General features: G+C 31.1%; 5 protein-coding genes across 9 annotated transcripts; all 5 read left to right on the top strand.

Annotated features, from left to right (window-relative positions):
• Positions 1 to 39,018: 39,018 nt before the first annotated feature.
• Positions 39,019 to 49,179, top strand: LOC140665906 (fatty acid synthase-like). Its single transcript, XM_072892503.1, has 7 exons — positions 39,019 to 39,707; positions 40,416 to 40,760; positions 42,251 to 45,417; positions 45,610 to 46,072; positions 46,317 to 46,659; positions 46,766 to 48,267; positions 48,705 to 49,179. The coding sequence occupies exons 1-7, from the start codon at positions 39,665 to 39,667 to the stop codon at positions 49,097 to 49,099; spliced, it is 6,258 nt and encodes a 2,085-aa protein (XP_072748604.1). The 5' UTR covers positions 39,019 to 39,664; the 3' UTR covers positions 49,100 to 49,179.
• Positions 49,180 to 59,156: 9,977 nt separating this feature from the next.
• Positions 59,157 to 76,462, top strand: LOC140664163 (fatty acid synthase-like). 3 transcript variants are annotated; one of them, XM_072888999.1, is made up of 8 exons: positions 59,157 to 59,321; positions 62,669 to 62,765; positions 63,245 to 63,589; positions 64,858 to 68,024; positions 68,216 to 68,678; positions 68,922 to 69,264; positions 69,373 to 70,865; positions 71,293 to 76,462. In XM_072888999.1, exons 2-8 carry the CDS (start codon positions 62,723 to 62,725, stop codon positions 71,685 to 71,687), a joined length of 6,249 nt encoding a protein of 2,082 aa, XP_072745100.1. In that variant the 5' UTR covers positions 59,157 to 59,321; positions 62,669 to 62,722; the 3' UTR covers positions 71,688 to 76,462. The 3 variants fall into 3 exon arrangements, with proteins under 3 accessions (XP_072745100.1, XP_072745116.1, XP_072745110.1); XM_072889015.1 differs by having other exon boundaries at positions 59,176 to 59,298; XM_072889009.1 differs by lacking the exon at positions 59,157 to 59,321 and adding an exon at positions 61,202 to 61,329.
• Positions 76,463 to 77,469: 1,007 nt separating this feature from the next.
• Positions 77,470 to 83,777, top strand: LOC140665599 (fatty acid synthase-like). Its single transcript, XM_072891892.1, has 4 exons — positions 77,470 to 77,521; positions 77,766 to 78,108; positions 78,217 to 79,712; positions 80,170 to 83,777. Exons 2-4 carry the CDS (start codon positions 77,780 to 77,782, stop codon positions 80,550 to 80,552), a joined length of 2,208 nt encoding a protein of 735 aa, XP_072747993.1. The 5' UTR covers positions 77,470 to 77,521; positions 77,766 to 77,779; the 3' UTR covers positions 80,553 to 83,777.
• A 3,366-nt stretch (positions 83,778 to 87,143) lies between these two features.
• On the top strand, positions 87,144 to 89,477 carry LOC140663445 (uncharacterized). The gene is made up of 7 exons (XM_072887659.1): positions 87,144 to 87,342; positions 87,473 to 87,676; positions 88,015 to 88,053; positions 88,757 to 88,897; positions 88,956 to 88,993; positions 89,065 to 89,224; positions 89,365 to 89,477. The coding sequence occupies exons 1-7, from the start codon at positions 87,144 to 87,146 to the stop codon at positions 89,475 to 89,477; spliced, it is 894 nt and encodes a 297-aa protein (XP_072743760.1).
• Positions 89,478 to 99,334: 9,857 nt separating this feature from the next.
• On the top strand, positions 99,335 to 111,090 carry LOC140664101 (fatty acid synthase-like). 3 transcript variants are annotated; one of them, XM_072888871.1, is made up of 9 exons: positions 99,335 to 99,626; positions 99,999 to 100,243; positions 100,601 to 100,686; positions 101,159 to 101,503; positions 102,979 to 106,142; positions 106,335 to 106,800; positions 107,044 to 107,386; positions 107,495 to 108,987; positions 109,424 to 111,090. In XM_072888871.1, the coding sequence occupies exons 3-9, from the start codon at positions 100,644 to 100,646 to the stop codon at positions 109,816 to 109,818; spliced, it is 6,249 nt and encodes a 2,082-aa protein (XP_072744972.1). In that variant the 5' UTR covers positions 99,335 to 99,626; positions 99,999 to 100,243; positions 100,601 to 100,643; the 3' UTR covers positions 109,819 to 111,090. The 3 variants fall into 3 exon arrangements, with proteins under 3 accessions (XP_072744972.1, XP_072744977.1, XP_072744963.1); XM_072888876.1 differs by lacking the exon at positions 99,999 to 100,243 and having other exon boundaries at positions 100,617 to 100,686; XM_072888862.1 differs by lacking the exon at positions 99,999 to 100,243.
• The last annotated feature ends 457 nt before the right edge of the window (positions 111,091 to 111,547 follow it).

The following is a 111,547-nucleotide window of genomic DNA, read 5'->3' as shown; positions in this document are numbered from 1 at the left end:
GATTAATGTCTGCGAAACTTTCTCGGATCTGGTGCAACTAAAGTCATTTGTAGTTAATGTAGGAATAAATTTTCTTTCTCTTTGTTTTTTCTTCCTTTCTGTATCATAGATAAGATTACAATCTAAAGAGAGGGAAGAACAAAAAATTACGATAGCTGATCCAGACTTAATTTAGACTGATTAATTCTTTCGAACATAAAGAACACTGGATACAAAGGAAATGAAAGATTCCCCCCAATCCCGTTATCCTTTTCTAGCGAAATAGAGTCATTTTATTGCGTGTGCTTGCCTTCATTCTCCATTTCGTGTAAATCACGGAATTTACACGGTGGCCACGCTATTTGCACCCTATCGCTACTAAACCGGCCAAAGTGTCCCGCGAAATTATACGTTCGCCGGACGATCCCGAGTCGGCTTTGATCTCCCGAATGTCATCGTGTCGTCCTTGGTGGCCTTAAAGACGACTACCGGGCTATCTGCGTATTCCGCGAGGATCCGGGGGAGTTTACGGCGACCGTAAAAGCGAGATTTACGCGAGCTGTAAACGCCGAACGGGAGTCGATTCTGCCTAAGGGACGCGCTTATACTTTGTATACCGGCGAATGTTCTCCTTGATAGAACAGATACTTTCCGAGCCCAAACTAGCGTGATAGAGCGAGTACATACTGTCCCGAAATTCTTTCATGTATTATTAAGTCGTCCATAATTGCATTTGACAATCGTGGTTGCGAGTCAGAGACTTGGAATCTTTTCTTAGGCTTCCATTTTCGGAAGACGCGAGTTCAATCTTTTAAATATATCCTCACTGTGTCTTTGCAAAAAGAATAGAAGTCTAATTTATTCCAACAAAAAATAATATTAGACGATAATAATCAAATTTATAGCTTTTTTAATATATTTCTTCTAATTAATAAATTTTTTAGAATCGATTAATTGGAATTATAGGACTAAAAAAGACACAATATTGTATTTATAATATAATTATAATTACATTATTTTTAGTTATTTGTAATATTCGCTCGTAAAAAAATTTCTGTATCATTGTTTAGATCTACAATACAATCTCATTGCGAAGTTACAAGTGAAAAATCGATAAGATGTTATTTTATAACATTATATTATTGTGCTAAAATTTTTATTTTGCAATTTGATGGCTAATTGTCACGTAAGATATTAAAAATGTAACAAGCTATAAACAAAATTACTTTTTCGCAAGGAAACAATTTTGTACTTATGTATGTATTTGACTGATTTAGAGCAGAGGTTCCCAAACTTATTTGGCTTATCATCCCTTTTTCAGAAAAAAAATTATTCAGCGCCCCGCTGAAAAATCTACTTTCTCTAAGCGAACAAATAGAAGAATGCAGTAATAAATTTGTGTTTTTTATGTATCTATATTTCTAGCTATTTTATAGCATACAACATAGACACATAGAGTAAAAAAGATGTTGTGAATAAAATACCTTGGAGCTTGAAATAATAAACTTATTTATTAAAATCAATCATAGTAACATTCGCATTAGTCTTTCGCATGTAACTTACATTATATTAAAAAAGAAAACTATATGTATGGATTTTATATATTTTTCTTAAAATAAAAAAAAAGAAAATAACTAAAATAATGAAGGATAATATTAAAATTAAAATTAAAATAAAATAAGAATAACTTGCGATGTTTTCTTTATTGTTCGAGTTTTGTTAGCGATATAGCGATATTATATATACTTGGAAAATAAAATAATTACTACAACTTTTAATTTTATGTTATATAATACACACAAACATATAAAACATATACAAAGAGTTTTCTCAAAATTTTCTTATCTTCTCTTTTTGCTTCATGCTTCCACTGCCCCTTATTTTTGTTTAACGCCCCCCAATTGCAACCGAGGCTACTACCGCCTCCCTAAATCATTTTAACGCTCCTTAAGGGGCGATATCGCCCACTTTGGGAACCTCTGATTTAGAGCTTCTAATTTATTATTTTCTATTTAATTTCGGAATCTTTCCCATAATTGTTTATTGGCAAATGTATTTTGTCACAAGTTTTACTTGCTATTTTAATTCGATTATGTTGATGCATTTCTTGGAGAATTATATGTATGCGGCGCGCTTCAGAGAATTATAGCAATGGTTCGAAAGGACGGGAGGCTTTGTTCTCTCTTGCGTAACAGGTACTTTGGCTTTGGCAACAAGTAACGTCAGGCAATTCCATTCTCTCTCATTAACGACTGTGTGCAAATACGCAGATCTCGGTCGGAATTTCGTTTGAAGTTTATCTGTGCTTAAGAAGATGATAAAAATCTTGATACTCTCGGGGTCAAATGTACGATATAAACGGGTTTTTGAATTTCTCTGATTTATGTTATCTTTCACATTACGTTATCTCTCCACTCGCGCATTTTACAAGATTCATAGTCAAATTTGCACAGCCTCGTAACTGCATAATATTATATATGGATCTAGATTGGTTGCTCGGTTTATAAAAAAATGTAGCAAGCTCAAACCGAAAAATTGTACGAAATGTTTTTCATATTTTATTTCTTTTCCGTATATGTGTCACTTTTGCGACTAAGATTAAAGTCAACAAATTAGGCAGTATTCACGGAGAAAATATTGCGATCTATGCGGCAAGTATTATTATGCGCAGCGGATTCAGCCCAAGTGCTGCAGGCAAATAATTACGTACGAACGGCTAATTAATAACGAGCAATGTGCGCTTGTTACAATCGCATAGTGTGATACAATTTTGTTTGATTAATACGGGTCTTGCACACAGAGGTGCGCATTGAGAACGCAAGATTATATTCCCACGAGGGGAAGGGAGCGACGGAGAAATAAAATAATCCTGGTGATGATGCACGGTAATTTCATACAATTTCGTCGACCACCATTAACGATATTGCGAACGAATGCGACAGATCGATGCGAACTCGATAGAATCTCGTTAAAATTGTATTGAGTAACTGAACAGTCCGGTCTGCAAATACGTACTGTGTAATTATTTCGCTCTAAATAATAATTTACGACGCAATTAGTTTTGCGTTGTCATTTCATTATATCCCTTTTTTGTTATAATAAGGATCCTTAAGAGCAACTAAATATAACGAGATAATATTTAAATGGGAATATATGGGAAATTTTAAGCATTATTGGTACTTTTCACATATTTTTCCTTTATAGAAATTATTAAATATAATATATATATATATATATATATATATATATATTAAATATAATATATATATATATATATATATTAAATATAATACATATATATATATATATATATAGTATAATATATAATATTTATATGTAATTTTTATATAGTAATTATAGGAAGTCCAGTATATTTGGAATACCAGTTTTATAGTCTTGAAAATTTGTGCTTTTTGATGAAATTAAAAATATTCTTTTAATAGACAAACAAATCATTTGTCATAAAAAAAAAAAAGAACAGAAACTTGACAGATTTCTTACTCTTTAAGAAATCAGAATCAAAAATTTAAACTAACATCTAAATCATTAAAATTCAAAAGATGTTGGTAATTTGAAATAGTGTATTCAAAAGTTATAATATTTCAAATTTATAATATCTTTTTATCTGCAATAATCACACATATAAGTGTTTCTGTGGAAGTCAGCACATTTATTGTGCATCCAATAACTACACATGAGGTACATTACTCATTGTTCACTCTACATCATCACTAAAGTGTCTTTCGCAAAAAAAAAATACATAGCACCTTGATAATTTGGTTGAGAGGTTACAATATGGCTGAATAATCAGAGCATATGTTACATACATTACATACGTTACATATGTACATTATATGCATTATATACGTTACTTACGTACATACATTACATTAACATCACTTTAGATATTCTAAATTAGAAATTAGAATATATCATTTTACAACAAAGCCAAATGGAAAAAATACATCAATAAATTATAATAATTAAAAGCAATTGTCAAACTGATCTATATACAAACTAAGTATATAATGTATAAACATTATACAAATTATTTAGTATTACTTATTGTTAGTATTAAAACAATAGGATTTTAACAATAGATTTAAACAAGGATTTAAAATTTATTAAAAAAGTATTGATTTTCAAACTTGCACAAATTTGTTGTCCACATAATAAAATATCAGTACTATTGGCAGTATTTGTAGATATTTTGTTATATGAATTTCTGTTCCATAAAATTATATGTATATATATATATATAAAATATATAAAATACATATCAATAATTACAATACATTTTTTATGAAGTTAAATGTTTTGTTTCTTAATATAAAAATAAAAGTAAACACAATATTTAAAAGACACAGAGAATTAAGACAATATATTATATTTCACATAAAAATAAAAAAACGAGAAATTTTCTAATATCTTATATATGTACATCCCAAGTTCGTAAGTCGATGAATCGTCGCGTAGCGGAGCGAGGATGGATCAAAGAGTTAATATCGGCCTTAATTTTGGCTGTGCCAACACATGATATCGCTCTCTGTAAACGTAACCGCCACGTTAAGATCATTCTGCGTACAGTTTCGATAGTGGCTCGCGCCGCGCGCGTCGCCGCTGCTGGATGAGGAGAAGGGTGATTCGGGGGTTGGTATTGCCGCATAAAGGGTCGCGGATATTCGACGTCACGGCAGTAAGCGCCGCGACGTCCGTCGAGGATGTAGTATACGGCGTCCGCGTGTGAAAACTCGTGTCACGTGGCTACCGAAACGCAATTCTATATCTCTCGAAATAATGAAAATCGAGAGATGTAAGAATTAAAAGCAAGAACATGTCGAAATGTTAATTGATCCATATAATACGTAAAACGTAATTTTGTAATCGGACAGAAATGGATAAGAAGGACTTTGCCAAATTAAAAAGTATTTTTTTTGTCCTTGAAGATACACTTCTTTTAGCTCATCTCTCGATTAATTGGCTGTTTGGTATTTAATTAACGATTAATTTTAATTAATTTTAATTAACGATTCGCGATTCAAGTAAATTTGTTTTATCGGCGTACAAAATAATGGCCAATAAATTAGTTATATGTTTGAACATTATGTGTTGATTAACGTTGTCATTGACGTCTGACTGTATCCATGACAAGTGCAATTGTCCATGATCAGTAACAATCGCTGACAACAGATTGTTATATATGTAAAAGAGAGAGAGAGAGAGAGAGAGAGAGAGAGAGAGAGAAAGAGAGAGAGAGAGAGGTACGCTATGTGTTACAAGTTTATTAATTTTTTACTAAAATGAGATTTTTTATAACAAGCAATCAGTCAAAAAGCATACATGAAACTATATGAAATAATACAAAGTACATGATTGTTATTTATAAAAAAAGTATATAATTTTTATATGTATATTAAAAAACACTCTTAATGAGTTAACTTATACTATAAAGATCGCAAAATAAGTTTAACATAAGAAATTTTTTTAACACTTTTTTTTAATTAAAAACTTTTCTATACTTGATGATTTTGTTTAATAAATTCAATCACAATTTTATTTACTACCTTCAAATAGAAGATTGATATTTTAGTTATGAATAAAATATAATTAAGAATGTATAATTTCTATAAAAACTTTTTGCGAGCTGTTTATTATTTTTCTGCATGTATAAAATGTCAATTTAGTTTCTCGCGAAAGGTGAGAAAAGAATTAATTTAGCTATCTCTAGCTATCGAAATGTTCTCGCAACAGTTTTATTTAGCAATATTCTTTGTCCTCTTCTCGGGAATCTTATTAAATATTCAGCATAATGCAACCGCAACGAGATTAGCCAGCTCAGTTAAGAATCGAGTTGAATGAACCTTCTGATGCATCCTATTGACACGTAAGAGAAGAGTTTCGTTCAGTCTGACAGTAGAATAAAAATTGAAAGAATAACTAATGGCTTATTTCTAAAAAAAACATGGGTAATTATATGCATTTCTAAAAGGAAGGAACAATATAAATATTTAAGCAGTACGATAACGTAATGTGCATGTTAAAATTACTATAAATAATAATATGGAAAAGTATTTTACAATATCTATAAATTTCTTTATAAAAAGTGGTATTAAAAATAATTAAATAATGCGCGCTTTAAATTAATTCTGACACTTTTCGAATTTTTAATACTCTTGATATGACATAAAATAATGAAAATAAAACCGAAGGAAATTCGGAATATACATTAATATAAAATATAAATCCGCGCACACTTTTCAATTATATATAGTAAATTTTCACCATATAATCCTATAAATAAATAATTCCAAAATGCATTACGACTTTATTGGATTTCACTTTTGAAAAGTTTAACCGTTGTGTTCTACGCGTGTCACAAAGAACAACTCGGCTATGCATATAAAGTGACAATGAGTTTAAAATTGAGATGTATAGTTTAATGCAAGTAACTTGATATGTGGACCAAAAAACGGAAGCTGAAAGTTTATTAATAGTCCGAGTGTCGAGAGCGAAACCGCACGATAAGCCCTCACGGAACGTTAAATGGTATTATTTACGGACCATATAAAGTGAGTTTAAACAGAACGACATGTAAATAGAGTGTACGCGAAACTCAATTGATACGTCACTCATTTATTAGCACAGATTTATGCTTAGCTTTTCCGAAGCATAATGATCTGAATAGCAATTTAGCGTGAGAGCTGGTGAAACCTATAACGAAAAACGATTATTGTTAAATTTTTTAAACAAATAAGAGCCAAGTGCGATTAATGACGCACAAATTATTTTATTTAAAATAAACAATCTTAAGAATTTAACGTATTATCGTTTATAATAATAGAATTAGATTTTTCTTTATTCCTTTAGCTATCATCGTATATCCTACGCGAGATAATCGACACGTCTCTTGAGAGAAAGCGCGGAAAAATCGCTCTTCAAAAATATTACAGAAAAATAAGTTGAAAATTGAAATTGCGAAAATTAAAAATTTTTTTTACACAAATTAAAATTACGAAAATTAAAAATTTCTTTTACACAAGTGTTATAAAAATATTAAAAAAAAATAACCCATTCTAAATGAAAAGTTAATAAGAAATACATTGGTTATTATTTTATCATTCGCATTTCAAAGAATTCTTGTTATAGTTTTGTTTGCAATGAAATTGAGAGAATTTTATAGTTACAAATGTTAAATTTCAATTCATTTTTATTGCAAACAAAACTATAATAAGAATTCTTTGAAATGTAAATGATAAAATAACAGTTAATGTATTTCTTATTACAATCTTATACATTCAAATGTAAAGGAGAAATAATTTACATCTATTTAATAAATTATTTCTTAGATCTTATTTGCCAGAAAGATCATTAACTAATAAGAAAAAAATGGTCAATAAATTATAACACCTTGTGTGTTGTTTCTTCAATTAATATTACATAATAAAATACTTAACGTGTGATTATCTTATTTCCGCTTACAGTGTTTTTACGTGACGTAAGTACGTTTTAGATTTCAAGGAGTTCAAGTCAAGCGAAGCAATGTTAAACGAGGCAAAGTTATCGAGCATACGAGAACTTTTCTCGCACGTCAGCAAGAGCGAAACACGTTCGCAAGAGGCAAATCCGCTTCTCTTGTTGTAAATGTTCGATCATCGTGGCGGTGTGTTTTTTTATGCAAAATGGACGTAAATGCAATTTAAAATTGCAAAATACGTAATGCGCGATTTAATGCACGTATAACTAACAATAAAGAACGACGACGTGTATCCTGTGACCGACTTTAAAAGCGAAACTTAATTCATTTCTGCGGGCCTCCGCAGATCGGAAACTTTTCACCCGGGCTCGCTTTTCTCTTGCGAAAGGCGAGAGAAGCCCGATTCGCTTCTCTTTCGAATTCGTGCTGCATTATTCATAGAGTCGGGCAATTACAATTTCCTCGGTCGTGAGAAAGAGAATTAAAAGCGATCCGAACTGTTTCATCGACATGCTGATCGGCTTGAATCGACGTGCAAATTAATGGCTGTGTTATTCAATTGCGCGATGCAAAGCAAAAAGACGCGAAAGAATTTGTCTCTTCACATGCAGTAGTGCAAATAGCATTATTAAAATGCTGTTTTTTAATGTAGAAATTTATGTATAATTATAAATAATAATTTATTTTATATTATCTTATTTCATATAGGGTAAACTAGGGTATGGATGGCCATAGGCTGTAATATTTTCAATAATCGCTAAATAATGCGCTTTTTTAGCCATTATCAAAGATAATCGATATTTACCGTAGTTTATGTGCATACATTATTTGAAATAACGATATTGTGAATTTTATATCATATTTTTACTTTTGACTAGCTGCAAAATTTTTCATTTGTCCACTAAAAACTGTTATAACGTCGAATAAATTACGGTTAAGCTATCGTAATCGACGTTAGACATATTATAAAGATATGTAATTGTCATATGACCTAAATTTTTATTTTCGTTTTCACTATTTTTTTATAAATATTATGACCATCTTGCCGTCACTATGGTTATCTTTTTCTTAAAAGTTGGTTAAGATGGCCAATGTTTATGTCGTACTATTTTGATAATATAAAATTCTTATTAAATATTTTCCTTTTAATTTCGATAATATTACGTAATTTAAGCTTTAGTTTAGAAGATAATATGCCAAACACTATTAAAAAATAACAAAAATAAAATTCTTTTTTGCATTTTAAAAAACTATGGCCATCTTACCCGAGTTTACCCTATTATAACGTTTCTGATAATTTAATCATTTGATATTAATATTTTATATATGATTTTGTTTATATTTATTTAAAAATGTTATAAAGAAGGAAACATCGTATGCTTTTACTCGGAATTTGTATAACATTGCTTGTTACATTAAAATCTCATCACTTATATATAGTGAATCAACATTTAACATTTTATTTCTTCCTTTAGATACTGCAATTATTAATCTGCGTAATTTTTACGTATAATTTTTAGATGATTATTTGGGCTGCGTTATTCCTTGCAACGAAGAATCCAAGCTAAGATCATTCGTCATTAGACAACGAAGACGTTACGTCAAATGCTAAATATGTATATCTTATTATCTTGAAAATGTTTCCTATTTGCGTATTCAAAACCAATGTTCTAATTTAAAAATGACGAATGCAACTGCCAAGAAAAATTGCATTGTCAAAATATGTCTTTGAGGATAATGCTACAAAACTTTCCACAATGATTGTCAAGTTCGATCGGAAAGAAGATCAACAATCATCATCTTAGAAATGCGAAAATGCTGATTCGCCAGAGAAAGCTCGAAGCGGGCGTACATCGAGAGAACTGTTTAAACTTCGTAAAGTATCTGCCTCAACTTAAAAACCACGTGACAGATCATGATCTAGCATTCGGCGAGAGATAGAACTTGCTGGCATCGCGATCTCAAACTTTTCGGCGCAACTCGATGTCTCGATGCCCGGAACTCGTCGCAATGAATTGACATAAGAATGAGACACGTGGCGATATTATGGGACACTTCGAGGCACACTGTTTAGAGAACGGTTTATCCAGGCGGACGTCTAAGAAGTCCTGCGAGAAGGCGTCGCGTCGCCTGAGATCCCTGATCGCCAAGGCCAGGAGGTGGGATCTGACGACCGAGGAGGTCGCCGAATTGCCGGCGATAAAGAGACTGGTACCTAATCGCATCATCCCGAGCTCGGCCGCATGGACGATTTTGGCCATGATCGTTCTGCTGCTCGCCGGCGGCGTCGTCCTCGCGTACATCTGCGCACCTTGCATCACGAGGAACAGAACGTGAGGTCGTCCCGCGATGCGCGGATTCGCCGCAAATACATCTAAATAAGTATTAGAAATAAAACAGGTATAATTAATGCATACTCTGATCACTATAATAAAGTACGTCTTTGGAATAAAAATAACGACATAACTTAAAGATATTATGACATTAGAATATTTAAAAAAAAAGTACAAAATAATTATATTTTTTTGGAAGGATTAATTAATAATAAAATCTTTCAAAAAAATTGCGAGTATTTTAATTTTACTATAAAATATTTTTAAGTATAATTCAAGTTTTTAAAAAATATACATGTTGCATTTCTCATTAAATATGAAGATTTAATTGAATATCTCTGTTTTTGGAAAATCTTTTTAAATCGATAAAATTACGAACTAAAAGATATATACACGAATATAATTTAAGGATATTCATCTTTCCATGTACATATATTAAAATCATACATATGTTTATTTAATTCATATATTATTTTTTCCAATCGAATAAAAATTATATAAAAAAAAAATGTTTTTTATACACACACGCACACACTTGGCATGAAAAACTGAGGGAGTAAAGAGTATTTAGTCAGTCACTACATTGCGGTAGTATAATCTATGTTTACATGCATTATGAACGAATAATGGCATCTCTAACGGAGCTAATTCATAGAAATCGCGCATTTTATATACGTTAAATTAATGAAAGCCTTTGTAGTTGTAGATTTACGCTTTGTAGTAAATTTCCATTGTGTCGCGCTTAATACACAACCGTTGAAAGCCATTATGATCAACTACAATGACCAATTTTACACAAAGCACAGTTTTGTAATGCTTGCGGCTTAAAATCAAAGCCATGTAGAAATATGACGTATAATCACACATGCCCATTCGATAGCATTTTAATCATGTGTGCGATTGCGCCGCGCAGTTGGATCGAAAAATTTCGAGCAAAAATTGAAATTAAATTATAATTTTGATTAAAAAATGTTGATATCACTACAGTCACCAAAAATGTACCTTGCCTCAATTACTACAATTAGTACATAAATGAACGTACAGATTATTTTCGGATATCTACAAAATTCGAGTTTATTGAAAAACTACTACTTTGATTTCGAATTTTAATTTAAAGGATTCAATTCCATATATTTCACGAAAAAAATTGAGAGAAAATTTACTAGCGCGACTTTGAAATGATCAGATGTGTAAGAACAATGTCAAATATTGCGCAATTTATTCTGCTTGTGCGTGCATGCGTGCGTGCGAACGTCGCATATCTTTCACGATTCTCATAATTTCAACCTTCATTATCGCGATTGCATTTGTGTCGCAGTAAAACTGTTCGTTAATTAGTCGATTGCAAAAAAAAAAAAAAAAAAAAACAGAGCGTTGTTTATATTGCCGTAGGATAAAAAAATATCTCTCTCTCTCTCTCTCTCTCTCTCTCTCTCTCTCTCTCTCTCTCCTTTTTTCTGTATTTTCTCTCTGTCTTATTAAGCGATAGCGAGATGTCTTTAGTAATGCGCAAATTAATTAAAATGCCTGTAATATGTACCGTTTGTTATACGTACGTTCTAATTATCCACGCCATTGCCTTCGTAAATTTCTAATTTAGATCCAGGCGGATTTATACGGGTACTCGCGCGCGACCGATCGCACGCATAGTTACAATACCTCTGATACGGTTTGGCGCGTTTCAATTATTTTACACAGCCGGACGAATTTACATAACGAAATAGCGGTTCGCGATACCTTGTGGTAGCCCGCAGGCTTCATTATTTATCCACGTCAATCAGTTAAAAAACGCTCATTAGCTCGATAGGAAAGAGGAGCGGCATGTGTGTTTTTTTTTCGTTTATTTTGAAGTTCAACTTGTTTTTTTTTCGAGTCAAGTTAAGAAAAAAAATTCCGCATATTGCAGTAATTACGCACTGGAGCGTTAATTTGCATCAAATATAGCAAACTCACGTTACGTCTGTACAAGGTTTTTTTTTGCCAGAAATCGCGTTTCAAGAAAGAAACTCGGAAAATCGAATCGATCCTTATCCGCTGATTTGAATAAGAACAAGAGCCATTAAATTTGCTTTTCATTCTAATTTTGTCGTTAACAAAACGCATTTATTATAGTTGAAGACTCGTGTCATTTACGACACATTATGTTAATTCCTTATTATGTAGACATAAACTGAGAAAGCTTATTGAAGTATATATTCATACGCCAAAACTTCCTAATTCTATTTAATGCCGAAATATTATCACGAAATTTACATAAAGTCTAAGAGGCAGTTCCAAGATCTCTAATTCTTCGAGTTAGAAGCCATAACATAAATTTCAACACAGTGTATACTGCGCAAACTACACAGCTTTAAAAAGTACACGCATAAATTATACGTTCGTTGAAAAGAGCTCTGTGTGTGTGTGCGTGGGCGTGTGTGTGTGTGTGTGCGCGTGTGTGTGTGTATGTGTGTAAATATAACAGGTATATTTTGTAATTTAAATATGCTATATTTTTATGACCGAGAAATAATAAAAAAAATTGATTATTTCTTAAAATTATATCAATTCATTTTACATAAATTTGCGTACAATAAAATATAAACATATACATGTAAAAACAAGCGATGAAATAACTTTTCATATTTGAAACAATACATCGAAATTGCAGCCCCTAATTTAATCTGTTAATTATGTTACAGATTATCGATATGCAGCAAGTAAAATACATAAAGGCAGTGCCGAATGTATGAAGAATATATATGTACACAAAAATAATTGTAAGATTAACAATATAAATCTAATTTAATAATTTCTACAATAAGCAATTTGCGCGTATGTCATTGCGAAAATTTACCGTAAAGTTATTTATTATGAATTGCATGCAAAAATAAGAAGAAACAAGAACGTATTGAAACATATTTTTTTTATACGACATACATAGATAAGAACAGTAATAACATAATGTCTCGAATTTATAAATCGATTGAAAAATACTATTACTAAGGGATTATGTTTTTATTGATATAATCAGATCCGTTTAAGTAAATCTATATTATCATCAAAAAAATACGAATTTATTTTAGCAATTTTAATTTTAAGATAACATTGTATGTTTATCTTTAGACTTGAAATGCGTTAAAATACATAAAGATGATTTGTATACATTATAAAGAGCGATTTTTTAAAAAAATGTATCTAAAAACATTATTGTTTAAAAGATTATTATATAAAATTATAATTTAAAAATATATGCGATCTATTATGCCAGCTAAAATATTGCTCAAGAATGTAAGAATAATTTTTGAATGTTACATCGAAGAACCGTGTAAGATCTCACTTTTTGATACGAGCAAATAAATGTTCAGTAATGTACATGGCGATAATTCATAACGTATTGTATTAATGTACTGAACAAAACTTGAAATTGTTATATTTTTGCAATATTTCCATTCTAATTTCTCTAGCGTAATTATATAAGTAGTTACAGAGGAATTCAGAACTTTATCATGATCTAAAGGTCGATATAAATGATACTTGTACTTTATATATATGTATATATTTAAGTACACACATAATTAGAATAATTTTAGCGATATGAATATTTTATTATTATTGCTTGTTTATAACTCATTTTCTCTTTTTACACATGTGTTAGCAATTCTGATGTCATTTTCCTAGAGCGGAGTAGCGTAGGATACAAAACTTTACTGAAATAAACATTTGTGTATATATAAAGAGTAACTTTGCAGTTATATTATGTATATAGTGTAAATTTTAATACAGATCTCTCTCTACATTTTTACATCGTTTTTACATCGTTTAATTGAATATATTTTATCTTCTCATGAAAATGTTCTCTCGTATGTAATGTTTTGAAAAGCTCATATAAAATTGCATAAATTTAATTTTTAATAATATTTTATATGACTAACTAACTTATATTAACCTAAACACCATAATATATGAAATGTATAACAGTTTTGAATAAACATTTATTACATTTGACACATGTAATCGAAACGAAACTGCACGTATCTGAAGAAAAATAGGATGTATAAAGTTTTTCTTCCATCTCTTTAAAATGCGCATACAAGATTGAAAGAGTGAAATAAATCTATAATTTGTAAGAGTCATTCATCTAATTTGTGAACTCAGTTTTTTTTTAATAAGAACTTTCTAAATTAAAATTCTTATAAATTCTTGATCTCGTTTTTATTCATTCTGAAGTTTTAATACTAGTAAAAAATTAAAATGATTTTTTTCAACGTTCTTGTTTTCCTATAATTTTGTTCAATTAAATGAGATAACATTAATATAAATATAAATGTAATACGAGCATATAGTGGTTTAGTTTTCTCGTACAAGCTGCTAAATAATGAATACCATTAGTATTCAACATAGGATTAGTTTGATTGAAGAAGTAATTTTAATAATCTCCATTTAATTTTAACGCAAACAATATCTACTATTCTGACATTTTGGAATATGCTGTGTAACGATAATGTAGTTTACATGCATGACATTTTGATCTCATTTCGAACATAGTATTTCGAATCTATCAGCCTTTGAAGAGCTCAATAAAGGTTTGATTATTTGACATCGAGATCAATAAATATTTTATTAAATATTTACGGAAAGTAACGTCGTGTCAATTAGTTAATTAAATAATACTCCTGTTTTACTATGATAAAAAAAGTGTCACAACAAGAAAATTAATAAGTTACTTTTTAATAAAAACTAAAGAGTTAAGAATTAACACGGCGTATCTTGTTATAAGGCTGCGTTGATCAAGGAACGAGCATTTCTGAAACTTTTTTCTTCACCTTTTACACGTATATTTTATGTAGATTTTGATTAAATTCTAAGTTAATCAAAATCTATGTAAAATATGCGGGGAACACAGTAAAGTCTATTACGAGACGAACGGCAGAATGAAAACCAATACTTTAATATTTCTGATCGAAAGTAATTTTAAGAAGTAAAAACGGCGAGAAAAAACTGTTAAATTTGAAGATAATTACGAGCTGAATAGCGTGATATCGATTTCTTTTGCTTTCTGCTAAGCATAATTGAACGAATTTACTTGGAGCGGTTAAAGAGTTAAGACATTTATTTCCGGCGCTGTCGGGTGCATGATAAGGGTTGATTAATAAAATTTCGATTTAGAACTTTGTTAGCGCCATTCGAGAGCCAGACAATATATCTGATTGATGGAAATATTAAGTTGACCGAGGTCATTGGGGTCTTCTTCTCGTTCTATTCCTATCGTATAACTATTTCTATTCGTGAAACTGAAATTACCTCTTTTTCAACTGTTCCTTTCCGTTAAACAGTTTTCAAATCCATTTTTTATTAGGTTAAATATATATATCACGTGTCAGAAATCATCCGAGGAGAATTCTTTATCAATTTAAAGTTAATTTCATTTTCAATGATAATTTGATTAGAGATCTCTGAACATGAGTCTTCTCTCTTTTTCTCTTTCTCTCTCTCTCATTTTTGTGTCTCGATAATTTCACTTGGATATTTAATTTCTTTAAACTAAAATAATCGTTTTATTTATTTATATCAAAGTTTGATATAAATCTCATTCTCGCTACTTTAGCGTTTCATTGTGTTCTGATAATGAAGTATAATGGACTTGAAAGAAGTTAAAAACACAGAAAGGGAATTTCGAACAAAATTGCAACATTTTCTTCTTTTTAATATAAATATTCTGACGTAAATTAGGCGTATATTGTTTTGTCTCTTCAGTGTCGGTCTGTCCAATGATAGATATATGGATAATGCGAATCAAGTTTCAGTTGATAAATTTCGGGACGACAACTCCCGCGCCGCAAAGTTGCCGCGTTATCCTGGGGGCAACTTTCATCCCTTCGCTCCTTGTCTAACGAGCGTTCGGCGCAAACTTTGACCGGACCGTCATACATCATGGAATCCCTCGGCAGGTACACGCGTATTACACAGAGGGGGGGGGGGAGGGGTCGAGCCGAGAGAGAGGAAGGGAGGGAGGGAGGGAGAGAGAGAGAGAGAGAGAGAGAGTGGTGCGTATGTAATGCGCGGACAATCGACCGCACACACGGCCGGACAATCGTAAATTCCCGCGACCGCTACTTAGGTAATGAACAAAACATCAGCTGCGCGAGGAAGGGTAAAGGTCGCCGGGTAAAGAACCGGGTAGGATCCCTCGCACTTACGCAAATTGAGGGCGGAAATGGAGGCGGAGGAAAACACTTGAGTGGGGAACGGAATCGTGTCGCGTGACAGCGCGAAAATAAGAAAAGTCGGGCGCGTTGCGTGCTGAGGAAGTGCCTTACACTCTAATCATATATATTATTATCAATAATATATCATATTTAATCATGTAATACATAGGGTGTTCCGAAACAAATTTTCTTCCAAGGGAGGATGCTCTAACCAATTCGAAGGGCGATTTTCCCTCAGTGGAAATGTTGTTGCATCAATAATTTTTGAATTATAAACGATTGAAGAGGAAGATTTGTTTTTATAAATTTACCTTTGTAGAATTAAAAGATTAACAAAACTATATTTTTTTAGTTAAAAAAAATTTTAGAGTTATAGGATGTTCTGAAACGAATTTTCTTCCAAGGGAGAATGCTCTAACCAATTTAAAGGGCGATTTTTCCTCAGTGGACATGTTGTTGCAATAATTTTCGAGTTATAAACAATTGAAAAAGATTTTTTTTTATAAATTAACCTTTATAGAAATGAAAGATTAATAAAACTATATTTTTTAGTTAAAAAAAAATTTAGAATTTACTTTAATAAAACATTAATATAAGGCTTAATTATAAAAATATATAGTGACACAAATTGGAATTTTGCAAAAAATGATAATGTTCCATTAATATTTTTGCTAAGGAAAAGTCGTTTTTAAATTGGTCAGAGAATCTTGTATATTTATTTAAGAAAAATATATCATATAAAAATTATATATTATATATTATATGAATATATATTATATAAAAATATAATACGTATATTATGTGTATAAATGTTACACATTTATTATTAATCATATTATTTATTATTATGATAATAGAACTGGATTCGATCAGGCTTTTATTTTATTCTCATTTTTTTTACGACCAAGTAAAAATTTTTCTTCTACCTTTAATGTCGATTTTCAATTTAATATTTATTTTGATACTTTAAGCAAAATAACTCTTTTTTGAGAATCGATCATTTTATCGACGTAAACTCCTCCTTTTAAATTTTCGAATGGAAAACTATTTTTTTTATTGTCTATTTGAGATATAGTAAAGAAGAAACTCAATTTCTATCTAAATTAAACTTCTCGAAATTCTTTAGAATCTCTAAACTCAGTGAGAAAAATAAGAACAAAAGTTCAATTGGAAGACGTAAGTAAATGACGGGAATTGGATTCTAAAATCGTGCACTTTATTTCTACAGAGTTCCAATAAAGAAAGGGCTTTTTATAACGTATTTTCTTCTTCTTTTGCAGGTTTTAAATATAGAAATAAAATTTTACGCATCACATGTACGATTGTAAACGAGCTTTCATTTCGAGGTGAATATCTCTGTGTGTAAGTAAATGCACCTGTAATTACACGCCGTTAGAAATAATTACATTACGCCGGAAAGCGAGAGAGTGTTTTTAGATGCTTTTAATTTCAAGCAAGTTCGTTTTCTCTCGCACTGTGTGCACTACTCGGACGAGACGGGCTTTCGGACGTCGGTGGTTAATGCGGTGCCATTATCACGCCTCGCATTTAGCCGATTCCTCCTCTTCTCCCTCCCCCTCCCCTCCCCTTCTCTCTTTTCGCGCCGTATAATTATTATAATACATGTCCTCTTAATCCACATCCCTAAAGTGACCGCGCGAATTTACTCAACGACACCGGAGACTGCGAGGCCCTTTGTCCGAAACGAGAAGTAATCGAGCGTCCATCCCCCTATCGCGGTCGCGACTCGCCCGGCAAAGGAATGCAATTTTCCCCCCGGTCACATTGCAATTTTCGCGTCGCTTATTTATTTTAACCATAGTCGCGTCGCGCCCGTTTCTTTCGCACGCGAGATTCCAAGTTACTCCCCCGGCGCGTCTCGGCCTCCGTCGTAATAATTACACCATCATGTTTGCACTCGCAATTCATTATTAGGGTAAAGTAGGGTATGATGATCATACGGAAAAGATGGCCATAGGCTGTAATTTTTTCAATAATCGCTATACAGTACGCTTTTTTTTATCAAAGATAATCGATATTTACCGTAGTTTATGTGCGTACATCATTCGAAATATTGTGAATCTTATATCATATTTTTACTTTTGACTACTTGCAAAGTTCTTCATTTGTCCACTAAAAACTGTTGCAACGTCGAATAAATTACAATTAAGCTATCATAATTGACGTTAGACATATTATAAAGATATGTAATTGTCATATGACCTAAATTTTTATTTTCGTTTTCACTATTTTTTTATATATATTATTCTTGCCGTCACTATGGTCATCTTTTCCTTAAAAGTTGGGTAAGATGGCCAATGTTTATGTCGTACTATTTTGATAATATAAAATTCCTATTAAATATTTTCCTTTTAATTTCGATAATATTACGTAATTTAAGCTTCAGTGAAGATATATAATATGTCAAACATTATTAAAAAATAACAAAAATAAAATTATGTTTTTTGCATTTTAAAAAAGTATGGCGATTTTACCCGAGTTTACCCTATCTTGAAATCGAGGCTACGAAACTTTCGATTCGTCAACGAATCGGATTAGCATTCTAATTCTACGGGCTAATTAAAAACGAAGGGATACCGCCGGCTTATCTCGAGGCGCTATCGCGATGCAAGTTGTGTTTGCCAATTTTGAAGCACACGCGGGCGCGCTAAATAGAAATTATATTATACAGTACGTTAATTAAACGATTTTGGCAACTTTATACAAAAATTGTAGATTTTATTATATGTACTACGCTGCCGCAGTGCACAAGGTACTCTGTTAGAATATTTCGCGAAGTAACAGCAAATCTCCGACAATTTTGTCGTTCGTCTAATTGTAAGCTGTACTTTAATTTGCGACGAAGATTATATACATCGTGTATAAAAGATATCTTTGATAAAGAAATCTAGACTAATGAGATCCTTTTCGATCTACAAGACCATCTCTTGCGCGTGAAAATTATTTTACGCAGAGAAAGAATAGAACTCTTTGAGTGTCATAGAAACCTAAGCAATAATTTATAATGTTTCCGAGAGTCTGTCATAATTAAATTTGCATTTTCGTTTAAATAACAGACATTTAATTAATTTAATTAAACATTAGAAAAGTCAATGTGCAACATTAATCATGCGATTGGTAGGATCTGTGGAAATACTCTCATTGCAATCAAATCTTTTTATTTCAATTATAACATGTCCAGGGATGGGAAAGTTACTTTTAAAAAGTAACTAGTTATCGTTATCGTTACTTAAAAAGTAACTATTCGTTACTTTTTTAATGTTAAAACAAGATGAAAAATATACTTTTGTAATATATTTTATTAAAAAAATTAATAATTAAAATATTAAAATTTCAATAAAAAAAAATTTTTTTAAATTTTTTATCTTAAATTTGTAAAACCATAAATAATAAGGAAAAAATTTTAAAACACTCAAAGTATAAATAAAAAAATTCTAGTTTGCATAAAATTTTTAACTATAGTTAATACACGATATATTTTTTATACTTTCATAATTATGGTCCGTATTCAAAGATGTTAGCGCGTTCTAAATACGGATCTATATCAATATTTGATAATTGAAGATTAAATATATGAAAATAGAAAATATAATATGTCATAAATAAGTCCATATATAAAAAGTAACGCGTTATTTCCCAACCCTGAACATGTCGATTCTTCATTTATTATAATACGGAGATACGAGAAGTGTGAACCCTTAAACGCATTTCGCATATGTGGAATGTCCTGTCTAAAAAGCTCCAAACGTAGGTGCTGCTAATGAGATCCTTTCGAGCGGCATGTTTCCGCGCGAAGCATTTGATTTATCAGACTCTGTACCTTCATCAAGGACGAAATAAATTTCCTCGACCCTCGTCGATCACTCCGACGAACGGGAAAGAATGGAGGACGTACTCCTCCGTCCAGAGATACAGACTGAAGCCGGAAGGCTATATTCGGATCACGTGCCAGAGAAGGACTCGTTTTAACTACGATAATTGAAAGGAAGACTCCCGCATCTTTGTGGTCCTCGTTCCTTTTTCGGTCGCATTCTTATAACTATCAAGATGCCATTTCGAGAATTCGTTAGATCTGCTATATCGATGGTAACACTCTGTGATTCTAAATTGATTCGTTACATGTGAGAACTATGCGACAAAATGATTCATATATATTTGTCAAGTGATATTAGCATAGCTAGAATCAAAATGACAATATTGTATATAGCATACAGTTTTTTATTTGATACAAAATTACATCCAATTAATTATAGATAATTGACTTTTAATGCCGCTGACATTTGTAGAGGATAATAAGAGAGGGAGAGAGAGAGAGAAAGAGAGATGGAAAATTAATTTTAATCACAAATATAATTAAATGAGAATTGCGTTATCAGCGTCGTCATTCCGCGTTCATTAAACAGGTAATCACTGTGTTTTTCACGTTATACCGTTAGTTAAGATGTAGAGACATATCGGGTTATTCTGGTCACGTGGATCACGGAACTTCTTTCTAGTGTAAAGACAGTAATTGAAAGGAAGACCATCGGACTTTCCACGTGCCTCCTCGACCGATGAAAGAGAACGAGCTAGGTCCGCTCGCTTTCTTACTTATTCAGAAGAAGCCATTGATTTTGATTGCTCCGCAATCAATCGTGATGCCCAACAACTACTCGCGTCTGTATCGTTGATTGAAGAAACGAAACACTCGAGTGGCAATACGTTTGAAAATATTAAAGTGATTTTAAAGCAAATATAGCGCTTATTATTACGGGATATAAAGTACCTAATATTATTTCTTTAATTAAACACGAATTGCAAAAACGTTGTCCAATTAAGTATAAACAATGTATGAATTTTTCGTCGCAACTAGCAAGCTTCAGTTTTTATCTGTCCTTAATAATTTCCAAAAAAATTTCACGAAACGTTCTGGCAAATTTTTCAATTTTATTCTCGAAAAATATCTTTAACGCATTTTTCTCTTTCTCTCAGTTTTTCCGATGAAAAATTCATATAAATATTTTCTGCGGTGAAAAATTTAATAACGCAGCGCGCGCTACTTCAACCAATCTATGGTCTCCTATTTTGAGATGTAGAGCGCAAGCTCTTTTGCACAATAACAGAGTAGAACAATTATTTCGCTATACGGACGAGTAATTAGAAAAGAAAAAAAAAATTGTCGAAAAAAAAATATATTTATTTTTTGAAGAGTGAATTCTCTAACGTATGTTTTTTTTTGTTTCATTGGGAAACTACTATACATATTTTGCAGTATCGGATACGTTATTTTCCAGTCTATTCACTTTTTTGTAATTAAAAAGTATCGGAAATCGTCATGATTCTGTCATATTTTTGCGGCTTAAAAATATATAAATATATATTTTATTTTATATATGTATATAAAATATGAACTTTATGTCTAACCCTTCCTCCTCCCCTCTCCCTCTTTTTCGTCTTTTATTGGTCTTGAGCAAAATACATCGAAGTTGTAGTAACGAGGAAAACGCCTAAGTCGTTCGCATAAGTCTCGCGGCTGGATTTCTTCGCTTGACAGAAAGGTTGCAGATGGTATCGTAAAGTTTCCGTGAACTTTAATTATCGCGAAATAAAAGAATAAAACTTGAATCGCGCTAACTCGTTAGAACTTGGCGACCTAGCAGATTCCCCAGAGATGGGAAATTATGCCCGCGCGCGTCTCTCATTCGCAGCAAATTTAATACCGTGTAATAACGTCTCGAACTCTCTCCCCATGACCGCGCGAATCGGCTTTCTGCTACTTTGCAAAACGAGAAATATCGTGCCGGATCGAAAAGGGGACTTCGTTTCGCGATTAACTTAAAATATGATTTTGCAAACTTCGATCCCTTCGATCTCAATAAAAAACAGAAGAAGTTTCTTGATTAAAGAAAACTTTTCAAATCTCACGTGTCAATGCGTATTAAAATTATTAATGAAAAATATTGCAGTAACTTTTGAATATCTCTATGATTAAAATGAACAAACAAGATATAAATTTTATTTAATGTTACTTAAAAAAAAAATAGAGATAAAGACAATTAATTTAAAATTAAATTAGCTTAATTTTGAACTATTCGGAATTAATTATCAATGTCGAGAAGAGAGTTTTCAGTTTGATATGCACGAAAATGTTTCCTGATAATTTTGTACCGTGATTGTAAATTGACATGAACATGGATATTTTACAATCAGACTGTCCAAGAAAGAAGATAGGGACTTGTATAACCATTTTCGACCAGTGGAAAAACATAAAAACTTTTCTAATATAAAGTTCGTCCATCACTGCCGTGGATGGATTTTATTCTTTATGTGATACCGAGCACGTAAAACCATTTGTTATCTCTTATGTGTGTTAGTATACATTACACTATTCCAAAAATAATTAGGATAAGATTATGACGACGATAGGATTATAAGCTTATCTCCCACGATCGTCCCAGATTAGACGTTCTTTATGATAAGCTTTTGAGAGAAGCATAAATTGTACAAATTTTAAATCTTAAAAATGATAAAAATAAAAAAATTTTAAATATGAGTTACATTTAATGCTATCTCTACACATTTTGAGGAGAATGTGTGGATTTTAGAGCCACTCGATTTAATTCCTGTTTCTCACACTTCGACATTTGGCCACCTGGAGCTAATTAAGTTCAACGTAACAGTCGATTGAAAAGTTGGACGGCCCCGCGATAAATTTAATCAAAGGGACGAGTATGTGCGCGTGCACGGTGGTCGCGACTCGTAACTGGATGAAGGACCTGGTAAACTTTTCTACCAAGGTTTTCCCACCAGCGTGCGGTTATGAGCGATGGAATGGTGGGCGGTGAGTGCACTTTTTCACTCGCTGAAGGGACGAAAAGTTTCACAGATATCGAATAAGTGCTCGCGGGGTGAAAATCGAAAAAAAAAATGCAAAGAAAACGACAGCTCCTCCGAATCCTATTCGCAGGGCGCTAAACGTTCTGTCAGAACGAAAGCGCGAATGACGAATTTTGCACATTTAATTTTTCGCATCGCGGCTCTTGCGTTTACTTTGTTTCTTTTTTTTTTCTTTTTTTTAATGTTGGCTATATATATTGCTCAACATTTTTTTTTTTTTAAATCGTTATAAAGCGCGATTCCCACCAGTGTTCCCGGATTTTTTTATCGTTTTACAACCCGCATAAATCATCCGGAAAATGGGAGTTTTGCGGGAATTTTAAGTAACATTACCAGACCAGTCGTCGCGGTTTTATATGAAAAATATTTTAAGTGAGGGATTTCCATATGAAAACTTTGAAAGTGACGAAATCGATTACGAAATATTCTCGTACATTAAAAAATCTTGTTTATAAATTGACTTATTTCGATTCTTCACACATTATTTTTCGTCGTGCAAACAATAATCATCATTAATTTATGCGGCCCTCAGTTTCAAACATATGTGTCATTAATTTATTTAATTTATAATTCTGCTCGTGCACGGATTTTCTATTATATATAAATTAAGGCACTCAACAAACAGATAATAGATAATAAATGTAATATAAAATGTTTTATCGCAGAGCTCCAGCGTTAATTTCTATGTTAATGAATGCAGATAAGTAAAGTAATATCATTCTTGGAATACACACGGCGTCGTGTTGTATTAATTTCAAGATAGCTTCCGGCGATGCCGTGCGTATATTTGACGATGTTAATAGCCTCGGGAGTTTGTTTGCCGTAATAGTACTATGATAATATCCATTCACACTTTTCGCGATACAAGCTCGTCTCGTATTATCTCGGATCGGAGGCTGGATTAATCATCATTAATGTCATTCGCCATTTGATTACGCTCGCACGGAATCCTTTACCGGTCAAGGTAATATTGCAATCACATATGACCATTTGAGAAACGCGCGTCTATTAATCTCGTATCGATCTGCATATTCTGCGCAATATTGGGTTACGTGACGTTCCTGAATGGAATCAATGATATCCTATTAAATAATGTTAATAATCTATAGCTTAATCATGCATACATTAAGATAAAATGCAAATATTTGTATTTTTGCACAACGCAACAATTTGCATTTACATACATATATGACACGTTATGCAATCGACAATTCTATCTTCGTAAACAACGATAACTCATTACAAAGTTTATACCTATTTAACAAAAAAATTTTCTATAGAAAATTTTTTAACTAAATACGAAACCGTTGCACATAAAAATTTCACTAAAAATCACGGCACTTTGTTTCGAACAGAAAATTGTTATCGGTTCACTTAATAGAGAATCAAATTGATTCACACAGCCAGTTATCAATTTTGAAAATTTGTATATAAATTTTTGTCGATAATTTATATAAATTGTATACGGTTCATTCAATGTCGCTTAAAAAAAAAGAAATTCAATAAGTGTGGCAAAAAAAATTTTCGTTAAAGGAAATCTAATATTGCTAATTGATTTCTTCGTTGTTGCATAATAATTGTCGATTAAAGTTGCGTCGTTTAAGAAAGAATAATAGAGGAAATTTCACACTTTATATATTATCTTCGTCTCTACAAACAAAAGTATTGATCAGTGGCGGTGCATACGTCTTTACTATACTTCTGTATACTTCAACGCTTTTGTATTTCATGAGATTGCGATATTATATTTTCAAAAGGGTTTCCGCGAGCGAGATAAACTACCGCGATGAGCTCTCTTTCGATCGTTCGTAGAGGATCCTCGACGACATCAGTAAGGGCGACACGCACAGCAATATATCGCCGTAAAAATCCAAGCACTTGAGGTATTTTCTCATGAGAAGCACGAGCATAGTCGTCGCAGTCGTGACAACGCAAAATATAAAAGACTCGTCATTTACCGCACGTGTGATAAAACTTATTTTCTTCGTATGTATAAGGTGAGGTATAAAATTTTAAATTTAAATATTTAACTTTAATAATATTCAGTCACTTGTGAAAAACAGTTTATCTTTTACATTCTGAAGCGTTACTTTAATTTAGTACGATGATAATTCCGTTTTAAGTAAATGTAGGTAATAAATCTCGCGATTTAAAATCTCTTTCCTTCTCTCTCTCTCTCTCTCTCTCTCCTCCTTTTTTTTTATTTTAGTACTTATATAGCAATTATTTTTTTCTACAGTTTTTCGGTATTTACAGATTTTTCTATATGTGTATATAACATGAATAATGCGTGACTTATTTATTCCTTTTTTGCTTTTTATGAATAATTATTAGAGTGTAATAAAAAATGGATAATTAATTTTTTTATGCTGATAAAGCTTTTAATTTATCATATCTTATCGATTCTCCATCGAGTTAAAAATCTCACGATAGAAATCACGATCGATACGTCAGAATAGGAAACGTATGACGACGCGTACACGTTAATTTGTGATCGGACGGCTCTCGTCCGACTGTCTTCCTAGTAATTGACAATTTCGCGTTCTAGCGTAGGCAGTAATTAAGCTGCCACATGTGTAGCCGGAATGTCGATTTTTTTCGTTCACAGCCAGGGATCTCCGTCGACCAGTTTCAGCTAGGACGAGTTAACCCGTCCGTCCGATAGCGTGAGCTTCTTTTTCTCTCATCCTGGAGAAGCGACAATTAGTTTTTGAATTGGTTCTGGCTATAGTCCAGAGTTTAAAGAGACAAAGGCTGAAGGTAGAGAGAGGCATTTTCACGGAAAAAAAAAATACACACGACGCAAAAAAAAATACCCTCTCATAAGTGAGAATAATATATAATAACAAAATATTTAATTAATTATTCTTTAATGAAATTTTGCCGTATATAATTTCTGGTGTAGCCAAATATAAAATTACTCTACTTTCATATCCACAATTAAATGTGTAAATTTAACATTTACGACATGCAAGCGAAATTATCGTCCACACGTATGCGAGAAAATCTTATATATCTCCGAGTCTATTCTAGAAAAAAACTAGGTTGTATGTGTGATCTCTGTACGCGCGATTTCTCATCTCACATATCTGCGATCTGTGCATTAGATATAAGAGGGACACGGGACACTAGGATGAGTTTCTTCTAAGAGCATCTATCTAGGAAACACGCTGATGCACGATGAAGCGATAGGACGACGGATCGATCACGGAACGAAGATTATATGGCCGCCCCGAATTATCTCGCCCAGCTGGTTGATACGAGCGGCTAGGTGTGATTATTCGCAGTATCTATCTGCACACCCGTTGATTCTATAACGCCGACTAGTCGGCGATGACACACGCCCAAGTGGTGCGAGCCGGAACGAACCGGAGGGCAAATCGACAGAAACACTCGTTATCTATACGGATGACATACGTGTAGGATCTACGAAGTGGATCGAGGGGAATTAAATATGTAGAGAGCTGTGTAGGCATATATTCGCGTATAAATATATATATATATATATATGTATATCGACGAGAAGAGTATCGATTTTGAGCGACGAGAATTTTTACATCACGCAAGCGTGACATTTTTTTTTTCATTATTTTAGCAATTTTTTTAGAAGATTCGATATCCGGCGAACTCTACGAATCCGATTACGCACTTTTTTTTGCAATTCTCTCATGTTCCGCACGAATTATCAAAGGCAAAATTCACGTGAACAATCTATATAATTTTCGTTTTCTCTTTGTGTCATTACATTGCTATTACATTACTTTTCTTATTATAATTAATATGATATTAATATTAAATATTAAAATTAAATAATCTAAATAACCTTCTGTCTGCAACGTGTAACTTAAGTCTCCGTCTACAATCTAAGTCTTTTTAGTTTATAGCAGGTTATTATATTGTTCTGCAATGTGTAAAAATTTTATATATTTGTAAAAGCTTAAACAATAATCTTATAAAAATATAATTATTAAATATAAAATATAATTTTAGCATCACAGAAGTTGGATTGTATTTTACTTATTTATTTATTTGTTTAAATTTAAATTGGAGTAAAAAATTTAAAGAAGAACAATTTTAATTAAAAATTCATAATGTTTATAGTTTTTAAATAAAAAATCTTTTTAGACTATAATACTTCAGGATATGTATCTCGAAAAAGAATAGTAAAATAATTTTGATTTAAAAAAATTTAAAGAATTATATTTGAACCTGAAAATGAAAATTTTTCTAAAAAAGAAACTCAAATCTTATGCAAGAAAAAAATAATAAAATTATTTTTATAACAGATTTAATCACTATTTTAATTTATTTTATTGAAACACAAAATATTTAATACTAACTTGATCGAACATACGAAAAAAGACGTACAGCCATCTTTGAGTGATGGGAGCTGTCGAATATCTGTTACATAGCTTGTTAAAGGTGTCTGTGTCTCCTTTTGAAATTAGCGTAAAAAGAATGTAAAACATAAAGAAAATTTAAATTTTTAATTTGCAGGAATATTTTTGTGGACTGCAACCTGAAAGAGAGAGAGAGATTAAAGACATGATTTTGAATTATTTTTAGTACGGAACAAATAATTGTACGCTTACATTCTTATGCGTACATAATTTCAGTACTCAATTTCTAACAAGTTTGTTTTAATAGGAGATATCAAAGCGCGCTGTGTATTGTTCTAAAATTTACAATAAAAATACCAATTTGGTCTTAAAAAAATCCATCATGCTGAAAAAGGATTAATATTAAGTATTATTAATAGTAGGTTATTTTATTTTTAGAAACAAATCCTACCGTAATAAATGTACTAATTGCATAATTAGTTATGACACAAATAAAAAAATAAAATGGAGTATATTTTTAATATTTTTTTATACATTATATATTATAGGTAAATATATATTGGACACAAAAGATTCAATTATTTATCTTTTAATTAAATTATAATAAATGTAGTTAATGGGTAATGTTATATAGAGCATAAAAAATAAATAATTATGTAAAATAATTATGTAAGATAATAAATATGATAAAAATGAAGAAAATATAATAATCAAAAGTAAAATGGTAATTATATTATATTATATAATGTATAAGGCGCTAAAAGAGATGGCACTCAAATGTTTTAGAATATACTATAACACATATAGACAACATAGATTGGTTAAATAAACTTAAATTAAGAAAGATAGGAAATCATTAATTAAGATATAATGTATTTTTAATATATATTATATTAAACTCATATATTTTAATAGAAACTTAAAATATATGAGTAGCGAATTATCTTTCACAGGTTAGATCATAGCAGAATAAATAAACAAAATATTTAAAAACTAAATTTTATAATAATTAAATACGAATAAACTTAAAAATAAATGTAAAAGAAAAAACAGATGATGGAAGATTTTGCCTTTTGTAATCAAGGAAATGTTTGACTTACAACTTCAGCCCGAAATAGGAAAGAATCAGAAGCTATACGTTCGGATAGACAGTAAGTATGTTCATGACAAATAAATCATGACAATTAATTTTTTTTATAATATTTTTTATAGTAAATTATTTTTTATAGTCTCTCAGTCTTACATATAGGAATGATAATTTTAAAGTTAAAATTATGAGTTTGTTTCGATAAAAAAAGAATAGAGGCATGACAGACGTAAATATATAAAAAATAAATATACTTTTATAAAATGAATCAGTAAAAATATCGTTAGATTTCACTAACAATTCGTGAATATTTTACTAATCTTCAGTGAAAATTTTTTGTACTTTGCTTCTCTATTTCATGTTCTACTGATTATGACAGTAGACAGACATTAAAATATCAATAATAATCTTACATATTTGCAAATTGTAGCTTTCAACGCTTTTTTTATTAATTTTTGGTTGCTATATTTAGTAAAATCTTTTACACATATCTGAAATAAAACACATAACTAGTATATTACATTTATTTTTAAGATGTGATAAATCTACAAAAAGTGAATAAAATTCTTGTTAAACCCAGATAATTTTTTAACAATATTTTTATTTTATTATATATATAATATTATAATATATAAGACAACATTTTAAAATATTACTAAATAAAATCGCCATTATCACTAACAATAATCTGATTATTTATGCTTTTCAATGATATTACTCTGATTTCATATAACAGAGTATATGCGGTACATTTGCTGTAAAAGATGCTTTTGAATGAATAAAAGCTAGTCCTTCCAAAAACAAGTCGGAAAAGAGAGAAAAGAAAGGAGAGAGAGAGAGAGAGAGAGAAAAGATATAAATAAAGATAAGATAAGGAAATTTAAGACATCAAATTATTTAAATTATATTTTTATTATTAATTACAATTTAAAATTTTTTTAAATAGAAGAGAGAAATATACCATACTTTTAGGCTAATTCTCTTTTGCGTTTATATTAGTGGATACATGTCACACACATGCATGCTCTGTGTAAACACTATCTTACAAATTCCAGATAAAGTTATCAATGAGGCAAAAATTATAAAAGCTCAGATTAAAAGGTATCGTGAAACAAGGCAATATTTCACAGAAAAGTATTCTGAATCGTTTTTTATTAGTGAAAAAAAGCAGCTTCCAAAAACTGTCTCATATATTTTTTCGACGATTTGAAAGCGACACGAGAGTAAACTTGAATGAATAACGAATGATTTTCAGTCATAAAATTTTAACAGGGAAGATTCATTTATAGCGAAAAAATTTTGGGATTTACTTTTTTCCCATCGTTAATGAAGTAAAAAAAATCTTCTTATTGACAACGAGAAAAGAAAATATTTATATTCCGGAGTAAAATCACTTTTACAGTAACTTTTACATCAATAGGCGAGGGAAAAAAATGAAAAAAAAAATCGGATCGTTGTATGTTATTTATTCGCGCGGATTATCGCATACATAGGCAGGGATAACGAAATGATTGCCGGATACGCTTATGTACATACATACACTTGTACTGACACGTGCACTCGCGAGATGAGCAAAGAGGATGTGCAAACAAGTAAATATGTACTTATCGACGTGCGCTCACGCGAGCTCTCTCGCATTGTCTCGACTAGCAGCCTATAACACGGTGAAACACACATGCCGGAACGATTGGCCGGCGATTGTATTCTGCATCGCGGATCCTGGCGTCCGGAAGTGCATGCCCCAATTACATTGTTCGTGAGATTTATGCGTGACGTGTGTGACGCGCGCTCCGTTAAAGCGATGTAATATAAAGAAATAATATTAAGAAAATTGAGAGAAAATTCCGACAGGAGAAATCCGGAGACCTGAAAATGCGGTTCGAAATCAAGATGGCACTTTTCTATCGATTCGTCGCTTTTATTTTTAGTTAATAGAACAGACGAGATAAAAGATAGAGTAAAGATTTTGAGATAGCAAGAAGATTGTCAATTTGTATCTTTTTTTAACGCACCAAAAGTGTCTTTAAAAGAAGCCCCTTTTTTGATTGATTTTTATATAATTTATCTGTATATATATATTTTATGTTTAATTTGATATAAAATTTGAGACAGAATTTCATTTATAATTTTCGTATTTATATTTGAAAAAGTATATATATATATATATATATATATATATATATATATATATATATATATATATATATATTGTTAATACTGATACGTTTGGTATGTATTCTTTTCTTTTATGAAATATTAATTATTAACGAATATCTGACGAGCGATATGAATTTTTCAAAGACTATAAAAAACCCGTGAGAATAATGAATGTTAGAGATCGAAAGCGTGTGTTCCACAAACGAATAAATAGATCAATAAATAAGTCAAAGAATTATTAACTTAAAAATAAAAAAAAAGAATTATTAACTTAAAAATAAATATCCTTTCAGATAAAAAAGAAAATTGAAGGACTAGAGTAATAAACTCTTAAACATACAACATGGACCCTCTAACTCTCTCTCCCTCCCCGCGAGAAACCCGAAGAGATTTGACACCACATCTGCTCGCCTGACAGATCATCTTATGCGACATCCACTAATGATATTCCAGTGAAATAAACAGCGGAGTAATCTAACAAAATGATAACTTTATTTATATCAAACTCTCCTTTAGTCAAAAGCTAGCTCTTATTTTTGCCATGTATTCAATGGAGAGGACGAACAATGACTAATAATTTCTGGAATAACATTCCGCGGATACACACAGTCAGAGTTGAGATACAAATAACGAACAATCGAATATTCATTATCGTGATTATCGTATTACACTGTTGAGCATCTATTGTTCAATCTGACTTAAAATATCCAGCTTCGAGGATTCTCTCTCGCATCATGTATGTAATTGTGTTATTTCAAAATTCATACCTTAGTAAAAATATTTTAAACTTAATTTATGTATCGTGAATGACTTATTATAATTGTCTGATGGATGTCTATTGCAAATCCCTTCCTGGATAATTCCTTTTCTGGAAATCAGCATTTGCTGATGAGTCCGGTCACTGTCATTTTACCTGCTATCGCATTTTATCAATTTTACGTTCAGACTCGAAAAAGGATGAGTTAACGGAAGGACGAGACTTACCCATGTCAAAACGCGCTTCCTACTCTAGACGCTTTCGATTGTACAGGCCTTAACCTGTCAAAGACCTCGAAGGTTCCTTTTACTAGGCCAGTAGGCCGTTCATCCGGTGATCCTTTTTCGGTAAGGGAATTAAATCCTTGTTACTCAGGACGGGACCTTATGCGATTTTGGATTGGGAAAGTAAGAGTGAGGTTAATTAATTAAATTAATTATTAAAATTAAACATTATAATTTATTATAACAAATTTAAGAAAATAAAGAAGAATAAACATACAGAACTTAATATTATTATTCGCGATAACATAAAAAGAAATATGAATACATATATTTGTAAGTGCTATTAATGTAATGTGTAGGCGGTTGTATTTGTAATTATTATCGCGGGTGTTATATAAATTCGAAGGTCATCAGTCAGAAAAATGCGAGGGGAATTCTTACGTTAAATTTTAGGTTCTGACTGGTCATTACAATGTATAATTAATACGGTAAAGAAAAATTAAAGTAATATCAAAACATATAAGTGATTAAATGTAAAAGTGTATATTGATAATGGTCAGGAACGTATTCGCCACTCGCATGTGCGTTAAATTAAAATTAAGAGTCTGAAATTTATGAGATAACTAAACACATGCATCTAAATAAAAATTAAATATATATATATATATATATATATATATATATATATATATATATATGTATATATAAAATATAATATTTACCAAGCCCAAAAATTATTTGTTTATTGATAATTTCATATATTCTTTGAACAATTCTTTATTAATTATCTTGATGTTCTACCATTAAGAATGAAAGAGAAGAAAATACTGAAATTTCAATAAATCGTTATATTATTTGGAAGGAAAGAAAAGAAAAGAGAGATAATTAGGATTTTGAGGGTATTACTTATACACGTATTTTGTACTAGTATGTAAAATACCAGTTTTGTAAAAATACACAGGTATCCGCAAAGAAAAATAGAAAGAAATTGCGAGCTCTGCCTAATCGCGTCTTTTGGGCTAGTATGTGAAATACCAGTTTTGTGAAAATACATAAGGTATCCGTACGAATAGTAAATCGTAAAATTACTACATTACTGTGACATCGTAAGTACCTAACCATTTGACAATTACCATTGTAAAGATTAGTGATTCGGATTGTTTTAAATTAATCTATACGAACACCTACGTTTGCAGGATTTAACTGGTACTGAAATCGAGTCACTATTCTCAAAATATAAACTATATTTCTAAATGTCATCTTGCAAACATTTTCTGAAGACGGTCAAATGCTGCTATTGTTCCACTTATTTAAGGTTCAATTATAGTCTTAACGAATTTTATATTGCGACCGATATTTTAATTTATTAATTATATTTATTAATGTACGCTGAGGAAAAGTCAAAACGAGCTCGAAACGTTCGATTTGATATGTTTATATGTTGTATGTTTTTGCGATTTTATAAATTTGAAACCATACTAATTCACTACATTTCGTAGATTTCGTTCATTGTTAATACATTAAATTTATCACTACATTAAATATTCTATTATATTAACAGTTCTAATATTCTCAATTGCTACCTAACTCCGTTTATACGATATATAATTTGCTCTCTACTGCCTTTATTCTTATTCAATTTATTCTTATTTACACAGAGAGCCTTGATACTAGTTATTTATTCATTTATGTAATTAATTATTATATTTCTTTGTCTCTCCTTAATCTGTCTCTTTTTTTCCATATTCTCTTCTTCTCCCATTCTTGATTGTTGTCTGTATAACTTGCGTCTAGACACTTGATATACTGGAGAATACACACTAAAATAAACCACAACAGTCTTTTCTTTTCCTATTCTCCAGTGTGGAATACCAAAAGAATTAATAAAAAATTGCGCGAAGCGTAGATGAAATTATTGAAATAAACAAATAAATCTTTGACTCCAGCTTGGCAACTTTAATTAATTTTAAAATAATACACTAAATGTTATTGTAATAATTTTGCTTATCTTACAAAAGTGGTATCATCATTAAGTTGCATCGAACTGCATCATCGAGTTCTCGAGAGGGAAAACTGCTTCGAAATCTTACTGCGTTGTAATAACTTACTCAAGTCTATTATATTGCATTTTACAAAACATTACGTAATATTATGTTTATGACATACATATACTCACTTATTTAGAATTACGCAGAAATCTAATTGTAATTAGAAGAAGTCGCATTAGACTGCAACAAGAATTTTTGAAGTATTTTTTGTATCTCGAATAGTTTTCGAAATATATCGAGAAAATCGAAAAACCACTCTATACATACATGAGGGATGGTTTTACTTCTTAGAACGATTTTTTAGCAGCAACTAAAAATTTCTAAATTCAACTATTGACCCCCTCCTCCCTTCCTGTATGCCAAGTTTCATCAAAATCATAACTCTCAAGTTTGCGAGGTTTCCTTCTAAGGTAAACTACAATATTTTTTCTTTTCTGTATTATAGAATACCAAAAGAATTAATAAAGAATTACGCGATGTAGATGAAATAAACAAATTATTTGACTCCAGGTTAGGCGAATTTTACGTAATTTAATTTTAGTAATTTTATGTTTTAGTAATAAAATTTATGAAATTTCAACTTTTAATCTAACACACTCACAAGCGACTAATTCTACATTTGTATCCGTTTTTAATGTACACACTTATTTTTACTCACTTACACATCTTTTATTTTATTTTTCTTTTCTTATTAATTATATATTGCATTATATATTAATTATATATTACCAGTTAGAACCTACGATGTTAATTTTTCCCGTATTATTCTGACCAATTACTTCCGAATTTGTGTAACATCTGCAGTAGTAATTGCAAACACAAGCACCTACACATTACATTGACAATATATATATTTGTATTTCTTTTCTTATTACTGTAGATCGTAAGGTTACATTATGTATTTTGATATTTCAAGTATAATATTTGTACTTTGCACTTTTTAAATGTTTTATTTAATATAAATCATAGTATTTAATAATAACAGTTAAAATAGGCTCTTAATTCAAAAATAAATTAGTCGATAGAAGGGGCTTTAAGAGCCGAACGCAAAATAAGGGGGCGTGAATAAAAATAATGTTTTGAATAATAAACATGCCATCTCATCTTGCGTTCGGCTCTTAAAGCCCCTTCTATCAATTAATTCATAGTATTTAATTTAATAATTCATTTAATTAATTATCTCACGCTTTCCTAATTCAAAGTCGCACTTGGTTCTATCCTATGTAACAAGGATTAAATTCTTTTCCAAAAAGAACCACCGAATGAATGTTTTTATCATTGACCTCAAGACCTTTTTTCGGACCTGAAATATCGTTCGAGACATACATCCTAAAGTGTATGGTTTTGGAAAATATTTGTTATGCTCTTCAACGAACCATCCCTCCTCAAGTAACAATATAATATAGGAATACAAAAGTTTATCAAGAAAGAAGAGAGAGAAAGGTTGATATATAAGATGCAGTAATCTTCAATTTTGTTGCAGATTATAGATTATCTCGAAGCAAGCTTTCGAGAAAAATTCCGGTATGCGATAAAAAGGCGAATTGTACAAAAAATGAAAATAGAAAGAAACACTTTGAGAGAGAGAGAGAGAGAATCTTCTTTACAGAAAGAGACTCATTTTAAGCTCTCAAAATATTTCTCTATCCCCTATATTTTCAATCTTTGTCTATCTATTAAATAAAAGCAGAAGTGTATTGACCAAATTGTAAATTTGAGAAAATAAGATTAAAAATTAATATTTGATTGATTTTGCATATATCATACATATGTAGCTGTATGTAAATTGAAAACATGTAAAAAAATTGAGAATATTTGGGTAAAACTAAAAATTTCTATCAATATTCTATCGATATCCTATAAAATAAAAACAGAATTGATTACTTGCTTAATTGCAAATTTAAGAAAGTAAGATTCAAAATAAATACAAAAGAAATATAGGAAATCTGAATAATAAACAGCATGCACGCGTACAGAGTTAGAATATTATAACCAAGTTATTCTCATTCACTTTAAAAGTACACATATTATTGCCAAATTTTAATTAAATTATTTATTAATAAAAAAATTAAATGAATTCATTTGGGAAAACATAACAAGTATTATGTCAAAGAAAATAAATCTCATTAATTCTTTAAAGAGTTAACATTAAATTAATAAAGTATTAAAAAAATAATGTTTCTTCGATATTGAACTTAAAAAATGTTACGGAAAAATGATTTCTGATAATGATTGAATATCGATTTATAGAACAAATATTTACTCATTGCCGGAGAACACAATTTTTTTTTATATTTGTGTCTTATGAATGCCGATATATATCGCTCGATCGGTTTGAATTTTTTCGTATTTACATTAACATATATTACTTTCTTTTATAGACATTTTTTTCTATTTCCTTTGTCTGCTTTGTGGACGCACACAATGTCAATATCACAAATTAAAATTTTTGAATGTGTGTTTTCTCGCACTCATATTAATTTCATAGCCAACAAGATGACTTTATATGTTCTAGACTTCTTATTTCTAGACTTATAGCACAAACTTGGTCATGCATACTGATGGTTATAATACATATAAAGTTATCTAAGCGTAAAAATATAAACAATTAAAACTTAATACTAATATACATATTGGCACTTTGTTTAATAAAATGTATATTAATTATTTCACATTATCAAAATATTTATTATATATATTATGCTATTGCATTTATATACTTTACTTATAGTAGTTTTTAATATACACTAGTAAAGTGTAGTGTGAGTGATTGATAAGAGAAAATATGAAAGTGTCCGTCTTCGATTTTGATAAGCTTTGAATATGTGATAGTCTAGATCAAAGTAAGAGACATACTTTTTTATACGTGTTCAAATGACCGTTAATAGTAAAATATCCTCTTGAAAAAAAATTGGTTTTTGTGTTTCCTGAATACTGTCGAAATAGATATAAAAAAAAGTTTCAAACAAAAGTTTTATGGCTTTTAATGTACCTACTTTATAATATGCAATCAGATTTTTCAAAAATGTTATATTTTTCGAAATCCTTCTCCTTCTATAATTAAATGATTAATTAGGGACAAAAATAGTTTCAAAAACGCATTATCAAGAATAACATAGAATAACATAACTCGATAATAATTATATCACAAAAAATTGTTATCTATTTTTTTATTTATTATACATTTACGCAAAATATTATTAGTAAAATTTTTTTCATTTTTTATAAGATTTGTAATTCCTTAATTTTGTGTTTATTTATAATACCTATATTATACGTATTTCTTTTTATATTTTTTATAACTACAAATTCATATTCTTGACACTTATATTTCTTGATACTTGTAATTTATTCCTAATGTAATACTAATTATAAATACTATACAATGTGCTAGAGCTCAACAACTTGCAAAAAACATAAATGTTACGTCAATGAGAGGGGAAAAACATTTAAAAAGAGACGTAATCATATCAAGAAAATATTTGCTCCGATGTGTTTCATCTGTTTTCCTGCTGCAAAGTAAGTTTTTTTATTTCTTTTATTCTCTAAGAATTTAGGATAAAGTCCCAAAAAATATTAATTTTTCATAATTCAATTATATTTATTGTACATTTTATATATAATTCTAAGAAAGTGCGAAAAATTTTAGGAGATGATTTTTTTTTTTAAATTAAGATTTTTCATAGCATTACGTTTCTATATTTCCGTACTTTTGTGCCGCGATATCTTGCCACTTGATGCGGCAAGAACATCGTCTCTGGAACAATGCGCGAATCTTTTTATAATATATATATTATACAACTTAGATTTTAAAACATCGCGTGTTGCTGACAGAGATCTGCTCTTATTTCTGATTACTCATATTGTGTACTGTGTTCTGTGTTCTCTTATTCAAATTTTTGTGTTTCCCAATAAATATATATACTGAGCAACAAAATTAGCGCAACAAAAATTTTTATCGAAATTTTATTCAACTTCAAATAATCATAACTCCGCGAAAAATTGTCTTATCTAAAAGTTTTTTTTTATTTTGAAACTTGAAGTCTCTACTTTAAAGAGAATTCGTCAGATTTTAAATTTCTCTTTCTCCCTTTTCGACATTTCTTTAAAAGTAAGAACGTGTTTTGTTTTTGAAAATTGGCCTAGTTTGACGCACTCCACAGAGTGGAAAAAATCTTTTTCACAAGTATTATGATAATTATTGTAAAATTTAGACTTTTCCTTGCAAATTAAAAAAAAAATGAGATCGATACGATTTTTCTTCGCGGACTTGTAGCGTATCAAAGTGACCTATACATTTTTGTGTCTGTTACCGCCAACATTAGCATTATCCGATGCGCACTACGGGGAGGTGTTGGACGGATTTTGCGCATGTGTATATGTGTATGTGTGTATGCGTGAGTGCGTGCGTGCGTGTGTGTATGCTGTGTGAGAGTGTGCGTATGTGCGTGTGCTGAAAACGGAAATACACACTTTTAAAATTAAGTTCAAACATTTCTTTCCAACACACACATACACACACATACGTACGCACGCATTAAGCTTCAAATTAAAAAAAAACTTTTAGATAAGACAATTTTTTTGCGGAGTTATGATTATTTGAAGTTGAGTAATTTTGATAAAAATTTTTGTTGCTCAGTATATATGTATACATGGTGTCCGGTAATTACCGTCCCACCTCTCTAGGGCAGATAAAACAGATCAAACTGAACAAAAAAAGTCCTCTGCCATTTTGTGATTTGCGCAATAATTATTAAACTATTAATTGAAAACGCTCAGCGTATAAACGCGCGCCGTATATAGCACTCAGCATATGCTGAGCATTTTTAACTATGTCTGTGCGATAACCTGTCTCTAGTCAGCTCAATTTAATAATTATTTATAATAATTTTTAAATTGCCTTTTTTAATTTTATTTTTAAAGATGTATTTTTTTAAATAAATATATTCACTCTTGACAAAGTCACACAAAACAAATACAAAATAAAGAAAAATTAAAAAATAAAAACTATATATAAAAATTGAAAAAATAGAAAATAAAAAAATAAGAAACTAAATTTAAAAAAAACGAAACCATTATCGTGCTATGGCGTCGTTGTGGTTCTAGCTAGAGCTAAAATAAAAAATTTAAGACTATTTTTTATTAGCCTTTGCAGCTTCGCGTTGGAGCACGTGAATAAATCTTAACATAAAGATCGTTGTAATGCCTCCGATTACAATCTTATTTTGCAAGCTTTATAATCACTCATGATAAAAGTTTGAATATGAGTATGGGACGTAGCGCGTCGCATTAAACTGATGGAAATCATTTTATGGAAGTTATTTTAATCTCATTAAAGCTAAAGCTACATTTGCATGCTTCATAGTTACTAATGACAAAAACTTGAATACAAGTTAAATGGCACATAAAGCTAAACAAATATGCCATAACCTTAAGCACTTAATTTAGAAATTAAATATTGAAATATTAATGCTAGTGCTTTATGTCAGTAATTAAATTCTTAGTTTTGTATAAGTATTACATAACTGATGCACTTTGCATAAGTTTATATCACTGAGTGCATATTATATTTCAATATTATATTTATATTATATTTTAATACTAATGCTAGATATTAATTTAATCAAAATTAATAAATATATATATAAAGCTCTCTTTAAAATTAATAAATAAAGAAAGCAAAGACGTAGAGAGCTAGGCAAGTTACAAAACAAATTAATTAGATTTTTTAATTTTAAACTATAATAATTCTTTACCAAAAATATGTAGGCAGTACAAATTAAAATTGCAGCGGTAAAGTGCAAATATTTAATTATTAGTAGCGATTAGTAGTTTAGTAGTGACATTCAGTAGCGATTCGTAGCGAACGTTTCGGCTCGATTTTTCGAGCCATCTTCAGCGCATGTAATGTAGATAGTGTAATAACAGAGTAAAGAATGCAATATTATCATAAAAATTATATACCGATTTAAATCAATTGTCAAGGATTAAATACTTCTCGTAGATCCGTCACAATAATAAATTCTTAGTGATCTTATTCTCTCAAATATTTTCTTGCAGTTAATTGCTTAAAACGAATGTTAACGCATAACGCAAAAATTCAATTAATTTTGTTTTAGTTTTAACAGACAACAAAATTCTAATCAAAAGAAGGAAAATTGAATTCAATTGAAGATCAAGATGCCTGCTTTTGAAGAAGAGATTGTCATTACGGGTATTTCAGGTAAGGGTAATCCAGCTCGTCACACTTATTTTAGAATCCTTCATTAGTTGCACTCCGTGAGACCGCTCGACTTCATAACTTTGTTATTTTCATTCTAATTAATATTTTTGAACTTTAATATACTATTAATAACTGGAAATTATAAAGTTTAAATAAAATATTTATGATATATGATTTATGATAATATATTAGAGGTAAAAATAATTTAAGTTTAAATTTTATTATTACAAAAGAATTCCAAAAAATAGAGAAAAAAAGTGCTTTCCGGGAAAAATTTATAAATATTTTTGCAAATAAAATTTAAGAAAAAGTAATGATTACTTGTTATAAACGGAGATTTGATACCATACCACAATTTGCTCCAAAAAGTGTATTAATGTAGCCATTTTTTTCAGTTTTAGCAATTTTTATTAGTAACAGATAGAAATACAAGTAGTAAGTAATAACAAAAAAAATGTTTAATTGAAAAAAATATCAACTTTTTAGTTTTATGTTAGTAAAACATATAATGACATTTAATTTAAAAAATTCAAGAAATTCATAAGTTTCATATCTACAAATAACGCCAAAATACGCGGCAAATATGAAAATTTAAAACCGAAAAGCGTTAAACGGTCTTTTGGACCGTAGTATGACGACTTAGGGTTAATCTCAAATAGTTGTACAATCAAGTAATTTTGCTATAAAAATGCACCAACGTTTTTCAAGGTCGTTTGCCTGAATCCTCAAATATTGAGGAGTTTAAGGAGAATTTAATGAAAGGAACGGACATGGTCACAGAAGACGAACGACGTTGGAGTCCAGGTGTCCACGAAATACCATCCAGAATTGGCAAAATAAAAGATCTTAGTAGTTTTGACGCCTTTTTCTTTAAAGTGCATCCTAAGCAGGCACACGTCATGGATCCGCAGCTTCGTCTTATGCTAGAAGTAACGTATGAGACGTTAATTGACGCTGGCATCAATCCAACTAGCCTAAAAAAATCGCGTGCAGGAGTATTCGTCGGTGTATCTTCTTCGGATGCAGATAATTTTTGGAAAAAAAATCCAAACGGTTTGTATACATTTCAGAAATTTATCGTAAAAATTTTTTCATAATAAAATAACATTACAAAGAAAGTTACAAAAATATTATTAAAAGTGTTAAAATTTATTTTTAAATATATTCAATTTAATAAATAAGATATTAGATACGTCAAAATTATAAATGTCGTATATTGAGACAAGATATAAAAATATAAAAATTTAGATGTAGGCGTAAGATGGAGATTTTGAAAAGATGATGTACATACTATATATGTATAATATATATTGATTAAGAAATTACATTTCCACAAATATCTAAATACAGTTTAAAAGTTAAATTTATGAAATATATTTAACATCTATCATCATTAATATTAATATTAATATATTTTTAATGAATTTAATTTTAATAATTTTATTAATTTAGAAATAAAGAAAAAAAACATGACATAGGGGACTGTCAATTTAACTGTTGATTTTAAAAGTCAGTATCTAGTCTGTATAGAGAATTTTTTGCGCAGAAAATATTATTATTCCTACAAATCCACCGTTTACATATTTATTAATACATTCTATTTATCATTATTTTTTGCACTAAAAAATGTAAATGTGACATATTTTGATATTTAAAAAGAAAAACATTATTTGCTGAAAGTCTGAAAGAGAGTAAAGGAGTTTGGAAATACTTCGTTTGTATCGAAATAATCGTGCAAGTTGTATAAATCATTCATGAGAGCCTGTTCACGATTTCCGCAAAAATATTTGTTATTTTAATTTATTTTGTTTTCGAGAGAAAAATAAAAATTTATTAAATTTATTTTTAAATGTATTAAACATATGTGTACATGTGCGACATATGCAAATACTTCTAAATAAACAAAAATATCTTCTGTTTCATAATAAATTAATATTATTAATATTATTCTATAATAGATGACCTTAAAACAGTTTGTACTCTTTAAAACGCAACAACTAGATTGAATTTTTATATGCAGACTCAAAGTGACAAACATGGAATCCCTCAGGACTTTATCTTGATAATTTTTCTTTCTGCAATAAATCAGTTTCAATTAATTTCTAAATATGCTTGCATTTGTGAGGTAAAACGTATAAACAACGGTAAAAAAGTTTTGAACATATATGTATGAACTTTTGTTACTGTTTAGCTGTTTTATTTATCTCAAATAAATTTTTTATCATAAAATAATTATTTTTTACATATATCTTACAAAAAATATATATATATATATATATATATATATATATATATATATATATATATATACAATATATACATACATATATATTTGTTAATTTATATGAAATATCAAATATATTATAAATATATATAAAGATATATTATTATTACAGTATTATTAGAATTTCTGTAAGTTTTCTATTACTAGTAAAACTTTAAATTTTTGCACCAAAAAGATTTCTATTCAAACGTCAACTATATATGTATAATTGTTTTTCCAACTAAATAAACTAAAAGTAATATTAACCATCTGTTTACAGGATATGGATTGCTTGGATGTAACAGAGGAATGTTCGCCAACAGAATCTCCTACGTTTTTGATTTAATTGGGCCTAGTTACACGATAGATACGGTCTGTTCCACGTCTTTGATTGCTATACATCAGGCAGTCGTTGCGATCCGTACTGGCGAATGTAACGCAGCGATCGTCGGCGGAATGAATCTTGTACTCGATCCAAAATATTCCATTCATTTTCATAAACTGAATATGCTGTCCGAGGACGGCAAGTGTAAGGCATTTGATATCAAGGCTGATGGATATGTGAGATCTGAATCAGTGGTTGCAATATATCTGCAAAAGGCGATGGATGCGCGCAGAGTATATGCCACGGTGATGAACACGGCGACAAACACGGACGGTTACAAACTTGAGGGTTTCACATATCCGAACGGTGACATGCAATACCTGATGTTGCAAAAAATATACAGCGAAGTGGGGATTGATCCCAGAGACGTAATTTACGTGGAAGCGCATGGTACCGGAACTAAAACGGGTGATTCGCAAGAACTTAACGCTGTCGATAAACTATTTTGTAAAAATAGAGAGACATCGTTATTGATTGGCTCGGTTAAGTCAAATATGGGACACTCTGAACCCGCCAGCGGACTGTGTTCGATCGTCAAAGTGCTGATTGCGATGGAATCCGGTATAATTCCCGCGAATCTGCACTTTGCTATTCCAAATCCAATGATTCCCGCGTTGAACGAAGGACGTATTCGCGTAATCGACAAGGTTACGCCATGGAACGGTGGTCTCGTAGGTATCAACTCATTTGGCGCTGGTGGAGTGAATTCGCACGTCATTCTGCGCAGTAATCCACAAACAAAGATATCATCGATGCCGAGTACTGTCGAACCGTTGCCGAAGCTGGTCGCCGTATCGGGCTGCACAAAAGAAGCTGTGCACGTGTTACTAAACAAAGCAAACGAGTATCAACAGGACAATGAATTCTTATCTCTATTACACGTCATACACAACGACAACATATCGGGACACAACATTCGCGGCTATGAAATATTTGGTCATGATGGTCACAATATACGCGAAATAGTTGAAGATAATTATGACGAGAAACGTCCTATTTGGTTTGTATTTTCCGGCATGGGCACTCAATGGTCGGGCATGGGCCGCGAACTGCTTGACATTGAAATATGCCATCGTAGCTTACGCCAATGCGCGGATATATTGAAAAACCATAACATCGATTTAATGAATATTATCATGAACAGCACCGACGAGACATACGAAAACGTAATAGCTGCTTTTGTGTCGATCGTAGCAATCCAGATCGCTCTCGTAGACATGCTGACATTTATAAATGTAAAACCAAATGGTATAGTTGGACACTCCATTGGTGAATTAGCTTGCTCCTATGCGGACGGTGCATTTACACTAGAGCAAACAATCTTGGCAGCTTATTACAGAGGCAAGTCGATCGTAAACTCCGATTTGGGACCTGGTGCTATGGCGGCAATCGGTTTAAGCTGGGAAGAGGCCAAAAATATATGTCCAATTGATATCAATTTAGCCTGTCACAATTCTGTGGATTCGGTCACCATTTCCGGCCCGTCTGAATCTGTAAAAAAATTCGTAGAAGTGCTGAAGAGTAAAGGTATCTTTGCCAAGATGATTAAATGCTCCGGCATCGCCTTCCATAGCAAATATCTTCTTCCGGCAGAATCTAAGCTGCGCGCCTCGTTTGATATGATAATACCAAAGCCGAAACAAAGGTCTAGCAAGTGGATCTCCAGTTCAATACCTGAAACTGCATGGGATAGCTCGCTCGCACAGTTCAGCTCATCAGAGTATCACCTAAACAATATACTGTCACCTGTGCTTTTCAAGGAAGCGATCTCGCACATCTCGAATAACGCGATAACTATCGAAATCGCACCGCATTGCCTGTTGCAGACGATCCTATTTAAATCGCTACCATCGACAGTGACCAACATCAGTCTTCAAAAGAGAAATTATTCGAATAATCTGATCTTTCTGTTATCTAATATAGGAAAGATGTACATGGCTGGCGCGCAACCCGATATCTCCAAACTGTATCCGTCGGTCAGGTTTCCTGTGAGTCGCGGAACACCGATGATCGGACCGTTAATCAAATGGGATCATTCCGTCATGTGGGAGGTACCCAATTTCAAGTACAGGTCGAAAAGTTGGTCCGAGGATCATATTGTAGAAATAAATTTGTTAAAAGACACAGACTCATATCTAGCGGGACACAAAATCGACGGGCAAATTATTTTTCCGGCTGCCGGCTTTTTTCTGATAGTTTGGAAAGTTCTCGCGAAATTACATGACACTGATTATGAGCGACTTCCAGTAATCTTCAAAAACGTATGGTGCCAGCGTATTACTTTCATATCGGAGAATATAACGATTAAGTTTTCGATAAGCCTTTTTGAAAAAAATGGTGACTTTGAGATCCGTGAAGCTGATACTGTTCTTATTAGCGGAAACATTAGTGTCGCCAAGGCTAACGAGAAAGATCGACTGACCGATCTGTCACCGCTTCCAATGCCATCCAACGAATTTTTATTGAACACTGAAGACGTTTATAAAGAGTTGGGACTGCGCGGATATGAATACAATGGTGTTTTCAAGGGGATAAAATCCTGTGACAGTTCTGCCTCCGTCGGTGAGTTACGCTGGTTTAACGAATGGTCCTCGTACCTAGATAGTATGATTCAATTTAAATTGGTATCCGGCGACCGAAAATTGGTTTATGGATCGAAGCTCCGATACGCCTTGATCGATCCCATTCTTCACAAACAAATGGTCGATCAGTTATCGAAAGACGGCGGATTGCCTGTATATCACTTTAAAAATATCAATATTATTAAATCTGGCGGTATTGAAGTTAGAGGTGTAAAATTTACCACACCTCAGCGACAGCATATTCAAATTAAACCCAAGTACGAGCGTTACGTTTTCGTGCCATATGAAAATCTGTGCAGCCTAGTCTTGAAAGATCCAACGAGAGAAAAGGTGCACGCGCTCACTGTGCTATTACAAATCGTGTGTGAAAATGTAAGGACATCGAGAATTAAAGCCGTAGAGATCACAGGCAATCGAACCGCGAGTAATTTTTTGTCTCCAATTGTACTCGATATTCTCCATAACGAGCCCTTAGTTACGGTAAATACTTACTATAAAATTTTAATATGTCATAAATTCAGCAAAAGAACATCATATAAATAGTTTTAAGAATTCCGTAATTCACAATATAAGATACATATTTTTTCATGTAAATGCCATTTTTATAATAGCAATTTTTATTTTTTTTTTTGCACAATTTTAAGTTTAAACGTATCGCTTCTGTTATTTTAGATTGACTTACAAGTGGTCGCCAGTTTCGCAGGCGATACGGCAAATTCCAATGAAATAAACGGTGATGTTAATGTGACCCGACATGCGAACAATATATTTCCTCTTCACCTTATTATAGCAGCGGAAGTTCTTTCTGGCATTCAATCTTGCAACGTTCTCAAAAATCTGGCAGCTATTTTAACAAGAAATCCCAATTGTTTTATTCTTCTGGAGGAAACTGCCGCACAACTTGACTTAAAGGCCGCACTGAAGGAAGCAAATTTGATATTAGCTGGTAAACAAGTTGATTCCTTGGGAAAAAATTACCTCTTATTGAAAAAACGAAAAGAGAAGAGAAAACCGATCGAAATACAAATTACAGAAAAAGATTTTTTATGGTTGGAAAATGCGAAAGCGGCATTGAGAAAATGTGATAGCGAGAATCAAAAAGTGCTTTTTGTGTCTCAAGGCGAAGAAACACTTGGTAAAATTATTTGAAAAATTACATATAATATATATAATTTTATAAATAATAAAATTTAAATATTATATTAAATATTAAATATTAAAATTCTTACATATAATATACACACTTAATTTTTTAAATAATAAAATTTTAAAAACTCGCTTTTTAATTTTTAAAAAAGTATTTATCTTTAAAAATTTTTTTTTCTCGATCTTTATCTACGTGTCTGTAAGCGGACTGTTAGGAATCTTTTTATTTGCAGGTATAGTCGGATTTATGACTTGCATCCGGCGCGAGTTTGCAAACGTACGTTACGTTTTCATCCAAGACAGTAATGCTCCCAAATTCGATTTATCGTTGCCGTTCTACGCAAAGCAATTAGAGAAAGGACTAATGGCTAATGTGTTGAAGGAAGGTCAATGGGGCAGTTATCGGTATTTGCCATTAGATCAACATAGTGATGAGCGAATGGAACACGCGTATGTGAATACACTGACGCCCGGAGATTTGAGTAGCTTGAAATGGATTCAAAGTCCGTTAGCGCATTGTTGGACCAAGCATATAAATACACTCTGTAGTGTGTATTACGCGTCATTAAACTTTAGGCAAGTTTCAACCAATTTAGCTTGTCTGACTAATAACTAATAATTAAGTAATAATATTTCATGTAGATAAATACTTGTTTATAAATTAATTTTATATTAAAAACAGGGATATTATGGTGGCGTCTGGTAAATTATCAACAACGATTCTGGAAGACTCATCATTAAGGACAGTTACGGAGGACGATTGTGCACTAGGACTCGAGTTCTCTGGAAGAGACACAAATGGCTGTAGAGTGATGGGTATAGTTAAGGCCATGGGACTGGCGACCTCCGTGCTGCCAAATTCTGATTTTCTTTGGAAGGTACCCGACAAGTGGACGTTGGAACAAGCGGCGACAATACCGATAGCTTACGTGACCAGTTACTACGCTCTATTTGTACGAGGTCGATTAAAAGCAGGCGAAAGTGTGTTGATTCATGACGGCACAAGTGATGTCGGTCACGCGGCGATCGCCATCGCACTGCACGCTGGTTGCACAATTTTCACCACCGTTGACACGCTGAAGAAACGGCTGTACCTCAAAGAAACATTTTCACAATTGACCGACGAACGCATTGGCAATTTCGAAGGTACGAATTTTGAGCAGCTGATTTTCAATGAAACCCAGGGACGTGGAGTTGATGTGGTGATGAACTCACCACTTGCGAGAGAAAAACTGTATGCCAGCATACGGTGCCTCGCGACTAACGGTCGGTTCCTTGAGATCGGGGAATATGATATGAATGACAAGCCTATAGATATGTCGTCATTTTCAAAGAACAACTCCTTCCACAGCATATTGCTGGAAACATTATTTGAAGACTGTGTGAACAAGCGAGAAACAATTAGACTTGTTTCGGAAGGAATCGAGAAAGAAATTGTGCGTCCGTTGCCGACGACAGTATTTCTGGAGGATTCCCTTGAGCAAGGATTCAAATTTATGGCGACGGGAAAGCACATTGGAAAGATATTGCTAAAGATTCGGGACGAGGAACCAAGTTCGCAGAAGCAAGTACTGCCGATACCGAAGATAATAGCGGCCATACCGCGTACCTACATGAATCCGGAAAAGTCATATATCTTGATCGGCGGTCTCGGTGGTTTCGGTCTGGAATTGGCCGATTGGATGATCGCTCGTGGCGCAAGATTCATCATTATCGTGTCCCGTATCGACATACGCACTGGTTACCAGGCATTGCGCGTGCAACATTGGCGCGAGAACGGCATTAAAATCATTATTTCTACTGCAGACATAACGACGTTATCAGGTGCCGAATGTTTGCTCGATGAAAGCAAACGGTTGGCTCCGGTAGGAGGTATATTTAATCTGGCAGCCGTGTTATGCGACGCATTGTTCGAAAACTTGCAGGAAATCGACTTCGAAATGGTAACTTTACCAAAAGTTGACATTACGAGAAATCTTGATGCGGCGTCGAGAAAGTGTTGTCCGTTATTAGATTACTTCGTCGTATTCTCGTCCGCATCGTGCGGCCGTGGCAATTCGGGTCAGTCCAATTACGGTCTTGCGAATTCGGCTATGGAGAGAATGATGGAGCAGAGACATGCTGCTGGTTTACCCGGTCTTGCTATTCAATGGGGTATTATCGGAGATGTCGGCTTATATATAAGTAAGACTCTTTAACTTTCTCTATAAAATTCAGTGATTTTAAATTTTTCGGATGATTTTCAATTCTTTTTCATAGCTTTCTTTTCATTTTATGTATTTAACTCAAAATGTCTTTATTCTGTTTTATAAAAAACGTCGACATAATAACTTTTTACACTTTTCGAAAAAGATATTTCGATCTCTTCTACTCAATATTATTATAATTTTACCAAATAGAAGAAACAAACTTTTGTGTGTCGTGAAAAAGGTATAAGCACAGTAAAAAAAATTAAAGGTACAAACTATTAGTATATTTTGTATTTAAGTATATATAAAGTAATTTTTTTTAAAAAATGGTAATTTTTTATAAAAATTTTTATATATAAAATATTTTTTTGGATTTCTGCAGTCAATAATTGCTTTTTATAATATCAATATATGATACTACTATTTTTACAGATACGATAAAGAATAAAAGCCTCGATATAAATATATTACCGCAACGTATGACCAGCTGTCTTGCAACCATGGATATTTTTCTTCAACAACCGTATCCGATATTATCCTCCACAGTGATAGCTGGAAAACACAAATTTGTGAATGACGGTAACAAAATTAATTTTGATCAAGTCATTGCCAATATCCTCGATATTGAGAATATCAATTTAGTGAACATTAATAGTAGCTTCGAAAAGCTAGGTTTTGACTCATTGGTTTATACGAAGACAAAGCAAATTCTTGAGAGAGAATATAATATTATATTATCATTCCAAGAGATCCGTGACTTGACGATAAGTAAATTAAGAGATTTAGTTGCGGCAAGCGACTATAGTTTATCTCCTGATAAAATATAGCCATCCTTACGTTTAGTAATTAAAAAAACATTTTTTTTTAATATTTAAAAAAGTTAAAGTGTATACGTTGCAGAATACTTACGCCACTCTTTGAAAAAAATGTTTTGTACAAAAGTTTCATTGGAAAATTACTTCTATTTAATCACATTAAGAAAATTTTAAAAAATATGTTTTTAAAATTTTTGAAAATATTTATAAATTTTATTTATGTAGTTTTAAGTAGAGATGTTTTTACCATAAAACTTTTAAATGAAACATTCTTTAAATCTCAAATAGTTTTACAGATATAATTTAAAAGCTAATTTTTTTTCAATTTCTTCAATGTGATTAAACACAGGTTTAACACTTTTACCATGAAATTTTAGTATATAACATTTATTACATCTCGAATAATTTTCGAGATATATCGAAAAAATCGGCAAACCGCTCTACATATGAAGGATGGTTTCATCCCTTAATACTGTTTTTTAGTAGTAACTGAAAATTTTTTAATTTATCTATTTATATCCTCTATGTGTGTAAAATTTTATTAAAATCAAAATTATTGGGTTCGTGAGTTTCCTTTGTAAGTGTTGTACATAACTGAAGAAGAAAAACTTGTCTACACGACGCTTTTAAGAAGTTCTTCTTTAGTTATGTACAACACTTACAAAGGAAACTCACGAACCCGATAATTTTGATTTTAATGAAATTTTACACACATAGAGGATATAAATAGATAAATTAAAAAATTTTGAGTTAAAATACCTTATAAATTATTCATTCAAAGCATTATAAAATCGGAGGGGGACACTTCCTATACCTTTTCTTCTCAGTTGATTTTTATTTTTTTTATTTTCTACATTTAAAATTTTTATATAAGTATTTTATTTTTTTATTTTTATTTATTTTATATTTGTTTTGTGTGACTTTGTCAAGGATCAATATACTTATTTTTATAAAATACATTTTTAAAGATAGAATAAAAAAAGGCAATTTAAAAATTGTTATCAATAATTAGTAAATCCAGCTGACTAGGGACGAGTTATCGCACAGACCAAGCGGTCAATTTTCACGTTTTTGAATACCTTAAAATTATTGGTCTATCAAAATTTTAGGCTTCTTCAAATTTGACACTCTATACTGCGTACTGTATTGCAACACTTCCGATTATAAAGCTATTTCAGTTTAATTTCTGACCCTTGTACAGGAGAATTTAGAAAATGATTATTGAAAAATTAAACGAAAACTGTTCGAGTAGTATTTATCAATAATTTTTAATATTTTGTTAATACCAATGATTTTATCAAGTACTTCAAGTGTTTGCACCAAGTTAGACAAGTACAACTGTCTTACGGCAATGTTTGCACCAAATACTAGCAAAAAAATTATTGAAATACTGCTAGTATTTAATTATTGTAGTTTTCTCAATAATTCGCAGTATTAAAGGAGAGTGGATTACATGTGCTGATTCTTGCCCAGAAAGTGTAACGTCAGTTACATATATTTTTTTATAGTTGTACATATATTGTTTTATAGTTTTTGAGTTGCTGAATACGAAATTTCCGTTTTATTGGTCTAAGCTCGTGATCGAACCTGAAAAGGTTGCGCCTATAATCATAAATTTTCTAGAAATTTAATAATAATATTATTTATATATTAGTGGATATGGTTACTTAAGAGCAAAATTTTACTATTAGAGAATTATTATTAAAATCTTTTAAATCTAAATTGTTACTAGAAAAATTCATATTTCTGTTCAATGCACCTATACTTACCTATACTGTACCAACATATATGTGAATTCAGTTAAAAATGACTTTACAATGTCTATTAAATAATATTAATAAGTAGCGAGTAGCAAGTTTATAAAATAATTTAATAAATAAACTTATTACATTTCTCTGCTATATAAAAAAAGGTGTTTTAAAAAAAATGAGTGCTACGATAAGAAATAGAAAGTTTTACATGTAGATGCGGAACAAAAGACATTGAGATATGTTTATTATAAGTTTCGAACTAAATTCTTTAAGGCAAAAGCCTTTGTCCATGTTAATGTCGCTTTTACATTGTAATTAATAAATAAATAATTGTAACTATTTATGTAGTTAATTTCATTAAAAGGATGAATTTTATTTTTTAAGAATTAACTAATGTGTCAATAAAATCCACTTATGTTGGATTTTATCACAATTATTGTTACATTCTTGTGTACTTATATGTATAATCATTCATATACATTCATATAATCCATTGTTCGAGAGTATCGCGGCGGAAGATTAGCAATAATTTGACTTATGGACAGCACAATTTTGTCTTTAGATTTTTTTTTCTTTTTATTGGTCTTTTTTGCGGCACACGAACAAACACAAAAAACACTAAAGAAATTTACAAAAAAATGTACAAAAAATTAATCGCAAGGTTAGAGTTTGTCGACGGCGGCGATAAAGCGTAAGAAAAGCGGTGCAGCGAAAGATTTCTGCGAAGCGAACAACGAGCGGTTTAGCCAGAAAGCTCGCGAATTTTTCGTCGGCGTCAATTTATAGGTGCGACAATTAGGGTGTTGGCCAATTACGTTTAAGACAATGCCAGCGTGTCGCACTTAATTGACTGCCGAAGGGAATCGTGACGCGCGCTGCGCGGTTTTGCCATGTGCGAGAGCCGTCTCAGCGTTTGCCAGTGGCTGTTCGCGATTGCGTCACGCCGTCGCGCACACTTGATTAAACTTGAGCGGTTAAGTACTGGTAATAATTGTTTTTGATTGTGATAATTACATGAGTGTCGTCAGAGCCAAAAAAATTGTTTGCGACTTTGATTTTTTGAGATTTGTGTTTACAAAAATTATTTGTTTCTGGCGATAGAGAGACCTTATCGAATAATTTGAGGACACTCAAGTAATTAATCGTACAATCAAATTGATTAATTTTGCGAAATGATCTTTTGCAATTTAACTATTTTTGAAATGCTGAAAAACGCTGTTTGTCGCAATTAGCGCGCGAGAAACTTTGTGTCTCGAACATCTTTAGATTATTGCTTTATGTGCATATGTGCATATATAAATTGTTAAATAGAAAAATGGAAGAAAATGGAAGAAACCTTTTTTTGTATTATATTAATCCATATTATATCCATATTATATCCATAAAAAATACATGTTTTCAAAAGTTTCTTCAATATTGATTATATGTTTTTAAATCATTATTTTATTATGCTTCTATCATTTATTATCATTTATTTCTATCATAAATTAAATAGTAACGTGCTCTCCACTGAGAATTATATAAGTATGCAATTAAACTGGATCAGAAAATGGGTTTTTTTTTAGGATTTATATGATTTGAATTGTACATAGCACTTTGGAATCATTTATTTTCTATAGTGCACAATGTCTTGTTAATATTAGCCGAAAAAATAATATTGATACAAAACGTGAAGATAATAAAAAAATGCGGAATTTTTTATATAAAAAGTGACAATATAATTAAAAAAAAAAATCTAAAGCCCTATCAAGTAATAAAATGTAAGAAAAAATGATCAGTCAAAAATAAACATGAAATGGAAAAACCTAATCATTAACCTGGTTTTACACACGGTTTTACATTATTATGCACAAACTATGCAATTTATAACGTTGTTGAAAGATTAACGCGCTAAAAAATTTATAAATATTGTAATAATTAAATCATTAAATAATTAATAAATGTCTATAATAGCTACTGCAGTGAAAAATCAATTTTTTTTTAATACCAATCAACAAAATTACTATAGAAATGGAATGTAGAAATGCTTTTAGAAAGGGGCAATGTTTGAATAACAAGTTATTCAATAACAAGTTATAGCCATAATTATTCGTTCGTAGTTTTATATTTTGCATGGAATAATATAAATATGGACCAGGGAATATTTTTATGACATATACACACAAACACAAACACACACATACACACACACACACACGGGGAGGTACAAGGGGGGCTTTTGGCCCCCCCCCTCCTGCACTCGCCCCATTCACCTCGCTTCGCGTGAAAAGTTGCAAACCCATGTGAACTTTGCTTTGTCTTGCAACGTATAGGCGAAGCGAGGTGGACGGGGTGGGTGCGAGAGGGGGAGCCAAAGGCCCCCCTTGCACCCTTCCGTGTGTGTGTGTGTGCGTGTGTGTGTATTATGAAAATATTGAAAATATATATGAAGATAAAGCAACAAATACAATGATTAATACAATAATTAATGTTTGTAAACGAAACTCGAAGGACAGTATAATTTGGCATTTCTAAAACTTGTTATTAAATAAATTCTTAAGAAAGACTTGCCCCTCCCTAAAAACATTTCTACATTCTATTTCTATAGTAGTTTTGTTGATTAGTATTGAAAAAAATTGATTTTTTGCTGTAGTAGCTATTATAGACATTTACCAAATAATTTTATTAAATTATTAAAGAAAAGTATTTAAGAAGAGCACAGAGTTGAGTAGAAATTTAATTATTAAAAAAAAATATAGGCCTTAAATGTTGGGTCATTTTTATAATCAAGGACAAACGTACATGCGATATTCCTATTTTTATCTTTTGTTCCCTTTTTGTCCTTTTTCCGTATGTAATAATAAATTTGTATAAAAAAATTAAGTTTTTGCTATAAATAATTAAAGTATAAATAAAAATTTTAAAAATAATATATACAATAGATATTTACATATCTCATTTAGTCTACTCTTTAGTATGTCGAGGACATACAAAAAACATCTCAATAATACATGCGTCTATTATTCAGTGAACGACAGCGGTAGCGATAACGCATCAATATCCAACAGTTAGGTAGACAAATGCAATAAGCTTGCATGTTATACTGATAGCTTATGCAATCGGGCAAACGATAAATATAATGAAACGCGATATTCTCTATCAATCCCATAAAATAAGAATAAAGAAATGGGAGAAAAGGCAATAGAAGCCAGATTCTGTTGTTAATGAACAAAATCTATTTAGTACAACGCTTTAATTAAGTTGAGCAGAAGAGTACATTGTTGTTGTCATCAATTCTACCGCCATTATTAAACAAATCAGTGCATTCGAGCATATACAATATTACTTTTAAAAAATCGATAGGTAACATATAAAACGCATAAACGTAAACTAAGTAAGTGCGGACGTTTCGGCCAATCTTTTCATCATCTTCAGGGCATAAACGTAATCTAATCGTTAATTAAAAATTTGCATTAAGTCATGGATTTACAAAATTATGATAGGTCATTTAATAAATGCATGGTCATAGTTGTGATGTCGTCTCCCTAGTTAGTAGGCCAGGGGTGTGATTCATCATGTCTGTTATTTTAATAATTGAATTAAACGTAAGTTACCTTTATGTGTTAAGGATTTTTTAGGTATTTCGTTAGAGATAATATATTCACCTATGATCCATGGTTCTCCATAGCACAATTACTTTACATAATTTGGTCTGTCTTGTTTGCATTTGAAACGATTGTTAAAGACTAACAAAAAAAATAGAGAATAATTATTATCGTGTTTATATATCATTTGAAAGACAAATTCCCGGTATCTTCTCTAAAATATCATTATACGTTGTATGTAAACATTCGGTGTTTGTTTGCAAATTTAAATTGTCTTTTTGTCTTTTAATATGAATCATTTCTGATATTAATCCTTTATAATAGCGTTCAGCATCCAAAATGTGTACATTCGACCAATCAAAATCATGTACAAAATTTATTCTGTGACTTGTAATGACCGAATTGTTTGAAGTCTTTGTTCGTATATGATTTTTATGTTCCGTAATTTTTGTAATCAGTTTTCTTCCAGTTTGACCTATTTTTTTAATTGTTCGGAACTTTGTCCTTATGTGCCTATATAAATGAGTTTAGTTTATTAAGACTGTAATAGGAAATTTTGATGCCTGTATTCTTAATTAAATGTTTAAATTACTCTGCTATATTTAAAAGGTATGGAATGGTAAAATATGAAGAGTTATTTTCATTGTTCAAATTTGGTCTTTATTAAGATTACATTTATAGATATGATGATTAAAATAGATATTATGACTAAATTATTCATAAGTGATAATAAACATATAATATTCACACGAGCTGATAAGGGGAATGTTACTTTAGATAGAACTGACTACATTAATAAAATTGAAGAAAATTGGCGACAAAGAAACATATTTGATCATCAAAAAAGACCCATCCAAAACATTAACACCAGAACTAATAACCTATTTAAAAAAATGGAAAGAAAAAGGATACATACACCGCAAAACTATAAACACATGTACAATAGTGACGGTTGGTTACCTAGAGCTCACTTCCAAAAATTCATAAAGAAACCTACCTTTACAGAATTATTGTTTCTTCAACTAATAGTACGTTACATAATTTTGCTACATTCTTGCACAAGATTATGGTAAAAAACTTTCCTATTGCTAATAACCACATACCTAATAGTTTTGAATTAAAACGGAAGTTAGAAAACACTCATTGTCAGATGCACAGAGAATGCAATATGATTTCTTTAGATGTATTTTCTCTATTCACGAACACTCCCATAAACTTGGCGTTATCTAGTATATCTAAAAGATGGACACACTTATCAGATGTTTGTGAATGGTCAGAACAGGAATTTTTGTCAGCTGTGAAATTTATTCTTGATTTGATTCAATTTATCCTTCTTCATGTTTATATATAAACGCATATATAAACAACATTTGGAACACCGATGGGTTCTCCTCTTTCTCCCATTATTGCAGATATCGTCCTACAAGATATTGAAGACAATGCTATAAAAAAATTAACTTTCATTCCGACTTTTTACTTCAGATATGTCGATGACATATAATTCTTTCAGTCCCACAAATTGAAATCAACAACACTCTTAAAATTTTTAATTCATTCCGCGACAGAGTTAAATTCACTTTAGAAGTAGCGGAGGACAATAAAATTAACTTTTTGGAATTAACTTTAAGTTTAGAAAGCAACAAGATCATAATAGATTGGTATCATAAACCTACTTTTTCTGGGAAATATTTGAATTTCTATTCTCAACACTCTATTTGCCAAAAAAGAGGAACGTTAATTACTTTTTTATATAGGGCTCTCTTAATTTCCCATCCGAAATTCCACTCAAAAAATATTTCAATGATTATTAATATATTATTAGTAAATACAATAATTACCCGGCAGACTTCATATTCTGAAGCATCCAAAACAGGATAAATAACCATATCTATAAATGTAATCTTAATAAAGCTAATAGCTCAGATTTGAACAATGAAAATAACTCTTCATATTTTACCATTCCATACCTTCCAAATATAACAGAATAATTTAAACATGTAATTAAGAAAACAGGCATCAAAATTTCCTATTACAGTTTTAATAAACTAAACTCAATTATAAGGGCACATAAGGACAAAGTTCCGAAAAATTCAAAAAAGAATGTCGTCTACAAAATTAATTGTAACAAATGCAGTTCCTCATACGTAGGTCAAACCGGAAGAAAACTGGTTACAAGAATTATGGAACATAAAAATCATATAAAAATAAAGACTTCAAGCAATTCGGTCATTACAAGTCACAAAATAAATTTTGGACATGATTTTGATTGGTCGAATGTACAAATTTTGGATACTGAACACTATTATTATAAAAGATTAATATCAGAAATGATCCATATTAAAAGACAAAAAGACAATTTAAATTTGCAAACAGACACCGAATGTTTACATAAAATGTATAATGATATTTTAGAGAAGATACCGGAAATTTGACTTTTAAATGATATGTAAACATAATAATAATTATCCTCTATTAGATTTTCTGTTATCCTTTACAATCGTTTCAAATGCGAACAAGACAAACCAAATTATGTAAAGTAATTGTAAGATTACAGAAAAAGCTCCGAATTATTAAATATAAATAAATGAATATGAAAGAAGCAACAGGAGCGAGGAGATGTGAATCAAATTATAAGTTTTTTTCTATATAGGTAATGTGTCACAAGTATATTAACATTAATTAACTTAGTAACATTCTATAAAAAGACGGAAATTGTAATAAAAAACTGAACGTTTCGATTCATGTTTTGAATCCTCTTCAGCATAATATATAAAATAAATGTGTAATTATAAATAGATAAAAACGAGGTTAATGAGAACGCATCGTCTAATTAAGGCGTAAGCAATGTGTGTAAACTAAAAATCGTGATCGTATTCGCATGATTAAATGGATCAATGCCTTAGAACAGCTGTACATATTTGTCGCATGTTAGTTGTACAAATTACATATATATAAAACGACCCAACTTGTTCGGCTCTTTTTTTTTTTTTTTTTGTACTGCTTGCATAATAATCCCGTGAGGCAATTCTCCGAGGTTTCCAGACCGCGGGAGGTATGCAGTTAGATTGAAGGGTTAAGTCTGTATTAATAAAATGAGTGTAATAAATACCTGTTTATAATGAAGTTATTTACCGCTACTTTATGTATAATGATGGTAACTCAGAAAAAGCTTACAGAATATGCATTCCGTTTGCGTGTTGTTGAATCTATGGTATATATATCGCGCAACTAATATTTAATTAGTGTGGTTATGCCAAAGGTACAGATGGTAATGAGCTCAAGGGCGAAAAATATTTAAAATGGGAAGAGCCCATCTATCAACAGCTCATTATACAACTTAGCCAGTTGGTTACAGAAAATCATGTACGACAGCTTGCCGAAACCGAATAGCCATATTGCAAATAGTTTCGATCTAGTCAACAAATTATCTGATTTACATATTGATAATGATTATGAGTTGTTTTCGCTAGATGTAATCTCACTGTTCACTAACATCCCTATCAATTTAGCTGTAGAAAGCATATCAAAGAGATGGCAATATATTACAAAAAATTGCAACATCTCGGAACCAGAATTTTTAACAGCAATAAACTTAGTCTTAAACTCTACATACTTTGTTTTCAATAACAAATTTTACCGACAAACTTTTGGCAAACCAATGGGCACTCTCTCCGATCATCGCCGACATAGTCCTACAAGACATAGAGGAGAAAGCATTGATGTTATTGAATTTTACCCCTCCCATTTACTTTAGATACGTTGACGACATATTAATATCGGTACCTCCAAAATTTATTGACCAAACAGTGACAATTTTTAATTCTTTCCATAACAGAGTACAGTTCACAGTGGAAAAAAATGTCCACAACAAAATTAACTTCTTAGACCTCACACTCATTTTAACTAATAACCATCTAATATTTGACTGGTACCACAAGAACACGTTCTCGGGTAGATATCTCAATTTCCATTCCCAACATTCTAACAACCAAAAAAGAGGCATTATAATAGGCTTAATCGATAGAGTATTCTTATTATCACATCCCATGTTCTATGAAAAGAATATCAAATTTATAATAAAGATTTTATTGAATAACTCCTATCCAACCGATTTTATATTCAAAACAATTAATAACCGTATAAAGTTTTTAATTAACAATAGACCATCCGACAGAAAATCACAAACACCCAATAATAACTCATACTTCACAATCCCATATTTACATTCGACAACTGATAAAATAAAGAATGCTCTACAAGATGTCGACATCAAATTAGCCTACTACAGCATAAACAAAAATAACAAATTTATTAAGACACATAAAGATCCTATCCCTATTCCCATGAAAACAAACGTGGCATATAAAATTAATTGTCTAAATTGCGACGCTTCATATGTTGGCCAAACAGGTAGGAAACTGAATACTAGGATAAAAGAACATAAGACCAACATAATGAAGCCCGGTAACAACAAATCAGTAATCACTGACCACCGTCTAACATACAATCATGACTTTGACTGGGACAATGCACAAATACTAGACAATGAGCCCTATTATACAAAAAGACTGATATCTGAAATGTTACACATCAAACGACAAATAAACAGCATAAATCTATAAACAGATACAGAATGTTTACCAGCTATTTACGAAGATATAATAAACAAACTGCCTAAGATCTAATGTCATCTATCTAACTTTTTCCATTTTAAATATTTTTCGTCCTTGAGCTCATTACCATCTGTATCTTTGGCATAACCACACTAATTAAATATTAGTTGCGCTATATATATACCATAGATTCAACAACACGCAAACGGAATTTATATTCTGCAAGCTTTTTCTGAGTTACCATCATTATACATAAAGTAGCGGTAAATAACTTCATTATAAACAGGTATTTATTACATTCATTTTATTAATACAGACTTAACCCTTCAATCTAACTGTATACCTCCCGCGGTCGGAAAATCTCGGAGAATTGCCTCACGGGATTATTATGCAAGCCGTACAAAAAAAAAAGAAAAAAGAGCCGAACAAGTTGGGTCGTTTTATATATATGTAATTTGTACAACTAACATGCGACAAATATGTACAGCTGTTCTAAGGCATTGATCCATTTAATCATGCGAATACGATCACGATTTTTAGTTTACACACATTGCTTACGCCTTAATTAGACGATGCGTTCTCATTAACCTCGTTTTTATCTATTTATAATTACACATTTATTTTATATATTATGTTGAAGAGGATTCAAAACATGGAGGAATCGAAACATTCAGTTTTTTATTACAATTTCCGTCTTTTAATAGAATGTTACTAAGTTAATTAATGTTAATATACTTGTGACACATTACCTATATAGAAAAAACTTATAATTTGATTCACATCTCCTCGCTCCTATTGCCTCTTTCGTATTCATTTATTTATATTTAAAGTAATTGTGGAGAACCATGGATCATAGGTGAATATATTATCCTTAACGAAATATCTAAAAAATCCTTAACACATAAAGGTAATTTACGTTTAATTCAATTATTAAAATAACAGACATGATGAATCACATCTCTGGTCTACTAACTAGGGAGACGACATCACACCTATGACTACGAATTTATTAAATGACCTATCATAATTTTGTAAATCCATGACTTAATGCGAATTTTTAATTAACGATTAGAGTAGATTTATTCCTTGAAGATGGTCAAAAGATGGCCGAAACGTCTGCACTTACTTAGTTTACGTTTATGTGTTTTCTATATATTATCTATCAATTTTTTAAAAGTAATATTGTATATGCTCGAATGCACTGATTTGTTTAATAATGGCGGTAGAATTGATGACAACAACAATGTACTCTTTTGCTCAACTTAATTAAAGCGTTGTACTAAATAGATTTTGATAATAATTTGAATCGCTAGTGATGAAAATTAATAAGGAAAATAATAAGTAATCGACCAAGCTGGCAAATATGCTTGTTAGATTTTATTCGGTGTTCAATGTACAAACGACGTTTCGATCTTCGGTTTAGGTTCTTATCAAGTCTTAAAATTATCACGATATCAATTAGTAATAAAAATTCGACCGTCACATCAGTCTAATATCTGACGTGTAAATGTGACGGTCGAATGTTTTTTACTAACCGATATTGTGATAATTTTAAGACTCGATAAGAACCTAAGCCTTTCGATCTTCGGTTTAAGTTCTTATCGAGTCTTAAAATTATCACAATATCGGTTAGTAAAAAACATTCGACCGTCACATTTACACGTCAGATATTAGACTGATGTGACGGTCGAATTTTTATTACTAATTGATATCGTGATAATTTTAAGACTTGATAAGAACCTAAACCGAAGATCGAAACGTCGTTTGTACATCGAACACCGAATAAAATCTAAAAAGCATATTTGCCAGTTTGGTCGATTACTTACTATCTTCTTTATTAAATAGATTTTGTTCATTAACAACAGAACCTGGCTCCTATTGCCTTTTCTCCTAATCTGCCAGCAAATTTAACGGTCAAAAAGTCACGCCGGTAAAATAAGTAGTCTACAAAGGTCAAGACTAGATTTGCGTTTGTCTTGCATGTTAAAGACAGAGAGCATGTTGTAAAATAAATACAACTTCCAGACAAATTATTCGCCTGGGCAGAGCTTCTTATCGGGCATCTAATGAATACTTGACCGTCCTATCGTGTGTGTGCACGTGTACGCGCCGATAATTATCTATCATGATAGCGCGCGGTCACACATAGAAAGTAATATGAATATAGCATGCGTAGAAACAGGTGGACACCGTTTGCCACTTGCCTATACCTCTCGCTTACGCATAATTCCTCGAGAAGCTCTCTCGCGCGGTGCCAAGTGAAAAGATCCATCAATTCGCAAGGTATCAATATGGTAAGCTTTCCAACGATCGACACATGGTCCTTAAAAAGTATTTGCCTATATAAACGAGTTTCTCGTAAGACCTTTGAACGAGTAGATTATAGTGCATCGATCTCTTTGCATGGTTTTGAGTCTGCTACAAAGTGCATGTAAATTTTTTTTACTCGTGACCTTTTCCGGTTATGAAGATCACCATTGTTTTTTTAAATGCATATCTATATTTTCTTTTACACATTTATGTAGTAGTTATTTGCAATCAAAATCATATTTAGTAAAAAATTGCTACTATGCATCGTTTACGAGATAATTAAGTGTTAATAATTGTTTCATAAAAAAACATTCTTTATGTACTTTTATTACCTCTTTGATATTCTAGACTAAATTAAAAAACGTACAGTCCAGTTTACTTCTTTAATATTTAAGATGACGATTATCTGTTTTTCGGCATTTCTAAAATGTTTGTTTAAAAGTGTTTCTTTAGTCTTCAGTAAAAGGAATTATAAAACTAAACAGGCTTAGACCAATAAAACGGAAATTTTGTGTTCAGCAACTCAAAAACAATGAAAAAATATATGTAACTTACGTTACACTTTCTGAGTAAAAATCAACACATGTGACCCACTCTCTTTTAATACTGCGAATTATTGAGAAAACTACAATAATTAAATACTAGCAGTATTTCAATAATTTTTTTGCTTGGTGCAAACATTGCCGTACCTGAACGCGCGAAATTCTAGTCCTGTTATTTGTGATCTTTAAAACCTTTCTAATGTGAAAACTATTGTAGCCTTGACATTTTTGTATTAAACTTTTCGTTTTAAAATGTTCTAAAGAACCTGCCATTAAAATATTTACCGATCATTTCGGAACACCCTGTATATACGACCGCTCGTTATGGCCAAAGAAGATTGTCTCCGGATAAAAAGATTTTCTGTTGTATAACGACGGACATATTAGAGAAATCTGTGACAGCTGTAAAGTTGAACGATCGCGTTGCTTTATATCACGAGAATATTGATAATTGTGCATAGCTTCTGTGTTCGTGTTTATTATTAAAGTATTTATTTTTTAATTACTTTTACTTATGACTCTAACTTTTTGCGTATTTATAACTTGATTTTATGTATTTTTAATATAAATATATTTTTTATAATTATATTTCTAATTAAAATATAAATATATATTTATTATAAAATATTTCTATATAAATTTATATAATTTCAACATATTAAATTTCGCGTTTGTTTTTAAATTTCTATTAATATTAACATTTTTACTTGTTTTTCTACTATTTTATGACGCGAAAAATAATTGCGTATATTTGTTCAAAAAACGGTTAATTTTGTTTTAGATTTAACAAAGTTCTAACCAAAATAAGGAAAATTGAAGTCAATTAAAGATCAAGATGCCTGCTTTTGAAGGGGAGATTGTCATTACGGGTATTTCAGGTAATTGTGTTAATCCAGTTCATAATTAATCGTCACACTTATTTTGGAGTTCTTAATTCGTCACACTCTGGTCCGTGGGATCGCGCAACTTTATAACTTTGTTATTTTCGTTCTAATTAATATTTTTAAGCTTCTAATATACTATTTTTAAATGGAGATTATAAAGAAAATTATAAATATATAAGTAACAGATTGAAATACAAGTAGTACGTAACAATAACAAAAAATGTTTAACTGGAAAAAATATCAACTTTTTAATTTTAGTATAACATATAATGACATATAGTAAAAAAAAATTCAAGAAAGTCGTAAGTTTTTTCCAGATCTATAAATAACGCCAAAATACGTCAAATATGAAAATTTTCAAATCGAAAAACGTTAAACTGTTTTTTGGATCGTAGAGTGATGACTTAGAGTTAATCTCAAATAGATGTACAATCAAGTAATTTTGCTATAAGAATGCACCAATGTTTTTCAAGGTCGTTTGCCTGAATCGTCAAATATTGAGGAATTTAAGGAGAATTTGATGAAAGGTACGGACATGGTCACAGAGGACGAACGACGTTGGACACCGGGTGTCCACGGAATACCATCCAGAATTGGCAAAATAAAAGATCTTAGTAGTTTCGACGCCTCTTTCTTTAAAGTGCATCCTAAGCAGGCACACGTCATGGATCCGCAGCTTCGTCTTATGCTAGAAGTAACGTATGAGACGTTAATTGACGCTGGCATCAATCCAACTAGCCTAAAAAAATCGCGTACAGGAGTATTCGTCGGTGTATCTTCTTCGGATGCAAATTATTTTTGGAGAAAAATTCCAAACGGTTTGTGCATTTCAGAAATTTATCATAAAAAGTTTCGCATTATAGAATAACATTACAAAGAGAGTTAAAAAAAGATTGTTAAAAATGTTCAAATTTATTTTTAAATGTATTTAATTTAATAAATAAGATATAAATACATCAAAATTATAAATATCTTATATTGAGACAAGATGTAGAAATATAGAAATTTAGATAAAAACGTAAGATAAAGATAAAAAAGTAATATTCATATATATATAATATATATTAATTAAGAACTTACATTTCCACAAATATCTACATATAGTTTAAAAGTTAGATTTACGAAATATATTTGACATCTACATTAATATTTATGCTAATATATTCTTTAATGAATTTAATTTTATTAATTTTATTAATTTAAGAACAATAAACAAAACATGATAAAGAGGACTGTCAATTCAACTGTTAGTTTTAAAAGTTAGTATCTAGTCTGTATGGAAGATTTCTTGCATAAAAAATATTGTTCCTACAAATCCACCGATTCACATTTGTATTAATACATTCTATTTATCATTAGTTTCTTGGCACTAAAAAATGTAAATATTGTGATGATATATGTTTTGATATTTAAAAAAAAAGCATAATTTGTTGAAAGTCTGAAAACGTACGTAAAACGTAAGAACAAGTAAAGAAATTTTAAACATATATGTATCGATGTTTGTTGCTTTTTAGCTGTTTTATTTATCTAGAAAAAAAATTTGCATCGTAAAAAAATTATTTTTTTTGATGCAAATTTTTTTTTAGATAAATAAAACAGCTAAAAAGCAACAAACATCGATACATATATGTTTAAAATTTCTTTACTTGTTACGTTTTACGTACGTTTTTCAACAAATGCAAGTATATTTAGAAATTAGTTGAAACTGGTATATTGCAGACAAAAAATAATTTTCAAAATATGGTTCTGTGGGAGTTCATGTTTATCACATTTTGAGTCTACATGTAAATGTTTAAAAATTTAATTTATTTGTTGAGTTTTAAATGATATAAACTGTTTTCAGATCATCTATTATAGCAAAATATTAATAATTTATTAAGGAACAGAAGATATTTTTCTTTATGTAGATATATTTGTATATAACCGCATATACACATATATTTAATACATTTAAATATTAATTTAATAAATTCTTATTTCTTCTCGAAAACTTTCTTGAAACTCTTTTTCTTTCTTTCTTTCAGCTATATACGTATAATTCTTTTTCTAATTAAATAAACTAAAAGTAATATTTATCTGTTTAAAGGATATGGAATGCTTGGATGTAGCACAGGATTTTTTGCCAACAGAATCTCCTACGCTTTCGATTTAATTGGACCTAGTTACACGATAGATACGGGCTGTTCCGCGTCTTTGGCGGCCATGCATCAGGCAGTCGTTGCAATCCGTACTGGCGAATGTAACGCAGCGATCATCGGCGGAATGAATCTTGTACTCGATCCAGGATATAACACTCATTTTCATAAATTGAATATGCTGTCCGAGGACGGCAAGTGTAAGGCATTTGATATCAAGGCTGATGGATATGTGAGATCTGAAGCAGTGGTTGCAATATATCTGCAAAAGGCGATGGATGCGCGCAGAGTATATGCCACGGTGATGAACACGGCGACGAACACGGACGGTTACAAGCTTGAGGGTTTCACATATCCGAATGGTGAGATGCAATACCTGATGTTGAAGAAAATATACAGCGAGGTGGGAATTGATCCCAGAGACGTGATTTACGTGGAAGCGCATGGTACCGGAACGAAAGCGGGTGATTCGCAAGAACTTAACGCTATCGATAAACTATTTTGTAAAAATAGGGAGACATCGTTATTGATTGGCTCGGTTAAGTCAAATATGGGACACTCTGAACCCGCCAGCGGACTGTGTTCGATCGTGAAAGTGCTGATTGCGATGGAATCCGGTATAATTCCCGCGAATCTGCACTTTGCTATTCCAAATCCAATGATTCCCGCGTTGAACGAAGGACGTATTCGCGTAATCGACAAGGTTAGGTGGTCATGGAACGGTGGTCTCGTAGGTATCAACTCATTTGGCGCTGGCGGAGTGAATTCGCACGTCATTCTGCGCAGTAATCCACAAACAAAGATATCATCGATGCCGAGTACTGTCGAACCGTTGCCGAAGCTGGTCGCCGTATCTGGCTGCACAAAAGAAGCTGTACACGTGTTACTAAACAAAGCGAACGAGTATCAACAGGACAATGAGTTCTTAACTCTATTACACGCCATACACGATGACAACATACCGGGACACAACATTCGCGGCTATGAAATATTTAATCATGATGGTCACAATATACGCGAAATAGCTGAAGATAATTATGACGAAAAACGTCCTATTTGGTTTGTATTTTCCGGCATGGGCACTCAATGGTCGGGCATGGGCCGCGAACTGCTTGACATTGAAATATGCCATCGTAGCTTACGCCAATGCGCGGATATATTGAAAAGCCACGACATCGATTTAATGGATATTATCATAAACAGCACCGACGAGACATACGAAAACGTAATAGCTACTTTTGTGTCGATCGTGGCAATCCAGATCGCCCTCATCGACATGCTGACATTTATAAATGTAAAACCAAATGGTATAGTTGGACATTCCGTTGGCGAATTAGCTTGCTCGTATACCGACGGTGCATTTACGCTAAAGCAAACAATCTTGGCAGCTTATTACAGAGGCAAGTCGGTCGTAAATTCCGATTTGGAACCTGGTGCTATGGCGGCAATCGGTTTAAGCTGGGAAGAGGCCAAAAATATATGTCCATTCGATATCAATTTAGCCTGTCACAATTCTGTGGATTCGGTCACCATTTCCGGCCCGTCTGAATCTGTAAAGAAATTCGTAGAAGTGCTGAAGAGTAAAGGCATCTTTGCCAAGATGATTAAATGCTCCGGCATCGCCTTCCACAGCAAATATCTTCTTCCAGCAGAATCTAAGCTGCGCGCCTCGTTTGATATGATAATACCAAAGCCGAAACAAAGGTCTAGCAAGTGGATCTCCAGTTCAATACCTGAAACTGCATGGGATAGCTCGCTCGCACAGTTCAGCTCATCAGAGTATCACCTAAACAATATACTGTCACCTGTGCTTTTCAAGGAAGCGATCTCGCACATCCCGGACAACGCGATAATTATCGAAATTGCGCCTCATTGCCTGCTGCAAGTGATCCTACTTAGATCGCTACCATCGACAGTGACCAACATCAGTCTTCAAAAGAGAAATTATTCGAATAATCTGATCTTTCTGCTATCTAATATAGGAAAGATGTACATGGCTGGCGCGCAACCCGATATCTCCAAACTGTATCCGTGGGTCAGGTTTCCTGTGAGTCGCGGAACACCGATGATCGGACCGTTAATCAAATGGGATCATTCCGTCATGTGGGAGGTACCCAACTTCAAGTACAGGTCGAAAAGTTGGTCCGAGGATCATATTGTAGAAATAAATTTGTTAAAAGACACAGACTCATATCTAGCGGGACACAAAATCGACGGGCAAATTATTTTTCCGGCTGCCGGCTTTTTTCTGATAGTTTGGAAAGTTCTCGCGAAATTACATGACACTGATTATGAGCGACTTCCAGTAATCTTCGAAAACGTATGGTTTCAGCGGGTTACTTTCATATCGGAGAATAAAACGGTCAAATTTTCGATAAGCTTTTTTGCAAAAAATGGTGATTTCGAAATCCGTGAAGCTGATATGGTTCTTATCAGCGGAAATATTCGTGTTGCCAAAACCATCGAGAAAGATCGACTGACCGATCAGTCATCGCTTCCAATGCCATCCAACAAATTTTTATTGAACACCGAAGACGTTTATAAAGAGTTGGGACTGCGCGGATATGAATACAACGGTGTTTTCAAGGGGATAAAATCTTGCGACAGTTCTGTCTCCGTCGGTGAGTTACGCTGGTTTAACGAATGGTCCTCGTATTTAGATAATATGTTTCAGTTTAAATTGTTGTCCGGTGACCGAAAATTGGTTTATAAATCGAAGCTCAAATACACCTTGATCGATCCCATTCTTCACAAACAAATGGTCGATCAGTTATCGAAAGACGGCGGATTGCCGGTATATCACTTTAAAAACATTAATATTATCAAATCCGGCGGTATTGAAATTAGAGGTGTAAAATTTATCACACCTCAGCGACAGTGCATTCAAATTGAACCCAAGTACGAGCGTTACGTTTTCGTGCCATATGAAAATCCGCACAGTCTAGTCTTGAAAGATCCAACGAGAGAAAAGGTGCACGCGCTCACTGTGCTATTACAAATCGTTTGTGAAAATGTAAGGACGAGAATCAAAGCCGTAGAAATCGCAGGCAATCGAAGCGCGAGTAATTTTTTGACGCCACTTGTACTCGACATTCTCCATAACGAGCCCTTAGTTACGGTAAATACTCTCACTATAAAATTTTAACATGTCATAATTCAAGAAGATATTATATACACAGTTTTAAGAATTCCGTAATTTACCATATAAAATACATATTTTTTCATGTAAATGCAATTTTTATAACAGCAATTTTTATTTTTTTTTTTTGCACAATTTTAAGTCTAAACGTATCGCTTCTGTTATTTTAGATTGACTTACAAGTGGTTGCCAGTTTTGCAGGCGATACGGCAAATTCCAATGAAATGAACGGTGATGTTAATGTGACACGACATGCGAACGATATTTTCCCTCTTCACCTTATCATAGCAGCGGAAGTTCTTTCTGGCATTCAATCTTACATCGTTCTCAAAAATTTGGCAGCTATTTTAACAAGAAATCGCAATTGCTTTATTCTTCTGGAGGAAACTGCTTCACAACTTGATTTAAAGACCGCACTGAAGGAAGCAAATTTGATATTAGTCGGTAAACAAGTTGATTCCTCGGGAAAAAGTTACTTTTTATTGAAAAAACGAGAAGATAAGAGAGAACCGATAGAAATACAAATTACGGAAAAAGATTTTTCATGGTTGGAAAATGCGAAAGCGGCATTGAAAAAATGTAATAACGAGAATCAAGAAGTGCTTTTTGTGTCTCAAGGCGAAGAATCACTTGGTAATATTATTTAAAAAATTACATATAAAATATATAATTCTATAAATAATAAAATTTAAATATTATATTAAATATTAAATATTAAAATTCTTACATATAATATACACACTTAATTTTTTAAATAATAAAATTTTAAAAACTCGCTTTTTAATTTTTAAAAGTATTTATCTTTAAAAATATATTTTTTCTCGATCTTTATCTGCGTGTCTGTAAGCGGACTGTTAGGAATCTTTTCATTTGCAGGTATAGTCGGATTTATAACTTGCATCCGGCGTGAGTTTGCAAACGTACGTTACGTTTTCATCCAGGACAGTAATACTCCTAAATTCGATTTATCCTTGCCGTTCTACGCAAAGCAATTAGAGAAAGGACTAATGGCCAATGTGTTGAAGGAAGGTCAATGGGGCAGTTATCGGCATTTGCCATTAGATCAACATAGCGATGAGCGAATGGAGCACGCGTATGTGAATACACTGACGCCGGGAGATTTGAGTAGCTTGAAATGGATTCAAAGTCCGTTAGCACATTGTTGGACCAAACATATAAATACACTCTGTAGTGTGTTTTACGCGTCATTAAACTTTAGGCAAGTTTCAATCAATTTAGCTTGTCTGACTGTAATAACTAATAATTAAGTAATAATATTTCATGTAGATTAATACTTGTTTATAAATTAATTTTATATTAAAAACAGGGATATTATGGTGGCGTCTGGTAAATTATCAACAAAATATCTGCCATCATTAGAGACAGTTACGGAGGACGATTGTGCATTAGGACTCGAGTTCTCTGGAAGAGACACGAATGGTTGTAGAGTGATGGGTATAGTTAAGGCCATGGGACTGGCGACCACCGTGCTACCAAATTCTGATTTTCTTTGGAAGGTACCCGACAAGTGGACGTTGGAACAAGCGGCGACGATACCGATAGCTTACGTGACCAGTTACTACGCTCTATTTGTACGAGGTCGATTGAAAACAGGCGAAAGCGTGTTGATTCACGACGGCACAAGTGATGTCGGTCACGCGGCGATCGCCATCGCACTGCACGCTGGTTGCACGGTTTTCACCACTGTTGACACGCTGAAGAAGCGGCTGTACCTCAAAGAAACATTTTCACAATTGACCGACGAACGCATTGGCGATTTCGAAGGTACGAATTATGAGCAGCTGATTCTCAATAAGACTCAGGGACGTGGAGTCGATGTGGTGATGAACTCACCACTTATGGAAGAAAAACTGTATGCCAGCGTACAATGTCTCGCGACTAATGGTCGGTTTCTTGAGATCGAGAAATACGATATGTCGAATGATAAGCCCATAGATATATCGTTATTATTTAAGAGCCACTCCTTCCACAGTATATTGCTGGAAACGTTGTTCGAAGACTGTGCGGACAAGCGAGAAACAATTAGACTTGTTTCGGAGGGAATTGAGAACGACGTTGTGCGTCCATTGCCGACGACAGTATTTCTGGAGGATTCCCTTGTGCAAGGATTCAGATTTATGGCGATGAGAAAGCACATTGGAAAAGTATTGCTAAAGATTCGGGACGAGGAGCCGCAGAAGCAAGTGATACCGATACCGAAGACAATAGCGGCCATACCGCGTACCTACATGAATCCGGAAAAGTCGTACCTCTTGATCGGTGGTCTCGGTGGTTTCGGTCTGGAATTGGCCGATTGGATGATCGCTCGTGGCGCAAGATTCATCATTATCGTGTCTCGTAACGGCATACGCACTGGTTACCAGGCATTGCGCGTGCAACATTGGCGCGAGAACGGCATTAAAATCATTATTTCTACTGCAGACATCACGACGTTATCAGGTGCCGAATATTTGCTCGAAGAGAGCAACCGGCTGGCTCCGGTAGGAGGTATATTTAATTTGGCAGTCGTGCTTTGCGACGCTTTGTTCGAAAACCTGCAGGAAACCGACTTCAAAATAGTAACCTTGCCAAAAATCGACATTACGAGAAATCTGGATGCGGCGTCGAGAAAGTGTTGTCCGTTATTAGATTACTTCGTCGTATTTTCGTCCGCAACGTGCGGCCGTGGCAATTCGGGTCAGTCCAATTACGGTCTCGCGAATTCGTCTATGGAGAGAATGATGGAGAAGAGACACGCCGCTGATCTACCCGGTCTTGCTATTCAATGGAGTATTATCGGAGATGTTGGCTTATATATAAGTAAGACTCTTTAACTTTCTCTATAAAATTCAGTGATTTTAAATTTTTCGGATGATTTTCAATTCTTTTTCATAGCTTTTTTTTCATTTTATGTATTTAACTCAAAGTATCTATATTCTATTTTATAAAAAGTGTCAACATAGTAACTTTGCATTCTTCGAAAAAGATATCTATTCTATTTTATATTATTACAATTTTGTCAAATAGCAGAGACAAACTTTTGTCTGTTGTAAGAAAGGTATAAACACAGTAAAAGAAAAATTCAAGACACAAACTATTAATATTTTGTATTTATGTATATATAGGTTAATTATATTATTTAAAGAATGGTAATTTTTAAACATTTTCATATATAAAATGTTTTCTTGGATCGTTGCAGAATAATTGCTTTTTATAATATTAATATATGATACTACTATTTTTACAGATACGATAAAGAATATAAGCTTCGATCAAAATGTATTACCGCAACGTTTGACCAGCTGTCTTGCAACCATAGACATTTTTCTTCAACAACCGTATCCGGTATTATCCTCCACAGTGATAGGTGGAAAACACAAATCTGTAAATGACGGTAATAAAATTAATTTTGATGAAGTCATTTCCAATATCCTCGAAATTGAGAACGTCAATTCAATGAATATTAATAAGAATTTCGAAAAGCTAGGTTTTGATTCACTGATCTATACGAAAGTAAAGCAGATACTTGAGAGAGAATATAATATCATATTATCATTCCAAGAGATCCGTGCCTTGACGATAAGTAAATTAAGAGATTTAGTTGCGGCAAGCGACTATAGTTCATCTCCTGATAAAATATAGTCATCATTACGTTCAGTAATTGGAAAAACATTTTTTTTAATATTTAAAAAAGTTAATGTGTATACGTTGCAGAATACTTACGCTCTTTACATTTGTTTCTCTTCTTTTAGTAAAAAAATTGTAAGTCTGCTGCAATACGTATCCTTTAACTTTTTAAATATATTTTTTCTTAATTTTTTCCCAATTTTATTCTTAATTTTTTCTGAACATAATGGTACTTGTATTTCACTACAATTTATAAAAATGCCTCAGAAAAGTGGAGTGTTTGAATAAATTACATAATTATTTTTATAGCTCGTTAATAAATTTCTAAGTTAGTTGCTGCCGAAAACCGGTTTTAAACGGTGAAACCATCTCTCATATGTGGAGTAGTTTTACGATTTTCTTGATATATTTCGAGATCTATTCGGGATACAAAGAAAAAAATGTTTTGTACAAAAGTTTCATTGGAAAATTACTTCTATTTAATCACGTTAAGAAAATTTTAAAAAATAATATATTTTTTTTAATTTTTGAAAATTTTTATAAATTTTATTTATGTGGTTAAGTAGACATGTTTTTACCATGAAACTTTTAATGAAACATTTTTTTAAATCTCAAATAGTTTTACAGATATAATTTAAAAACTTATTTTTTTCAAAAATTATTTTTTTTCAATTTCTTCAATGTGGTTAAACACAGATGCTTTTACCATGAAATTTTAGTATATAACATTTATCACATCTCGAATAATTTTCGAGATATATCGAAAAAATCGGCAAATCGTTCTACATATGAAGGATGGTTTTATCCCTTAATACTGTTTTTAGCAGTAACTGAAAATTTTTTAATTTATCTATTTATATTTTCCATGTGTGTAAAATTTCATTAAAATTAAAATTATCGGGTTCGTGAGTTTCCTTTGTAAGTGTTATACATAACTGAAGAAGAAAAACTTGTCTGCACGACAAAGATTTCTATAATCATCTTACAATATCTGTACACTCTTATCTCACTTATTATAATAATTTATTAAAAATTTAAATTTTTTATTTATGCACTTTATGCAATGTATACTATACGTAATAATATTGCATTTTTTATTGACGTACTTTATTAAATTTATTTTTTGCATCTATTATATAAAAAATTGTCTTTGTTGCGTTATAATATTGTAAAATAAAGATATTTTTATTCTGAATATAATCATAATACATTAAACGATATTGTAATAATTTTATCGGTAACTAAGTTTTAAAATTTATTTTACTATGTGTGTGTACATATATATATAAGTGTGCGTGCGTGTGCGTGTGTGTGTGTGTGTGTGCGTGCGTGTGTGTGTGTGTGTGTGCGCGCGCGCGCGCGCGTATGTCGCGTATACAGGGTGAGTCATTTTAATTAACGCACGCAATTATATTGGAACCATCGAAAGGAACATATATGATGGTGTGATTGATTTGACCTTGACGAGTCGTTTAAATGGTCATGTAAATGTCTCCTTTAATTTCTTAAATGGAACATTATATTTTTTATTATATATTTTTGTAGCACACCTCAAGATCTTTCCAAAATTCTATGATAACATATTTTTGCATTAAGAACTTTTTGAGTCACAAGGCTTGAAAGTTCCAGTATTTTGACTTAAAATACCTTGACATAAATTATTCATTCAAAGAGTATTAAAATCAGAGGGGGACACTTCTATACCTTTTCTTGTCAGTTGATACGTAATGACAACTTTGACCTTTCATATCTCAACAATAAAAAGGGAGCCCAATTTCAAAATCTCAGAGAATTAATGTCTCTTGATAAACTATTATTTAAGACGAAATTTAAGATCGGAATTTAAGGGTGAAAAAACAGGCGATTTTTTGGGTTACTCTGCATGGTTTTGAATCTGCTACAAAGTGCGTGTAAATTTTTTTTACTCTTAACCTTTTCCAGTTATGAAGATCACCAATGTTTTTTTTAAATGCATATTTATATTTTCTTTTACATATTTATGTAAAAGTAGGAGTTATTTGCAATCAAAATCATATTTAGTAAAAAATTGCTACTATGCATCGTTTACGAGATAATTAAGTGTTAATAATTGTTTCATAAAAAAACATTGTTTGTGTACCTTTTTAATCTCTTTGACATTCCAGAATAAATTAAAGAACTTACAATCTAATTTACTTGTCTAATATTTAAGATGCCGATGATTATCTTGTAAACGATGCATAGTAGCAATTTTTTCCTTAATATGATTTTGATTGCAAATGACTCCTGCTACATAAATATGTAAAAGAAAATATAAATATACATTTTAAAAAACGATGGTAACCTTTATAACTCGAAAAGATCACAAGTAAAAAAAAAAAATTTACATGCATTTTATAGCAGTTTCAAAACGGTCTTACAAATTTCTTATTAAACTTTCCTGTAACTTCAACCAATTACGAGATATTCTGACATCTATGGACAGACACCTTGTATATGTATATTTAATAGTTTTATTATAATTAAAATTTAGAGAAGATTTTCTCATTAATTTAATTAACCCACTTAAACGGTTAAAGTTGTTTCCTTTCAATTCAATCAATTAATAATTTTATTTACGTAAAATGTTTATTTTATTTTATTCTTTATTTATGTTTTTAAATTTCCATAAAATATAACATATCATACTGATTTTGCTAGACTGCACGTGTTTTTCAATCTTTAACTTACGATAGGTCGCATTATAAAAAATTGTGCAATCTATAATTAAAGTGTGTACATTAAAAGCGGACAGAAGATAGTAGTTAAGAGTAAAGAAATTACACACAAATAACACAAATTAAACACTAATCCAAATATCCCTTCCCTCTCCGAATAAGCACACATATGTAACAATTATTTCTTTCTTCCATCATTCTTTGAGCTAATATATACTTTTTTATAGAAATGCTTACAATATTTCAATACTTGTATTTCAATAAATACCGTAGATAGCAATTAGCGCGATAGCATTATTCTACATTAATTCTACTGTTGATGATTCTTCAAGCTACCACACCTATATTTTGACGAGTTCCCTGTAATGTATAAGAATAATTATTACAAAGATATGTACATAGTAATGTTGTAATTTTGTAGATAAAATTTTTTATCTTTTACACTTATAATAAATTAAGCTTGTTAGCTGCACCATATTTATACTAAAGCTGCGCACAATATTTCCGATTTATATAACTTCATCTGAATATATTTACAATGCAGTCTGAAAAAGAAAAAAAAATACTTAAAAAAATTCTCAATCTAATACTTCTTTTAATTGCAATTAGAATTGTCCGTAATTTTAAATGGGTGATATATGTGTGGTATACATGTAATATATTACGTAAAATGTGATAAGTAAATAGACTTGAGTATGTTACTGCAACGTAGTAAGATCTCGAAATAGGTTTCCTTATTCAAGGAACTCGATGTAACTTAATGATATTATTTATATAAAATGATATTATTTCTCAAATGTAAATTGACTTCATAATATTTAACAATGTAATGCGATCACTAAATGTTTTCAATAAGTTTTACGTAACATATTATGTATATGTCACACATATGCCTATTATTTATAATTACACAGAATTCTAATTGGAAGAAGTCACATTGAACTGCAACGAGAATGTTCTGAAGTATTTTTTTGTATTTCGAATAGTTTTCGAGATATATCGAGAAAATCGAAAAACCGTACATCTACATATGAGGGGTAGTTTTACTCTTTAGAACGGTTTTTTAGCAGCAACTGAAAATTTCTAAATTTAACTATTGACCCCCATCCCCTACCTTCCTGTATGCCAAGTTTCATCAAAATCAGAATTTTTGGGTTTGCGAAGTTTCCTTGTAAGGTAAACTACAATATTCTTTTCTTTTCTTATTCTCCATTATGGAATACCAAAAGAATTAATAAAGAATTGTACGATGTAGATGAAATAAACAAATAAATTGTTTGACTCCAACTTGGCGAACTTTACGTAATTTAAACGCATATTTTAATAATAAAACTTATAAAATTTTAACTTTTAATCTAATACACTCGCAAGCGGCTAATTCTACACTTGTATCCGTTTTTAATGTATATACTTATTTTTACTCACTTACACGTTTTATATTTTATTTTTTTTCTTATTAATCATATATTGTATTATATATTAATTATATATTACCAGTCAGAACCTAAGGTGTTAACGTTAAAATTTTTGCCACATTATTCTGACTAATCATTTCTGAATTTGTGTAACATCTGCGATAATAATTACAAACACAAGCACCTACATATTACATTGACAATTTTGTTATTCTTGATTTTTGTCTTATAATACCGTGTAGAATCATTCCTTAAATTTTGTCCCACCTGTTGCCGAACACCCTGTATATTGTACTTGAAATATCAAAATACATAATGAAATCTTATTAACAGCCCATCTCTTCACAAGTAATAGTATACATATATACGAATACAAAAGTATATGTACAAGAAAGGAAAGAGAAAAAGGTTAATGTATAAAATGCATTAATTTTAAATTTTATCGTAAATTATAGATTATCTTGGAGCGAGCTTTCGAAAAGAGTTCCTGTATGCGATAAAAAGATGAATTGTACAAAAAATGAAAATAGAAAGAAACACTTTGAGAGAGAGAAAGAAAGAATCTTCTTCACAGAAGAGAGACTCATATCATGATCTCAAAATATTTCTCTATCGCCTATATTTTCAATCTTTTTCTATCTATTAAATGAAAGTAGAAGTGCATTGACCAAATTGCAAATTTAACAAATAAAGTTAAAAATTAATATTTAAACGTTTGATTGATTTTGTATACATATGTACGTGCATGTAAATCGAAAACATAAAAAAAATGAGAATATTTGATTAAAATTGAAAACTATCGATATTCTATCAATATCTTATAAAATTAAAAAAAAACAAAATCGATTAATTGTTAAATTATAAATTTAAGAAAGTCAGATTCAAAAGAAATTCAAATAAATAAAAATATTATGAAATATATAATCTCTCAATAATAGACCGCACGTGCGCGTACAGAGTTTGTATATTACAATTTATAACCAAGTTATTCTGTTTCACTTTAAAAGTGCGCACATTATTGCTAGATCTTATTCTAATTTATTTAATTATTAATAAAAAAATTGAATAAATTTATTTGGTAAAACATAACAAGTATTATTGAAGCAAATAAATCTCATTAATTTTTTTAAAAAGTTAGTATTAAATTAATAAAGTATGAAAAAATAGATGTTTTTCTCCAATAATGAAGTTAAAATATGCCATTAAAAAAATGACTCATTTTCCGATAATGATTGAATATCGATTTATAGAACAAGTATTTACTTATTACCGGAAAACACGATTTTTTTATATTTATGTCTTATGAAGGCCGATATATATCGCTTGGCAGTTTGTATTTTCTCATGTTTACATTAACATATATATATATACTACATATATGTTATACATACATATATTAATATATATTATTGTCTTTTAGATCTTTTTCCGTTTTATATGGACTTCAGTCCTTGCGGACGCAAATTAATATTTTTGAATCTGTATTTTCTCGCACTCACATTAATTGCATAGCCAACAAAATAATCTTATGTGTTCTAGACTTATAGCACGAACTTGGTCATGCATACTAGCGCATAAGTACTAATGATTACTATACATATATATAAAATTTCCTAAGTGTAAAAAGATAAAATAAAAACAATTAAAACTTAATAATAATATATATATATTGGCTTTATTTAATAAAATAACGAGAATCAAAAAGTGCTTTTTGTGTCTCAAGGCGAAGAAACACTTGGTAAAATTATTTAAAAAATTACATATAAAATATATAATTCTATAAATAATAAAATTTAAATATTATATTAAATATTAAATATTAAAATTCTTATATATAATATACACACTTAATTTTTTAAATAATAAAATTTTAAAAACTCGTTTTTTAATTTTTAAAAGTATATATCTTTAAAAATTTTTTTTTTTCTCGATCTTTATCTGCGTGTCTGTAAGCGGACTGTTAGGAATCTTTTTATTTGCAGGTATAGTCGGATTTATGACTTGCATCCGGCGCGAGTTTGCAAACGTACGTTACGTTTTCATCCAGGATAGTAATACTCCCAAATTCGATTTATCCTTGCCGTTCTACGCAAAGCAATTAGAGAAAGGACTAATGGCCAATGTGTTGAAGGAAGGTCAATCGGGCAGTTATCGACATTTGCCATTAGATCAACATAACGATGAGCGAATGGAGCACGCGTATGTGAATACACTGACGCCGGCAGTTTTGAGTAGCTTGAAATGGATTCAAAGTCCGTTAGCACATTGTTGGACCAAACATATAAATACACTCTGTAGTGTGTATTACGCGTCATTAAACTTTAGGCAAGTTTCAACCAATTTAGCTTGTCTGATTGTAATAACTAATATTTAAGTATTAATATTTCATGTAGATAAATACTTGTTTATAAATTAATTTTATATTAAAAACAGGGATATTATGGTGGCGTCTGGTAAATTATCAACAAAATATCTGCCATCATTAGAGACAGTTACGGAGGACGATTGTGCATTAGGACTCGAGTTCTCTGAAAGAGACACGAATGGCTGTAGAGTGATGGGTATAGTTAAGGCCATGGGACTGGCGACCTCTGTGCTGCCAAATTCTGATTTTCTTTGGGAGGTATCCGACAAGTGGACGTTGGAACAAGCGGCGACGATACCGATAGCTTACGTGACCAGTTACTACGCTCTATTTGTACGAGGTCGATTGAAAGCAGGCGAAAGCGTGTTGATTCACGACGGCACAAGTGATGTCGGTCACGCGGCGATCGCCATCGCACTGCACGCTGGTTGCACGGTTTTCACCACTGTTGACACGCTGAAGAAGCGGCTGTACCTCAAAGAAACATTTTCACAATTAACCGACGAACGCATTGGCGATTTCGAAGGTACGAATTTCGAGCAGCTGATTCTCAATAAGACTCAGGGACGTGGAGTCGATGTGGTGATGAACTCACCACTTATGGAAGAAAAACTGTATGCCAGCGTACAATGTCTCGCGACTAATGGTCGGTTTCTTGAGATCGAGAAATACGATATGTCGAATGATAAGCCCATAGATATATCGTTATTTTTAAAGAGCCACTCCTTCCACAGTATATTGCTGGAAACGTTGTTCGAAGACTGTGCGGACAAACGAGAAACAATTAGACTTGTTTCGGAGGGAATTGAGAACGACGTTGTGCGTCCATTGCCGACGACAGTATTTCTGGAGGATTCCCTTGTGCAAGGATTCAGATTTATGGCGACAAGAAAGCACATTGGGAAAGTATTGCTGAAGATTCGGAACGAGGAGCCGCAGAAGCAAGTGGTGCCGATACCGAAGACAATAGCGGCCATACCGCGTACCTACATGAATCCGGAAAAGTCGTACCTCTTGATCGGTGGTCTCGGTGGTTTCGGTCTGGAATTGGCCGATTGGATGACCGCTCGTGGCGCAAGATTCATCATTATTGTGTCTCGTAACGGCATACGCACTGGTTACCAGGCATTGCGCGTGCAACATTGGCGCGAGAGCGGCATCAAAGTCATTATTTCTACTGCAGACATCACAACGTTATCAGGTGCCGAATATTTGCTCGATGAGAGCAACCGGCTGGCTCCGGTAGGAGGTATATTTAATTTGGCAGCCGTGCTTTGCGACGCTTTGTTCGAAAATCTGCAAGAAACCGACTTCAAAATGGTAACCTTGCCAAAAATCGACATTACGAGAACTCTGGATGCGGCGTCGAGAAAATATTGTCCGTCATTAGATTACTTTGTCGTATTTTCATCCACATCGTGCAGCCGTGGCAATTCGGGTCAGTCCAATTACGGTCTCGCGAATTCGGCTGTGGAGAGAATGATGGAGCAGAGACATGCCGCTGGTTTGCCCGGTCTCGCTATTCAATGGGGTGTTATCGGAGATGTCGGCATGTCATATATGAGTGAGACTCTTTATTTTTTTTCTATAAAATTCAGTGATTTTAAATTTTTCGGATAATTTTCAGTTTTTTCTCAATATTTCTTTTATTATATGAATTTATCTCAAGGTATCTTTATTCTGTTTTATAAAAAGTGTCAAAATAGTAACTTTGCATTCTTCGAAAAAGATATCTATCCTATTCTATATTATATTATTATAATTTTATTAAATGACAAAAACAAACTTTTATGTGTTATAAGAAGGTACAAAGAAAAAGAATGTACACATTAAAAGAATAATTTAACACAAAAAGTATTAGTATACATTTTGTATTTAAGTATATGTAGAATAATTATATTATTTAAAAAAATGGTAATTTTTGATAACAATAAACATTTTGATATATAAAATGTTTTCCTGAATCTTTGCAGAATAATTGCTTTTTATAATATTAATATGTGTTACTACTATTTTTACAGATATGATGAAGAATAAAAGCCTCGATATAAATATATTACCGCAACGTATGACCAGCTGTCTTGCAACCATGGACATTTTTCCTCAACAACGTTATCCGGTATTATCCTCCGTAGTAATAGCCGGAAAACACAAATTTGTGAATGACGGTAACAAAGTTAATTTTGATCAAGTCATTGCCAATATCCTCGATATTGAGAATATCAATTTAGTGAACATTAATAGTAGCTTCGAAAAGCTAGGTTTTGATTCATTGGTTTATACGAAGATAAGGCAGATTCTTGAGAGAGAATATAATATTATATTATCATTCCAAGAGATCGGTAACTTGACGATAAATAAATTAAGAGATTTAATTGCGGCAAGCGACTGTAGTTCATCCTGATAAAATATAGTCATCATTACATTTAGAAATTGAAAAAAGTTTTTTTTTAATACTTAAAAAGTTAAAGAGTATAAATTGAAAACACTTTCTTCTCTTCTTTTAGTAAAGAATTGTAAGTCTTCTGCAATACATGTCCTTTAACTTTTTAAATATTAAATATTAAAATTTTTTCTTAATTTTTTGCAATGTCTGAATATATAATGGTACTTTTATTTTATTACAATTTATAAAAATGCCTCAGAAAAATGGAGTGTTTTAATAAATTATATAATTCTTTTAGCTTGTTAATAAATTTCAGAAAAACTGAAAATTCTGAAATTTCTATTCTTCTATTATTTTTCTGTCTCTTCATTGCAAACCGATATAAATACTAGCAAGAGAACATCACAAACCGGAAAATTCTGATTTTGATAAAACTTGGCACACACGTTAGAGGGGGAGGTCAATTAGAGAGGTCAATAAATGAATTTAGAAAAACCATCTCTCATATGTAAATCAGTTTTTCGATATTCTCGAAAATTTCGAAAATTATTCGAGATACAAAAAAATGTTTTATACAAAAGTTTTATGATAAAATTATTTCTATTTAATTACGTTAACAAAATTTAAAAAAAAATAATTTTGTTACGTCCCAACGGTTCCACGTTTCTTCCTCCCACGTAAGACTAATTGATAATCATTTGATTAGTGATAATGAAAAGTCGTTCGATAAAAGGACCGTTCTTGCCACATAATATTCTAAACACTTGAAGACGATGTCGAAACAAATGAGATTATCAAACTTTTCTCTTATTAAAACCGAACAGCAAACATAGCTGTACAAATTCAAGAAATGAACGAATGCGACAAATAAGAATTTTCCAATTTTCCACGGGTTCATATCAGATCGGGGATTATCACCAATCACCAATAATCAATTAAGACGGAAAAATACCGCCGATCAATAATTTTTAACACGTACTTCCGCTCCACACGCCTTCAAGAATTGATATAAAAAAGGGAGATTTTCGGGAACGATGCAGTCACTACGCACAATTCATTCACCATTCATCATTCACAATTCATAATTCACAAGTCACGGTCGCAATTCTTTACAAGTGTGTCACTCCATTCGCGGCTAGAGTCAGCGTCAGTGAAACCAAAGCTTCAATCCCCATCGGCTCACCCTTTTCGAACGGCCACAACAGATTGACTCTTCCTGCTAATTCTCCAAAGCTCTAAGAACCAACTAAGTCGACTCTTAATTATTCTATAATAGTTTATCTTTTTTATTCTCCATCGTCATATTCCTATTTCTCCTAATTATCGCCAAGGACCCAAAGGTAAACTCAAGTCGCTATTTTTCACAACTCAATCGAGAGCGTCGGCCAGACAAAGCGTGTCGTCCACTAAACATTGATAGCATTTTCAGTGAATTTAAATCCACTTCTTAACACACTTAAACATTTCTTTTTTTCTACTCTAATAAAATCTTTGTAAACTTCCAATCAGAATTAAAAATTTAATAGTAGAGTCTCACTCCCTTCTCTATTCTGATTGACGTTCTCCGCACTAATGTAACACCCGCGATTAAACACACACACACACACACACACACTGACTAATTATTATAATTATAATTAAACGTATATTTAACCAAATTATAAAAAAATTACCATATGTAATAAATTATCATAAATAAATTTGTAAAAATTTAAAAAGCATTCACTTTTGATTTTTCTCCCATACCAACTGAAAAAATCGCACTTGGTCCTATCTCATGTAATAAGGATTATATCCTTTACCAAAAAGTACCGTTCGAACGAATGTCCGAAATAACATTATCGTTGACCTGTTTTTCGGGCTTGACAGTTCGTTCGACTCGAGACGTATGTACATCCTGACTCGTACGGTCTCGAGAGCTGTCTGTTACGCCCTTCCTTCTGACCCATCCTTCCCCGAGTCTGGACGTAACAATTTTTTTCAAAAATTTTTTTTTTACTTTTATTTATGTGGTCAAATAGAAGTGATTTTGCCATAAAACTTTTTTATAAAACATTTTTTTGTATCTCAAATAGTTTTTCAGATATAATTTAAAAAAGCTAATTTCCTTCAAAATTTTTTTTTAAATTATTTTTTTCTTAATTTCATTAATGTGGTTAAATAGAGATGCTTTTACCATAAAACTTTTGTATTAAAACATTTTTTTATATTTCAAATAATATTTGAGATATATAGAAAACGTTGAAAAACCGCTCTAAATATAAGGAAATAGTTTAACCCTTTAAAATTGTTTTTGAGCAGCAACTTACAATTTTTAAATTCATGTATTTACACTCTCTACGTGTATTCAAAGTTTCATCAAAATCAAAATTATCGGGTTCTTGTAAGTGTTATACATAATTGAAGAAGAGGAACTTGTCTGCACGACGCTTTTAAGAAGCATTTACATTTAAGAAAAATCTTACAATTTCTGTACACTATTATCTCGCTTATTATAATAATTTATAATATTATATAAAAAATATCTTTGTTGCGTTATAATATGATAAAATAAATATACTTTTATTTTGAATGTAATCATAAGACATTACACGATATTGTAATAATTTTTGCGGCAACTAAAAGTTTTAAAATTTATTTTACTTATATATATATTGTTACGTCCTATTACGACTTTACGATTTTTTCATTCGGTCTTTATAAATACTTAAATATCTAAGCGATACAGTAAAATATTAAATCGTATAAGAACTGTGGCTTCAGTAAGACTTCAAAGATCCTACGTTTCACACATAATAAAACTTTTAACAAATATCGGATAAACGAAACTAAATTATTAAATAAGATAACGGAAGGAATGCTAAAAATTGAGCTATGCACAAACATTCACAGGGCTCTCTAGCATACTCGCGAATTTGCTAAATAAACATAGTCACTATAAATTGAAATTGGTGTTTAGACTAGAATTGTAAACCAAAGAGAGATAAATCGAAGAATGCGGCATAAGGGGTCAAGACGAAAAATCTTCTAACAAAATTCATACCAAAAAACGAAAGCCTCAAGTCGAAAAGAAACCTTTCCAAGTTCATGGAGGTGTTAATTAAATTCTGATTCGTCTGACCGCCTAATCGAGAGGAGGTGCTAAATCACTAATTTAAGCAAGAAAAATCATGCATCATCGTGATTGTCATACCGCACTCATCACCATCTAGTTTTCTTCATTTTGACTTTAAATTTTAAATATATAGCTTCGGGGATTCACTTTCGCGACATCTATTTGTTATTCCATAATTTTTGTCTCACAACCCAGATAATACACAATATTGCATAAATATTTTATGTAGCATCAAATATATTTTTTGAGAATATTCTTAAAGAAATCATCTATACATCTCTATAGAATATCCTTGTTTATAAAGAATAATCTATAAATAAATAATAATCTATAAAAAAACCTAGAACATGTTAAAATCAGCTATAGGAATATATTGTTTATATATTCCATAAATGTTTACAAAATATTCAAATGTATTGAAGATGTATATAGCGTTTAGAAAGATGGAGCAATCACTCATTATCCATAATTCAATCTCTTAATATCTTTTTTGCTTTTATTAATAAGTATACAGTCCGTCGAGTCCGTTCATGGTATATATAGTGTACGATAAGTAAAAAGTGTGTAAGCTTGTACAGAAAAAGAAGCCCTTATTGAGAAGGTATAAGTATATATGATATTATTATCAAAAACAATAAATATTATTATCATTTCTTTACGTTGTATTATTTGCTTACAGTGATAGATTTTCTAACCTTTGATTTCTTACAAGCTCTTCAATTAATTTATCATTAAGAATTCCACATCAATTTTTCCAAGAACAATATAATGAAACGTCGTAGTAAAGCGACTTTTTATAGAAATGTTAAAAGAGGAAGCGCAACATGTTTCACATCATCACAAGAGAATTGTGATAATTCTAAATATGATTGTATAAATGATAATGTTTTAATTACTAAAAATACAGAAGATTTCCCAATGTAATAGTACTTCTAATAAAACAGAGGACTGTTTTAATACAGATTGCTTTAATGTTTTACATGACTCATATAGCCAATCTTCTGATAACTCTGAAAATCTTATTGAAAGTGATACTCCAATATTACAACAAAATATAGAAAATCAAAATTTACATAATCAAAGTAATAATTTTATTAATGAATTACGATCATGGGCAATATCATATAATATTTCACATAACGCCTTACAAAGTTTATTAAGTTTATTAAAATTAGAAACAAATATTTCTTTATTATGCAAGCCGTACAATAAAAGAGCCGAACAAGTTGGATCGTTTTACATATATGTAATTTATACAACTAACATGCGATAAATATGTACAGCGGTTCTGAGGCAGTGATCCTTTTAATCATGCGAATACGATCACGGATTTTATGTTCACACATGTCTTACGCCTTTATTATGCGATGTTTTATGTTCATTAATTTCGTTTTTATTTATAATTCATTTATTTAATTTATATATTATGCTGAAGAGGATTCAAAACATGAATCGAAACGTTCAAATCTTTATTATAATTTCCGTCATTCTATAGAATGTTACTAATGTACTTAATGTCAATACAATTGCGACACATCATCTATATATAAAAAACTTTATAATTTTATATTCACATCTCCTAGCTCCTATTGCCTCTTTCTTACTTACTTAAATATTTCTTTGTCTCAAGAACTTTACTTTGTACTCCTCGACATGTATCCTACAAATCTGTAGGTTCAGGCACTTATGTACACATGGGAATTCAATTTGCAGTTCAAAATTTAATTAATTTGTTAGAGATACAGCCAGAAAAAATTAATTTATTTATTAATATTAATGGTTTGCCTTTTTAAGCAAAAGCTCTAGTAGTCAGATATATTCAATATTATGTTCAATATCTGAATATCCGCAATATGTATCTGTGATAGGTATCTATCATGGTTATGAAAAACCTAATAATGTTAATTTGTTTTTAGAAGATTTTACAGTTGAAGCTATAAAGTTATCGGAAGATGGTTTTATTTATAATAATCATGCTGCACCATTTGCAATTAAAGCATTTGTATGCGATGCTCCAGCAAAATCCCTCATTACTTCTTGCAAAGGTCACGTTGGATTTTTTGCATGTACAAAATGTATGCAAAGAGGAAAATATATAAAAGCCAGAGTGTGTTATCCTGAAATAAATTATGTTGAAAGAACGGATGAAAATTTCCGTAATAGAGTTCAACCTGAACACCATACAGGAACATCAATTTTAGAAAAAATACCTTCGATTAACATGGTAAAAAGTTTCCCTCTTGACTACATGCATTTAGTATGCCTTGGCGTAGTAAAAAAAAAACTAATAAATATATGGCTTTTTGGATCTATTTCACATAGATTTTCAAAAACCAACATACAATCTATTTCAAGCTATCTCATTGAAATAAAATCTTGTATTCCTCCTGATTTTGTAAGAAAAACCCGGTTTTTAAATGAAGTTGCACCGTGGAAACTGAGTTTAGATTTTTTTATTGTATTGCGGTCCAATTATTTTAAAAAATATCTTATCATCTGACAAATATTTACATTTTATATCTTTACATATTGCTGTTAGAATTTTAATTAATGCTAATTTATATACAAAGTATTTAGAATACGCATGCTCATTATTAATATATTTTGTGAAACAATTTAAAGTCATTTATGGAGCAGAGTACATTTCACACAATGTGCATGGATTAATTCATGTTGTTGATGATTGCAGAGTTTTTGGACCTTTAGATCTTTACAGTGCATTTCCTTTTGAAAATTACATGTAATATCTTAAACGATTAGTTAGAAAATCTCATTATCCATTAGCTCAACTTGTAAAGCGTATTCATGAGTCACAAAATATATTGCTAACTAAACCGTCAAAAAAAATAAAATTGCAAAATGGTACAAGAACATCATGAAGGTCCTTTACCTATCACACATTTTTCTGCTCAATTTAAAAAATTGATTGTAAATAATATGTCGTTTAGTACACATTTTGGAGATAATTGCTGTTATTTAAAAGATAAGAGTATTGTGTTGATAGAAAATTTTGCTATTAAAGATAATGAGTACTACTTAATTGAAAAAAAAATTTATTAATGTAACAAATTTTATTTCTGAACCATTTCAATCTTCAAATTTTGATATATTTTCAGTACATGAACTCGGAGAATTATCTATGTCACTAGTGGAAGATATTTCCAACAAAATGATAATTTTTCCATATAATAATACTTGTGTTGTGTTTCCTCTCCTTCATACATTGTGTTAATAATATAAATGTATAAATGTATATACAAACATATATATATATATATATATATATATATATATATATATCTGTATATGTCTAATGTAAATACGATATTAAGAAGTAATCTATATTAAATATATTATATAAGCAGTAGTTACAGTATATATTAAGTATTTTTGTGTTGCATGTTTTGCTTTGTTAATCAAATGAGAATGAAAAGAGTTTTGTAATTATTTTGACTTCAGACTAACAATAAGAATATAAGATATATAGTTGTCCAATGGAGTGGATAATAGTACATTTTATAGAAGAAAATTTAGTCGAAGCTGTACCGGTCGTATGGTTACATGATGACATGTGTTATTGGCCACCATACACTGGCAAAAAATTAAAACATTCTGTCGCAGTATGTGAAAAACCAGTATTTGGTGTATGGCTATTATTTAAAATTCGAAAAGAGGGGAATGGACGTACCTACAGTAAGTAATATTCAAAAAATTAATTTGTTATAAAAGATTTTGTTGTTATAAAACATTTTTGTCATATTTATTTTTGTTTGTAATTTTGTAAGTAATTATTACATAATATATATACATTCTTTTGTTATAGCTGATTTAGTAAAAGCAAGAGCAAAAGCGTGTACATTAGAAGACACATCAGATTTGACATCAGATCCTGAAGAAAAAAGAATTCGGAAAAAAAAAAAACATCTTTATGATACAGACGACTCACGAAGTTCATTAACTAATGAAAGTTCATCAGATGATGAAATCACAAATTCAGTAGATTTTCCTACTCTACCTGATAACACAAGTAAGTTATTTTCAAAATCCATGAAAAAAATATTTTATACACACACACACATCTCATTAGACATCCTGTGTGTATGTACACACGCATACACACAGAGTGTTTGATAAAGGAATAACACACAACCCATGCAGTAAAAAACATGGATTAAATTGACTAGAAAAATATTTTGTAATTTTTGCAATGAATACATATATTAATTGTTATAAACATTATAAAATGTTACAGAACTTTTTGATTAAATTTAATCTTTTCTATCTACCCATGAACGGTATAATGTATGAATTATGAGACACATAAATATTTTTAAAAAATAAAATTTAAAAATAATTTTGTTTTAGAAAGGGACGTCAATAAACGCATGTATCCAGGCCCTTCATGTAAAATAATAAATAAAGTACAAGAAAAGGATTTTGATACTAATCCCGAGGAACAAATAAATAGGACAAAAAAAAATCTATTATCACTACAAGTGAAGCACGAAATGAATCATTTACTGAAATTTCATCAAACAATGAAGATGGATATTCTACACACTTTCCTGATCGTACAGGTATATTTTTTCAATTCAGAATTAAAAAAAAACATTTTATAAATAAATAAATTAATATATATAATCTGTAAAAATAAGTACATATAATTTTAAAAATAAATATATATAATTTTTAAAAATAAAAATTTTTAAATATTATTTTAAAAATAGATGCGAATATGTGCATAACTGCAAAACTACTTGGAACAAATGCAAAAAAAAATTATTCGCGATAGCAATAAAGAAAATGCAGTAAAACCTGTAAACGTTACAAATAACATAAATAAATTGCAAAAAAATATAACTCAATATTCTAAGGATGATACAATTAAGGAAAATATTCGTTATATTAATGAACCTGATAATGGTAAAGTATTTTTAGTAACTTTTGTTGTACTTACATACACACACGTGCACGCACGTGCACACACACACACACACACACACACACACACACACACACACACAAAATACACTAATTGAAATGCTATTATTAATTGACGAACATTTTCAATAATATGTACTTAAAATTTTTTTAAATATTCTTTTAGATATTGCATTCAAACGACAAGTCTTACGTCAATTAAATATTATTAATTTGAGACAATCGCAAATATTTGAAGATATACAAATAATTTTAAGAAAGATTGGAACACAAGAGGAAAGAACATTAATAAGAGATGATGAAGACAGCATTTTTAAAAAATTTGATTTTTTCTTTGAAAAACATTAGCGAATTAAATGCTATAGAAGAGTATTTGACGGACGAAAACAATACTAATATGCTTGTATAAATAGAATTTAAGTAAATAATTAAAAAAAAATAAAATTTTTATAAATATATTATTTTACACAATAGGTGATTGAACTATCAAAAATTGGTGGAGCTACGTATAAACACACTATTAAAAGAATAATGATTCAATTATTTTCTAATGAAGTGGCAGAACAATATAGTTGGATAGGATTTAAAGGAAAAAATAAATTTTCTTTACTACGTATTTCTGCTGCTATAATAAGTAATTAATTTAATTGATACACATGCATATATATATATATATATATATATATATATATATATATATATATATATATATATATATATATATATATATATATATACATATATGTAAAACTAATATCATAATTTATTTTACAGAAGCAGTGCAAAAAACACACAATACAATAACATTAAGAGATATTGAAACAGTTATGAAGGGATGGCTTGTAAAAGCAAAATTTAGAAATGCTAAACAGCCAAGAAATCAATAAGCGCTATATTAAGTGCAATATGAAATTTTATTAACAGTATTATAAAATTATTATTTTAATAATTATTATTATAACATTAGTATTTATTATAACATTATTATAATAGAGTATTATAAAACATTTATATAAGTGCAATACTTAGGTATTTTATTATACGAATTTTTTTTGCAAATTTTTTTATTTTATGAATTTTTTTTAATAACATGTTTAACACGTACATGAAATAAATACTAACATGTACATGAAATAAATACTAATATATGAAATAAAAAGTTGAAATTTATATTATGCATACAAATTTTTATTATTATACATCATCGATTAATCAGATTAAATACAAATACATATGTTGATAGAAAGGAAATAAAAATGAGAACAATAAAATATGTTTTATTATATAATTGTAATAAAGGATTAAAATTATATGTATATTTATATATATTTGATAAATTATTTTCTCTCAAATATATGTATAATATATATAAATATATATATAAATTATAATCTTATATCACAATTATATTTATTTATTTTATATGATAAAACATATATTTTGTTGTTCTCATTTTTATTTCCTTTCTATCAACATATGTATTTGCATAATATTTAGCAGAGTAAAATTTAATTCTGAAATATTCCATAAATATTCATTTAGATTGTCCTAAACATCTTCTTTGAATATTCTTAGAATATGATAAAAAATATTCTTTTATCCTTATTTGGAATATTTAAATTGGTCTCATTTCAACGTTCTATGTACAGTTATAAAACATCTCCTAATACATTGTACGAATATTGTAATATTCTCCGCAAATATTTATAGAATGTTTATAGAAAGTGTTTGTGTTATCTGAGAAGTAACACTATCCAACTGACTCACCGATTCGAATGAAACTTAACATACTTATTAAACACCGAAAAATATGAAACACGTGTTTTTTTGTTTTTGCTAAATACGCATTTTAAGGGTGGAAATTACCCTTCAATTTCCTATGGGGATAGGAACAGCTAAGGCTAATTATTTCCGATACGATACATTTTCTGAAAAAGTGCTCAGGACCAAAATTGTAGAGTTTAAAATGATGCACTTGATGGTGACCTTGAGTTGACCTTGAGGTCGATTTGCAAGATCAATTAAATTTGGAGATAATTAGCCGTTGGCGGATTTTTGCCACATCCTATATCTATAATCAGTGATTTCATTCGTTGACTCTAAATCTGTCTTTAGAATTGACCTATTGCGTTATTTTCCTAAAAAATCTGACGTGGTGGGAAAATTGGCGGATAACTTCAGAGTAGTAATAAAAATCAGAAAAAGTTGAAGATATTATTCTAATATAGTATGAGGGTAATGTTTAACTTACAATTAGGGTGACACTTTACGTTTTCGTACCTCCTAAAATTTTCCCACCACGCAGTTGTAAATAAAACTATATTGCACCAACTCATTTCGCAGTTGCGTAAACGCATCTGTTTATTCATAAAAGTGAACCATTATGTCTATTTATTCCGGCATCCCGTCAAAGATTTTCCTTGTTCGACTAGTTCTATTTTTAATGTATAAAAACATTATTTTTCTTATGCAAATTATATATTTACTGTCACATAACATATATATTATATATATAATTTGCATAAGAAAAATAATGTTTTTATACATTAAAACTAGAACTAGTCAAACAAGGAAAATCTTTGACGGGATGCCGAAAATGTATCGTATCGGAAATAATTAGCCGTAGCTGTTCCTATCCTCATAAGAAATTGAGGGATAATTTTTACCCTTAAAATGCGTATTTAACAAAAACAAAAAAACACGTGTTCAAAATTTTTCGGTGTTTAATAAGTATGTTAAGTTTCATTCGAATTGGTGAGTGTCAGTTGAGTAGTGTTATCTTATGAACTTCAATCTCTTAATTTTCTAAATTTCTTAATGATCTAACGCTCATGCAAGCGGCGAAATCACCTCTGATCGTCTTTAATGTATACACTTTTACATTTAGTTACATATACATTTTGATACTATTTCATTTTTATTTCTTACTGTATTAATTATACATTGTAATGACCAGTCAGAACTTAAGATTTAACGTTAGAATTATTCCCACATTTTTCTGACTCATGACCTTCGAATTTGTGTAACACTCGCGATAATAATTACAAATACAACCACCTACACATTACATGAATAATATTTATAAATATATGTATGTATTCGTATTTCTCTTCATGTTACCGCAGATAATAATGTTATATTCTGTATGTTTATTCTTCTTTATTTTTATTTAATTTTTTTCTAATAAATTATAATGTTTAATTTAATAATTCATTCAATTAATTTTCTTCGCTCTTGCTTCTCTAATCCGAAATCGCACAAAGTACCGTCTTGTGTAACAGAGATTTAATTCCCTTGCCAAAAAGGGGACCACCGAGTGAACGTTCGAAAGACCAGTGTAATAGCGACATTCCGTCGTTTATCTGCTTTCCAAGCCTTGAGATTTGTTCAACCGAGTCATTCGTCCGTAAGACGCTTGACTTTAGCATAAGTATTATTACGCCCTTTTTTTCGACCCATCCTTCCCTAGGCCTGGACGTAACAATATATGTATATGTGTATATTTAATAGTTTTATCAAAATAAAATTTTTTTAATTATGTTTTTAAATTTCCATAAAATATAACATATCATATCACCTGATTTTGCTTAGATTATACGTGTTTTTTCAATCTTCAACTTACAGGTCACATTATAAAAAATTGTGCAATCCATAACTAAACGTGAAAATAGTAGTTAAGAGTAAAGAAATTATACACAGATAGCGTGCATTAATTCTACTGTTGATAATTCTCTAAGCTACCACACCATATATTTTTACAATGTTCTCTGTAATGTATAAGAATAATTATTACAAAGATATGTAGTAATATTGTAACTTTCTAGATGAAATTTTTACTTACGAACGAATTCTTATTTTTCGATTTACAATCATGATGATCTTCAAAAAAAATGACGCATACACAAATATTTCTTGCACCCAGAACATCGTATTATAACAGGTGCACCACATATGAAATAGCATAGTATTTCTTGAATATCTTTTCCTGAAAAAGAATAGTCGACCGAATTTTTAAAATGTAGTAGCCGTTTTTAGAAGTAAACTGGATTTCGAGTAATTTATGTATTAATAAATGTTTTATATAAAAATTGTTTGTGTACTTTTTTAACCTCTTTAGCATTCCAGACCAAATAAAAAATACAAACCAGTTTATAAAATTAAGTATGAGCTCCTTAGTAATAAATAAAGAGATAGAAAAAGGCAATAGGAGCTAGGAGCTTTGATTAGTAATATAGGTTAAAATTCTCCAATTCTATTAATGTGTCAAATAATTATATTGATAATTAGTACACTAGTAAATTAATTAATATTGAGATAAAATACGCGAACGTTTTGATCCGTATTTGGATCTTCTTCAGCGCAACGCATGAAATAAACGCAATTAATGTGTAATAAAATCTCGAATTTTCATAATCGCAAGGTCAAATCGCAAAATAGTAATAACATGTCGTCGGTTTATAATTATAACATAAGATAAAATTCGACCGGTTATCATATTGTCGGAATGAAAAATTAACGATCATTATACGCATACATGGTGTCACCACTTATTCGATCATCAACCAGTTCGATTCACAAACCAGTTTACTTCTTTAATATTTAACATGTCAATTATTTCGTAAAAAACGATATAGTAGCAATTTTTTACTAAATATGATTTTAACTACAAATGATTCCCACTACATAAATATGTAAAAAGAAAATGTGGATATGCATTTAAAAAACGATGGTAACCTTCATAACTCGAAAAAGTCAAAGTAAAAAAAATTGATATGCACTTTGTAGCAGACTCAAAACGATGTCAGTTTGTCTTGTTAAATTTTTTGTAACTTTAACCAGTTGCATATCAATTTTTTTTACTTTGACCTTTATTACCTTTGACCTTGGAGTAATCCAACATCTATGAACAGACACCCTATATACATATATACATATATATATATATATATATAGTAATGTACAGATATTGTAAAATGATTACAGAAATTGTAAGATTTTTTAAAAGTAAGTGCCTCTTAAAAGCGTCATGCAGACAAGTTTCTCTTCTACAGTTATTTACAAGGGAACCTCCAAAAATTTGAATTTTAATGAAATTTTACACACATGGAGAGTATAAAGAGATAAATTTAAAAATTTTCAATTCCTGCTAAAAACAGTTTTAAAGGGTGAAACCACCTTTTATTTGTAAAGCAGTTTCGCGATATATTTCGAAAATTATTCAAGATATGAAAACTGTTTTACAAAAGTTCTTGGTAAAATCACTTTTATTTAACCACATAAAAAAATTTTTTTTAATTTTTTTGAAAAAAATTTTATAAAAATTATTAAATAAATTATATATGTATATATATATATATATATATATATATACGTATACATATATAATTCATTTAAATAATTATCCCACTCTTGCTTGCCTAATTCGAAATCGCGCTTGGTCCTATCCCGTGTAACAAGGATTAAATTTTTTTGTCAAAGGAACCGCTGACTAAATGTCTGAATCATATTTATAGCGATTTTTTTTGTCATTGAACTATTTTTTGGGCCTGAAAATTCATTCAAGACATACATCCTAAAGTATATTAATATATTTGTTATGCCTTTTAACAGCCCATCTCTCCACAAGTACAAGAAAGGAAAGAGGGAAAGGTCAATGTATAAAATGCATTAATCTTAAATTTTATCGTAAATTATAGATTATCTTGGAGCAAGCTTTCGAAAAGAATTCCTATGTACGATAAAAAGATGAATTGTACAAAAAATGAAAATAGAAAGAAACACTTTGAGAGAGAGAAAGAAAGAATCTTCTTCACAGATGAGAGACTCATATCATGATCTCAAAATATTTCTCTATCGCCTATATTTTCAATCTTTTTCTATCTATTAAATGAAAGTAGAAATGCATTGACCAAATTGCAAATTTAACAAATAAAGTTAAAAGTTAATATTTAAACGTTTGATTGATTTTGTATACATATGTACGTGCATGTAAATCGAAAACATAAAAAAATTGAGAATATTTGATTAAAATTGAAAACTATCGATATTCTATCAATATCTTATAAAATTAAAAAAAAAACAAAATCGATTAATTGTTAAATTATAAATTTAAGAAAGTAAGATTCAAAAGAAATAAAAATAAATAAAAATATTATGAAATATGTATATAATCTCTCAATAATAGACCGCGCGTGCGCGTACAGAGTTTGTATATTATAACTTATAACCAAGTTATTCTGTTTTACTTTAAAAGTTGCGCACATTATTGCTAGATTTTATTCTAATTAAATTAATTACTAATAAAAAAATTGAATAAATTTATTTGGTAAAACATAACAAGTATTATTGAAGTAAATAAATCTCATTAATTTTTTTAAAAAGTTAGTATTAAATTAATAAAGTATGAAGAAAATAGATGTTTTTCTGCAATATTGAAGTTAAAATATGCCATTAAAAAATGACTCATTTTCCAATAATGATTAAATATCGATTTATAGAACAAGTATTTGCTCATTGCCGAGGAACACGATTTTTTTATATTTATGTCTTATGAAGGCCGATATATATCGCTTGGTAGTTTGTATTTTCTCATGTTTACATTAACATATATATATATATATATATATATATATATATATATATATATATATATACTATATATATGTTATACATACATATATTAATATATATTATTTTCTTTTAGATATCTTTTTCCGTTTTATATGGACTTCAGTCTTTGGGGACGCAAATTAATATTTTTGAATCTGTATTTTCTCGCACTCACATTAATTTCATAGCCAACAAAAACTATTTTTCATTAGCCTTTGCAGCTTCGCGTTGAGGTACGCGATTGAATTTTAATGTAACGCTTCCGATTACAATCTTATTTTGCAAACTTTATAATCGCTCATAATAAACCTTGAATATAAGTATAGCGTACAGCACGTCGCAACTGATGGAAATGGTTATTTCAATTACATTAGCTGCATTTGTATGCTTCATAGTTGCTAATGATAAAAACTTGAATACAAGTTAAAATAGCACGTAGAGGTAAACAAATATGCTATAACTTTAAGCAATTAACTTAGAAATTAAATATTGAAATACATATTGAATTTATAGACAGACACCGAAAATTTACCAAACGTTTATCAAAATATCGTTAACACGCTCCCAAAAATATAGTAGTAGAGACATGGTATATAAACACGTAGCTTATTATGTATTTCGACAATATTCGATCGACCGCCACACTACACTTTTACTTAGTCAAGAGTTACGATCAACCGAATAGAATATTGTTAAATCGTAAGTAACCACCTATTGGTTGTTATTTCGAGGATTAGTGATTTTGATAGTTTTCTAAATCATTTAATACCTATAATATTTACAGGATTTAACTGTCATTGTATTCGATTCACTATTCTCGGGATAATAATTATGTTTAATTACTGACATCTTGGCTGTACATCTTACAAAATTATTCTTCGAACACTGTCAATAGTCTATTTATTCAATTTCATTTATAGTTTAAATATATTTATACTTCTACCGACATTCTATTTTTTATGTACATTTACTAATTTACGCTGAGGAAGACTCGAATAGAGCTTGAAAAGTTTGTTTTTAATTTACTTTATTTTTGCGATTATTTTCACGAACACAGTGATTTTGCGATAAAATGTTTCCGATTCTATCATATATTTAATTTGTTGTTATGGCTGAAATCGTACCATTCACAACACACATGCGTGATTGCATCCAAATTGTTAACATATTAAATATTGGTCGTTACAAAAAATATTTACATTGTAATTACAGATCTAATTATTATTCTTAATTGTTACCTAATTCTGTTTTTAAGATACATAATTTGCTCTCTATTGCCTATCTTGTTAATTTGAATATATTAAGGGATAATACTATCTTGTATACACGAAGTCAAGGCTCATTTTCTCGAATTTATTTAAGAAAAATAAATTAATATATTGAAGATCAATTTATTATACATGTTTATATAAGTCTGCGCCGTCATTTTGTTATTAAATAATTAATGAAAAATTTTTTTATATACCTTAAGACTTATATAAACATATATAATAAACCGATCTAAGTTTTGATTTCCTGTATACAAAATAGTATTACCCCTTAATATGTATTTCAATATTTAATTTCTAAGTTAACTGCTTGAAGTTATAGCATATTTGTTTAACTCTACGAGCTATTTAACTTGTATTCAAGTTTTGTCGTTAGTAACTATGAAGCATGCAAATGCAGCTAATGAAATTGAAATAACCATTTTAATACTATATATTCATATTATATTTAAGAAATATATTGCATATTGGTAAACAGGAGTTGCATCAATATAAATAATAATCACGAAAATTTTTTAATCTGTCAGAAAAGATAATTTTTTCTACTAAATATATATACATATATAGTATATAGATTGATATCAATATATATATATATATATATATATATATATATATACAGGGTTTCCAGTAATTACCGCCTCACCACTCTAGGGCAGATAGAGCAGATCAAACTGAACATAAAAGTTCTCTACTATTTTGCGATTTTTATAATAATTATTAAAATATTAATTAAAAACGCTCAGCGCCGCATAGCGCTCAACATACGCTAAGCGTTATTTATATTGATGCAACTGTTTGCCAATATATGCACTATATTTCTTTATTCTTCTACCGTAAGAATAACAATATATCATATTTATCAAATATTGAAACAATAGGTGCTGTAGAGAGCGGGAACGCAGAACAAAGTAAATAAAATAAAATAAAATAAATTAAATAAATTTTGAATAACATTAAATTAGTATAGTGTATAATCCTGCTTTCTCCAACAAAAAAACGATTACGGGGAATTCTCCATCCTACTTTACAGTCCCGTATTTACCGAATTTAGCAGAACAATTCAAAAACATTTTCAAAAACATGGAGGTTAAATTATCTTATTGCATCAAAAATAAACTCGATAGATTTATTAAAGTTCACAAGAGTTCTGTTCCGAATTATTGCAAATCCAATGTAATTTATAAAATCGATTGTTCTGATTGCGATGCCTCATACGTGGGACAAACATCAAAGATGTTAAAAACTAGAATTTCTGAACATAAGTCTTAAATTAACAGGAATGTCCGCAATTTTTTCGTCGTGACTAATTACAGACTCTTACATAACTATGAGTTTTGCTGGAATGATGTGAGAGTGTTGGATAAGGAACCTGTTTATAGTAAGAGATTGACTTCGGAAGTGCTTTTTATCAAAAAACAGAAGAACGGGCTAAACTTTCAAACGGATACCGAAAATTTACTGTTACTATAACGACTTGATGAACAAACTTCTCAAAATTTAAAGGTCAAGGATCCATATATATAATTATATCCGTATATAAAATTTTTTCGTATAATAGATTAATGACTTGAATGTAATACCACAGAAATTCTGTATAGAGTAGATGGATAAACAATGATTATCGATATCAAGTCACCAAACTTATATATATATATATATACACTGACGAAAGAATTTTGACAGTAACAGTTTGACACTCTACAACGTCATCACTCAGCTCGCCTCCTTTTTTAAAGAATAGTTGCGATTATTGACTTTGTAAGTAGACACTTATTTTACTGTAAAGTTTGGTGACTTGATATCGATAATCATTGTTTATCCATCTACTCTATACAGAATTTCTGTGGTATTACATTCAAGTCATTAATCTATTAAGCATAATTGGATTTATTCTTCGTGGCTCACCAACTATGAAAGATCATATGCATCGGCAATATATAATTTTTAATGCGAGTTGAATAACGCTTCGATAATCTGTATTTTGTTCATCGCGTTCCGTTTAGACCTATTCTGTATAGGATTTTTTTTCAAAGAATTTTTAGTTAGATTACTTATGCAATAATAACTTATTACGATTGTTTTATTTAAGACTGTACGTTACGATTAATGGTTTTTGCGCTGAAGAAGGCTCGAAGACGAGTCCGAAACGTTCGCTACATTCTTACTATATTTTGTTTTACATTACGATTTAATGCTTATAAATATTCTTATATGTATTTTTAAACGCTTCGAATTATACGCTATATTAATTTAATGTTATCCAAAATTTATTTAATTTATTTTATTTTATTTTATTTACTTTGTTCTGCGTTCCCCCTCTCTACAGCACCTCTCTCTATTGTTTCAATATTTATTAATTATAAGAGAACTATTCTTAATTGTTACCATATTTATCATTATATTGATTTGTTCTTTTTTTTACGGAAATTTTTAATAAGTGATCAGTTACTTATTTTGAGTACGTACTTAAATAACTAATATTCAATAATTTCCAGTAATTCATTACTAAGTGAGATTTTAGTGATCATTAGCATTTAATATTGAAGATTTCAGTGATTAAATACTGTTTTAATATTTAACATTGGTATTAAAATATAAAATAAATATATAGTATTGAAATATAATATGCACTCATTGTCAGTGATATAAACTTATCAACTTATAAACTGATGCAAAGTGCAGGTATTACATCAGTGATGTAATACCTATGTTTACGCAAAGCTAGGAATTTAATTACTGACAATGACGTAAAGCAGTAGCATTAATATGTATTTCAATATTTAAATTCTAAGTTAATTGCTAAAGAGGTGGGATGATAATTACCGGACATTCTGCATATATATATATACACATACATATATATGTATTGTTACGTTCTTGCTTGGCGTTCCAGTGTCACGTCATACGACCGCTTGTTGTGGCAAAAGAAGATTGTCTCCGGATAAAAAGATATTCTGTTGTATAACGACGGACATATTAGAGAAATCTGTGACAGCTGTAAAGTTGAACGATCGCGTTGCTTTATATCACGAGAATATTGATAATTGTGCATAGCTTCTGTGTTCGTGTTTATTATTAAAGTTCTTTTTAAATTGAAATGTGCACATATTTTTGAGAATTCTATACCGCCTCATTTAGCCCTCTAAAGAGACATAGGTGAGAAAAATAACGGAACCAAGTTGCTGAATCGGGATTTGAACCCGAGTCTTTCGCTTGCCAAGCAACTGCTCCTTCTGTAATATATATGCATATATATATATACTGTAACGTCCTGCGGTTCGATATACATACATTTGAAATCTTTTATACATATAAACAGGAAATTTGCTTTAATGAGCAAATGATTTAAATATAAATATATAAAAAAGTCAAAATTATATAAATAATAAAATACAAACGAGATCAAACAATGCAATAAAAATAATTAACTAAAATAATCGTTTAAACTTTTTTTACACTCTCAATAATGGAAATGTATAACGGATGTTCTGTGTTCTATAGATTCAAACCAGATCTTTCTCTTTTCAGAAAAATCATCTAAAACAGTAATCTCCTATGATACCAGGGCTCGCTATTTAAAATTTGTGATCCATTGTAATAAAAATTATAGTTCTCATCGTTTCTATGCTTTATAATTACTGAACTTTGGAAAACTTTGGAACTAGCTCTATTAATATGTTTTTGATGTTTATTAATCCGACTGATAGATGAATCCAAATAAGTCCAATTTGATTTTCCTCGGAGTTTCTTATGTCTCTTTTATAATTTTAAATGTTTGTATTTATTTATTTTTTAATCTATCTTATTTCTTGTCCCCTCTATTTGTGATTTTTTTTATTTTACTTTTATTTACGACTTATAATTTTTTTGGCGTACTTATAACTTAATATTATGTATTTTTAATATAAATGTATTTATATTTATTATAATTATATTTCTATAATATTTCAACATATTAAATTTCGTGTTTGTTTTTAAATTTATTTTAACATTAACTTTTTCTACTTATTTTTTTTTTAATTATTTATATTTAAATCATTTGCTCCTGTTTTTCTACTACCTTATGACGCGAAAAATAATTGCGAATAATTGTGCAAAAAACAGTTAATTTTGTTTTATTTTTAATAAAGTTCTTATCAAAATAAGGAAAATTGAAGTCAATTGAAGATCAAAATGCCTGCTTTTGAAGGGGAGATTGTCATTACGGGTATTTCAGGTAATTGTGTTAATCCAGCTCTTAGTTAATCGTGACATTTATTTTGAAGTTTTCGTCACACTCTGGTCCGTGGGACCGCTCGACTTTATAACTTTGTTACTTTGATTCTAATTAATATTTTTACGCTTTTAATATACAATACTATTTATAAATGGAAATTATAAATTTATAAGTAACAGATAGAAATACAAGTAGTAAGTAATAACAAAAAAAATGTTTAACTGAAAAAAATATCAACTTCTTAGTTTTATGTTAGTAAAACATATAATGACATTTAATAAAAAAAATTTAAGAAAGTCATAAGTTTTATTCATATCTATAAATAACGCCAAAATACGCAGTAAATATAAAATTTTCCAAACCAAAAAAAATTAAGCGGTTTTTTGGACCGTAGTGTGATGACTTAGGGTTAATCTCAAACAACTATAAAATCAAGTAATTTTGCTATAAGAATGCACTAATGTTTTTTCAGGGCGTTTGCCCGAATCGTCAAATATTGAGGAATTTAAGGAGAATTTGATGAAAGGAACGGACATGGTCACAGAGGACGAACGACGTTGGACACCAGGTGTCCACGGAATACCATCTAGAATTGGCAAAATAAAAGATCTTAGTAGTTTCGACGCCTCTTTCTTTAAAGTGCATCCTAAGCAGGCACACGTCATGGATCCGCAGCTTCGTCTTATGCTAGAAGTAACGTATGAGACGTTAATTGACGCTGGCATCAATCCAACTAGCCTAAAAAAATCGCGTACAGGAGTATTCGTCGGTGTATCTTCTTCGGATGCAGATCATTTTTGGAAAAAAAATCCAAACGGTTTGTATACATTTCAGAAATTTTTTCATAATAAAATAACATTACAAAGAAAGTTACAAAAATATTATTAAAAGTGTTAAAATTTATTTTTAAATATATTCAATTTAATAAATAAGATATTAGATACGTCAAAATTATAAATTTCGTATATTGAGACAAGATATAAGAATATAAAAATTTAGATGTAGGCGTAAGATGGAGATTTTGAAAAGATGATGTACATACTATATATGTATAATATATATTGATTAAGAAATTACATTTCCACAAATATCTAAATACAGTTTAAAAGTTAAATTTATGAAATATATTTAACATCTATCATCATTAATATTAATATTAATATATTTTTAATGAATTTAATTTTAATAATTTTATTAATTTAGAAATAAAGAAAAAAAACATGACATAGGGGGCTGTCAATTTAACTGTTGATTTTAAAAGTCAGTATCTAGTCTGTATAGAGGATTTCTTGCGCAGAAAATATTATTATTTTTACAAATCCACCGTTTACATATTTATTAATACATTCTATTTATCATTATTTTTTGCACTAAAAAATGTAAATGTGACATGTTTTGATATTTAAAAAGAAAAACATAATTTGCTGAAAGTCTGAAAGAGAGTAAAGGAGTTTGGAAATACTTCGTTTGTATCGAAATATTCGTGCAAGTTGTATAAATCATTTATGAGAGCCTGTTCACGATTTCCGCAAAAATATTTGTTATTTTAATTTATTTTGTTTTCGAGAGAAAAATAAAAATTTATTAAATTTATCTTTAAATGTATTAAATATATGTGTACATGTGCGACATATGCGACTACTTCTAAATAAACAAAATTATCTTCTGTTCCATAATAAATTAATATTATTAATATTATTCTATAATAGATGACCTTAAAACAATTTGTACTATTTAAAACGCAACAACTAGATTGAATTTTTATATGCAGACTCAAAGTAACACACATGGAATCCTTCAGGACTTTATTTTGATAATTTTTCTTTCTGCAATAAATCAAATTCAATTAATTTCTAAATATGCTTGCATTTGTGAGGTAAAACGTATAAACAACGGTAAAAAAATTTTGAACATATATGTATGAACTTTTGTTACTGTTTACCTGTTTTATTTATCTCAAAAAAATTTTTTATCATAAAATAATTATTTTACATATATCTTACAAAAAAAAAAAATATATATATATATATATATATATATATATATATATATATATATACAATATATACATACATATATATTTGTTAATTTATATGAAATATCAAATATATTATAAATATATATAAAGATATATAATTATTACAGTACTATTAGTATTTCTGTAAGTTTTCTATTACTAGCAAAACTTCAAATTTTTGCACCAAAAAAATTTCTATTCAAACGTCAACTATATATGTATAATTGTTTTTCCAACTAAATAAACTAAAAGTAATATTAACCATCTGTTTACAGGATATGGATTGCTTGGATGTAGCAGAGGAATGTTCGCCAACAGAATCTCCTACGTTTTCGATTTAATTGGGCCTAGTTACACAATAGATACGGTCTGTTCCACGTCTTTGATTGCTATACATCAGGCAGTCGTTGCGATCCGTACTGGCGAATGTAACGCAGCGATCGTCGGCGGAATGAATCTTGTACTCGATCCAGGATATTCCACTCATTTTCATAAACTGAATATGCTGTCCGAGGACGGCAAGTGTAAGGCATTTGATATCAAGGCTGATGGATATGTGAGATCTGAATCAGTGGTTGCAATATATCTGCAAAAGGCGATGGATGCGCGCAGAGTATATGCCACGGTGATGAACACGGCGACAAACACGGACGGTTACAAACTTGAGGGTTTCACATATCCGAACGGTGACATGCAATACCTGATGTTGCAAAAAATATACAGCGAAGTGGGGATTGATCCCAGAGACGTAATTTACGTGGAAGCGCATGGTACCGGAACTAAAACGGGTGATTCGCAAGAACTTAACGCTGTCGATAAACTATTTTGTAAAAATAGAGAGACATCGTTATTGATTGGCTCGGTTAAGTCAAATATGGGACACTCTGAACCCGCCAGCGGACTGTGTTCGATCGTCAAAGTGCTGATCGCGATGGAATCCGGTATAATTCCCGCGAATCTGCACTTTGCTATTCCAAATCCAATGATTCCCGCGTTGAACGAAGGACGTATTCGCGTAATCGACAAGGTTACGCCATGGAACGGTGGTCTCGTAGGTATCAACTCATTTGGCGCTGGTGGAGTGAATTCGCACGTCATTCTGCGCAGTAATCCACAAACAAAGATATCATCGATGCCGAGTACTGTCGAACCGTTGCCGAAGCTGGTCGCCGTATCGGGCTGCACAAAAGAAGCTGTGCACGTGTTACTAAACAAAGCAAACGAGTATCAACAGGACAATGAATTCTTATCTCTATTACACGTCATACACAACGACAACATATCGGGACACAACATTCGCGGCTATGAAATATTTGGTCATGATGGTCACAATATACGCGAAATAGTTGAAGATAATTATGACGAGAAACGTCCTATTTGGTTTGTATTTTCCGGCATGGGCACTCAATGGTCGGGCATGGGCCGCGAACTGCTTGACATTGAAATATGCCATCGTAGCTTACGCCAATGCGCGGATATATTGAAAAGCCACGACATCGATTTAATGAATATTATCATGAACAGCACCGACGAAACATACGAAAACGTAATAGCTGCTTTTGTGTCGATCGTAGCAATCCAGATTGCTCTCGTAGACATGCTGACATTTATAAATGTAAAACCAAATGGTATAGTTGGACACTCCATTGGCGAATTAGCTTGCTCCTATGCGGACGGTGCATTTACACTAGAGCAAACAATCTTGGCAGCTTATTACAGAGGCAAGTCGATCGTAAACTCCGATTTGGGACCTGGTGCTATGGCAGCAATCGGTTTAAGCTGGGAAGAGGCCAAAAATATATGTCCAATTGATATCAATTTAGCCTGTCACAATTCTGTGGATTCGGTCACCATTTCCGGCCCGTCTGAATCTGTAAAAAAATTCGTAGAAGTGCTGAAGAGTAAAGGTATCTTTGCCAAGATGATTAAATGCTCCGGCATCGCCTTCCACAGCAAATATCTTCTTCCAGCAGAATCTAAGCTGCGCGCCTCGTTTGATATGATAATACCAAAGCCGAAACAAAGGTCTAGCAAGTGGATCTCCAGTTCAATACCTGAAACTGCATGGGATAGCTCGCTCGCACAGTTCAGCTCATCAGAGTATCACCTAAACAATATACTGTCACCTGTGCTTTTCAAGGAAGCGATCTCGCACATCTCGAATAACGCAATAACTATCGAAATCGCACCGCATTGCCTGTTGCAGACGATCCTATTTAAATCGCTACCATCGACAGTGACCAACATTTGTCTTCAAAAGAGAAATTATTCGAATAATCTAATCTTTCTGCTGTCTAATGTAGGGAAGATGTACATGGCTGGTGCGCAACCCGATATCTCCAAACTGTATCCGTTAGTCAGGTTTCCTGTCAGTCGCGCAACACCGATGATCGGATCTTTAATCAAATGGGATCATTCCGTCACGTGGGAGGTACCCAATTTCAAGTACAGGTCGAAAAGTTGGTCCGAGGATCATATTGTAGAAATAAATTTGTTGAAAGACACAGACTCATATTTAGCAGGACACAAAGTCGGCGGGCAAATTATTTTTCCGGGTCCCTGCTTTTTTCTGATAATTTGGAAAATCCTTGCAAAATTACATAATGCTGATTTTGAGCGACTGCCAGTAATCTTCGAAAACGTGTGGTTCCAGCGGGTTACTTTCATATCGGAGAAAAAAACGATCAAGTTTTCGATAAGCCTTTTTGAAAAAAAAGGTGACTTCGAGATCCGTGAAGCTGATACGGTTCTTGTCAGCGGAAATATTCGCGTTGCTAAAACTATCGAGAAAGATCGACTGACCGATCTGTCACCGCTTCCAATGCCATCCAACAAATTTTTATTGAACACCGAAGACGTTTATAAAGAGTTGGGACTGCGCGGATATGAATACAATGGTATTTTCAAGGGTATAAAATCCTGCGACAGTTCTGCCTCCGTCGGTGAGTTACGCTGGTTTAACGAATGGTCCTCGTACCTAGATAGTATGATTCAATTTAAAATGGTATCCGGCGACCGAAAATTGGTTTATGGATCGAAGCTCAAATACGCCTTGATCGATCCCATTCTTCACAAACAAATGGTCGATCAGTTATCGAAAGACGGCGGATTGCCTGTATATCACTTTAAAAATATCAATATTATTAAATCTGGCGGTATTGAAATTAGAGGTGTAAAATTTACCACACCTCAGCGACAGCATATTCAAATTAAACCCAAGTACGAGCGTTACGTTTTCGTGCCATATGAAAATCTGTGCAGCCTAGTCTTGAAAGATCCAACGAGAGAAAAGGTGCACGCGCTCACTGTGCTATTACAAATCGTTTGTGAAAATGTAAGGACGAGAATCAAAGCCGTAGAAATCGCAGGCAATCGAAGCGCGAGTAATTTTTTGACGCCACTTGTACTCGACATTCTTCATAACGAGCCCTTAGTTACGGTAAATACTCTCACTATAAAATTTTAACATGTCATAATTCAAGAAGATATTATATACACAGTTTTAAGAATTCCGTAATTTACGATATAGGATACATATTTTTTCATGTAAATGCAATTTTTATAACAGCAATTTTTATTTTTTTTTTTTTGCACAATTTTAAGTCTAAACGTATCGCTTCTGTTATTTTAGATTGACTTACAAGTGGTTGCCAGTTTCGCAGGCGATACGAAAAATTCCAATGAAATGAACGGTGATGTTAATGTGACACGACATGCGAACGATATATTCCCTCTTCACCTTATCATAGCAGCGGAAGTTCTTTCTGGCATTCAATCTTGCAACGTTCTCAAAAACCTGGCAGCTATTTTAACAAGAAATCCCAATTGCTTTATTCTTCTGCAGGAAACCGCCGCACAACTTGACTTAAAGTCCGCACTGAAAGAGGCAAATCTGATATTAGTCGGTAAACAAGTTGATTCCTCGGGAAAAAGTTACTTTTTATTGAAAAAACGAGAAGAGAAGAGAGAAAAACTGATAGAAATACAAATTAGAGAAAAAAATTTCTCATGGTTAAAAAATGCGAAAGCGGCATTGAAAAAATGTGATAGCGAGAATCAAAAAGTGCTTTTTGTGTCTCAAGGCGAAGAAACACTTGGTAAAATTATTTAAAAAATTACATATAAAATATATAATTCTATAAATAATAAAATTTAAATATTATATTAAATATTAAATATTAAAATTCTTACCTATAATATACACACTTAATTTTTTAAATAATAAAATTTTAAAAACTCGCTTTTTAATTTTTAAAAGTATTTATCTTTAAAAATTTTTTTTTTCTCGATCTTTATCTGCGTGTCTGTAAGCGGACTGTTAGGAATCTTTTCATTTGCAGGTATAGTCGGATTTATAACTTGCATCCGGCGCGAGTTTGCAAACGTACGTTACGTTTTCATCCAAGACAGTAATGCTCCCAAATTCGATTTATCGTTGCCGTTCTACGCAAAGCAATTAGAGAAAGGACTAATGGCTAATGTGTTAAAAGAAGGTCAATGGGGCAGTTATCGGCATTTACCATTAGATCAACATAGCGATGAGCGAATGGAACACGCGTATGTGAATGCACTGACGCCGGGAAATTTGAGTAGCTTGAAATGGATTCAAAGTCCGTTAGAGCATTGTTGGACCAAATATATAAATACACTCTGTAGTGTGTATTACGCGTCATTAAACTTTAGGCAAGTTTCAATCAATTTAGCTTGTCTGACTGTAATAACTAATAATTAAGTAATAATATTTCATGTAGATAAATACTTGTTTATAAATTAATTTTATATTAAAAACAGGGATATTATGGTGGCGTCTGGTAAATTATCAACAAAATATCTGCCATCATTAGAGACAGTTACGGAGGACGATTGTGCATTAGGACTCGAGTTCTCTGGAAGAGACACGAATGGCTGTAGAGTGATGGGTATAGTTAAGGCCATGGGACTGGCGACCACCGTGCTACCAAATTCTGATTTTCTTTGGAAGGTACCCGACAAGTGGACGTTGGAACAAGCGGCGACGATGCCGATAGCTTACGTGACCAGTTACTACGCTCTATTTGTACGAGGTCGATTGAAAGCAGGCGAAAGCGTGTTGATTCACGACGGCACAAGTGATGTCGGTCACGCGGCGATCGCCATCGCACTGCACGCTGGTTGCACGGTTTTCACCACTGTTGACACGCTGAAGAAGCGGCTGTACCTCAAAGAAACATTTTCACAATTGACCGACGAACGCATTGGCGATTTCGAAGGTACGAATTATGAGCAGCTGATTCTCAGTAAGACTCAGGGACGTGGAGTCGATGTGGTGATGAACTCACCACTTATGGAAGAAAAACTGTATGCCAGCGTACAATGTCTCGCGACTAATGGTCGGTTTCTTGAGATCGAGAAATACGATATGTCAAATGATAAGCCCATAGATATATCGTTATTTTTAAAGAGCCACTCCTTCCACAGTATATTACTGGAAACGTTGTTCGAAGATTGTGCGGACAAGCGAGAAACAATTAGACTTGTTTCGGAGGGAATTGAGAACGACGTTGTGCGTCCATTGCCGACGACAGTATTTCTGGAGGATTCCCTTGTGCAAGGATTCAGATTTATGGCGATGAGAAAGCACATTGGAAAAGTATTGCTAAAGATTCGGGACGAGGAGCCGCAGAAGCAAGTGATACCGATACCGAAGACAATAGCGGCCATACCGCGTACCTACATGAATCCGGAAAAGTCGTACCTCTTGATCGGTGGTCTCGGTGGTTTCGGTCTGGAATTGGCCGATTGGATGATCGCTCGTGGCGCAAGATTCATCATTATCGTGTCTCGTAACGGCATACGCACTGGTTACCAGGCATTGCGCGTGCAACATTGGCGCGAGAACGGCATTAAAATCATTATTTCTACTGCAGACATCACGACGTTATCAGGTGCCGAATATTTGCTCGAAGAGAGCAACCGGCTGGCTCCGGTAGGAGGTATATTTAATTTGGCAGTCGTGCTTTGCGACGCTTTGTTCGAAAACCTGCAGGAAACCGACTTCAAAATAGTAACCTTGCCAAAAATCGACATTACGAGAAATCTGGATGCGGCGTCGAGAAAGTGTTGTCCGTTATTAGATTACTTCGTCGTATTTTCGTCCACAACGTGCGGCCGTGGCAATTCGGGTCAGTCCAATTACGGTCTCGCGAATTCGTCTATGGAGAGAATGATGGAGAAGAGACACGCCGCTGATCTACCCGGTCTTGCTATTCAATGGAGTATTATCGGAGATGTTGGCTTATATATAAGTAAGACTCTTTAACTTTCTCTATAAAATTCAGTGATTTTAAATTTTTCAGATGATTTTCAATTCTTTTTCATAGCTTTCTTTTCATTTTATGTATTTAACTCAAAGTATCTATATTCTATTTTATAAAAAGTGTCAACATAGTAACTTTGCATTCTTCGAAAAAGATATCTATTCTATTTTATATTATTACAATTTTGTCAAATAGCAGAGACAAACTTTTGTCTGTTGTAAGAAAGGTATAAACACAGTAAAAGAAAAATTCAAGACACAAACTATTAATATTTTGTATTTATGTATATATAAGTTAATTATATTATTTAAAGAATGGTAATTTTTGATAACAATAAACATTTTAATATATAAAATGTTTTCCTGGATCGTTGCAGAATAATTGCTTTTTATAATATTAATATATGATACTACTATTTTTACAGATACGATAAAGAATATAAGCTTCGATCAAAATGTATTACCGCAACGTTTGACCAGCTGTCTTGCAACCATAGACATTTTTCTTCAACAACCGTATCCGGTATTATCCTCCACAGTGATAGGCGGAAAACACAAATCTGTAAATGACGGTAATAAAATTAATTTTGATGAAGTCATTTCCAATATCCTCGAAATTGAGAACGTCAATTCAATGAATATTAATAAGAATTTCGAAAAGCTAGGTTTTGATTCACTGATCTATACGAAAGTAAAGCAGATACTTGAGAGAGAATATAATATCATATTATCATTCCAAGAGATCCGTGCCTTGACGATAAGTAAATTAAGAGATTTAGTTGCGGCAAGCGACTATAGTTCATCTCCTGATAAAATATAGTCATCATTACGTTCAGTAATTGGAAAAACATTTTTTTTAATATTTAAAAAAGTTAATGTGTATACGTTGCAGAATACTTACGATTATCTCTTTACACTTTCTTCTCTTCTTTTAGTAAAGAATTGTAAATCTCCTGCAATACATGTCCTTTAACTTTTTAAATATTAAATATTAAAATTTTTTCTTAATTTTTTGCAATGTCTGAATATAATTGTATTTTACTACAATTTCTGAAAATGCCAGAGAAATGAAGTGTTTACATTATACAATTCTTTTTATCTCGTTATTGAATTTCTGAAGCTGGAAATTTCTATCATTTTATTGTTTTCCTGTATCTTCGTTACAGACCGATATGAATACTAGTATGTCAATCATTTAAGTTCTGATTGAGTTAAGATGTTAATTAAAGCGCGTCGGTGAGTTTCGTTAACATTTTAACACGATACTTTGTGAAAGGATTGTCGATATTTGCGATTAAGGACGACTTAGAGGAATCCGAGAACCGTGCACATACGATGCCAAAGATCTCACACTTCGTGTGAGCGGAATCTTTGACGGCGGGCTGACACGTAATTTCCTCACCTTCGTTCTGCGTCTGATCTCTAAAACCCAAGCAGCTAAGTAAGTTAAAGTTACACGTTTCAATCGTTAACTCGTTCGCGCATTTGAGATGTTTGAACGTGTGGTCGAGTGATTTTATTTGGCAAGGAGGGGTTTTAGAGTCCAAAGTGTCTGTACAAAAAGATTACGGATTATTATAAAATTATAATTTCATGAAGTAATTTAATCGCGCATTTTTGTCCAGCGTCGCGATGAAATGATAAATTATAAATAAATGTGTGAGATAAAAACATATTTAAGCCATAGTATTTTCTCACTACTTGTGAGGCGAAAGGACAGCTAATTATGAGAATCTAATCATACGCAAAATCATTTTTGTTTATTATACATATATGCAACTTCAAAACCTATCAGAGACAAAATAATATTCAAGTTTAAGTCGCTTAAGAGTGTTAAGAGTCGACATATGTACATGCATATTCTATAGAGATAAGGTTGGGGTATTACTTTAATTTTCTTATTAAAAAGAAGCATCTTATTTTTTAACACTATATTTACTTTCTTATAATTTTTTATCTAAACAATTCTTTATATAAAAACTTTGATAATTATACTATAATTAATTAGATCTAATATTTACATTTTTATAACAAAGCACTTGAAGAAATTGTATTTAAGTTGACATAAAATAAAGTCTCTTACGACAACAAAGCGTGCTTTTCTAACGAAAATTACTACCGCAGGTTCTTCCTCTGTTTTATTAAATTCTCTCAACGTTATTGCAAAATGTTTAATTTAAAAGAAGTACATGATTAATTTTTATGATATTGCCGATTAAATTTTAATCTTTACGAGAGTGACGTGAAAAGTTAAATATCTCAAAAAACGATGTAATGTCTCCGAAAATTTTGCCGAAGAAGAAAGATATAATACGGGTCTTCTGTACTCTACCTACATGAGACACAGATTCGTAAAGTCAAAAGACTTAATATCATCAATGTCTAATATAACAACGGAGCGGAATGACATATCCCGGAGCGATGACATATCCTGTGACCGATGCAAATCGCGCATCGAGAGGGGCATGTCAAATGTTGCAGCGGCAGCGGTTATAAAGCAAGCGTTCTCGAGGTAGGTAGATAGGTAGATAGGTACACACAATCACATG

This window comes from Anoplolepis gracilipes, chromosome 1 (genome assembly GCF_047496725.1).
Source record: "Anoplolepis gracilipes chromosome 1, ASM4749672v1, whole genome shotgun sequence".
NCBI classification, from domain to species: domain Eukaryota; kingdom Metazoa; phylum Arthropoda; class Insecta; order Hymenoptera; family Formicidae; genus Anoplolepis; species Anoplolepis gracilipes.
This window is presented reverse-complemented; position numbering and strand designations above follow the sequence as displayed.

Excerpts from the sequence above, each read along its gene's own strand:
- LOC140665906 (XM_072892503.1), top strand. The coding sequence starts at position 39,665 with ATGCCTGCTTTTGAAGAAGAGATTGTCATTACGGGTATTTCAG. Across the intron at positions 40,761-42,250 it reads TTGGAAAAAAAATCCAAACG|GATATGGATTGCTTGGATGT; the intron begins GTTTGTATACAT and ends ATCTGTTTACAG. Across the intron at positions 48,268-48,704 it reads AGATGTCGGCTTATATATAA|ATACGATAAAGAATAAAAGC; the intron begins GTAAGACTCTTT and ends CTATTTTTACAG.
- LOC140664163 (XM_072888999.1), top strand. The coding sequence starts at position 62,723 with ATGCCTGCTTTTGAAGGGGAGATTGTCATTACGGGTATTTCAG. Across the intron at positions 68,679-68,921 it reads TCAAGGCGAAGAATCACTTG|GTATAGTCGGATTTATAACT; the intron begins GTAATATTATTT and ends TTTCATTTGCAG. Across the intron at positions 69,265-69,372 it reads TACGCGTCATTAAACTTTAG|GGATATTATGGTGGCGTCTG; the intron begins GCAAGTTTCAAT and ends TATTAAAAACAG.
- LOC140665599 (XM_072891892.1), top strand. The coding sequence starts at position 77,780 with ATGACTTGCATCCGGCGCGAGTTTGCAAACGTACGTTACGTTTTCATC. Across the intron at positions 78,109-78,216 it reads TACGCGTCATTAAACTTTAG|GGATATTATGGTGGCGTCTG; the intron begins GCAAGTTTCAAC and ends TATTAAAAACAG. Across the intron at positions 79,713-80,169 it reads TGTCGGCATGTCATATATGA|ATATGATGAAGAATAAAAGC; the intron begins GTGAGACTCTTT and ends CTATTTTTACAG.
- LOC140663445 (XM_072887659.1), top strand. The coding sequence starts at position 87,144 with ATGGAGTGGATAATAGTACATTTTATAGAAGAAAATTTAGTCGAAGCT. Across the intron at positions 88,898-88,955 it reads AATAAGAGATGATGAAGACA|AAGAGTATTTGACGGACGAA; the intron begins GCATTTTTAAAA and ends TAAATGCTATAG. Across the intron at positions 89,225-89,364 it reads TATTTCTGCTGCTATAATAA|AAGCAGTGCAAAAAACACAC; the intron begins GTAATTAATTTA and ends TTTATTTTACAG.
- LOC140664101 (XM_072888876.1), top strand. The coding sequence starts at position 100,644 with ATGCCTGCTTTTGAAGGGGAGATTGTCATTACGGGTATTTCAG. Across the intron at positions 106,801-107,043 it reads TCAAGGCGAAGAAACACTTG|GTATAGTCGGATTTATAACT; the intron begins GTAAAATTATTT and ends TTTCATTTGCAG. Across the intron at positions 107,387-107,494 it reads TACGCGTCATTAAACTTTAG|GGATATTATGGTGGCGTCTG; the intron begins GCAAGTTTCAAT and ends TATTAAAAACAG.